This window comes from Leguminivora glycinivorella, chromosome Z, assembly GCF_023078275.1.
Source record: "Leguminivora glycinivorella isolate SPB_JAAS2020 chromosome Z, LegGlyc_1.1, whole genome shotgun sequence".
NCBI lineage: Eukaryota > Metazoa > Arthropoda > Insecta > Lepidoptera > Tortricidae > Leguminivora > Leguminivora glycinivorella.
The window spans coordinates 29,517,367-29,661,545 of NC_062998.1; the positions used below are offsets into that span (position 1 = coordinate 29,517,367).

The 144,179-nt window shown below is 37.2% G+C and overlaps 4 protein-coding genes across 5 annotated transcripts; 2 read left to right on the forward strand and 2 right to left on the reverse strand.

The window, feature by feature from the left end:
• Nucleotides 1–42,473: 42,473 nt before the first annotated feature.
• Nucleotides 42,474–104,712, forward strand: LOC125240607 (LIM/homeobox protein Awh). Its single transcript, XM_048148567.1, has 6 exons — nucleotides 42,474–42,677; nucleotides 75,362–75,543; nucleotides 100,515–100,732; nucleotides 101,498–101,740; nucleotides 101,963–102,058; nucleotides 103,505–104,712. The coding sequence occupies exons 1-6, from the start codon at nucleotides 42,621–42,623 to the stop codon at nucleotides 103,582–103,584; spliced, it is 876 nt and encodes a 291-aa protein (XP_048004524.1). The 5' UTR covers nucleotides 42,474–42,620; the 3' UTR covers nucleotides 103,585–104,712.
• Nucleotides 104,713–107,961: 3,249 nt separating this feature from the next.
• On the reverse strand, nucleotides 107,962–114,280 carry LOC125240606 (protein henna). The gene is made up of 6 exons (XM_048148566.1): nucleotides 114,131–114,280; nucleotides 110,343–110,646; nucleotides 109,618–109,977; nucleotides 109,267–109,529; nucleotides 108,706–108,935; nucleotides 107,962–108,189 (listed from the first exon to the last, which is right to left on the reverse strand). Exons 1-6 carry the CDS (start codon nucleotides 114,188–114,190, stop codon nucleotides 108,033–108,035), a joined length of 1,374 nt encoding a protein of 457 aa, XP_048004523.1. The 5' UTR covers nucleotides 114,191–114,280; the 3' UTR covers nucleotides 107,962–108,032.
• A 4,269-nt stretch (nucleotides 114,281–118,549) lies between these two features.
• On the forward strand, nucleotides 118,550–124,734 carry LOC125241589 (ATP synthase subunit gamma, mitochondrial-like). The gene is made up of 5 exons (XM_048150139.1): nucleotides 118,550–118,691; nucleotides 118,769–118,992; nucleotides 121,389–121,552; nucleotides 123,667–123,831; nucleotides 124,269–124,734. Exons 1-5 carry the CDS (start codon nucleotides 118,600–118,602, stop codon nucleotides 124,533–124,535), a joined length of 912 nt encoding a protein of 303 aa, XP_048006096.1. The 5' UTR covers nucleotides 118,550–118,599; the 3' UTR covers nucleotides 124,536–124,734.
• Nucleotides 124,735–129,598: 4,864 nt separating this feature from the next.
• Nucleotides 129,599–143,683, reverse strand: LOC125240900 (amino acid transporter AVT1D-like). 2 transcript variants are annotated; one of them, XM_048149066.1, is made up of 9 exons: nucleotides 143,594–143,683; nucleotides 140,003–140,103; nucleotides 137,729–137,855; nucleotides 136,909–137,077; nucleotides 135,102–135,290; nucleotides 133,080–133,318; nucleotides 131,904–132,110; nucleotides 131,080–131,269; nucleotides 129,599–130,519 (listed from the first exon to the last, which is right to left on the reverse strand). In XM_048149066.1, exons 2-9 carry the CDS (start codon nucleotides 140,084–140,086, stop codon nucleotides 130,384–130,386), a joined length of 1,341 nt encoding a protein of 446 aa, XP_048005023.1. In that variant the 5' UTR covers nucleotides 140,087–140,103; nucleotides 143,594–143,683; the 3' UTR covers nucleotides 129,599–130,383. The 2 variants fall into 2 exon arrangements, with proteins under 2 accessions (XP_048005023.1, XP_048005022.1); XM_048149065.1 differs by having other exon boundaries at nucleotides 143,523–143,674.
• Between the last annotated feature and the right edge of the window lie 496 nt (nucleotides 143,684–144,179).

Sequence of the window (144,179 nt, forward strand, 5' to 3'; positions counted from 1 at the left end):
ACGATGAAATAATATTATTTAAATACTATCCATTTTCAATTTCTTTAGTAAGGTACAGCGGGGCAAATCTAGACTAAAAGGCAATTGTAATTTGTAACTAATCCATTTTTTCCATTATTACACTATTTCCATTATTACATGTACCCACTGAACACGCTTACTACATAACTGGTAGACACTCTATTTTCTGAAAAACACTTATGAAAAACGAAAAAACTTAATAAGTAATGTATAAATAAAATAAAGACTCCTTAATAACTCAAATAATCTTTTTAATTTAAGATTAGCAGATAAGTTCATAAATGCATGTATGTTTCTTAAAAATAAACAGTTTTTGACGTGATAACGTCTAATAACTCGTTACTACGGGCTGCATGCACGAAAAAGATGACGTCATTGTCCCGTTCCTCAAGGCCACCAAGCAAGAGCAAGTTTAGTGGTTTGTGTATGGACCATTTTAGGACTTAGAAAATTTTTGTTAAAAATTTTCATTTATCATTTTTGAGTGTTTGTAATTTAAAAACATGAAAGATTGCATTAAATAAGCATCTTTTATAGAATGAAGTTGCTTTAAAAACCTACTTATTTAGGAGTTAGAGCAATACGAAGTTGCGAATTTTCCCATAGTATTTACTAAGGCGCCAGAGACAGAAAATTTACGATGATTTTTTTTACCAATATAACCCATGTTAATAGTGATAAATCATAAATAAAGGATGTTTTGTTATATAAACTTTTTCTTTTCCATTAATATTTACTGAGAAATTAGGGTTCTAAGATTAGTAAATGGCACTAGCACTTTAATAAAATTAACGCGTGTCTCGCAAACGGTCTAGGATAGAAAATGACGACTTTTATATAGGTATAGGTTAGGTTCGTTAGGTATCTTCAAACGGCCGAAGGCCAAACTACTACACAGAATAAGAGCCCCGCATAAGAGGGGCTCCGTCGATATCGCTTTCTGTCTCTGGCGCCTTAGTAATGCTACGGGAAAATTTTGCAACTTTGCACCACTCTAACTCCTACATTAGTAGATTTAAAAAAAAAACTTTAATTTATAAAAGATGCTTATTTTAATGCATTCTTTCAAATAAGAACAAAACAACGTGAAAAAAGTCCCAGAATCGGGCCCCTTTTGCTATACTCTGACCGCCCCTGTCTATACTACTGTAATGTTTGACGTTATCACGTTAACTACCGTTCGTAAACCGACTTTACAGACAACCAATTTTTTAATAATGCAAACATTGTAAAACATGGAAGAAATTGACCTGTTACATTTGCCCCCACTCGAGATTTGCCCCGCTGTACATTACTTATCCCTATTTTTTTCATGCTTAATAAGTGAGACAGTAAAACACTCAAAATCGGGCGCTCGAAATTGGAAAATCAGCTCCTGATTGATCCAATCGCTTGCTCCATACAGTTAGTAAGTATGGCAATTCATTTTAGGATAATTAAAGTTATACGAAATAATAGTATGCAAATTTCAATTATGCAGATTCATTGTTATGCGAAATAATAATTATGCATTTTTAATATTATGCTTATTCAATGTTATGTTACAAGCCTTCAACAATAAGAAACACATTTTCAAATCGAAAATGTGTACTACCACAAAAAAAACTTTTTATTAAATCCTATATCTGGAGCATCGCCTTATACGCCTGTGAAACGTGGACAATGACGAAAAGAGATAGAGAGAGATTGGAAAGCTTCGAGATGTGGTGCTGGCGGAGAATGGAAGGGATTAGTTGGACAGAAAAAATATCAAACGTTAGAGTTCTAGATAGGATTAAAGAAAAAAGAAATATATTACTTAAAGACAATAGAAAACAGAAGAGGCGTACTGGTTGGACATCTGCTACGACACGACCTGTTTCTCAAAAACATCGTAGAAGGAAAAGTAGAAGGAAAGAGGGGAAGAGGAAGACCTAGGAGAAACTATTTCACCCAAATTAAAGAAAAGGTTCAGGTCATGTCGTATCAGAAGGTGAAGGAGTTGGCAGAAGACCGCACGAGTTGGAGATTGCTCCACCGACAAGAGCACAGCTCTTAAGTTAGAAGAAGAATGTTATGAACAATTATGTTATGCCAAATCTGTTATGCGAATTCAAATTATGCGAATTAATGATAGGCGAAATATAGCGCGTTATCGACCAATCAGAGATGGTTATTATCTTCTTAGTAGTTTGTGGTTATAGGTAATTCGATGTTGATACAACGGTGAACGACGCTATTAACATTAATTTTAACTTGAATGATGATATTTTTCGTCCATTGATGATGAAGACGATGACTCATAGAAAAAGTATTGTATGCAATAGTGATATAATTAAGCTTTTCACTCTCATACCGTACTAGTACGTAGGTAGTATAAGATAGTATAATATTATATAACAACATGGAATTACCTAGCAGCCAATTGTTTGTAATAACGTGGTAATAACCGTCTCTGATTGGCCGATAACGCGACAGATAAAAAAAAATGTGTTTCAGATGCAGGAAAATTTGCCAGGTATCGCAAATTAGTATAGAAATTGTATGAAGTTCTATTTTTGAAATTATTACAGTTAACTAAAGTCAACTATAATTAGCTTATTATAATTGAGTCGGAACTGCCATAGAGTATCCAACACTGAAAAGTTAGCATTTAGTTAGTTTAGTCTGTGGTGCCCTAATTGACAGATTTCAGTCGACAAGTAGAAAAAAGCGTTTTTTGCGTTGTAATCTTTAACGCGATGTAGGAAATGAGCGTTGTAAATAAACTAACTAGTTTTTTTAAGGTGTCTTTGTTTTTTTCTTTTGTTTTTTATCTATTGTTTTTTGTCTTTTTGTTTTGTCTTTGTCTTTTTCTTTAGTTTTTTTTTGTATTTAATTGTTGTATTGCCTTTTAGTTGCCGTGGTTCGTGGTTAGAGCGGGCATTAAGTTTTGACTGGTCGTTTACAAAAGTGTTCCACGTGGGAGCACTGTCTTAAGTAAAGTATGGAAGATGATTTTTATGGCATAATTATTTTTTTTTACATTTTCCTTCAAAAAACATTTTTTTCCACAACAAAAAATATTGATTTGATATGTACAGGTTGAGCTCTTTCTAACGATACCCCACTTGACTTAGTCACTTGACATTTATAGTTTGCCCCCCTTTCATTTTGGCCATTTTCTATAATTAATAATAATAAATAAAATAAAAAATACTTTATTAGCGATAGCATAATAGTCTAGTTCCAAAATGTATAAAATCGCTCTCCTTCTTGATGCGACTGGCAAATCATATTACTTGTTAGCAACCGGGTTTATTAACCTAATTTTGGGGTCGCTGAATTCGAATTTGCCGGTTGCCCTCGCGAAATCTTGACCGGAAGTGAGATATCCAAGATGGCGGCCAATATGACCCTATAATATAGCGACCTTAGTGAGTTCCTTATATGAAGACCCATACTTTTTTTTAAATATTTTTTAGAAATGTTAATGGCATAAAGTAACATAATAAATAATACGTATTTTAGGAAAGTTTTTAGTTTCTATCTATCATGGTTTAAAAATCTACAGTTCCTTTAATATGGGAAAAATTGTCGTCGATTTAGCATAGGATTTTGGTCAAATTTTTTAACTGATACTAGTAGTCTAAAAAACCGTATATTGTATCAAATTTTGCTGTAAAAATGTCAAATACATCATTTAAGCCTAGTATCGCTCGATTTATTTACGACGCTATAATAGTCTATAAAACCGGCCAAGAGCGTGTCGGGCCACGCTCAGTGTAGGGTTCCGTAGTTTTCCGTATTTTTCTCAAAAACTACTAAACCTATCAAGTTCAAAACAATTTTCCTAGAAAGTCTTTATAAAGTTCTACTTTTGTGATTTTTTTCATATTTTTTAAACATATGGTTCAAAAGTTAGAGGGGGGACGCACTTTTTTTCCTTTAGGAGCGATTATTTCCGAAAATATTATTATTATCAAAAAACGATTTTAGTAAACCCTTTTTCATTTTTAAATACCTATCCAACAATATATCACACGTTGGGGTTGAAATGAAAAAAAAATATCAGTCCCCACTTTACATGTAGGGGGGGTACCCTAATAAAACATTTTTTCCATTTTTTATTTTTGCACTTTGTTGGCGTGATTGATATACATATTGGTATCAAATTTCAGCTTTCTAGTGCTAACGGTTACTGAGATTATCCGCGGACGGACGGACGGACGGACGGACGGACGGACAGACGGACAGACAGACATGGCGAAACTATAAGGGTTCCTAGTTGACTACGGAACCCTAAAAACGAGTAAGTGTTATACGTTGTTTTTATTTTGTATGGGCGTCATATTAAACGAAAAAAAAAACTTTTTCCCCTCACTAGCTCGGAAACACGTGTTTTGTCCTTTAATACCAGCGGGTAAAAACGCATTTTATCCACTAGTGGGTAAAGTAATTTGACCTTGAATAAAGTCAAATTAACAGCTTTAAAATTGATAAAAGTGGGTGAATCTAGTAATTAAGACGATTTACCACCTGTGGAACTACTGAAAGCAGTGATAAACGCATTTTTTGCGTTGTAGTTTCCTCGCTATAGTGAGGGGAAAAGTTTTGTGTTACACTCGGGTGCAAATGTATTTTACTTCTCGTGTGTTAAAAAACTCGCAAGTTCAGGATTCTATTCTCGAACCACTCGCTTCGCTCGTGGTTCAACTATAGAATCCTTTCACTTGCTCGTTTTTCAATTCCACACTCGGCGTTAAAATACAACTTTGCCCCCTTGTATAACAAATCTTATACTTTTAAACGAGCAATTCTTGTATATTTATTTATTTATTTATTTATTTATTTATATATATATTTATTTACACTGACGATCTCGGAAACCGCTCTAACGATTTCGCAGAAATTTGTTATGTGGGGGTTTTTGGGGGTGAAAAATCGGTCTAACTTATCCTTAGGTCCCGGAAAACGCGAATTTTCGAGTTTTCATGAGTTTTTCTTCGCGCGCCATCTCGTGTGCAGTAGTTGTACTGTTAAGACATAATTCTTTCGGTTGATGTAAGTACTATTTATTGCAAACACTAGATGGCGACACAGGTCAAGGCTAAAACGAATAGAAAAATACACTATTTAAATTTTTGTGGCGAAATGCGCGCCATCTCGTGTGGAGTAGTTGTGTTGTTAAGGCTGAGAATTCTTTCGCTCGATGTAGGTACTATTCATTTTTGAACTAGATGGCGACACATGTCAAGGATACGAAACAGAACCGAGCGAAGCTCGGTTGCCCAGATATTAACTATTAAAATGGGTAAAAGTGCTACAAGCTAACCTATAAAACAGTATATATGTTCCAACCGTTGTCAATCCCGCCAGCCGAAAGACACTTTACGCTAAGGAAAAGCCATCAGTGACAAGCTGCGAGCACCGGCTCCAGTACGAGAGCGCAGCCGTAACTTAGGAAAACGAAGTTAGGAAAAATACTGAATTATTGCATTTTTGAAACGTTTTAACAATAATAAGTATTGTTTACATTTCCTACATCATTTCTATTGTAATTTTTATTCGAGATCCAAACATTTAACTCGATTTTCAGACATTATAGCTCGAAAGCAAATACGTCTTTTTAGCGTAGTTTGCGGTGGCAAAGTTGTTCGTATGTAATAAGAGTTTTGAATGATTCACGGTTATTTTCATTAGACTTATATTGACCGGGATATAGACCGTGATTACCTTTTTGATTTTTCTTATTCGTTTCCTTGTTCGTATGTACTTTTTTTACAGCAAACACTATATGAGGTTTATTAATATTCCATGGTTTTAGTACGTATGTATCTAATAAAAGGTATCAGTATTAGAATTTTATCCTTTTTGGTTTAATTTACAGTAAAACAAGTAAATAATTTGCAATGAATGAATGAGAACGTTAGAGATGAATGTTGATATAGAGGGAGGGGTAAATCCAAACAACGATGAATGGATTATGTGAAATAGGATATTAGAAAGAAAGTTGTGAGTTGAGATGATGAAAGATCTATCTCCTCTAGGAGAATGGAAGAGGAAGACCTGTTGTACCTACCCCACATAACATGGGATAAGGGTATGAGGAATAAGGAGGAGAAGTAGGTTATTTGCAGTATGGTAAGCCTACATTTTCATATATTATGTTTTATTTTACCAACATGGAATATTAATATGAATATAATAGGAAATTGGTACAATGCCTCAAGGGCCTATTTTAGACATTAGCTAGCTTTTAAGTTTAGTCATAGGAAATTGAATATGAAAAATTACATTTTGCGCCTCAGCATGTTGATAACCAGTATCAAAAAGCATAGGCATTTTCGTGTGGAAGTTAGGCCTATATAATAAACTTACGAGGTCACTGCCACTGTTTCCAACCAAATCTATTAAATGACTATTTTGTTGTAGTCGAATTCAATTTAAAACTAATTATTTGCTTGTGGTAGCTCAGTATGCATATTCACGCGTTCTAACTCGGGGAGCGAATACTAAAATCCTAAAGAGATATATAAGGACCGTATCGTTTATTATGACAACAAAATAAAATGGTACATTTTTTGTCAATAAATTATTATATTCATTTTGATATTCTTCATAAACCTTTGGATAGCAATTGTTGTATTACATATATAATTGTTGTATTGTATTACGTATACATTTTTTGTCAATAAATTATTATATTCATTTTGATATTCTTATAAACCTTTGGATAGCAATTGTTGTATTGTAACATTGTTTTTTAAGTATACGTATAATTCATGCGAAACCGTTTGGTATAGTAAGTAGTGTAAACTGCTTTCTGACTCACATCTTGTGCGGCCATTTTCATAGTCATCCAAATCCTTTGCAGATAGTTTGGTCACTATTAAAAACCGTTGTTGTTCTACCTCTCATCTTGGCATTTGAATTACTATTATATAATTTATTTTGCCTCCAATTCTTAGAAGTGACTATGTATCTACCTGACAGATTGACATATGACATACGATATAAAAAACTTACCTTTTTTTAAAGCAAAATAACAAATTGACCTTTTTTTTCATAACTTGTACATAAGGACTGTATCGTTAATTATAGGGACAAAACAAACCTCGTCTAAATGTTGACATGTGCATAATTTTGTATTATTATGGTCTGAAGGTATTGGTAAGTACTATTTGATATAAGAAGGTTTGATATTTTTTTTATTTTAGGGACTTTATGGTACTTTCATTAAGGTCTAGCAAATAAATTTCGGACAACCCCTAATCTGGCTTAATTTGAGAATATCTCAAAGACTCTTTGTACGATTTCGACAAACAAAGGTTAATATGCTGCCAAAATATATTTTTTAAGAGTCCTCTTCATGGTTGTTCAATTGGGTACTTGCAGAATAAATGCGGTGAATTTATATAATTAAAAAAAAACGCATTTTTGAGTAACGTTCCGGATTGCCGTAAATTTTTGATACAAGCAGGATGAGAGAAATAGATAAAAAAAATTAGGCATAGGCCAATGTCTAATAGACATTCATGGTGTTTGAACAGTGCCTAAACCAGATCGATATAAACAGTGTATGATAGTTAAATTCGACATCAAAGTCGGAGTTAGCGTAAGCGCCATGCCACATTCTCTAAATGGCCGCCATACACAGGTCATGAACTTTATTTTTTTTAAATAACAGTGGCTAGACTATGTCTAGATATTCTGCTTTGTGGATCATGTGTCGTTGAGGTTCGCACTGTACAATTTTTTTTCGCAATTGTGTCGTCTTGTACGCACTTTGTGAATTTTCTAGTAGCATTTGTCCGAAACCGTAATTGGTACTCGGGAGGATTAAGTCAATGCTGTCTAAACCACATGCTTTACGTCGAGTTTCTAGGACAAAATGCGTACCTTATTATGTGCCTGTTATAAGAAAAAAATATAATAGCAAATAAATACGGCTACTCAAAGTTGTCTCCATATTTAACGATACAGTCTTTATATAATATCAGTAACGAATATTGAAACTATTTTGCTGAAATTGGTACAGTGGACACATAGTTTTAATGAACATGCTAGAAAATGGTCTTTCGACATTGTATGTCTATGTCCAAGTTGGGCCTTGATGTCGCGCCTTCCAAATTAAAACATATCCTGTTTCGATTAAGCTCAACAATCACATGATTATAATCTATTCTATACTAACACTTAAAAGTTTCATGATTTAAAAAATGATGAACGTGGGCTAAGAGTGAGACATCCATGACTCAGGAACAAATATCTGTGCTCATCAGCATCACACAAATAAATGCCCTTACCGGGATTTGAACCCAGGACCGCGGCTCAGCAGGCAGGGTCACTACCGACTGAGCCAGACCGGTCGGTCGAAAGAATGAGTAGAAGAAAGCTGACAAAAAGAAAACATGTAGGGAGAGGTAGAAGCGAGGGTTGGAAAGGTTGAACCTCTGCAGACTTTGTCTTGGAGATTTATAACAACATGTAAGGCTTTGGAGCTGAATTTATATCTTACGTTCCCAATTACTTGGATACCTACTGAAACATTTAATTACCTATTCCAATATTCTTATTTAGGCACTGAAGTATATTTTCTAAAAGTAAGCCCATTCCGAGTCTTATAGGTAGGTACTTAATAAATATGCCCGTAAAGGGGAAATATACGATTTCAATGTATAATTAGTAATTAAAAATAAATAAATTTTGAAAACCAAATGCTTATTAAAACCTGTCGATAGTATTTAATGATATTTTCCCCTCACTAGCTCGGAAACACGTGTTTTGTCCTTTAATACCAGCAGGTAAAAACGCATTTTATCCACTAGTGGGTAAAGTAATTTGACCTTGAATAAAGTCAAATTAACTGCTTTAAAATTGATAAAAGTAGGTGAATCTAGTAATAAAGATGATTTACCACCCGTGGAACTACTGGAAGCAGTGATAATCGCATTTTTTGCGTTGTAGTTTCCTCGCTATAGTGAGGGGAAAAGCTTTGTGTTACACTCGGGTGCAAATGTATTTTACTTCTCGTGTGTTAAAAAACTCGCAAGTTCAGGATTCTATTCTCAAATATAGAATCCTTTCACTTGCTCGTTTTTAAATTCCACACTCGGCGTTAAAATACAACTTTGCCCCCTTGTATAACAAATAACTATTTCTGCCTTACAATATCGCGTTCCAGTGTGTGTTTGGGCTTTATATTTTGAACTATAGCAGATAGAAGCTACAATTTTTTATAAAATGTGTAATATTGTTACTATTATTTTATGCAATTAACACACAGGATAACTGTCAGGACAATGTATGAGGTTACGATCTACTAACCAGTCCCAACGTGGACGCTGATTTGTGTACTGTCTGTCACGCATCAAAGTTACGTGTTTCGAGCCGATCCATCGAAAGTCGGTTTTTATCAAAGGATGTTCGCTGTTGTTCGCGTGACCAGGGGGTTACCATGAAGTGCTAAAGCTCGGTTTAGGTTGAGAGAAAGGGACGAAGCTATAGCAGTTCCATAGCTCCGTCCCTCCCTCTCAACCTAAACTGAACGGCTTTAGCACTTCATGGTAACCCCCCAGGACACGTCCACACTTGCATTTTTGACACGTGTCGAAGTACGCCAAGTAAAAAAATAATATGAATACGGTTGCTAAAAAGTAATATGATTTGCCAGTCGCATCGATTTTTTTGAGATATGGAACCAGTCTATAAGTAGTTCTCGAGATATTTAGTAATGCGAAACCTCAAAATTAAACACTACACATATCATTCAGATTTTTAAGTTCGGAACACTGATCGCAACTTGACGTCTGACAAGCTTGGCTCGTGTACAGCAAATATAACACGAAAATCTAGCCTGTGAATGTAGGTAAGTACCTACCTCTTGCTTGCTATATATCTAATGACAAAGAGAATCCAGCGAAATTCCGATGGCCAGAGGAGGGCAGGTTGTAGGGGGCGGGTGAAGGGAGCCTCGTTAGCTATGCAAATACCCGTGCAGGAGCCGTCAATCCGATCACCACGCCCCCGCTACCGCTTGGTAACGGTAACTAGCTTTATGCGGGACTACCGTAGTCTACATAGGTAGAGTGAAGCTGAAGCCGCTGAATGTACACTATCTATTTGTTGGTACACTTAGTAGGTGTTAGTACAGAGTAATCCAGGTAACTGGGAAATAGTGTTTTTCGCTAACTCGAGAAAACTACAGAATTTTAGTCTGTTTCTAACAGAGAAATAGCTGTGACGCTGCCGTGGAGAATGTAGGATCGACGATGAGCATAATTTTAAACAAAATTAAGTAGATATTTTGAGATAATTTTATTTCATGTCTTGGATAGCCAAATATATTTTTCACCAGCACCACACCAACTGATAAAGGCTTTCTTTGCTATTCGATAACTGATAGCAAAATTGCATTTTATTATCCACAAGAGTGCAAAGTAATTTCATACAATAGTTATTTGTTATACAAGGGGGCAAAGTTGTATTTTAACGCCGAGTGTGGAATTGAAAAACGAGCAAGTGAAAGGATTCTATAGTTGAACCACGAGCGAAGCGAGTGGTTCGAGAATAGAATCCTGAACTTGCGAGTTTTTTAACACACGAGAAGTAAAATACATTTGCACCCGAGTGTAACACAAAACTTTTCCCCTCACTGTAGTGAGGAAAGTACAACACAAAAAAATGCATTTTTCACTGCTTCCAGTAGTTCCGCGGGTGGTAAACCATCTTTATTACTAGATTCACCTACTTTTATCAATTTTAAAGCAGTTAATTTGACTTTATTCAAGGTCAAATTACTCTACCCACTATTGGATAAAATGCATTTTTACCCGCTGGTATTAAAGGACAAAACACGTGTTTCCGAGCTAGTGAGGGGAAAAAATTTTAACTTGATGTCTTAAGCTGGCTGGTAGATTTTACATATTAATGACGATTTTGAATCATAAATATCGAATAAATTGATGGATTTGATTTAATTTGATGTTTTATAGTCAGTATTTCGTTCGTGTTGGTGTGGTGAAAAGTTTTGTGTTTCACTCGGTGGCAAATTTTGTTCAACCTTCGTGCCTTGACACCCTCGCAGCGCTCAAGATTCCACTTTTTAAACCACTCGCTACGGTCACGATTCAATATTGGAATCTTTCGCCTGCTCGGGTATCAATATTGGCACGTGCGGTTAAACAACAACTTTCCCCCCTTGTAAAACAAATAACTATAGTCGCAATCTTGCGCGGTGCACCACATTTTTTATTAAGATACAAAAATCATTAATTCCCCATGCAATGAGTTTCATAAGTTATTATGTATGTTAAAATGTTTTAACCGAAGAAACTTATTAACCTTTAGTTTTTAGGTACTCTCTTAAAATTAAATTAATTACATAACACCCAGGAGGTATTCTTACTTATTTCTCTTTGATATTACTGACATGAGTTACAACCACAACCAGAACCACCAGACCAGAAGTCACCAACACATGCAACTAAAACAAGAAAGTAGTGTAACAAGTAGGTAAAATTAGCGTTTATTCACTAATATTTTATGGAACCTTTTATACTGTCAGTCATAGTTTGTGTGAGGAGAGGCGGAGTGACTTGCGCGCCGTGGTGGTCCTGGCAACAATATTAAATGCCTGCGATTTAGAAGACAGTGTATGGTGACTATTAGACTTTTTCGTGAATACAATTTTATTAATGATATAAATAAGTTGATCTAGACATGTTAGACGTATAATAATAATAATTGATTGATTGATTGATAACCTATGGACGCCTGTAACTCGAGTGTCACATACGCGTTGCCAACCCATTAGAAAATTCTGGTTCCGACGACTCAAAGGACAATAGATGGAACAAATTAGTTTCGTTGATCCTTCCGTTCTCAGCACACCGCACCCTCGTTGAAGTACTTACTTAAAAAAATGATTTTTATCGTGAAAGCTCAGTCTAAGCAAATCTCGTTGTCTCAGTTGAATTAGTGTTCTGCACGGGTAGCATGGTCGCGCGATAGACGATAAAATATCAGGCCGTCCCTATCGCACTATTAGTAAGTGCGATAGGGACGGCCAGATGTTTTATCATTTATCGCGCGACCATAATTGCCTGCCTGGAATGCCTTTATTACCTTAGGCTAGCGTTCACTACACTTGCAGTGGGGTCACTTAGTAGTTATTTTTTCTTCAATCCTGGAATAAATGCAAATATAGTACAGTATGGTTTGGTCTCTAGGCTTTGAGTACCCTAGGGCGATGGCCAACGCTAGCGACATGAAAGGCTCGGTGTCACTGGCCACTCAGAATGATATATGGAGAGTCTATGACGGGCTCTTTCATGCCATGTCAATATTAGTTAGGCCCATCATGGACCAGATAGCTGATACAGATAACCCTGTTTAACTATTAATATTTCTTATAAGCATAACGTATACAATAATTTAATATTGCTGTCAAAGTATCGAATAACGCATGTACCAATAATTATTGTAAGTATTGTATTGTTTTTATTATGACGTGTAAAATTATGGTTTTATCAATCAATAATTGAATTGAATTAAATAACTATTTCCCGTTTTGGTTTGACGTAAATATATTTTTTGAAAATCCGTACCTACTAATCATTAAACTTGAGAATCCAAATTAGAAATTTAATAACTTGAGTTGGTCGAATACATTTAGGACTCTACTTTTTTCTTTCACCAATATGTTATTTTTATCAAACCATGAGGCGTACTTAACTCAAAATAATACAGATGTCTTTGTGCGATAAAATAGCATGCGTAACCTAAGCTGATTATGCGTACCTACTTAACAATTAGGTGGGCTGTAATTTAGCTCGACACGCGTCGAGCGCTCGCCGCGCGGCGTAGAGAATAGTCGCACGTGTCGGCAATCATTCGATAGGTCACAACATTGGGAGCTTCCTTCACGAGTTAGCTTTAGCGCCTATGTTTTTAAATAGATTAGACACGCCTAGTTGGATATAGGAGTGAGCATGTAAAGAATCATTGAATGCATTGTAAATTTCTGAATAGGGAAAATGTGTAGGTTTACATAGCAAAAAGTTTTAGTAGGTACGAGTATATTTCCGAAAATAGTAACCGGAGGCTGATTCTGCTTTAACAATTTGACGCGGTTTTATCCTCGTGCCTACACCTGTACTGCCCACATGATTTCAAGACCGCCGTTAGGCATTGTGTACATAGTTCAAACTAAAAATACGCGTAGAAGGTTAACATTTAGATACCCGATTCAATCATATGTGATTCAGGGTCGCACGGCCACGGTGCCTATCTGTCCCATCTAAGTCGAGTAAACCTAGTAACTAATATAATAAGTTTATTAATCTATATTAATTAGAAAACAGAGTTTAGGCGTGGAAAGGCAAATGTACGGCAGGCGGAGAAGTGCGATCGCGGCGGGAGATCATTACTGGCCGCAGCCGCTGATTCCCGCCCGTGAGCCACCCGCCACTGTCCTCCACTTGTTATTATGGATAATAATTTGTGCACGCGTCACTTGCTGTCTACCCCTCGGTCACGTCGAAGTCAACAGACTCCGGCCATTGGGATTTTATCCCACTTTTTTGGCATAGAAAAATGGGTATACTCTTGGGTCGACACGATCGTTTTCCGTCACGTTCCTAAATTTGTCAAATTCTGCTTTCGTCAGCCATTCTTTATTCGTCACGGTCGTCGATGGTCTTTCTCAACTACGGTCAATTTCGTTGTTCATCTCTATCTTAATCCATCTCGTTTTTTACTCGTCATAACCTTCTTTCGTCATGTTCGCTGTTAAATCTAGGTTTTTCGTGTTTTTTCGTAGTTTTAGGTCGGTACAAACTTAGAATATGACCAAATACGAAATAAGAAAAAGGTCAACAACTCATTATGGTCAAAGACGATAATGACTGCAGTCTAAGTTGACGAATGAAGAATGGCTGACGAAAGCAGAATCGGACAAATTTGGGATCGTGACGAAAAACGAACGTGTGTCAACACGCCAAGAGTATACTTACAGCCAAGACATACATTTAGGTATTGAAAAAAATATAAGTACTTATTAATCATAAGAGTAAAAATAAAGTACCTTTGTGTGAGATTGTGTCTTACTTATCAAAAAGTGTCCTAAAAATTGTTTACCATATTCTACTGTCAAAAAACATCCACAAGTAGGTACCTACCTACCGAATACCTGATACATACATAATCCGTTTAGAAATTAAGCCAGATGTGGCTAAAGTAAAAAGATACAACTATGTGTCGTATGTATACCATATATACGATATTTTGTTTTCTTTTTAAACCTTCCGCATAGCTTAGCTGTAAAGGGAGCGTTGCAGAGAGCACCGTGAGTTCGGGTCGCATCCGTGCCTAGATGATTACACAGTCTTAATTTAATAATGGGGCTGTTCAACCCCTCCCCCGGCTTGCAGGGCAACGACTAACAAAATTTATCCCCTGATTGCGCCGTTTGTGTGATAGCTGTGTTGTACGGACCACTGTTTCCTCTGTAGTTTCTATACGCCTGTCTATTTATAAGTACACATATGCTCTTATCCTAGTCTCCTATTTCACAGACAGCAAGTAAAAAAAAAATTAAACATGTTATATGTATAAAATATAAATAATGTAGCAAATTCACATTTACCGGTCTTAAATAAATGTTATTGCCGTTTACCGTATAGTATATAGGTACCGTGGCCGTATCAATGGAATTTTTAATTAAGGACCGGTTTTTCAGTCGCCAGATAAATATATCTACCAGATAAAGTTATCACTATCCTTTTCATCACACGTATAAATGACAATGACAGCTAACATTTATCTGATAGATATTATTTATCTGGCGATTGAAAAACCAGCCCTAAATATATTAATTACCTATACTCAAGAATAAACTTTAAGGCTCCCATGAGCCGTGGCAAAGATGGCAAAATGCCGGGATAACGCAAGGAGGATGATGATGACTCAAGAATAAACTTTATAGGGCAACGGTCTAAAAAACATTTTGAAACATCATAAATATTAAGCACATTCTTACACAGATTGACTGAGCTCCACAGTAAGCTCAAGACGGCTTGTGTTGTGGGCACTCAACTACTTATTCGGACTACGAAGTATTTAAAGACTTATACAGAGAAAACATTCATGACTTTGGAACAAATACCTGTGCATGTGCTCATCATCAGACAAATAAATTCCCTTACCGGAATTCGATAGGCACGGTTGCTAAACGCTAGGCCAGACCTCTATGGATATACGCGAATACCAGAATCTGCCCCGTCTGTCCTAATTTGACCAAAAGTGCAGTTCATAGAGTTCGTTGGTGCTTGGTAACATACAACCAGGATACTAGCCAATGTCACAATCGCTTACTCTTCGTAAGCGTATCGTAGCTAGCTCTCCCGGTCGCACTTCGGTAGTGGTGCGACAGAGTCAGGTTGCGTTTCGATCGCCACGTACCGTCAACGATTACTTCGGCGAGTCCGGCTGCGAAGCCTGCCTGCGCGGGCGCAGGACAGCGCACGCGCCGCCACGCTTCGTTACCAATAAGCATGATTTAGCTCGATCGCGATCTGACACGCCGGTAAGCGCGATTTATCCGCGGGACGCGACAAGCCTCTTCACGAAAACCCGTGTAAAGATTTACAATGGCATTTCCATTTAAAGAGCGCAAGTTTTAGTTTCTTACGAAGTAGGTAGATGATACCGTATGGTGTAGATATCGGTGGTGCCTTGATGGTTATATTTACGTGGGTCATCTTTGTCAAGTTTGAGTAATATCACATAATAGTAAGAAATAAGTATGTAAGTAATGTTAGTATACACCCTGTTTTTATTGAATTCCGTTAACTTCAAGGGAAGATTCTTTAGTTCAAATACAATCAATTTCTCTAAGAAACTAACCTCTTAACTCTTACGGTTATTGAATTATTAAAAAAAAATACTGAACACGTATGTGGCATATATCCCTTACCACTTCCTAATGTTATTTGTTTTGACATGTGCCGTCGTCAAACACTTGACAATGACTTTATTGTTATGATTTAGATCCTCTCACACTAATTAATCCATTTATTATGTACGTAAACAAAAAAAACGAATTTAACAAAAAGCGATATACAGGGTGGTTCCTGATGATAAACCTAGCTGCGTGTCGAATTTAATGGAAAACAAGAAAACACGGTGTATACAATTAAGGTTCCGTGGGCGCAGGTGTTAAAAATTCTCGTCGAAAATTCTTTGGTGTATGTTCTCTCTTAAAGGCTTAGGCGCCTGTCGCGGTTTTTAACTGTTTTACTTACTAGGGTATTATTATGAAAAAAATATATCGATGGTATATAAAAGGCTGTTCAGTTTTCCAGAAAGTTTTAATCTATTTTCTACAGCTAAAGTATTAGGTACATACAGTACATGAGTACACACTAGCTAATTACTGTGTTATTATGGCAGTATCTAACGTGTAATTTTTTCAAAGAAACACATGAATTATACACTGACATATCGGTATCGTGTCTTTGTGAAATTTTATTATCATTGTTTGAATACGACCGCTAATTTATCTGTTAATTTAGTTAGATAGACTCAAAAAGTTAATTCTGTAATCCTAAAAATAAGTAATCCACTCAAACATATAGACTCAAGTATATTTTAGGCTTTTATTCAATTTCATTTAACATTGTGACAATAGTATTTAACTCCAAAAATAGCCTTCGTATGTCCGAAGTCCGAACGGAGCACAAGTTAAAGGATTTTAATAACTGGCTCGGTAGTAAATCAAAATTTGATTATGAGAATATGGCAAAAACTGGGCTCGTCTCGGCCGTGGCCGGCCGGTCGTAACTCAGCCCGCCGGGCGTTGATAACAGCTTAAAATGTTGTCGAATGTGGAGAAAAAAACCTGCTTTCATTATAAAATCGCAATTTATTTGTGTACAACTACTAAATATCTAAGTAATACAATGAAGTGGTTTAATGCGCTCTGACGCTGCTGCCGCGCGGAAAAAACACGCTCATTCAGAAACGATGTGTGTAGGCTCGCCTGGCGCGGGTACCGACACCAACCAAACTGTTCCAGAAGCTAAATAACACTGACGTGTCTGTACAAATAGAATTGTAAATAATATAATTTAAATAGACAGATCGTCGAGGCCTCAAAACTATTAGAGATCACGTGACAACGAGGACACAAGCTACATTTTTATCAAAAGAAAATGATTTTTAAATTTACAATTCCTGAGTAAAAAACATGTATGTATACTCACTAAAACCCCTTGTGTGTATGTGAAGCTTCTTGTATATTTCATTCTCTGATTTTATTTTTTCTGTGTAGATTTTTAATTTAACAATAGTTTGGAATTTAAAAAAGTTAAGTACCCAATTGGCCTGTGCAGTGTGTAAGTTTGTTTCAATAGTTGTTAGTATATTCAATAATTTCATTATAATGCACAGTCAGAAAATATAACGAAAATATTTTCTGACAAACCAACAACAAACTATTATACGGTGCTACGTCGTAGCTCGTAGCATATCAAGTCCTATGTAGCTATAGGGTCATTTTGCTAGGCACCTAATCTTCAACTAACAACTTTTGGCTGTTAAAATAGAACACGTAAAATGATTAGATTTTATTAATTTTGTGTCGAATCTCGTTCTAATTACTACACTCATCCAATTAAAACTGCAGTGAGGCCATGCGCTTGGCGAGGAACAGATGCCTAGGGAGTGACCTAGACTTCAACAGAATGACATGCTGTCACGATCCTCAGCATTGAGGGAATGACTGAAGAAAAAGAAGACTTAAAAACTCCATGATATTTTAAATAAAAAATACTTTATTCAAAAAAAGGTCGTCAAATGTAGACCATAATTTGATATGCTGCTGTCGGTACCGCTGGAGCAGATAGTAATAAATATGAGGCTCCATATATCTGTCGGCGCTGGCGAGCGACGTTATTTACGACGCCGAGCATATAAATCGAGCCGTGTGTAAACACGCTTTGGGCTAACACTGACAAGCCTGCAAATTATTTCGGAGATTGCAGACAGCTTCCTGACCACCTTCCCCAAGAAAGCGTTCCAGTAATGTTCTGTAACTAAATAATACGTAACCACCGCTATGTACGAAATAAATTACATTTAAGTACATCAAATTCCTCGTTTTCTAATGTTTTACTCACAGTATATATTTACTTCAAATCGCTAACGAAGGCAACCAAAAATTTACACTACAAAGAATATGTCAAAGGATTAAAGAAATACATTTACAGTTGAATGAATGACAATTGTTCGTCTGGTCGGGGTTCGATTCCCGCTCATCAGCCGCCGGGGCCGGTGGCGCCTCATTACGCTCCGCGTTATTCAAATTTATTCAGTTTAGCCGTACCAAGGGGCCGCCGTTATGTTTCAAATGTATTTATTGAATTTTCGCCCACACATATATTATCTTCTTTTATTCAAACATTCGCTTTTGCAATTATACTTAATTAAAATTTTATAAGCAACCTTTGTTCGTGATCAATAAGATCAATTACACGAAGCGGAACAACGGAAATATCGATGTGCCCTCAGTTCCTCTTCGTTACCGCATTATCATTTCTAATTCTTCTGAAATTCGAATAGAAATTCTGATCGAAATGTACTTATTGTATTTACACGAAGAAAGGAAAAAATGGAAACTGTGGAACTATAGGTGAGTGTAAACGTGATATCCGACCCCGACATGCATACAAGAATGCATACTGATTATTAGTCCGTTTTCCGATCCGTTATCGGATGTCGGAAGGGTTTCAATGGAAAAAATCCAAGATGGCGCTTGTAATGTATGGGATATCGGTCTAGACATCCGATATTGGATCGGATAATGTGAAAACGCACTTAATGGTAGGCACGGGCAGGTGACGGTCATAAATTAAGATACTTAGGTAATAAATTAATAAATATATTTAACTTATCTCATTAATAAGAAGTATTTATTTTGCTTATTACAAATAACAATGGCACTAAAAGATACTTACTTTATAAAAGCTTGCTTAAATTGATGTTTGTTTAGGCAACTGGGATTACTAGCAGGTAAGTCTGTTATGAAGCAGACGAGTGTGTCGACCTCTTTACAGCGCGAGTTCGTTACGCGTCTTGTTCTGGTAACGAAGTGTTTGCAGCCCACGGGGCCAGGTAATCTAATCTCGCCCCTCGGCCGTCCCGCTTCGCCCCTGTCTCTTCGGGATTTTACGATACTGGAACATTTTTCCCGCTATTTATTCCAGTATCAGAAGAGACTTTGTGGACGTGATGGGCATAATACCTACAGTGGAACCTCGTAAACACGAATCTATTGAGGTTCGAGTACACGGAGTTCTACTGTATAATCAAAACGTAGTTTATTTGCTTTCTAAATAAAACCGAAAAAAATCCGCCTGAAACCGTCCTGAAATACCGCCTCTTAGTAAGTACCTATTTAGCCAAGTTTGCCAGTCTCGCCAACATGCAAGTCTTTGTAGAACCATTCAACCATTCTGTATGCTAGAACACCATGACCCATGACCTATGCTATGCCATACCACGCCTAGATCAAGCAAGTCCGCTCTATTTGTATGGTAAGTTTCACTACTTTATTAAATAATTTATTATTAGTCTTATTAGATTGGCAACACTTGAAGACGTGTAAACTGTTGGAAAAATCAGCATGCTTTGTAAACCAAAGAAAATGTTAGGTAGCCACATAAACGCACTAATTTATGTTTGAATAAAAAGTCAGATGAATGTTCTGGTGCGTTGGGATGTCATAACCAAGTCATCGTTTCCTTCTATCAGGTTATGGGTCCAGCACTGTTCCACGAAGAATCATAAAAGTACTGTATTTTTTGTAAAGAGTTGTCCTATTTTGAGGGGTCGCAGAGGTAAATCCGTGTTGGTAAATATGGGCATTGGGAAGCAGCGAGGCGGCACCGCGCATGTCGTCCGCCGCCGCCGCATCGCTCTCACGAAAACCATTCGCACGCGAGCCACTGATTTTGGACGCAATGATTTTTGTGATTTCCTACAATGTGCTTATATAAAGTGACTAATTGGAAAATCGCATACACGTGCCCTTATATTAATGCGTGCCTTTATTTAATATGCGTTTCATGTGCTTAAATCGGGGTTACTTAGTCATATTTTTATTTATTTTATTTATTTATTTTATATGCCGTAAATCGAGGTTAAGTAATCATTATAATCGAATAAAATATTTGACACTACTTTTGAACAATCCATAATACTTGTCATCATCATCCTCCTTGCGTTATCCCGGCATTTGCCATGCCACTCATGAGAGCCTGGGGTCCGCTTTGACCTCGTTCGTAATTAAAAAAAATGTTCGATTGACTTTTGACTTCTTTTTAAGACTTACATACATTGTTGCTTACCCGAACTTATCACTTTATCGGTCAGGGATACGTACCTATGGGAGCATTTGTTTTGTAACTCACTAAGTATTTCACACCCCCGTCTCGAGCCGCAGGGCTGTGTGCAGTCCCTCGGGACGCTGTATCAGAGACAATAAACACGACAATTGGTGTAAACTGTTCTATACACTAACAAGTCTCCTGGGAATGAGCATGAGGCATCGATCGGTTATACGTATTTGTGTAATGTAGTAACCAACAAGTTTCACATTCCTGTATTTCTAAAGATTCTAATACATACACAAACTGACCTTTTTGCACCTTGTGCCTATAAAGGGCGATAGATCGATCAGACCCTTCAAATTACAGAATATTATCTACCTAGAAGAACACGATCTGATCGGCTTTCAATAGTCCATACTATCTGAAGCCCAATGCTTTTGCTACATTCGCTCGTCCGGAGTCCTTATACTTACATTATGTTTAAGGTGACTAAGAAAGTAAGTATTTTATTGTTTTGATTTTCTTCTCTCTAAGAGCTAATAAGACCATAACATTTGTTGATGATTATAATAAGTACTCAAAATGCTTATCATGCGCCCATGCGTAGCATTAACATAAATATGTAAATAGGTATTAAACGATGTTAAATCAGCAAAGTAATTTCCACATTTGAGTAGACTACTTAATTTTCGGGCGTGACTAATCTATTTTTAGACATCCCACGATAAAATGTTTTAGCCGCGAACAATATAAAAAAAATAGTTGAGTGAGAGAAAAATAAGGGTGTAAGAGGAAAGGGCGCGATTGGGGCGAGCGCGGGCGCGGTAATCGCATTGTTCGGTCGGCTGCGCGAGCGCTGCCCGCGTAATCTCGTTGTCCTAATAGTCTTAAGACGCACAAAGGGCTGATCAAACGCTGTAATTTGACGCACCAAATGTCGACGCCGTACTTTTTAACTAATCAGTTTTTATTGCTGCGCTTTAAACGATAACTAAAAAACCGGCCAAGTGCGAGTTGTACTAGCGTTGCAAGGGTTCCGTAAACCACAAGAAGGGCTTAAGCTCCTTTTTTTTTTTAAGGCACTTAAGTCATAATCGATATTTTGATCGCTAATCGATATTTTGATCAATTTCTAAAAAAAACAAAACTGAAATGAATTTATACCTAATATAATATTCAAACGCGCTCACAAAATTTCAAGAGATTTGCTAACTCCTTGCAGCGGCAGTGAGTGAAACTCGTAATTTGAGTTTTTTCTTTTAAGTTCGACTTACGCTTGACTGTAGATTTCTAGTAGGTTTTCCTGTAATATATAAATAGAAGACTATCTCGTGTATTTTAAGCTTAGTAGTTTCGGCGATAAGGGGGGAATGGACATTTCTAGACTATTGTCTTAAATTACTTGACTAAAAATATAATTTTTTTTTTAAATACTTATAAAAAGTTCTTTCATTTGATTTTTAATTTTCACTTTTTCCCCCCAAAAGTGGCCCCTATAATAAAATTTTCTTAATTTAAATTACATATCCGTCCTTAGATCACAATGCAGGTTAACATATGTGTGTCAAATTTCAAATTAATCGGTTCAGTAGATTTGGAGAAAATTGGCTGTAACAGACGGACAGACGCACGAGTGATCCTGTAAGGATTCCGTTTTTCCTTTTTGAGGTACGGAACCCTAAAAATAAATAAAGAGCAAATATACTTACTAGGTATAAGAATAGTGACGAAAAAACAGTCCTCCGCAAATATAAATACAGATAAATTTCTCTTGGGTCGTTTGTTGTCAAATTATGGAGGAATAAATGCTGAAAACTTGTAAACTAGAGAGATTCGTCAATTCTGTTTCAATATACTCGTACATAAATAGATACCTGTGTGTCCAAAGTCCAAAGTTTATTTACACGAAATGAAATACAAGAAAAATGATAAAACATTATTAACACATTCAAACTTAAATTTCATCATTCATGTTGGAGAAACTTTGATATTTTCTGCGTTAGTCGATAATCTGTCTCTTCTATCTCCTACTATATCTTCTTCTTTATATCTTCTACTATAACATACATATAATTTCATTTAAGATTAGCAGTAAAGTCATAAATGCATATATGTTTCTTAGAAATAAACAGATTAAATTAAAAAAAATTTTTCTTCCATCTTTTTATGCCATTTCAGTTAGTCTTAATTCTCAGTATACAAAGGTTGACTATAGTAGCATAACATAGATGCTATGTTATGCTACTATGTCATAGAAGGTATACCGTTTCCGAGAAAATACGAAGGGTAATGCTAATGAATAATGATTATGCACTACATTTGTAGCTATGTATGTAGGTACATAGATTTTTCCAGTATCAGAGTAAACGAAAATATTCTTCCACGGCTACTTCATTCGACGTTACGGTCTGAGTCAATAATCAGGATTCACGCTGCGTGTCTCAAATCAACGGACGCGGACAAACCCCGCGCTGATTGTTAATTCTCTCCCCCGGCGATACACCCCTTCTTGATACTGCGACACGGGCAGACTGTAGATACAGACAAATATCGACAACGCGGCAAAACAGTAGTAATTGTTAAATGAATTGATTTCGGATGATTTTGTCGGAGTGTTTTTGGATTCTTAAGTTGGGTAACTTATTACTTGCACAAGCAAAGCATACACTATAATGGACGGTGATGCCATTATGGACAAAAAAAAACACAAATTCTTAAAAATAAGTATCTAAAATTAGTTTTGAAATACTGACGGGATTGTACCATAAACAAAAGTCATAGAGCTGCTTAATTTTGAAGTTTCATTTAATTCGGTTATTTTATTTCTGAAGGATTTGGCGGCAAGGTAAAAGTCATCATTTTACTGAAAAAAATATCAGGACGAATTCTTAGGCCTATTTGCACCAACCACTTGACTCAGGGTTAGTGGGCTCATGGGCTGTCATATGTCAAATTCCATATGAAATGGTGGGTTAACCCTCCATTTTCGTTGGTGTAGGTAGCCCTTAGTAACGTTGCTAAGATAATTTTTAAGAAAAAAAAACCGTCGCCTTTCGGGTTCTGGTGAAAGTTACTTGCGAATGTTGGATTATGTAGAAATGTGTAGGTATTTTTTAAAACTGCTTTTAATGCTTTAATTATTAGATGGCAACACAAATGAATATACGTATAACGTTAAGGTTTGAGGAGTTTCCTCAATTCCTCATGAATCCGATATATTATATTATAAGAAATCGAAGCTTGACAAACTTTGACTTGAAAACTCAATATGCTTAACAAACATAACTAAATAAATAAATGTCACTGTTCTGAACTTAAATGCATGCTTTTCTTACAAAAATACCAAAGTCACTTATGAGTGTGCCGTTCAGATTTGAGGAGTACGGTTCTGACTATCATCAGCAGTTCCACTGCACCAAATGTCACCGTTCTGGACGTAAGTGCATGCTGTTCTTATAAAAATACCAAAGTCACTATAAGCGTGCCGTTCAGATTTGAGGACTTCGGTTCTGACCATCATCAGCAGTTCCACTGTACCAAATGTCACTGTTCTAGACGTAAGCGCATGCTGTTCTTATAAAAATGGCAGTCACTATAAGCGTGCCGTTCAGATTTGAGGAGTTTGGTTCTGGCCATCATCAGCAGTTCCACTGCACTAAATGTCACTGTTCTGGACGAAAGTGCATGCTGTTCTTATAAAAATACCAAAGTCACTATAAGCGTGCCGTTCAGATTTGAGGAGTTCGGTTCTGACCATCATCAGCAATTCCACTGCACCAAATGTCACTGTTCTGGACGAAAGTGCATGCTGTTCTTATAAAAATACCAAAGTCACTATAAGCGTGCCGTTCAGATTTGAAGAGTTCCGTTCTGGCCATCATCAGCAGTTTCACTGTACCAAATGTCACTGTTCTAGACGTAGGCGCATGCTGTTCTTATAAAAATGGAAAAGTCACTATAAGCGTGCCGTTCAGATTTGAGGAGTTTGGTTCTGGCCATCATCAGCAGTTCCACTGCACCAAATGTCACTGTTCTGGACGAAAGTGCATGCTGTTCTTATAAAAATACCAAAGTCACTATAAGCGTGCCGTTCAGATTTGAGGAGTTCGGTTCTGACCATCATCAGCAATTCCACTGCACCAAATGTCACTGTTCTGGACGAAAGTGCATGCTGTTCTTATAATAATTTTTAAGAAAAAAAAAACCGCCTTCCTTTGGGATTCTGGTGATAAATACTTTCAAATGTTGGATTATGTTATCAATTCGTCTGTATATTTTTTAATGTTTGTTATTCGATATCTCCGTCATTTCTGAACCAATTTTGAAATCTGGATGATTCTGAAGTACTTACAGATGAGAATGATTATCAGAACGGAACTCTAACCAGGGGCGGCTCACTCTTCATCAGCAGTTCCACTGCACCAAATGTCACTGTTCTGGACGTAAGTGCATGCTGTTCTTATAAAAATACCAAAGTCACTATAAGTGTGCCGTTCAGATTTGAGGACTTCGGTTCTGACCATCATCAGCAGTTCCACTGTACCAAATGTCACTGTTCTAGACGTAAGCGCATGCTGTTCTTATAAAAATGGCAGTCACTATAAGCGTGCCGTTCAGATTTGAGGAGTTTGGTTCTGGCCATCATCAGCAGTTCCACTGCACTAAATGTCACTGTTCTGGACGAAAGTGCATGCTGTTCTTATAAAAATACCAAAGTCACTATAAGCGTGCCGTTCAGATTTGAGGAGTTCGGTTCTGACCATCATCAGCAATTCCACTGCACCAAATGTCACTGTTCTGGACGAAAGTGCATGCTGTTCTTATAAAAATACCAAAGTCACTATAAGCGTGCCGTTCAGATTTGAAGAGTTCCGTTCTGGCCATCATCAGCAGTTTCACTGTACCAAATGTCACTGTTCTAGACGTAGGCGCATGCTGTTCTTATAAAAATGGAAAAGTCACTATAAGCGTGCCGTTCAGATTTGAGGAGTTTGGTTCTGGCCATCATCAGCAGTTCCACTGCACCAAATGTCACTGTTCTGGACGAAAGTGCATGCTGTTCTTATAAAAATACCAAAGTCACTATAAGCGTGCCGTTCAGATTTGAGGAGTTCGGTTCTGACCATCATCAGCAATTCCACTGCACCAAATGTCACTGTTCTGGACGAAAGTGCATGCTGTTCTTATAATAATTTTTAAGAAAAAAAAACCGCCTTCCTTTGGGATTCTGGTGATAAATACTTTCAAATGTTGGATTATGTTATCAATTCGTCTGTATATTTTTTAATGTTTGTTATTCGATATCTCCGTCATTTCTGAACCAATTTTGAAATCTGGATGATTCTGAAGTACTTACAGATGAGAATGATTATCAGAACGGAACTCTAACCAGGGGCGGCTCACTCTTCATCAGCAGTTCCACTGCACCAAATGTCACTGTTCTGGACGTAAGTGCATGCTGTTCTTATAAAAATACCAAAGTCACTATAAGTGTGCCGTTCAGATTTGAGGAGTTCCATTCTGACCATCATCAGGAGTTCCACTGCACCAAATGTCATTGTTCCGTACGTAAATGCATGCTGTTCCTTTAAAAACACAAAAATCACCATATGTATGCCTTTCAGATTCGAGGAGTTCCCTCGATTTCTCCAGGATCCCATCATCAGAACTGGGTTCTGAGAAAAATGGGACCAATCTGTATGCATATGCATATGAATGTATATACATTCAATCAAAAAAAAAAAATTTCAAAATCGGTCCAGTAACGACGGAGATATCGAGGAACAAACATTAAAAAAAAAAACATACAGACGACTTGATAACCGTCCTTCTTGAGATATGAGGCGACGGTTAAAAATTGAGTTCATGCATAAACTAATAAATAAATAATACTTACTCGGTGTAAACTTGAATGTTTTTTACTTAGGGCCACTTGGACCAACGAAAATGGAGGGTTAACCCACCATTTTATATGGAATTTGACAGATGACAGCCCACTAACCCTAAATGGTTGGTGCAAGTGGGCCTTACTACATTACCCATGAGATAAGGTATAACACATACTAGTTTGTTACTCCAAAGATATAAAGAAACAGTGTTATTTTGCGAATGTCCATAACTGGACCCGGAAAACTGCGTACCTTCTATGATGGACAAGGAACAATTTACGAAACCAAAATTTACAAGAAACAATCCTGTGTTAAAATAACGCAAACTAATTTTATTTGGGGTTTATAAAATTGACTCATTGAGTAGCAGTTGGCTTTAAAGTTAAATTTTAAACTTATCTTACTGTTCATAATGGGGGATCTATTACTGGAGAACTGCCGTCCATGACTGGAGAAAAAACACCTCGTTTTAATTTGTTAACTATGAGGAAACCAATAGCAATGCATATCTATTCTGCATTACGCTTGAAATGTAAAAGAAGGATAAAAATTCAAGATTTAACAAGTATAGCAGTAGAATTTTTACATATATCAGTTAAATATCAAAAATAGGCAAAATTTGCTCTTAAACTGTCCATGATTGGGTCCGTCACCTTAGTGTAAAATTGTACATTACGATACAAGTGTGTAAAAAAAGGAAGTTCAATAATTTCCTTTTCGCACGTATATCGTACGACGTTTTTCAGTACATCATCTGAAGTGTCGACCTGAAATATAATGAAACCTCGCACTAGTGCGTAAAAAACACCACCTGTACTTACTGAAATAGTACCTTACGACACAAGGAAGTTCGAAACGAGTGGCGATAAATTAAAACACTACCGAACGGAGTCCTTTTTTTCGCATTTGTATCGTAATGTACTATGCAGCATGAACAAGGCATGATGTGCATTTAAAATCCACGGTTTTATTATTTAGGTACTCTCCTCACAACACAACTATACCATAACCACACCTCGGACAGTGACAATAAAATATATGGAACAAACGTATTGCTAGCAATACGTTTGTTCCATACATGTATGCACACAGTCTAAGCTTGTGTAGGTGAACGCGTACCATGCTTGTGTGAGTGAGATTTTTTTTTTGGAATTCTATGGCCTGGGTGTGGTTGAGATAAGACATGCTAGGGTTGCGGTCACTTCAAGACGATTCGTTCGTTTTCCCGTTGACAAAAAAAAAATGAAAGACTAATAAAGTAATATTTTCTTCGGTTACCGCGATAGTTACTCATGAAATAAAACAACAAGCCTCTGGTTCTTGCTAAGGAGAAGCGATATATACCCAGAATGTTGCGAGAGGCCATTGAGATGAAGAAATATCCAAACTTTAATAGAGAAGATGGCTTTACTTTACCACCGGCTTGGGATCCAGTAGTACATCTGATAATGGAACAAGCACGACGAAGGCTGTGAGGCATTTGTGTTGTATGGTGTTGGACATTTGCAGTTTGTTCTTTGTCAATTTTGTGTAGATTAATTGGTTAATTTTTTTTTTTAACATAGTAATGGTAATTTTTTTGAATATTGTATAACTAGCTTTATTAATAGTGTGTGAACCTGCCTTAGAAATCTATATTATTTGTGGTCATGGTTCGTTAATATTTCTTGTATGTGGGTAGCTTTTGCACATTGTAATTTTTCCTCAGTCACCCGTTGACCACGCACGCTGTAAAGAGTACGAAACGTCGGGATGTATTTTAAATTCATTATACGCGATTTAATGTGTGTGTGTGGATTGAGTGAGCACCTTCCGAAAATAAAAAAAAATATGCTGATCATTTAGTAAAAGTTCTAAAACAATTGTAAAACGAATCTCTGAATTTGTAAAAAGATAAATCAAAAGATACAGCCATTAACATGTGCTCACTCAGTTCTCACAAACTACCAACGAAAACAGTGAATATATTCATTTAACATATAATATTTATATACTAACATTTAGTAAAAAATAGGCCAACCTACCTCTATAAATATTAGATCACCTAGTGACGTATTTAATTTTTTACAAATAGTTTCTTATGCTCACTCAATCCACACACTTTTGAAAAGCCGAATTTTGATGAAAAACATAAGATTTAGACCGCTATTATATGTGTATAGTTTAGTAAAAGTGAAATGGGAATTTGTAAAATACAAAACGAACCACTAACGTGTCAGGTTTTTTTATAATAAATTTTTGTAAGTGCTCACTCAGTCCACACGTTTTGAGAAAGTTAAAAATGTAAATATCTTACGATTTGTAGCACCTAAGACACTCGAAAGTACTTCAACATTTAGTAAAAATTTTTACTAAATATCCACCATCTAATATTTTATATTCGTTGTCTGGTTTTAAAGATATTCAGACATAACTTTTCTCATACAAATGTATCAAGTAGGGTGACTACACTATGTCGGCTCCTGATTTTCCCCACCTTCCCATTGTCATATTGAGATTGGGGAGTTTCGTTCGTTCAATTTTGATAATATTAAACTAATACCATATTAATTATCCATCTGCAAACTGTTTTAGGTTATGTTCTTGGCCTAGTGATGATGTGTATTGTGTAATTTTTATCGACGTCAGGATAATAACCATATCGACATGCATGCATTAAAAAGGATATGAATGATAATTGATAAGAAACAAAGAATATAATACTTCACTAGTAAGAAACCAGAACCTGGTAATCTAATCGCGCTAACAGATGAGCGTACCGGATTTGTAAGTGGGAGCGAGAAATAGTTATTCTTTTCTCGCTCCCACTTACAAATCCGGTGAACTATTATCAAAATTGAACGAAACTCCCCAATCTCAATATGACAATGGGAAGGTGGGGAAAATCAGGAGCCGACATAGTGTGGTCACCCTACTTGATACATTTGTATGAGAAAAGTTATGTCTGAATATCTTTAAAACCAGACAACGAATATAAAATATTAGATGGTGGATATTTAGTAAAAATTTTTACTAAATGTTGAAGTACTTTCGAGTGTCTTAGGTGCTACAAATCGTAAGATATTTACATTTTTAACTTTCTCAAAACGTGTGGACTGAGTGAGCACTTACAAAAATTTATTATAAAAAAACCTGACACGTTAGTGGTTTGTTTTGTATTTTACAAATTCCCATTTCACTTTTACTAAACTATACACATATAATAGCGGTCTAAATCTTATGTTTTTCATCAAAATTCGGCTTTTCAAAAGTGTGTGGATTGAGTGAGCATAAGAAACTATTTGTAAAAAATTTAATACGTCACTAGGTGATCTAATATTTATAGAGGTAGGTTGGCCTATTTTTTACTAAATGTTAGTATATAAATATTATATGTTAAATGAATATATTCACTGTTTTCGTTGGTAGTTTGTGAGAACTGAGTGAGCACATGTTAATGGCTGTATCTTTTGATTTATCTTTTTACAAATTCAGAGATTCGTTTTACAATTGTTTTAGAACTTTTACTAAATGATCAGCATATTTTTTTTTATTTTCGGAAGGTGCTCACTCAATCCACACACACACGATTTAATCCGTTTCCATAGTTTTATTTCATGACTAATTAAGTGTAAAAAAAAAACTGTTGTTTGATTTTAACCGTCTTTTATTATAATAATATTTAGCAAGAAAGAAAGAAATATTAATCAGTTGGAATAACAATACCTAGTACATTACAAGAGTTACGAATGTCCTCTTCACACGTGTATTGCACGATGTTTTTAAGGACGTATGGAATATGGGAAGTTTTGACCTGATACGAAATGTGAAAAAAAAACCCCACCATATGCACTAAGAAGGATTATGAGTTGAGTACCCAACAGAAAGCTGAATCTTTGCCTATAACCTCTTATACATACTAAATAAAGGGATAGTCGAAGGAAAATAAAATTTCATGCTTATAATTTTTTTTGTTTTAATTCACGATAGCAAAATTATGAAAATTTGTAATAAAAAACTAACAAAATTACAGACAGACAAACAGACACGTCAAACTTATAACATCCCGTCGTTTTTGCGTCGGGTGTTAAAAAAAGGATAATTTTGAAATGATATTTGAGACACTAATAAACTTTTCGCGAAATGACTTGTCTCTAAAATGTCGAATGTTGTGTTTCAGTATATTAAATATACGAAAACGAATAAATAGAATAGAATAGAATAGAATATAATTTATTTGCTTAAATATGGTACATTAAGTTGGACAAAAATATAAATCAGCAGTCGGTATCACATATTTAGCCAAGGGCGGCATGCAAATATTAATCTTAAATCTATTTCCATTACAAATTAATATACATTTATAAATTCATTTTAATATTTCCAAATTCAATAATCAATTAACAATTGCAAATTATATTATTCATATCAATCTATTTATTTAATTTAATTTAATACATTATTCCTCCAAAAGTTCTTTGATATTGTAGTATTGTTTATTAATTAGCCATTTTTTTAACTTATTCATAAATAGTGTGCCTTGTAGCTTACGCAGTTCTTCTGGTAATTTATTATATACAATGATGCTCATGCCGTAACAGTTGTTTTTAAATAGAGCAGAAGAACATGATGGTATTAGCAATTTACTCTCGTCTATTTGCCTTAGACGTGGATTGCGATTGACTGTTGTATATGAGGAGAGTTCTTTCCGTACATAACACGCTAATTCCAAAATATATATTCCAGTTAATATAAGCAGTCCTAGTTTTTGGAACAAGGGTTTACAAGAGGCCCCGTCCGTAACCACATACTGCTCTTACACGTTTTTTTTTGTATAAGAAAAGCTTTAATGAAATCTGGTGAATTTCCCCATATAAGAATACCATATTTTAAGACTGACGTTACGTAGCCATGATATGCGAGCAATGCTGTACTTTCCCCGGCAACCGATCGCAATTGTTTGAGGGCAAATACAAATTTCCCTAGTTTATCACATACAACTTTTATGTGCGCCTTCCAAGAACAATGTTCGTCCAATATGATGCCTAGAAATTTTGTTTCATTTACACGTTCCATTTCTTCAAATAGCTTTTTTTTAAATATTCAATCGGAAACCGGAAAGCATTCGCAAGGTAGGTCGAATAATGTAAATTGCTCAATATTTTTCAAAATCTCATTGCCCACATAAATAAGTAATTTATCAGTTTCTTTAAATATTATCGTGTCAATTTCGTCCATTTGCTTTACATAATCTTTAAAGTCAGTTTGGGCATTAAATAGTGAGCCAAACGGTTTGGCAGTATTAAATGCTCTCATACTTATCAAAGTATTCGTAATATTTACTTTGCCTTTGTAGTTTACGTACTCATCCATAAGTTTGCAATTCTGGTGAACATCTTTGCATTTTCTGAGCAAATATCCACAGACATAGTTAAATGCATTTTCTTCGGGTAGGTCGAAACGGTAATCGTCGGTTCCCACGGTTAAAACGTACAGATCCTCAGTTTCGTTTTGTGGTAACTGGAGCATTTTGTTGCTATTATCTTCGGCAGTGACTAACAGTTGGTCAAGATCTTCAACACAATTTGGAAAATATTTTTATAATAATACCATAGTACGTAGGTTGCCCTGAAAGTTTCGGGAATTGGAAAAAATACGCATTTAAATGAAATAATAGTACTTTTATTGCTTTTCAAAGTATTCGCTTTTGTCTTTAATGCACTTTTTCATTCTCTGAAACCAGTTTTTAAAACAGTTATTGAACTCTGAAGTGGGGGTTGGAAAAATGGCCATTTTATAAGCGTCGACTGCTTCTTCCGCGGTTTGAAAACGCTGACCGCGCAACCGATTCTTTATTTTCGGGAAAGTAAAAAAAATCTTTGGGACTTAGGTCGGGGCTGTACGGAGGATGGTCCAGTAATTCGACGTCGCCCTCCAGATAGTCGTTTGTTTTCTGAGCAGTGTGAGGGCTGGCATTATCATGGTGTAGTATAATACGGCGTTTAGGGTTATTTTTTCGCAGTTCAGCAAAAACAATCGGCAAACAAACGCCTATATACCAATCGGCATTGACAGTTCTTCGATCTTCAAGTGCAATAGTTGCCACGTGACCCGATTTGGAGACAAACGTAGCTACCAGTTTTTTGATCGTGCTGCGAGAACGAACAACTTTTGTCGGCTTCGGCTCGTCTTCATAAACCCATACTCGAGATTGGTTTTTGGATTCAGGCTCATATGCGTAAATCCATGACTCGTCACCTGACACAATACTAAAAACGGCATTTGAGCTTCCTCCATTAAATCTTTTTAAGGTTTTGTGGCACCAATTGACACGGACCGTTTTCTGGTCGTCAGATAACAAGTGAGGAATTCACCGGGAAAATAACTTCCTCACGCCCAACTCTTGCTGTAAAATAACTTGTACCTGACTCATTCCAATGCCTAAAGCCTCCTGAATTTCCCGATATGTAACATGCCTATCTTCCTTTATCAGTTGGCGAACAACATCGATGTTTTGATCGGTAACGGCAGTTTTCGGTCGACCCTCGCGTACGTCGTCCGCAAGAGAAACACGGCCACGTTGAAATTCCGAATACCACCTGTATATTGTCGTCTTCGAAGGTGCTTTACTATTAAAAGCAGTAGTCAATCGGACTCCACATTGTTGTTGTGTTAATCCACTTTTAAAGTCATAATAAATCATTGCTCTAAAACTTTCGCGGGACAGCTCCATTTTCACCAGCGACTCAACGACAAAACAATTGAAAATCGAACATTGTTTTTTTTTTCTAAGTTTTTATACTACGTCGGTGGCAAACAAGTATACGGTCCGCCTGATGTAAAGCGGTCACCGTAACCTATGGACGCCTGCAACTCAAACAGTGTCACATGCGCGTTGCCACCCCATTAGAAACTTGTACACTCCCTTTTGCTGTGTTAAGTACACAGCAAAAAGGAGTGTACAAGTTCCAAGGAGGGTTCGGGTTGCCGACGACTCAAAGGACAATAGACGGAACAAGTTAGTTCCGTAAGTCCTCCCGTCATCAGCACACCGCACCCTCGTTGAGCTCTGGCAGCCTTACTCACCGGCAGGAACACAACACTATGAGTAGGGTCTAGTGCTATTTGGCTGCGGTCTTCTGTAAGGCGGAGGTACTTCCCCAGTTGGGCTCTGCGAGACGATATCGGCTGTGCTGTGCCCTACCACACAAAGCGGAATATCATTCGCTATGCCCTACCTCCTACGACAGTGTTTTCGGACAATGAGACTATGCTTGTAACAAAGAGGTATAACACATGTCAAATATACGTTCCTAAGTATTCAATTCCCGAAATTTTCAGGGCATCCTATGTATAAAAATAGTACTATCGATAATACGGAGCACAATTAGTTTTAAATATGCAGAAAGTTGCTAATTTGACAATTCCCCGTTTGAGTTGACATTGCATAATTTATTTTGTTAGGTTGTCTATGTGACTAGATTTCCATACCCAATTTTTTTTTTATAGGAGTTTCCTAAGACTGGTTTGTCGCGGCCCTTGACATCCGGTAACTGTAAGGTAACCGAGAGAGGAGGGCGGCACTTTCAGCGGGGGGCGGAAGTGGCCATACTGTGCCATAAGTAGGCGTTTGTGTCACAAGCGAGCAAAATTACATATACTTCGGTAAGTATATATAGGATTTTAAAACAGAATCCTGCAAGGTATTTAACTGTCAAGGTTCAGTCAAAATTCAAGTTTTTCCGAATGGTGGAAATGGAATGCATTGTGTTATCATGTGACATGCTGCCTCCACAGTCTCCACACCACCTGTGAAGAAATGTTAGGGTCAATATACTTATGCTATTTAGGGGAAAATAATAAATAATAATAGGATACACATAATCGACATATGTTTTTGTAAGTACTTAATATATAAAGAAATTAAATAAATAAATAATAAATAAATATTATAGGACATTCTTACATAGATTGACTGAGGTCCACGGTAAGCTCAAGAAGGCTTGTGTTGTGGGCACTCAGACAACGATATATATAATATATAAATACTTATATACATAGAAAACATCCATGACTCGGGAACAAATGTCTGTGCTCATTACACAAATAAATGCCCTTACCGGGATGCGAACCCGGGACTGCGGCTTAGCAGGCAGGGTCACTACCGACTGCGTCAGACCGGTCGTCAATTGTAATCATTAATCAATTACTTGCATAGGTAGGTCCTAACGTACCATTTTGATAAATCATTGATAAAATTGTGTTAATATTTTACTGGGCAAAATGCCCTGGAACAGAAAAGTGCCCCCTAACAGAGTCCCTTTAAACAACTTTTCCAATTAGGAGAAGTGAAATTCTGTCATTCTGTAATTGGTAATTGCACACAAAATCAACTTTATCTGCATATTGTTACAATATTTGTGTTCATCTTTATCGCGATTTTATTCACGGTTTTGTGGCTCTATTCAAATAACCCGCTGTCACTAAACTATTCATATTCATTCAGTTCTCAGTTTTATATCATAGGTCGATGGTAGCTATCGATGTTACTGATTAACCATTTCTAGTTGCGTTGTGGGGTAGATATTGATCAAGGGTTGTACGGACGGCGCGACAGGTGACTCTCATTATCATTACAACAATTGTAATATTTGTTAATAATTTGTAGTCATTGTAATCCATTGAAACATCATGACCAGGGAGCGTACTTTTCATGCCGATGATATGAATCTGACGTCACACTCCATATAGGGTGATCCCAAATAGTTTTATTGTAAATTATTAATCATTAGTCGTCAATCATTTTAATCGTGTACAAAAAACTTTAAATACAGTCCATTTACATGTGGCATAAGTAATACCTACTTGAAATGTGAAACGTGAATAAAATTATTTGATTTGTTTTTATACATAAATTTAATTAAATAGTATTGTTAACAACACATTACAGTAAATACGTAGAAAAGAGAATTCCTCTCTAACGTAAAGCACAGCATCCTTCTTGCATTCATTACCATGCAAAGAAATTTACTTAAAATGATTAATGACTAATGATTAATAATTTACAATAAAACAATTTGTGATCACCCTATATGGAGCGTGACGTCAAATTGATGTCATCGGCACGAAAAGTACGCTCCCTGATCATGACTTATATTTGACCAGGATATAAACCGTGATGACCTTTTTGATTTTTATTGAGGACCCGATATTTTGACGCAGTTGCATGCATCATCACACCACCTCAACACCTCAATAAAAATCAAAAAGGTAATCACGGTTTATATCCCGGTCAATATAAGTCTTATGAATGAAACTAAACGTGAATCATTTAAAACTCTCATTGGATTGTATGTTCGTCCGTATTTCTGACCTTATAGTCATTTCGGACTTAATTTCCAAGTTCTTTTTAAATAACGATTTATTATGCTAGCATTACTTTTTCTTCAATCGAGTAATGGGCCAAGTAATTAGGATTTTTATGATTATAAACCATAATGCAGGTATAGACAGGGAAATGTAAACAACAAATCCAGTAATTAAATGAAGAATTCACTTCATCTCTTCTCTTTCCGAAAATACTCTAAATACTATTTAGTTTAGAGTAACTTCGGAAAGTATCATAACCATAAGAAATGCTAGCGAATGCAAGGAAAATCCACCGCCTCGTTTTTTGAAGTTAGAATTTCAAATGAATATAGGTTACAATTTAATAGAATGATTCGATCCTTCCGGCCAATTGGAGTTCATTTCCGCTTACATCAGATATTCCGAGTGACAGTGGAGGCTTTTGGAATGAATTTAAAAAGTGTGTTCGAGTCCCGGAAGCGGCTCTCGGATATCTCGCGCAAAAAGCTGCAAACGCTGAAAGGCGAGTAATTGCGCGCCCCCCGCGCCCGCACTGCAGGGCCGGGCGCTTCCGGCTTCCTGAAATAAAGGGAATATTCTACCTGATGGGAAATAATAATTATACGTACACTTTTAACGACTGTTTGGAAGGCGCTTTTGACAACTAAAATAAGATAAACGTTATTATTAACAGGTTTATTAAAAACAATTGTGTCGCTTAACTTCAAACCTGGGTAAATCCATTCTGCTTTAAGGTTGAATATATAAAAAATATAATATGATCTGAAAGATAATCAAACTTATAGCAGAATGGATTCACCCAGTTTTTAAGTTAAGTGAAACAATTTATTTTTATAATTTCTCTTACAAAGAATTTGCCTACAAAACTTCTTTGCTCTATTGCCTTTTGGAGTAGTATGGTAGAGAAAAATACAAAATAATTTCCGCCTTACATACATCACACTTGTTAAACACGTACCTATAGTTACAATGAGAACGAAAAGATAAAATTCGGCCGGGTTTGCTGCGGATTCTTAAATATGTTCTAGCTTGATGATTAAAGACAAAGACCAGTAAAATCAAGGGTTTAAAATATTGAAAAAAAAAAGTTAGACACGGAGACTTTCAATTACATTAAACGGATTTAGGAGTCCTCGATCGACGAGCGTACGGTGCAGGGAGAGCTCCGTGATACGTAAGCGAAATTATTCCTCCCTGCCGATGCCGGCCTGGCAGACGTAACGTAACCAAATGCACAAACGTTTACGATAATATCATTTTCCCCTCACTAGCTCGGAAACACGTGTTTTGTCCTTTAATACCAGCGGGTAAAAACGCATTTTATCCACTAGTGGGTAAAGTAATTTGACCTTGAATAAAGTCAAATTAACTGTTTTAAAATTGATAAAAGTAGGTGAATCTAGTAATAAAGATGATTTACCACCTGTGGAACTACTGGAAGCAGTGATAAACGCATTTTTTGCGTTGTAGTTTCCTCGCTATAGTGAGGGAAAAAGTTCTGTGTTACACTCGGGTGCAAATGTATATTACTTCTCGTGTGTTAAAAAACTCGCAAGTTCAGGATTCTATTCTCAAATACTCGCTTCGCTCGTGGTTCAACTATAGAATCCTTTCACTTGCTCGTTTTTCAATTCCACACTCGGCGTTAAAATACAACTTTGCCCCCTTGTATAACAAATAACTATTTCGTAGTCATCTGTCTCTATTGCTGTTCCGTATTGGTGCGAGCCAGACTGCGTTTCTATCGGCGTCTTGCGTCAACGATTGCCATTACAGAGTACGTAGCCGAATGGCACAAACGCTCACGAAACGAAACGCTCGTAGACATCTATCTCTATCGCTCTTGCGTATTGGCGTGACAGAGCTAGACTACCTTTCGCGGCGTTTCGTTTTCGTTTCGCGTCGCAGAAATGCCATTCGGCTGCGCACCCAGCGAGGCCGGCTGAACCACCGCGTGTCGGTCGAAACGCAGTCTGACTCCGTCGCGCCACTAGCGAAGAGTATAGGAGAGCTAGCTACGATAAGCTTAGCTTACCTACGTACACGAAGCGTAAGCGATTGGGACGTTGGCTAGGTACCCTGAGGACGGTCGGTGGGCAGAGGGCGCGGGATGCGGGGTGCCTGCCACTGCAACTGAATTTAAATTTAAAGGATTCTGCGTGCAAATATTTGTTACAAATTTCATAGTCTGCTTCTATTTTTTAATATTTCGAACTCTTTTTTGCCATCAAGTAGAACGAAGTTTAAGAAAGGATTTTACAAAACTAATCTGGTAACGGTTACACTAGTACATTACGATACAAGTGCGGAAAAGAGGAATTAAAAAGAAAGTGTTATAAATCGGCACGAGTTACGAACTCCCTCTTTGCACGTGTATCGTACGACCGGTACAATGTTTTTCAGTAAGTACATAAAAATATGACCCTTAGAAGTTCCGGTCTGACAAGATTACCTATGCATACTTTGCAAAGTAGTGAGAAAAAAAACTGAAATAGATATTATTAATAGTTATGTTTTGGTGGTTTTGTTTATTAGTTTTTCTAATATCAATTGATGCCATAATATTATATGTTATGGTTAATAGTAGAATACTAGAAGAGAAATGTACCTGAACTGGAGTGACTGGATTATTTTCGAAATGTCATAAAAAAGCGGCGTCTTTGATCGACCAGCTCTTGATTAAGTATTATAAGTTTTATGAGATACTTATACATTTATAATATTGTGTTTATAACCAGCAAATTCTCTGACCTAAAAAATTGTTGATTAATTAATAAAAAATGCATTCATTTCTTACTCCCTCTCATATTTCTACTTCTTTATTAGACTTCAAGTTACGATTCCGAGCGTAGAGTACCCAGTATGTAGGTACAAATTATGTCATTAGCTTCTATCTTTTGAGCCGCAAATCACGAGTCACCCAAATGACAGTCGCAAAACCGTTGGAGTGTCATTGAGCCCGCAACAAGGGCGCTGATTGCGCGCTCCCGACTAATCCCACTCATTATCTACTCGCGACACGCGGCGCGGGACTTCAACCGTTACTTTTGTGACTTGTGCCCTATCAATTAAGTAGGTACTGACATACGAATTCGAATTAAAAACTTGTACGTACATGTATTCTCTCAGCGACATTACTTTGAAAAAGAATCAGAATTAGATATCCATCGAAATTTGTTTTACTAATACGTACCTATTGGATATAAACAACTGCAATGTTAGTGCGTTTTCACATTATCCGATCCGATATCGGATGTCGGCCCAATATCCCATACATTACAGGCGCCATCTTGAATTGAAATCCTTCCGACATCCGATATCGGATCGGATAATGTGAAAACGGACTTAGGGTCTCTCCAAACCAAAACCATCGACGCGGAATCGGCTCTAGTCGACCAAAATCGTTCGTTAGTATGAAGACGCTCACGCGTCGTGTTTGCTGAATGCATCCGTAGGTACAGCGGTTTTTGGTCGGCGAATCAAGCTCTAAACGCGTCGATGCGTTAGGGGAGATAGTCAGCTTGATTCACATTATCCGATCCGATATCGGATGTCAGAAGGATTTCAATAGAAAAAATCCAAGATGGCACCTGTAATGTATGGGATATCGGTGCGATATCCGATTCCGATATCGGATCGGATAATGTGAAAACGCACTTACCCGTAGATGAAAATTTATGATGTAGATTCATGGATTTTTCTAAGATAGAGGCAACCTGCTTAGGACAGATCCTAAGCAGGTCATCAGAGGGATCGTTCAGCTTTAGAATTATCAAGACTTATGACAATACTCCAAAGTTCCTAAAAATGAAGGTGTGTAAGTTTTAGTTTCCACTACGTCACGCGCATACTGGAAATCTTACGGCTATTTTTTTCGGCCACAACGGGTTGAAAAGTGCTGTTGATTCTGAGTACAGTAAGCCAATTTTTTCTGAAAACTCTAATCAGATAACATAGCAAGTAAATTTACCTTACTACTGTGCTCTGGGTACCTATCGTAAGTACTAGCCAACTCTGAGATTTGGGTTCAATTGTGATGTGGCGAAAAGCCAGCAGCAACCTTTCATTGCTGTATTACAATTTTGTTTTCTTGCAACCCGCATTGCTGAGAGTGTTACTGAAACTTCAGCAGTTTCATGTGAATGAATGAATGAATGAATGAATGAATGAATGAATGAATGAATGAATGAAAGTTTATTCACAAGAACATATGGTGCGTTACAGTAGATGTTATAAAGTGTTTACATTGGAGATCCTTAATATGCTCTGCCACAGGGCATGTGAAAATTTCCATGTTCACTACATGTCAAAGCTATGTATGTGAATATGAATTGCGTACATGCAATGTCTTCCTTACAAACTAAGAATATTAGACTAAAAACACCGAATGCTTAGTGCTATATAATAAATGTTGAAAGGCATGCATGTTATCGTTACAATTATATTTAAATCATAAATTTATACTTAGTATTGAATGTCAAAGGATGTAAATTTCAAATGTTATCAACTAAAACTTATAATTAAAATATTCGTCAATCGTGTAGAAGCATGCATTACATAATATGTTTTTAAACTTGTTCTTAAACTCGGCATCGGAAAGTGTCTTAATAGCGGCGGGAATGTGATTGAAAATTCTTATACACATATAGTATGCACTTTTTCTTCTTATTTTTAGCTTACATGGTGGTACTGCCATTTGGTATTGTCTGAGTGCTCTATTCATCAAGTTATTAAATGGCGGAAAGAGTTCTAAATTTTGTTTTACAAATACAGCTGCCTCATATATGTACAGACTTGGAAGGGTAAGGAGTTTCGATTCAGCAAATACAGATCGACATGGCTCTCTTCGATTTTTGCCGTAAATCGTTCGTACGCAATTTTTTTGAGCTATAAATGCTCGATCCACTTCCACCGAGTTTCCCCACAGGATGATTCCGTATCTTAATACAGATTCTATATAGGCATGGTAAGTTACGAGGGCCGTTTCTTGTGAAACGGTCTCTTTAAGTCGCCATAGTACAAACTTAAACTTATTAATTTTTTTGCATACATTGTCGAGGTGCTTTTTCCAATTACAGTGAGTATCTAGTGTCATACCTAAGAAGACAGAGTCCTCAACTTCTTCTATTTCAATATTGTCGTGTAGTATTGTGACCTGCTGTTTTGGTGCTTTGTATGACCTGAACTGTAAAAATTTGGTTTTTTTAAGATTAATTGATAGGTTGTTTTTTGTTAGCCAAGTTATTACACCATTTAACGCCATGTTTACATCCTGTTCGTATGTATTTATATCAGTGCCTTTGATGAGTATTGTGGTATCATCGGCGAATAGAATAGAGGTATGTTGTGTTGATTGTGCTCTGCTTACACCTTTTGGGGATACATGCGTGAATTGATGTACTGTACGTATGTATGTAATAGTTTTATTGCTGATGCTGGAAATCTTCTAATTGGAGAATCAAGTTGGAATCCCCCATAAGATCCTAATTTGAATGAAAACGTACATTACAAAAAAAACTACCAAAACCAATATTCCAACTCGGCTTTTTTTTATCGAATTCATTCGACTTAGTTTTTTTTGTGAGGTCTATCGGTCCCATTATTAAATATTAATGTCAAAAGTTACGATGCTCCTATTCATGAAAGATGAAGTAAACAATATTTTGTAGTTAGGATCCCTAAACCAAGATTTCGTTAGATTTGATAGGTACTCGTAGAGTTCCTTGACAGCTTGATAACTACTAAGTATATGTACTATTAAAAATAGAAATGAGGCGAAAAATCTCATTTACCCCATCACTTATACCTAGAATCAGTTTTATATATTTTGTTAGCTGTATTAAAGGTGGAATATTTGTGAGTGTGCTTAGTAAAACGTCCCACTTTGCCGGTTACCATTAAGGCGAGATTTACTTGTATATGAATAAACTGACAAATCGGTTTTAAAGCAATCGACAAAGTGGGACGTTTTCCCGTGCACACTCATATTTATTCTATTTTCTAGTAAGTAAAGTACGTTATAAAAAGGTCCTCGTATATGTGAGATGGCTAGAGGTTAGAAAATATACTTAGGTACGTAACTAGGTTTATATCAGCATCTAGAGCGGCATAGATTTGATTAATGTAAACGCAAGTTATAGAAAATTTACTTATTACTCTCATAATTATAACTATTTATAAGCAATTTCGAAGGCAAACAATATTGATAGAGGTTATTTTTCACCTTAACGGCGGTGTCAAGTCCCTGCCTTGGGCCAGCTTTATTACTAGTCCTATCTGCAATAAACGGTTAACGTGGAATTAAGAACCTGTGTCTATAAGTACCTTAGTTACCTTTTAATCACAATTTGAATAGGGCACTAGGTACACATTTTTTAGTTGGTGCCTAAAACACGAGAGTGCATTTGTGTGAGTCCATCAGACGTCGCGTCGACTTGGGCAAAACAAACTTTGCTCAGGTAGATTATTTAAACGTATTTTCCTAGGACTTTGACATTGCCCTTTGTCATTGGTATCATTTCAAATATATAAATAAAAATATTTAGAATTATTGTTTATGCGTTATCTTGATGTTCGACTCTGTAAGTACTTAAGTGACGCAAAAAACCGTTTTAAAAGAGCTTTTAAGCGTACACGTAGCCGCGTAGCAATAATTCAGCTTAAGCTTTACTTTTTGTCTGTAATCGAACACGTTTACATAGAAGAGGCGAAGACTACCGTGTCTAGTGAATAAAATGTGTTGAAACCACGCCCGGCGCGGTTCACGAGCCAATGGGGCTGGCGGCCGGCGAGGGAGTCTCCGGCGGGCCCGCCTCGCCGCCGCGGCCGGCTAGTTGACATGAAACAAGCGCGAGGCGCGGTCGCGTCCCCGACCCACCACGCACCGACTCTGCCCCAGGAACCTCTGCCATACATCCGACAGTGCTCGCGATACCCCTGTGCTTATGAAATGACTTAAAACACGAATGAAGACGCCCAATTTCACTGTTAATGTCTGTTTTGTTTTTTATTTATGAGTGAACATTTGAAGAAAATCAACAAAGTGTTGGGTGTAAAGGTGGAAATGAAGGTAAGTAGGTCTCTATTTACTACTTATCATATTTTAGACCATTGCAATATTAAGTAGTATCAATATACATATCTTACAACATGTACCTATTTAATTAATTAGGTAACCCTATACTTATAAGCTCAGGTGATAACCACTAACCACCCCATAACCTGGAATTGAGGGTTCAGGACCGCTCCACGCAAATTCCTATTTCGTCACCTTTTAGTGGCATACTTATCTCCATCATACAAGTCTTAAATACTTACCTTCTTAACTCGTCTACATTAACATTTTGACTCCAGTCCTACATCGTCTACATTCCTATTTTGACCATAGTATGGCTCCTGCATTCTGAAAATCTGTCTCAGGTTGCATTTAATTGCCACCGCTGTTTTAGTACATTTGGTATGAATCGCGGTACTTGACTGAAGCGATAATTTTTGAGGACCGTGCGTCAGCCCATGAAACATTCTGGTATCATCCACCATAATGTATAGGTATACTAAAAGCTGCTTACCTAGTAGACCAGGTACTCACAAATAAAACACCATTGCACTGCTTTATTTCCTCCTGATATTTTTTTCTTTGGCAATGCTATTTCTGTAGACCATTTGGAAATGTTAACAATGTAACGTATGTCCCATGTGTAATGTAAATGTATCCTATCTGCTTCACCTGTTTGCTCATTTCTATAAGTATGTATCCAACACTTTCCTATACATTATAACAGTACTACCTACTTTGGGCTGGCTCGAATAAGACCGTTGCCCTATGGCACGATCAAGATGATGATTTTCACCTAGAAAATAACTAGAGTTTATAGTAGGTACGTTAGAGGAATTTCTACATCTCCATGTGATGGTAGTGAGTCGATGGATATCGGAAAATTCAACTTAGGCATCAGTAATTTTCAAAGGTCTGCCTATAAATATGTTTAACTAAACGTTGTTGTCAGTTTATAAGATAAGAGATAATACTGTGCGTTGAGAAAGAAATAAAATCAAATCTCATTCTCACAGATCCTGATTTTAGCATAATCAATCACATGCTAAACTTATGGTCATAAATTTAATTTACACTGTTTATAAAAAATACAACTACAACCGACGACGTAATGGACATTTTGGGATTTATATTTTTATGACAGCGGGATTTTTATGTTGCTGATTTTGAAAAAGAGTAAGGGCCAAGAAAGTTAATAAAGTAATTATTTATTTAATATGTACTAGCTTTAGCCTATGTCACTCTCCATCCCTTCAACTATCTCCACCTAAAAAATCACGTCGATTCGTCGCTCCGTTTTGCCGTGAAAGACGGACAAACAAACAGACACACACACTTTCCCATTTATAATATTAGAGGTAGTGTAGATAATCGTCACCTGGCAGGCAATTATGGTCGCGCGATAAATGATAAAACATCTGGCCGTCCCTATCGCACTTACTAATAGTGCGATAGGGACGGCCTGATATTTTATCGTCTATCGCGCGACCATGCTACCCGTGCTGGTAGGAAATTGTTTCACTTCAGTATCAATATTGATACATACTTCAGTTTATTTTAAACTTACTGCGGATCCTATCTACTTATATCTTTATCTTTTTCAATTACGGTTATATTAGGTACAGACATAATATACAAATTCAATTCAATTCAATCATTTATTTATAAATAATAATTTACACAAACACATGGATAACAAGAATGGAGAAAAAGAACCAATAACTGCACATAAATTATTTGCGCACTGTAGATAGTGGATTGTTTAGGTATTTTGAAAAAATGCGTATTCTGTACGTACGTACGTACGTGGAAAAAAGGTGAAGTGTACTGTAGGCCTATTCCAGCAATCGCGCGCGCCGCGCCGTATCCAGGGTTCAATATCAGATCCCGTTGAAGACGAATTAACACCATCGAACATATATATAATTATTAATTACCCTTAAGAAGGGCACGAGTACAATTTAAAGTAAAATTATCAATACCTAATTAAAGTAAAAGTTTCAATACCTCTGACCTAACTAATTATTAGAAAATGTTCAAGAAAAAAAATTTTGACGTCACATTGATTAAGTATTATTAGGTACCCCTATAATTTTCGCGCTTGTTCTCATATTGTTTTCAGGGTGTCCAGCAGAATGCACTAAAACGAAATATAGGTACTACTCTTCTCAGAGATGACTTGTTAGAAGTTCTTGTTCTTTCAGATTTTGAACAAAATGCCAACCTGCTTCTCTAATAAACACTGGACGTTAACGATTCATTGAAAGGTTTAAGGCCGGTTTTTCAATACGCCCTTTAATTTCACTAAATAGCTTAGCGTCTTGATACACTTAATTATAGAAATAGATATATATATATCAACGCTGGAAATACAAGTCCAAATAAATAATATATATATAGTTCAGCCGGCCTACGCTGGATAAGACATCACTCTCACACTGACATACTTGCTAAAGCGTGACAGACGTCTTATCCACGTGGATAAGTGATAAAATTAGAAGCATGATACGCCGGAGGAATTGTTTAATTGAAATAGAATTATAACGCTAAGAGATTCCTTCGTATTAGCTTTAGACACTACTTATAAGTAAAATTAGTATTATATTTGGTTTATTTATCACATATGTAGAGATGACTCTACCATCAAAACTCTGGTTTACCCTTTCACGATTTTTACACATTATATTTTGTGACACGGGATTAATCGTGTGTTACAAGTCATCTTAGAATTACATATTAAAGCAGAATGGGACGAATTTAAGAATTTTACTAGAACCGTACGGGACGATAAGTACAATTTTTCTTATATTAATAGTACATTACTACAGAGGTCGGGACAAAGGGGGTTGCCGGCCGAAGACATATAGACGGCCGAGCGAAGCGAGGCCGGATAGGTCTGAGGCGGGCAACCCCATTTCCCGCCGAGGTATGTATAGTGCTTTTCTCAAACATGGTATGAAATAAATAAAGTCTACTGAAAATAGTAACTTTGGATGGCTGTATCTCCTAAACGGTGCGTCGTAGCGCAAAAATAATCGAATTTTCGTTCCCCTTTGATTCCCTGTATACGCTTATAAAAAAACAAAAAGTTAAAAAAAAAATTAAAAAAAAAACGAAAAATTTTTTTTTGTATGAAAACGCACCCAAAATCAAATATTGTCTAGGGCCCGTACCAGTTGCAGTCGGCACGTCTATAAAGCCCCTTATAGTTTTTTTTTAATTGGCTAAATACTGGCTGGATGTTATGTCACAATTATCTGTGTTTGGAAATTAAAAAAGAAGACTTTGCTGGCCTTGGCCTGCAAGGTTTGTATGAAATTCCATTATCTATCAATTGTCCTAGCCGCACCTGCAACGTCATACTTCGCTGCCAATTATAAGGCACATAACATCAATATTTCATACCATGTTTGAGAAAAAGTCTATTATATAAGGTCCTAATTTATTAGTTGCAGATATTTTAACACATGATACTTTACATTAAAATAATTAACTTTAAATATAAATTAAGAAATCTTTTCATGTAACTTTTTTGATTTCATTTTCCTAACAAAAAAATTAATTATAATTTCGTCTAAAAAAAATCATCATGTGCATTATCACATGTCACAATAACACTGTCTGTCATGTCAACAATTGTTTGTTGTAAATGTCGTAAAGGTTCGGCGGGAAAACTGCACATGTCATTGAAGTGGCCAGTTACAGTTAAGTGGTACGTAAAAGAGGTACTAGAATCTGTTCAATGAGTTTTCATTTAATAATCACATAAACAGGGTGTTTTTACGTAGCAAATTTGTTTTTCCGTTTTCTCCAAAAAAACATCGTAAAAACTATAATGTTTCACGGTTTAATATACTCCAGAGACCGAGTACTATCAGCTGTAAAAATATCTGCATCTAATAAATTAGGACCTTATATAAGATTTAATAATCCAATATCCACCATTAGTTATTTATAAAGTTATAACTCACAAAGGGATACAACATAAGTTTCAAGATTAAACTATGTTGGTGTTTTAAGAAGGTTTATTATCAACTACGAGTATGTTCAACAAAGTACTGTGCAATGCTTTTACATAGGCACATATGTAACGTGTGATCCAGAATTAGACGAAAACTAAAATTTGGTTTAAACTTTCCTGATTATTACAAATAATTACTTTAAAACGAGACCTAATCGTGTATGACTACATATTAAACTGACCTCCAACGATTCAGGGATGGCGTTGTCCCCGTGGTCTCGGAGAGACGATGGAGTTTAATATGCAGTCAGACGCGATTCACGCTATTAAGTCCAGATTTAAAAATAAATATTGGTTACGTAATAACTAAATGTGGAGAAAAGGGAGGAAAATCCATCGATGTCAATGAATAATAGATAAATACCTAATATGACAAATGGTGTGCATGAAAGTATCTTGTACTATCATTATAAAATAAATTATAATTACAAATCAAAAACTGTTATTATTATTAAATACTGTTGTAAATAGTACAACTTAAATGAGGTTAAAATAAATAACAGTTTTATTATGTTTGATTTTTTTTTAATTGGAACATCAGGGATCTGCTTTCCCTCGGTACAAGATTATTTTCCTGATTCAGGCGCATGTAATAATAATTATAGGCCAGACGCAGTAGATAAAAAAACCGTTTCAAGAAATGAATTCCCCACCGAGCTGGATGCCATCATTTGGTTGCTCCATAATTACCTGGTTGTGGAAATTTACTGGGAGACGAATAAAACTAGTTTTCCCTTAAATTGCCAAACTGTAAAAGGAACAAATACTCTGACTCATACCGATGTCTAAGATTGTCGGTATATGCTGGTAAGTCACTCTTTTGCCAGTCTCTATTATTCGCCGCACAACGCACAACACTGATGTTATGTTCAGTCATTGCCGTAAAAGGCCGTCATCATCGGTGAAATTACTGCGACCACATTTAATTTTATTAAACAGTGCCACGATATGGGGCTTCATTGTGAAAGGCCAAAGGAAGTCTTATTAACTCTTTTGTTGACTTAAATGACTGCGAAAGTCATAATAAAACAAGTTGCAAGCAACTTTTTTTGAGTACTTTGTTGAAACTTTTTACAAAAAAATACAATTGACTTCAAAAAGGAAGAAATAAAATATTATCAGTATATGCGTTACCGACGGATATGTTATATAAGTCGGTGCCAAGTCAAATTATGAAGAATACCATGAATTTGGTCTAACTCTATAAGGATGCGTTTGCTGTCTAAGTATTACCGAACCTCGATTGGTTTGAGATTGAGATAGCTGTCACTTCATACAAACTTTGACTTTATGTATTTGGCATAACTGTCATCGTTAATCTCATTCTTATCACGATAGAGTAATATGTAAATTCGGCAACAGAGAACAGTACAGTCGATCGCCCCGAACGAATAGTATCGCTGATTGTACGTTGGATTGGATTGTACGATAGTTATGAATATACTTATTGGCGCCGCCGTACCATGTTTTTCAGTAAGTGCAATAGTATCCAATGCATTTTTGTCCTTCTAATATACTATACTCAACAGTTTATACTACTTTAGGTACTTTAACTAATTTTCTAAGCATCCAATATCCATATCATACAAATATGCTATGGAAACTGACTTTTTCTCCTTGCCTTGTTTAGGAGGGCTACATTGGGGGCGTCCATTAATCGCGTCATACTACATAGGGGGGGGAGGGGGTCATGAAAAAATCACCAAATATCACCATGGGGGGTGGGGGGGTTAGGAACATATCACGTGTATTTTTTTTGTTACACTAACGTAAAGAAAAAAACATTTCTGAGCTATTTTTATATCAACTTTTACAGTCAGAACTTGCGTTGTGCAGTGCAAAGAGAACAGAATAGAATAGAATATAATTTATTGGTGAACACAGTCAAGATTAATTACACATTTTACAATACAAACAGAAAGGAATGAAGTGCCACGAAATGGCCTCATCTCAGCGTGTTGCTGGTGACTTCCAGCACTGATCTTCCGATCAGACCATCAAGTGAGAAAAAAAGAGCTGTGTGCAGTCGGTTATTTTTAATTCTCAAAGATTTTTTAGTTTGCCCTCATCACGTGTATACGGACAGTCGGTTATAGACGGTCAAAAAATCAGTCCCCACTTTACATGTAGGGGGGGGGTACCCTAACAAAACATTTTTTTCCACTTTTTATTTTACCAAGAGTGTTTTATTTTTGCTTATTTGCCAAGAGTGGCCCTGAAGCTTTAGTAGTTTCATGTGCTCTGCCTACCCCTTTATGGGATACAGGCGTGATTGTATGTATGTATAAGGGCCATTTTCTTCAATGTTGTCCACCCCACTTTTTTTGTAACATGGGTATTTTTTACGCGATTCATATTCAGAATCGCGAGGTCTTTTGATGTGTAGGGTTCCGTAGTTTTACGTATTTTTCTCAAAAACTACTGAACCTATTAAGTTCAAAATATTTTCCTAGAAAGTCTTTATAAAGTTCTACTTTTGTGATTTTTTTCATATTTTTTAAACATATGGTTCAAAAGTTAGAGGGGGTTGTGTCCCCCACATTTTTTTCCTTTAGGAGCGATTATTTCCGAAAATATTAATATTATCAGAAAACAATTTTAATAAACCCTTATTCATTTTTAAATACCTATCCAACAATATATCACACGTTGGGGTTGGAATGAAAAAAAAATCAGTCCCCACTTTACATGTAGGGGGGGGGGGGGGGGTACCCTAACAAAACATTATTTTCAACTTTTTATTTTACCACTGTCGGCGTGATTGACATACATATTGGTATCAAATTTCAGCTTTCTAGTGCTAACGGTCACTGAGATTATCCGCGGACGGACGGACGGACGGACAGACAGACATGGCGAAACTATAAGGGTTCCTAGTTGACTACGGAACCCTAAAAATGTCCCGAGATTTCCATATTTTTTAGACCTTACATTCCGTTACCACCATACAAAATGTATGAAATAATTTTTAAGAAAAAAAAACCGCCTTCCTTTGGGGTTCTGGTGATAAATACTTTCAAATGTTGGATTATGTTATCAATTCGTCTGTATATTTTTTAATGTTTGTTATTCGATATCTCCGTCATTTCTGAACCAATTTTGAAATCTGGATGATTCTGAAGTACTTACAGATGAGAATGATTATCAGAACGGAACTCTAACCAGGGGCGGCTCACTCTTCATCAGCAGTTCCACTGCACCAAATGTCACTGTTCTGGACGTAAGTGCATGCTGTTCTTATAAAAATACCAAAGTCACTATAAGTGTGCCGTTCAGATTTGAGGAGTTCCGTTCTGACCATCATCAGCAATTCCACTGCACCAAATATTACTGTTCTAGATGTAAGTGCATGCTGTTCTTATAAAAATACCAAAGTCACTATAAGACACTATAAGTGTGCTGTTCAGATTTGAGGAGTTCCATTCTGACCATCATCAGGAGTTCCACTGCACCAAATGTCACTGTTCCGTACGTAAATGCATGCTGTTCCTTTAAAAACACAAAAATCACCATATGTATGCCTTTCAGATTTGAGGAGTTCCCTCGATTTCTCCAGGATCCCATCATCAGAACTCGGTTCTGAGAAAAATGGGACCAATCTGTATGCATATACATTCAATCAAAAAAAAATTTCAAAATCGGTCTAGTAACGACGGAGATATCGAGGAACAAACATTAAAAAAAACAAAAAAAAAAACATACAGACGACTTGATAACCCCTTCCTTTGAGATTTGGAAGGCGGTTAAAAATGGTAACGGAATAGAGAAAAACCTTGGGACACTTTTATACTCCTGTTAGGATTGAAAGAGCTCGCGATTCTGAGTGGAAAGCACATAAAAAATTCCAAATAAAAAAAAGTGGGGCCCAATTAACGCTCTTTCATTTGATATGTAACACGCTCAAAAACTATTTCAAAAAACTTTGATTTCTAGTTTTTACTTTTATCCCCCAAAAGTGGACCCTATAGTTGTTTTTTATTTTATTTAAATTATATGCCCGTCTTTGGGTCACAAGTTTACATATGTGTGCCAAACAAGTTAATCGGTTCAGTGGTTTCCTTTTTGAGGTACGGAACCTTAAAAATGAGGGGGCAAAGGTTTAATTCTCATAGAAAATTTGAATTTCGCGCCAAGATTTGGTTGATTCGTGGGTTGGAAAAAAGTCTACTTAAGTTGCCAAAAAATTACACGTCATATTGGCCAGGGGGGGAGGGGGTCCTGAAAATATCACCAAAGATCACCATGGGGGAGGGGGGGGTCTAAAATAAGCCAAAAACGTATGACGCGATTAATGGACGCCCCCATTTAAATATGAAACAATTCAAAGAACATCTAATACAGGGCCAAAACGTTAGTCGTAAAACAACGTAAGGTGACAAAGAAATATACATAATCACTTTCCCTTTTATGATATAACAAAGTACAGATGTTATAATAATTCATAATTTTTATAGAAAAAAACTAATACAACCTATTACTATTTGGCTTGGCACCGACTTCAAACATATCCGTCGGTAATGCATGTAGGTACTTAAAATACTGATAATATTTTATTTCTTCCTTTTTGAAGTCGGTTGTATTAATTGTAAAAAGTTTTTATTTTACACATTTTACTTTAAAACATTGTTGTATGTCTACTGACAGCACACTTACTCTTGATCACTACGTCTCTCTCTATGCCATTCAGATACCATTAGCAAGGCAGAACCATACAAATTAAAAGAACACTTTAAACTCTTTAAAGTTATCCCATTTCATATAAAAAAGGAATTACTCAAATCGGATCACGGGTGCCTTAGTAAGTAGGTACTCACTGATCACATTTTTGACTGACTGATTTTATTTTTTATTAAAAAATCGTCATATCATGAAAACATCGTCATCATCGGGTTAATTTCATAAATTGTAGATTTACGAGAGAAAATGCTCGAGTTGCTTAAGATAAGACTGAAATCACCATACATGTGCCTTTAAAATTTGAGGACTCTTCATGGATCCCATCACCAGAACAGCACCAGATTAATATGGGACATCATCGTAGATGGTAGTTTTTATCTAACAAAAAATAACCATACAAATCGGATCACGGGTCTTGGAGTAATCGGTCAAATTATATTGTTTAAAAGGTCATTATCTTGAAAACAATCATCATCATCAGGTCCACTTTATGAAAGTGCTAGTTTTTGAGAGAAACTACTCGAGTTACTTTTAAGAAAACACCATACATGTACCTTTAAAAATTGAAGAGTTCCCTCAACTCTTCATGGATCCCATCATCATTAACAGCTCCAGATTAATATGAGACCACCTTGGAGGTAGCTCCTTTAAAACAAAAGAAGAATGATTGAAATTGGACTACGGGTCTCGAAGTAATCGGTCAACATGTATTGTTTAAGACATCATCATCATCATTATCACCAAAATAATCATCATCATCAGGTCCACTTTATAAAAGTGCTCGTTTTCGAGAGAAACTGCTCAAGTTAGTCAAGGAAACACCGAAATCACCATAACTACATGTATGTGCCTTTAAAATTTGAGGAGTTCCCTCAACTCTTCATGGATCCATCATCAGAACAGCTACAGATTAATATGGGACCTCCTTGGAGGTAGCTCCTTTCAAACAAAAAAAGAATTATTGAAATCGGACCACGGGTCTCGGAGAAATCAGGTAATAATATATATAAAATTAACCCGAATATTTTACCTCCTCCTTCTTTCAGTAAAGAAGTCGGTTAAAAATGGGAAGAGGCCTCGCAAGAGTTTTGAGGTTTCAGAGCTTTGCATTTTTTAAATAGCGATGTTTAAAGTAAGACGCGAAAAAATGAATCGTGCTTTAACGAGAATTAGTGTGAACAGAAAAATTTAGTTTGAAGAGTAATAGTTTAACATACACCTTAGAATAGGAGATTTGAATTTGTAATCAAACATCCTTTTTTTGTTTTCTGCTTCTGGTAAGTAGTTTAAATAGTATTAGGCTTTTAACCTTTTCAATGCTGTATGAAATTCAAACGCTGTCAGTCGGGCGCCACGTCACCAAAGTGCCGAAACTGAACTGTTGAAACTGAGTGTATTGCTCTATAATATGTGACCGATTATTGGCATTGAATTTTTGGTATTGGTACCCAATATAACTCATACCTATACGTCGTTGGCTTGGAAAAGGGTAAAAATCGATACATTTACTAACAATTTGTTCTTAGCGATACAAGATCTTGGTGGATAGGTATGTGGGTAATCCGGAGTGGGCCTGGCTGGTCGTTCCATCAAATCCGATTACTGTAGAATCGGGTGCACGCGATAAATCGTCGCCGCCGTCGGCTGTCGTCGGCGGCAATTCGTTACGTTCCGATTTACCGAAAAACTTATTCGATATATGAGAAATATGGCGGCGGTCGCTTTGGGGACTAATATGTTATTTAAAGCGAGGCTCGAAGCCCCGCAGCGCTGCCACCAGCTCAATACCGATATTAATGATCGGAATGTATCACCGGTCGTCAAGAGCCGACTGGCGAATGTCTTCTTCCTGCGGAATCGAATATTTGAAGTGTTAACAGCCAAAACACCTTTAATACTTAGTGTTTTAAATCTTCTAAACACATAATCATATGTTCCCGACTTAACAGTGGACTAAGATAAAATTCTGAGCGATGTCTAAGACACGCTACCGAAAGTCGTCAATGTAAAAGATTTTCAAAGATAAAAATGTTAAAAGGCTTCAAAGTGACAGGGGAGTTGAAGTATAGAGGAGGATTGGGCTGTTTATAGAATAAACAAGGGCAAGATGCAGGTATTGAGCGCACGTCAGGGCGCGGCGGCGGGCGGGAGGCTTTGTGCGCGATGACAAGCTGTTCTCGGCGCTGGGTTCCGCGCTCACGCAACACCGCACGGGCTAAGGACCGTATCGAAAAGAAAGTAGACAACGACTAAGTCAAAAAACTATTTAATTAAATCGTGTTTTTGAAAAATAACAAAAGTAAATAGAAATATATAACATAAAAACTATCGCTTTTGAGATAAACAATTTTTAACAACCCTACTTTGCTTGCAATCTGACTTTTCTTTTAATGTTCTGCATCAGGTTTTGGACGACTTTCTTGGTCACGTTTTCAGAAGCCTTATTCCACTTTTTTTTAAAGTCAGCAAGGGAAGTTGCAGCCTTGGCATTTTTTTGAAGATGCCTTTTCATAAGGGCCCAATACCTCTCGATAGGGCGGACTTCTGGACAATTAGGCGGGTTCATGTCTTTCTCTACAATATCTACCTTATTGGCCTTATACCACTCTCTGGTCACTTTCGAGTAATGACAGGCGGCCAAGTCTGGCCAAAATAATGTAGGCATTCGATGCTTCTTGATAAAAGGCAATAACCTTTTTTGTAGGCATTCCTCACGGTAAACTTGGGTATTTATAGTTCCCGTCGCGAAATAAGCTTTAGATTTCAGCCCGCACTGACAAATCGCCTGCCAAATTAATATTTTCTTTCCAAATTTTTCCACACTGATCGACTTATCTTTTTGAGAAACCTTTTTATTTGCCGAGACTGTTAAAAATTGTGGGCCAGGTAGAGTTTTGTAATCAAATTTACAATAGGTTTCGTCGTCCATTACGATACACTGCACTTTTTTAGTCAGAACTTGGTCATATAGTTTTCTGGTGCGTTTTCGAACGGCAACTGTCTGTTTTTCGTCACGTTTGGGCTGTTTTTGTTTTTTGTAAGTTTTCAGGTTGCACCTTTTTTTAATTCTCTGGATCATTCCTATGGATGTTTTTGCCTTACGAGCAGCATCCCGAACAGACATAGTTGGTTTTCTATTGAACATTTGAACCACTTTTCTCTGTAACTCCGGGTCTGAAGGGCCTCGTTTTCGACCAGACTTTGGCAGATCTTCTAAAGTTACTGTAGTGCCAAACTTATTTATTAACTTATGTACACCTGCAGGGCTCACATTGTACTTTTTAGCAAGCTTTCTTATAGTTAACCCTTTATTTTTGCACCAATCGTCCAATATATTTTTTCTCACTTCTAACTTAATCCTCCCCATTTTGACAGACATGATAGAATGTCCAATTTATTTTTAATTTTAGAATAGTCAAAAAAGAGGTTTATAATTTAGTAAAACCTATTTTTGTCTACGACGTCCGTGGGAAAAAATATGCACTCGTAAAGTTGTCTACTTTCTTTTCGATACGGTCCTTATACGATACGACCATATAAAAAAACCGCACACTAGCCTCGCTGATCTAATTCGATTGTTTTCCAAACAGTCAAGAAAAATAGTGTACGTCTGTGAGCGAGTTTGACTAATAGACACCATCTGTGTTACATGTCATTTACTGATGACTTTTTATAAACCTTGCCAGTTACCATGAAAAATTGTACTACTAGTAATATGTATATGTATTTCTGAAATAATGCCCAGTTTGCGTTTAGTTCTCATATATCACTAGATCAGAGAGACAATAAAAATAAATGTACGGAACTCGACCAATGTTTTGTGTTCCATTTTCAAGTTTCATTTTTTAATAAGCCCATCTTTTCCTGACGTGTTGATACGAGGACGAGCATCTCACTAATCAATTGTCCTCTTGAAGGTCATTGTTACAGGGCCGGTTAAGAAATAAAACCTCAGCCGGACTTTGATACGCAGGGCTATGTATAAAATAAATGAGTGGCAGTTTGTGATAATCGTTATTGGTAAGTATCTTAAATTTAAAATTTAAGTGACATTAAATAATTAATGTTCACTTGATTAAGTTTTACGCTATGTGTTCATGCAGTCGCCATCAAGGCGATCACAAATATCTGAAAAACAAGCCTCTATTGTCACGGCGTTAAATGTGTGTTCAGATATTTTGGATGACCTCGGTTGGTCTGATATATCCGATGCCGACTGTACATGAAGATGAGATGACGTAATATTTCAGCTCCATGATATGTTAATATTACTTACTAAATTAATAATCTTTTGAAAGCTTAATCGTTTTACTAATAGCCAGCAAAGCGAAGATTAACCCGTTACGAGCGCGAAGTAGCCGCTGTGAGATTGATCCTCGGCAAGCACAAAAACGTTGCGTTTCTGTTGTTCTCGCTGTGAGCGATGTTTGGACAGTGACAGATGGCCGGCACCTCTAGCCTGGTAAACATTTTACACCTCTGTTTATAATCGGGCTCGAGAACAGAGCTGCGCCGACGCATTAGTCACTGTGCGCGCATACGTGTGTTCGTCCGAGACGACTCCACTTACGACTCGTGGTTACCTTGTAGGCTTACTTACATTAACAGTAACATAGGAATCAAATCAATGGTACATTGTTTTTTCGTTTATATCTAAATACCTACTCGGTACATGTTGCAAAAATTAATTCCTGAAACTTATCGCTCTACCTTAATTGCTAACCTTAGCTTTAAATAAATTGGGTTTTCTATTTTAGAATAGCAAAGACAGTCTTTACCAGTTGGTGTGGTGAAAAGGTAATTAATTAACTTTGTGATCATAGCATCCAGTAATATCAATAGCATTGCATCATATTCAAATCCCAACCAGGCATGCAATTACGGTCGCGCGATAAATGATAAAACATGGTAGAGACGGCCAGATGTTTTATCATTTATCGCGCGACCATACTCGTACTTGCCTGCCTGGAGCATGAAAATAAATAAAGAGAATGTATTAATATCAGAAGAAGACTTAGTGGCTCTATTTAGTACTACAAAATTACTACATATGACCGAAACCATAACCGAATAAAGCGTGCCCTGTATTACTTTACTTATATGACCTCCGTTTACAAATCTAGCTTAAACGTTAACAAAGTACCTATCTACAAAGAAGAGTTCGAGTTAGTTTTTGAAGGCTATTGGAAGTATTGAGAGGTTGTAAAAGGAGCGAATCCTGATCGATCAGTATACAATGCAACAATATGGGCTGCGATGATTAATATAGCCGCGGTCACTATGTGCTCTATGCTCTATGGCTCGCGTATGGACTCCAGGAATCCAACCCTATTAATATTTCATCAAACAGATGCGGTTTGACGGCAGAGTTTCGAGCCGCGTAATATTAATCGAGCCCTCGATTTGTGAAGATCAATGCTTTATTCGGAGCTTGTGATCTTGAAATTTGTTTTTAAAAAACGTTTTGTTTTCATTGGTGATGGTCTGATGGTACACCATCTGCTTGTCGGATCAAAAATAATAAAAATAAGATAAAATCAGCGACATATTCATTCCGCCTACTTAATTTGATAAAAATGTTCGATTAGCCACCTACATCTGTAGGTATTGTACATTAGGTTAGGCATCTGCTATAAAAAGCTACCGAAAGTACGTCGATATAATTAAATTTACTTCAATTATTTGACAATACATAATTCATGTTTATTAGGAGATTATATTCAGAAATAATATATACCTACTCATAGGACCAGGCGTAAGGATTAACCCGATTTACAGCGGTCAGTTGAATTATGAACAGATTCGGATTATGATTAATAAGGTGTGGTGGAGAGGTTCTCGGTATTTAAGCAACAATAATGCGAAGACGCTTTGTGGTGATGATTTAGGGACCGCGCGCCCTCGCGTCGCGCCTCCGCGCTTGGTAGGTATTTACATGGTACCCGTCGACGATCAAAAAGCAAAATCATCTATAAATATTTATAGCAATTGTACAAATACTATAAAAACTCTCAATAAACATTTCAATTTAAGATATTCTAAGGTCTTGATGCCATATTGGTGACTGGGACAGTTTTCAGAAAGTTAGTTCCGAGGACGTTACTCGTTTGTTTCATGAATGTGTGTTCAGTTCACTTGATAGTTTTACTACTTAAATCCTTTACCTTCTTAATGTTGTCTTCTTTACTTTATTTATATATACTTAAATAAATGAAAAAACACTCGCCGACAGTGATAAATGTATAAACTTTCTTAACAGGTGAATTTTTGTCAAAAAGAAAATGGAACAGACTTGAATAAATTTCTTATTAACGTTCCTATATAAAACATTTTTCATTATAAATGAATAAGAAAACGTTGTGTACATTCTATATTAAGCGCGTGCTTACAAATGCCTTCGGCTATCGAGCACAATAGACCAGCAATACATCAAGTCCCGCGCAACATATTAAACGTGTTGGAACCTCTTTGGCCGCGGCAAAGAAGTTAATGTTATTGGTCAGGGTGCTTCGCCTTGTAATCCCTTTAAGTGTTCATTTCGTTAGGATTATACATGTTCTGCAGGTTATAATTTATCAATTGGTCGCTTTGAGTGCCTTGAGCTTTCTATACTGGAATATTGCATATTTATTTTGAGGCACCGCCGGTGACGATCGTCGTATCGAGTGTTTTATATTGTTGTATTAATCGGCCAACTTTACAATTATTAAAACTATCATGAAAACTGATTTCTACTTAGAAGACTGCATAAAACAGGAACTATGGTGTACCTACCTATACCTACTGGATGGTCAATGTAAGACGACAAAAATTAAGCAGTATGTTGCTTAAAATTTATATGAAGTCCGTTTTCCTAATTTTTATGGTAATTAAATATTAACTTAAAAGTACGAAATATTTTACATTGCTTATCGCGTTTTTAATTTATCTTTATAAATAGTGTGTTTATTTTTAATTTTAGTCAGTTTGAGAAGAACAGCCTACTTGAAGTTTTTTGGTAAGCTTTACCCAGTACTAAGACCTACCTACTTAAGTAATAGAGACCTTTTAACAATGATTAAATGGTAAATATTTTACCACATTTATTTGGATTGCTTTTGTTATATCTTATGGCTAAAGTTTTCTCCGGGTTTTTAATTGGAATATATAGTATTTTGCTAGTTTCATAGTTTGTCAATCCCTCGTCTCTAAAACTCTGAAAATGCTTTTGGTAGCTCTAGTTACCAGCTGTCACCTTTATTTTACTTGACAATAGAGGCCAAGGCCATTGAAAATTTTAGAGCAATTGAGTGGTCTACTTTGTGAAACACTTTCTATGCTTGCACTTAGAATTTCTCTGGCTGCAGTCTGATTCAATGTGCGCACAGGAGCTTTAACACTTTCACTCCTTTCGTAAAAAAATAATGTATTATATGTACTTACTTTTTTAATTTGAGCATTTATTTATACCTTAAAGATGGCAGGGAAAACATAAAAATTACAGACAACAGAAAATACAAAAAAGTTTTGCTCTGTTACATTATTTTTCAGTACAAATGGTGTTTTTTTTACGCACTGGTGCGAGAAGTGGTTCATTGTATGTCAGGTCGAAACTTCGGATGGCCATTTGTATATATATACACGTGCGAAAAGGAAATACGTAACTAGTGTCGATTTAAAACACTCCCTTCGGTCGTGTTTTAATTTATCGCCACTCGTTTCGAACTATGTACGTTTTTTTCGCACTTGTATCGTAATGTATTATTTCAGTACAGATGGTGTTTTTTTACGCACTTCTGCGAGAAGTTGTTCATTTGTCAGGGCGAAAAGCACTAGCGAACTGCGAGAAGTGGTTAATTATTATCTTAGGATGGCCCTCGGTACTGAAAAACGTCGTACGATACACGTGCGAAAGGGAATTCGTAACTCGTGTCGATTTAAAATACTGCAATCTCTTCTGGTTCAATTTTCTTTTTTCCGCACCTGTATCGTAATTTACAGTGACTAGAGTAGCACAGCGTTTAGCACTCGCCTCGCAATGTTAACCGACTTATCCTAAAACTAAGAATGTAGGTTATGTAGATCGGTGACACAGAAGCAGGAGACAGCTCGTGTGAAACACAAACTGAAGTCTTTATATCCATATAACCACAGTCTGACGTCTTAATACTAAGCCTGTCGTAAAATTTTACATTTAACGTCTTATATCCGAGCCTTCGTCAATCAATTAACAACCGTAAAATTCAGATTATAGGTTACAAATTACTACAATGAGAATCTCTGTATGAACAGACGCGTTTGTTTGCTGTGCGCAGGATTCACTTGTGTCAATTTCTTTCAGTTCGTTTGGTAAAGGCCGCCGCCGCGCTTACGATGTCTTTCTTTAGTCGGTGTTATTTCATAAGCAAATATTTCAGTAGGTAATACACCCGTATACTTCATCAAAAAATAAATTTTCGTTTGAATTTTACAAAAAAAGCGTCTGCTTTTCGTAATCGTAACGTAGGGGTATATTTATAATAGGTACTTACACTAGGAGGTGGACTTACCTGATAGGTTGTACATATGAATCTAGTTAAGTAATTATTAACTTTATTTAATACTAGCTTTTGCCCGCGGCTTCGCTCGCTTTAGAAAGAGACAAAAAGTAGCCTATGTCACTCTCCATCCCTTCAACTATCTCCACCTAAAAAATCACGTCAATTTGTCCCTCCCTTTTGCCGTGAAAGACGGACAAGCAAACAGACACACACACTTTCCCATTTATAATATTAGTATGGATAATAGACGTTTTATCTATATTTAGTTGATTATGCAAGCAGCACCTACCTATCCAGTTCTTAACTCCATAATACGGCATATTTTATTAATAAGTAATTAAAACTTGGCATGCAATCCGTACGCCACCAAGCACATGCCCTTATTATATGTATGGAAATAAAATGTACTTATATAATTTTTATGATTTTGGCTTTGTTGGCAATTAACTTTTAGCTTGTCTTGAACCTACATAATATAATTATTATTTAAAGAACACTGTGAAGAGAATAAATGTATGTGAGAGGAAGTTTGGCGTGTTTTCGTAGACAAAAGGCAGTATGAATGGGCGTGCAGCAGGTGCGTGGGCGCGCGGCACGAGCGGCGCGGCGCGGCGCAGCGGCCGGCGGCCGAGCGGCTCCCCGCGGCGCGCTTCGCCAGCCGCGCCAAGCCTTCACACATCGATATTCACAAGCGCAAATACCTTCAATTGACCCATTCATATTAATTACTTACGTTATCTATTACACCGACAATGGATCTTGGTAAAATAACAGCAACAGTTTAAGGTACCTCTGAAGACTGGTCAACAAGTTCAACAACGCTTGAAAATTGGTATTTAAGCCGAACGTAAGTCGTAAACTTAGAAGGGAAGAAGAATATACTTGTACTTAGTAGGTACGTAGAATTATCTCATTGCCTTCAAGATATTATAGAACGTCTTACACAGATTGACTGAATCCCATCATGGTACTTAGATATCTGTGTTCATCACACTAAATAAATGCCCTTACCGTGATTCGAAACCAGGACCGCGGCTTAGCAGGCAGGGTCACTAGGCCAGACCGGTCGTCGAAGAGTCATACTTACAATTGCAGCTTCTATGAAATTATAACGGGAGTCCGTAGTAACAAAATTTTGGTTTGACATTGACTGAGTTGTATTTTAGAGAATAATGATAACAGTTTTACTTTTATCGTCTATATTGTAATTGTCTGTTTAATAATTTATAACCAAGTATAAAGTTTAACCGCGTTGATAATAAACAAAACATTTTGAAACTCTTTCGGCGGGTATCCGCATTTGTATCCTTCTACCTTCGGCACGGTTATGAACAAAACTTTTAATTAGTTTATAAATGTTCCCTGGACCCTATGAATATTAAAGCGGCTCGCCGGCGAACTAATTTACTACTTTGAAGCGCTTATTTGGAATCGAAACTCTGACGATCACCGACTGGACGCAATTAAAGCCGAAAAACAGAACGAGCAACGCTTATTAATAATATTTCTATTGAGAAACAACTGGCGCCTGCGGCTATTTTTATAAGATAAAACTCAAAATTTATTCGTCAATATGAGTTTGTCGGGCATTATCGTAAAACGTGAATAGTATTTAATAGTTGATGCAAGAGGGCCGCCCCTATTAATATTTGAGTTATTTGACAGTTGTGTTGTGCCGGCCCGCCGAAGCCGGTCCGGTCCACTCGGTCCTGATGCGGCTGCTAAAGGAAACACACTCTAGTCCTGAATGTCCTGATTCAAATGACTAGGTTTTCGATTTATCTAAAAAAATAAAACATTTGTCACGTACTTTACAAACTCTTGAGTGCTAATGACGGTACTGTAAATCTAAAATTTGGTTTAGGCAGGATAGGAAAGATGAAAACTAAACATAGTAACGCCGGAAATAGCATAAATTTATAGTAAACACCTTTATCGTTAGACAAATTTCCGTTTACCTAGTTGCATTATCGATTTAGATCCCTTTCACGGACAAATTTGAAGATGAAGTCAGTCATCCCGAACCCGTAATGGACTATTAAAAAGATCAGTTTTTTTTCTATATGCAATAAATAGAATGATAACCGCGACGGGGGGCGGCACCGGGCCGCCTAATTGTTTGTAATTAGCGCTCCACGCTCGCGCTGCGCCTGCGCCGCCGCGCCGCTCTCGTGTTTATGGACTGTTTATTGCTTAATATGTCATGATAGGCTGGAATCGATTATGGGATCGAACCTAGTTGCTGATGAAACATGACAAGAGCCGATCCAACAGGCGATGATAGACAATTCCTCTTTCCCATGAAATCATTGGTAGAAAGTAAATTGAGACCACTTTTTGTATGTGAAGTCATTTTTTTCTTATATCTATTGGTTGTGAATAAATAGCGTGCGATGAGAGAAGGTATTTTAAACAAGTGTTGCTGCTATTTGAGGTGAAGTGTCCGCGTTCATCCTTATTTTATAAATTTAGATTACGAGGTATTTGGTAATAAAATGCCTCTACTTACATATTTTTAGATCAACAGGGTAGGCTAACTGTCAGTGATCCCAAACACGTCTTGATTTGTACCATGCACCAAAGACTTGTAATTCGGATATTTGTATTAATTCTACACAAAAAAGTTTTGGACATTTCTGTTTACTGTTTATATGGCCTGAAATTTATCGTTATTTTTACGGTCCGAAGGTAATAAAGGGGAAATTACATTGCATTTTGCATTGGCAAATTGCATTTTTCCAAAAATATATAGGGAGTTAATTGTAGGTAACTGCAGTCGTGATAGTCGTCAAGGGGGTAGGGAATAGTTAATTACTATTCAGCAATATCATACTAGTATAGGTGGTAATGTTGTAAGAGTTCTTGCACCTAAGGCCTATAGTCTACTATCATATGTTTATCATAGAAATATAATCATAGGTCTGAATGCCTCCCTTTTTCTCCAACGTGAAGAAGAAGGACGGCATGTTGTCTATGATCATATTTCGATGATAAACATATGATAGTGGATTAATGGCCTCTGAACCTTTTAGGTACAACACGAAATGTAGTACCAACTTCCATTGAAAGAAAAAGTGAAAGTTTTTCTTTTCACATACTGATCTGTTGTGAAAAATAATAGTTAAAAATCATACCTGTAAATTTGATAGACAAGTAATGTGCTCGTACTGTTCATAGACGTATAGGCATAGTTAGCATGACGTCAAGCGTGAGAGCAAACAGGCACGAAGCGGTGACGTCACCGTGGGTCGGAAGGTAACGGGGCGCCACGCCCAGCCCCGCCCCGCAGTCGGCCGGATGAACCCTCCTGTTGGCACAACTACCGTCGACGCACTGCAATGAAACTCGTACAGAACATCATTGTTTGTGATTTAAGCTGCAACCTACAGCCTGACCAAAAAGAGAAAATATAGGGGCGCCACCGTCTATCTTATCCGCTTTGCATATGGCAACACTATTTTGACACTTCTCTATTGGAAAAGAAAGTGTTCCTATGATAGAAAATAAACAGTTCCATTTCTTTTTGCCTACTCTTTTTTGCCAAGCTGTACAATCGGTCATTTATATGTACTTCCAGAGCCTAAACTCAGGTTGTGATGAAAATAAAATTGCCAGGATCTCAGCAATATAGTAGATATTTATATAACGAACAGGTCCAGCCCATGAACCTACAATTCTATGGACGGATAACTCCGAAGAAAAACCTGTGATTCCATCATCCACATTGATAGCTTTGTCTATGACCTCATCCACTAATCTCCCGTCAGTCAGATCGAGGCGCCCGTGGCGAAAACATCTCCAGAAAAATAAGAAAATATGCCTACATGCGTTGTCAAATTGTATAAAAATGACAACAATCGAAAGAAAAAAAATACGGAGCATCTTTTCATGCGTAAATTAATACTTTATCACGTTATTATGCGTAAAATCACAATATTAATTAATGTTCATAATCGTAAACCAACAAACTGCAAAACAAGAGTGTGACCAGTATTTTTTTTAAATAGTGTTTGCACATGGCGCACTGAGTCATTATTATTATTTCTAAGTTTCAAGTAAAATAATTAATTTTTGATAAATTAATTGAAGAATTGATTTACTTTTGTTCGAATTATATTTATTTTGATTTTAAATCTGCCATTGCTGGCTTGAAAGGTCGCCACCAAGCCATAAAATAAAATTTAAAAAAAACGTCCGCTATTGTTGGGTCATAGCCGGTCTTCAGTGAGACTCACTCTGTTCTATTACTACTCTGTGGTCCAGCCAGAGGTTTTAGAAAATTTGTGACGCTTTTCGCTTAATAGACACTCGCGGCATCGCGATACGCGCGCGAGTGTGGAGGGCGCTATAAAGGGAAAAACTAAATACAAATTAAAACAATAATATCCACGATCCCGAGCAGGATAACTGGATTTTTTTTAAATGTCTAAAACATTCCTGAAATGTGGTATGTTATGTAGTGCCTGTGTTAACAAAAGAAAATTTTATTTTAATATCCATCTACTTACACATTTGCTATTTAGCAACCTTGTAGAACCGTGGAATTGTACACCTATGTAGCCTGAAAAAAATCCTGTTTTAGACTGAATCCACAGACCACAGCGTATAAATAAAACTTGCTGAAATCGGGCGGTTTAGCACAACTAGCTCTCTTGCAACCTGCCAATTCTCCATACAAACGCTCTCGACTATTTCCTCCCTGGTTTTTGAAGATGATTTTTTCAACACAGATTATTATTATTTTTATCTGTGTCGGACCGTTCTGATTTTTTTGATATTTTTATTTTAAAAGACACTAGAGCCAATTAAAAATGTCTAAAAACGGCCTTTTTCAATATGGCTCAAAAAAAGGTGTGATACTAAAGATCGGTAACAATTAGCCAGAAAATCTAAACGGTCTGACACAAATTATTTCATTGTTATTAAGATTCTCAAATTTCGTTCCGTTTGAATACGTTTTGAAGGAGGAAACAGTTGAGAGCGGAACCTCGATTTTAAAGATTTTTTCGCAATATCTTTTAACTGAGTTGTTCTTATTGGACATTTTTTTTCGATAAATCTAGTTAATAACACTAGTATATTTAACTGAAATTCCCAAATTGAAAGGGGGACTCCTTTCCATTTTAGCATTTCGCTCCCGTAGCGTCTTAAACCACGGGCGACCAAAAAGTCGGCTATCTCTAGAGTAGGTATAATATATTTCTTTTCCCCACACTAGCTCGGAAACACGTGTTTTGTCCTTTAATACCAGCGGGTAAAAACGCATTTTATCCACTAGTGGGTAAAGTAATTTGACCTTGAATAAACTCAAATTAACTGCTTTAAAATTGATAAAAGTAGGTGAATCTAGTAATAAAGATGATTTACCACCTGTGGAGGTACTGGAAGCAGTATAAACGCATTTTTTTGCGTTGTAGTTTCCTCGCTATGTGAGGGGAAAAGTTTTGTGTTACACTCGGGTGCAAATTTTTACTTCTCGTGTGTTAAAAAACTCGCAAGCTCAGTATTCTATTCTCGAACCACTCGCTTCGCTCGTGGTTCAACTATAGAATCCTTTCACTTGCTCGTTTTTCAATTCCACACTCGGCGTTAAAATACAACTTTGCCCCCTTGTATAACAAATAACTATTATGTAAGTTAGGGTTTCATGCACTCTGCCAAATGGGATATTGGTAGATAATCCATTGAATCCAAATGTGTTACTTAGTTCTAAGTTGTGTTACATATTATTTAAAAATATTTTAAGCGCGTTACTCACGTGTTAAGTCGATATAGCGTTCGACATGTTCCGATCCATTTTCGAGGATCATTCTCAAGAGTAGCGACCCCGCCTGAACACGTGACACGTGACACGTGAACACGTTTTTAAATATGTTTGAGTCTCACGGGAGTTTTATGGTTAAAATTGTATTACATATTGTTTTTGGTTATTAAATAGCAACTTAGATGTGGCATACATACTCGTACATCTGTAAGCTAGTCTGTTTTGCAGAGCCCAGATTTTTTTTAAATCTTTTGCCGCAATACAGCCTGTATTATGTAAGTATTTTACCACCTAACACCTAAGCTAAATCGTCTAATGTTTAGGCGCGTTTCTACCGCTCGTGTTTTACGTTTTCGTAGGCAATAATGTGTCAACATTTACAAAATAAATTTTATACCTGCATATTCTAACACGTAAGTGTCACATTAAGGACAGTGGGATGTTTTTCATTTTAAGAATGCTACCACAATTTAATATAAAAGAAGCTACTATTCGATAGCGCAACATTTGCATATATTTGAATGAGGTTGCTGTCTTATCGTATGACGGATGTTCCTTGTGACCCGCGTCACCATAAAAACTGTGGACTGTAGAGTGGTGCGAATGGTGTGAAGCGGGCATTATTCTGCCGGAGCCTGCTGCGCTATTCTCCGCTTTGTATGCGCGGCCTGCCCGCAGCGCGCAGCGCTTGGCACGTCAACGACGTAAGTACATGTATTAATTTCATAAATAAATATCATCACTGAAAAGAGATAAAAACAATGATTTTAGGTTTAAGGCATACTATTTTAGCAAATGAGAAGGTCAGACTTTTGGACACGAAGTTAATTGTTTGATGAATCATGTGGTAATAAAATAAATTTCAGAGCAAAATAATGAGACATTTGTGTACTTATTAACAAGTGTCTCTTAAAAATTAATATACTTAAGTACATTTCTTCAGAAAGTCTTGATGCCAGAAAATGTATCGATGATAGAATAGCTTTTAACTTTGTTTTGACTCAGTGCAAGTTGAATTGAACAATAGGCTTATCATAGGCTTTAAAGTAATGACAATGCATAATAAATACTGATCGGCCATATTTATTTTTGTTCCGATTCGATGCAAGTTGGACAATCTAGTCTTTGATTAAAAACTAAAGTAGTGCGATAACCCAAGGTTCTTTACGATAATTTTCAAGGTAAGGGTCAAGATTCTTTTTGGAAATACAGGGAGTATTTTCAGCACCTAGATATGGTGGTACTTTATTGCACTAGTGCGAGAAGTGGTGCTTTATGTGCATATGTCGAAACTAGGGCCAAAAACTGAAAATCGTAGAACCACAGAGTAGTAATAGAACAGAGTGAGTCTCACTGAAGACCGGCTGTGACCCAACAATAGCGGACGTTTTTTTTTTAAATTTTATTTTATGGCTTGGTGGCGACCTTTCAAGCCAGCAATGGCAGACGGTTTGCGATGTGCAAACACGATTTAAAATCAAAATAATTATAATTCAGGTCAAAAGTAAATCAATTCTTCAATTAATTTATCAAAAATTAATTATTTTACTTGAAACTTAGAAATAATAATAATGACTCAGTGCGCCATGTGCAAACACTATTTAAAAAAAATACTGGTCACACTCTTGTTTTGCAGTTTGTTGGTTTACGATTATGAACATTAATTAATATTGTGATTTTACGCATAATAACGTGATAAAGTATTAATTTACGCATGAAAAGATGCTCCGTATTTTTTTTCTTTCGATTGTTGTCATTTTTATACAATTTGACAACGCATGTAGGCATATTTTCTTATTTTTCTGGAGATGTTTTCGCCACGGGCGCCTCGATCTGACTGACGGGAGATTAGTGGATGAGGTCATATGGCCGCTGTACACATATGGCCAACGGTTCCACCAACCCCCTTGGCCAAGTGTGTAGAGGGCTACTTGGCCGTAAGTTGGCAGTTGGCGCTTGCGCTTGCCGGCCAACCGATTGGTGTCGGTTTTTTGTCCACACATCAAAGGATCTTGGCGCCAATGGCCAACTGCGTTTACACGTTGGCGCTTCATTCAGTTGGTCATCAGCCGTCAGAGAGGACAGTAGTGAAATATTTACGAAAATAATAAGTTTATCTATGCCAATAATAGTGTAGATTTTAGGAAATAAAATAACCTTGCAAATGTTTAATGTATTTCCTAAAAAAGATAAACGTTCTTATCAGAATATTCAAAAGATTGTTAATATATCAAATAATTTAATTTTACTACGGGGTTATTATTTTTTAATCAAATTTTGCTGACAACGTAAAAGACCTAGAATTTCCTAGCCTTTTCCATTCCACGTCCATCTTTCATGAAGAGCCAATGCCAAGTGATTGGTTCGCCAATGTGTAAACAGCGGCTCTTATCTTGGCCAAGGGGTTTCACAAAGGGTTGGTGGAACCGTTGGCCATATGTGTACAGCGGCCAATAGACAAAGCTATCAATGTGGATGATGAAATCACAGGTTTTTCTTCGGAGTTATCCGTCCATAGAATTGTAGGTTCATGCGTAGAACAAATCACGTGCCTAGGGTAGGGGATATACGTAACTCGTGTTGATTTTTAACACTCCCTTCGGTCGTGTTTTCATTTATCGTCTCGTGTGTCGTTACACGTCTCGAATTTATTTCCCGCACTTGTATCGTAATGTACTAATTATGTGTGACCTAATTTCATTCATGGTGTGTTTACAGTCAAATATATAAATTGATACCTTACCTAACTTATTCAATAAAAATGTTACGGTATGTAGTCTACAAGAAATCGCAAGATGCATTCGGCTAAAAAGCGAATAAGTACACTACATCTGTTTCTAAAGTTACTGAAAACATTCCTTTTCTTCCAAACAAACGTCTACTGAAGGCAATTTAACGATACAGATTTGTTGAGACAAATATTTTGAATAAATTTCGTGAGTTTTCCGGCTGACTGCTTGCTCACGTCTCAGAAATCGTTTTCTCCCTCAATGCAAAACGGCGCCCGAAAAAATCTTTACAAACCGTCGAATATACAGCAATGTTATGGTAATGTACACGAAAACTGGATCTCATTTGCGTCCTATTGTGCAAACAAGAATGATTCCACGTCAAAAACTCTTCTTTGAATCAAGTTCGACTACTACGCCAGTAAATCTATATACTGGGCTGATACCTTTAATCAACAGCAAAAATGTGTCAATGTGCGCTTACTTATTGTAGGTACTTACTCGTATATGATAATTTAAGTACCTACAGATGGAAATCTTGGTCGCCGCAACTGCATTCCAAAAAATCTTTGAATAGCTCTCGCGTCCATTTAGCTCCAAAAGTAAAGCGCACCCACTACTAAACTTAATCTTTTCAATACATTTATCATGTTCAGCCGATAAAAACGCCATAGAGATCAGCCGTACACAATGAGATACAAGCTCTCGGTACCTGATGCGGCCGAAAGTCAATTATATTCAAATATAAATCGGATTTGCAAAGGTAAGCCCATGACAATAGAGGAGGCAGGCGCCGTGCGATGATGCCAGCTTTGAGCCGCTGTGGGCTAATGGTCGGGCGCGACAGTTTGCGACACAATGCCGCGGAGCGGGCGCTCCCGGTCCCGCCCGCGGCCGCCGGCACCCGGCGTCCGCGCCCGACCCGTATCCGATCTGCCATTATACTTCAAACACTGCCTTATGAACTCTCTTTCGTCACGCTAACATCATTTGTAGGCGTCGTTCCAAACGATTACTGCGCATATTAGTAGGTTTATAGAAAACCTATTAAGGGGTTTAATACGATCCTAATCAGAATATAATCAGGGATCAATATCACTAACGCAGTTCTAACTTTATGGTACGCATTTAGTGCTATGAAAACACCAAGTACTGCTTATCGTACTTGAATCAAATTCTTAGCCTTAAGCTAAGTCCAAGACCTCGTTGAAGTCTTTCTAACGGCTAAACAAATACGTTGTCTTTTAGAATTTAAACACGAAAATAAATAAGTATTGTTTATATGTTCCATATTTAAAAATTATAAATAGATCCGTATCAATATTTGAATATTGTGTGAGTTATCCGGTTACAGATTAATTTAGTAGACTCGTCACGCCCGGCAAAATGATCGCACAATGCGTTGGTAACGGCGCTTACACCACACGAGTGTTCGCTCGCCTATTGAGTGGAGTCGTTGTTGACTCTTTTGTTAACCTTTATTAGATATCTGTGTCTGCTGCGAAAAAAATGCCTCGAAACGATGTATCATTTCACTCTCACTACAAAAAATCTCTTTCATATCCTTTATTTGATTTTATAAGTCACGAAGGGAAGAATGTGGTAAGGAACGAAAACTTCCACGAAAGGAGCCGAATTATTGTTGAGAACATAAAACAGAGGAAATGCAAAATGATTACGGACAAGTCGGCCACTCATCTGAATATGCTTATGTGAATCATGTTCACAGTATCAAGTAATTAATGTTTAGACCAGTTAATGTATTTAATTAGGCGTCATGGAGCCCGGTACGCACGGTACGAAAGTCATAAACTTAGCAGAAAAACAAAAAGGAACGAACTCATTTGCATAATTTTAACTGAAATATAAAGTAAGCAAACCCTTTTAAATGGTGCGTTAAATATACTCAAACAACGTTATTATAAACGAGTAGCTGCTCACTCGGGTCCGACAGAGTGTCAAATGGCGGGCATCAAGCTGGAGAGGTCCTCACAATGCGACCACACCGGGTATCTATTATGCGCCGTTATCAATAGAACCCTTAAGAAATTTGTTACTAAGATTTTGATAGGTGGCAACTGGTTTTTGTTCGTGCAGGAACGGCACCGGGGGAGCCTCTACATAATGTTCGGGGCGACTACCAGCGAGGCTGGGCCGTCGGCCGGTGGGGCTGCGCGACCGCAGCCGCAACATATTTATTGCTTACAAAATGCTGTGAATTTGTTTTGGGGTGTCGGAGCGTCGCTAAACGTTAATGTTGTTCGTGTATTGTTTGTTATTATTTGATCGGTGGCCGGGTGCGCTTTTCGAGGAGTCAATAACTGCGGCACTTTAGGGTTTGTTGTAACGATGGGGCAAAAAATATGACACTGTTCAGCGTAGTTTATTGCTGAATTTGAAGTGGATGCATTAACATATGTCTAGCGCGTACTGGTATGAGCCGTTAGTTTCTCATAAAGATAAATAAATTAGGTAGACTCCATGGGCGTACTTATAACATTCTTGCATTGCGGATTTTTTTGTACTGTAATTTTGTAAAGATTCCACATTCTGAAGTTCTGAACCTAAATATTGGAAACTTTCGCTTGCTCGGGTATCAATGTTGGCACGTGCAGTTAAACTACAACTTTGCCCCCTTGTAAAACAAATAACTATTATTCGTCAAATAAGTAACACTGCATTACAGTAAATCAAGGCACCGTGAAACTTAAAAATAGAATAAAATGACCTACAGTATACACAAAACAATACACAGAGGAAAATCACCGAGTTCCTATCCCTCCCTCATTTTTTTTAGCATTAGAGAGAACGTAAAATCACGAAGCACAAGGTCTTTTATATGAAACATTTTTGCCACAACTGTCAGAATCATAAACAGACATTAAAAAAAATACTTTATTGTTTTCTACATTAAAATTATAAAAGTGCGCTTGTTATTTATATATAAATAATACTTACAATTACATAGTTAATTTGAAACATTTGTATTAAGTAATCTGTATTATTTAAAATTTCCTAATTTAGTTCTGGAAAGAAATATTAAAAAACCTGAAGAAGCAAACATTTGTAACTATCGGTTCATTTTATGAGCTGTCAAGTTTGTCAATGGTATTTATTTCTTTTTACTAGCTTTTGCCCGCGGCTTAACACCTTAGAAAGAGACAAAAAGTAGCCTATGTCACTCTCCATCCCTTCAACTCATCATCATCCTCCTTGCGTTATCCTGGCATTTGCCACGGCTCATGGGAACCTGGGGTCCGCTTTGACAACTAATCCCAAGATTTGGCGTAGGCACTAGTTTTACGAAAGCGACACCATCCCTTCAACTATCTCCACTTAAAAAATCACGTTTAGCCGTGAAAGACGGACAAACAAACAGACATTTATTATTAGTATGGATTAGGTATTTTTAGGGTTCCGTACCAAAAAGGTACAAACAGGAACATTTATGGTGCGACTCTGTCCGTCTGTCTGTCCGTCTGTCACATTCCTAAATATCTCGAGAACTACTAATGCTATCAACTTGAAATTTGGAATAGTTATGAACATTGTAAACCTCTACAAATAGAAAGTATATTTTTTTTAAATTTATGAATTTTGATTGTAGAAAATGGCCAAAATGAATGGGGGGCAAACTGTAAATTTCAAGTTACTAGGCCAAGTGGGATATCGTTAGAAAGAGCGCAAATTAAACGTAAATAAACTATTTTTTATATTTTTTTTGTTGTGGAAAAAAAAAGAATTTTGAAGGAAAATGTAAAAAAAAATACCGTTCCCCCCCCCCCCCCTTATCTCCGAAGTTTACCAACTAAAAATTATGAAAATTTTAGGAAACATTGGTTTTATGCTAAATATTACAGGAAAAATATAATCGTGTTTGTATCTTGGAAACTTATTTTTTAATTCACAAAAAACTTTTCATATTTTTATTTTCAAGTTACCCACCCTTGCGAATGTATATCGTCCTTCAAATTAATACGAGATGTTACGTAAACCGTCTTCTTTCTAATAAAGTAAAAACTGTTTAAATCGGTTAACATTATAAAGAATTATCCCTGAAAAACCAACATAGTATACAGGTCGCGCAAATTAGTTAGCGAATTCACCAAGAGATGGCGCTATACACAATAATGCTCATTAGTACCTATACTTTTGTCTTCTAGTCAAGTCATTAGAGTTATTGGCTACGTGCACGACAATTACGCCCACTACCATGTGAACCTGAAGTGGAAAATGTCAAAAAATTACATGTAAACAAACATTATATCTTAACGATTTTTTGTTAATTTTAAATAAATCGAATAACAAGAGCTACTATTTCAAGTGTAATTTAGGTAGATAGATTATAAAGACATGGATATAATACCAAAAATCAGTTTCCAAAGCATTACTCAAGGTATAAACTTCCAACCCCAGACTACAGAAAGAGTCAATAAATTGGTGCATATAAGGAATCTTGAAGAACATAGGAGTAATGGTACAAGTTCTTTGAGCTAGTGATATGGTATTCGCTAAACCTCCGTCCCGTTAATGCCATATAAAACAAATCTAAATGTAAGTACCTAGTCATGTCCGCGGCCGCAGAAATATCCAACACGGGGCTATTCCCAGGCTAGGCCTGAATCTTTAAGCATAATCTTTTACGGTAGGACAAATACTAACAGACTATTGAACAATATTAGGTAAACAAAGCTTAAATATAATTTATTATAATGTTTTGTTTTGACATGTAACTTACGTTTTCTCTTCACCGTAGCTATCCATTTAGTTCTTGGATCCTATTTCCAGTGTGCTCTAAGAAACGCATAGAACGTGCCACGACTATTTATGCCATTATTTGTACAATTAACAACAAAACAACATTGATGCCCCATATCAAACATTACACATTGTATTATATTGTATGAGTTTTGATAGATGACAACCACAATCAGTGTCGATTTTGACCACCGCAAGCACTGCGATCGCTTTGCTTACCCCCTCCATGCACTTCGCACGAAGCCAATATGAAAACATGAGATTATTTTAACTAGGTAGTTTGAAAGAAAGTTTGTACGGGACCCTCGGTGGGCGAGTTCGACTCGCACTTGGCCGGTTTTTTTTGTATTAACGTAGGTATAGAATTTTATGATACGAGCCCTTTTTTTGTTACTTTAATGTGCTTCATACAAACATAATATTTCATTATCATCCAATTTTTATATTATTATGCGATTTTTGTTAAAAAAAAATAATTATGTACAAATATTATTTAAGTTTAAGTTCTAGGTCAAGTCAAATTATATGTCGATGTAGTTTTCACTTTAAAGGAAAACTTTTTGGGAAAAGCATACATCCTCATCTGTCTCCTTACGAGTTTTAAATTCAGTTCAAAATATGACAATGGTTAATTTGTTTTACAAGGGGGCAAAGTTGTTTAACCGCACGTGTCAATATTGCTACCTCAGCAAGCGAAAGATAAGAAAGATTCCAATATCGAAATTAAAAAAGTGGAATCTTCAGCGCTGCGAGGGTTTCAAGGCACGAAGGTTAAACAAACTGTGCCTCAGACTGAAACAATTTTTTACTATGTTAAAAACAATTAATTAATTAATGTACACAAATATTGACAAGACCAAAACTGCGAATGTCCAACACCATACACCAGAAACGGGATGAATAAAATTGTAAATTCATTAATTATACCCTATATAATCCGTTTCCATAGTTTTATTTCAATATTTATGATTCAAAATCATAATTTATAGGTAAAATCTACCAGCCATCAATCTAACATCAAGTTAGAAATTGTATGAAATTACTTTGCACTCTTGTGGATAAAATGCAATTTTGCTATCTTAAAGCAATGCCCATTTTTTTTTTCAGAAAAATAATTATGTTAATCCCAAGTGTATATTTTACTTGCACAGTTTCCCGTTTGATTACAATGCAACTACATCAAAAGGGTGTAATATTTATACAACAGTTTTATTGGATTACACCCCCGCTCCGCGCGGGACAATCAAATACGAGTAAATACTGTTTGCGCCGCGGCTTTGTCTGCGGGCGCACATGTCGCCGGCGTCGAGATAATTATTGTGTCGCTAAACTAATTTCTTCTGCCCTTAGTGCGTTATCATGTGTAATTGTTGCAATTTGTTTTAATAGTTACCTACGACTCTCTTGGTAATTACTGCATTTTATTCAATCAAGATATGTAAGGTAAACTATTAGACTGGAGACTCCATACTAAAAACTAGAAGTTCACACCGAACTGAGAGCTTGAATTTGTTGCACTTTCTTGCAAATCATCATCATCCTCCTTGCGTTTCCCGGCATTTGCCACGGCTCATGGGAGCCTGGGGTCCGCTTTGATAACTAATCCCAAGATTTGGCGTAGGCACTAGTTTTTACGAAAGCGACTGCCATCTGACCTTCCAACCCGAAGGGTAACTAGGCCTTATTGGAATTAGTCCGGTTTCCTCACGATGTTTTCCTTCACCGAAAAGCGACTGGCAAATATCAAATGACATTTCGCACATAGGTTCAGAAAAACTCATTGGTACGAGCCGGGTTCGAACCCGCGACTTCCGGATCGAAAGAATTTGCGCACTTTCTTGCAAATAGATACATAAAATATCATCAAGTTCAGGGAGTGTTGCGGACGACAACATCAACTTCATATAAATTAGTCGCCCGGTCGGTCCGCGCCGCGTCACCACATCTCGGACACTGGCGATCAAAATATATGAAAGAGGCGCATTCCTAGCACACATTCTAAGTTCGTGTAGGTGAAGCGTACCATGCTTGTATGAGTGAGATATGACAGGTCGACTGTTCGCGTTTTTGACAGGCGGTAACTGTGAGGTAACCGAAAGGGGGTGGGCGGCACTTTCAGCGGGGAGCCGGAGTGGCCATACTGTACGATAGTACTGTTTATTATACTGTGGCGTGACATTAAAACGAGCCTTACAGATACAGATATAATCAGGTAACCGTATTGTTTGCAGACAGAGCACCGCACGTGCTGCGCGTGCGGGGAGCCGATCGCGGACCGCTTCCTGCTGGAGGTGGGCGGCGGCGCGTGGCACACGGCCTGCCTGCGCTGCTGCGTGTGCGCCGTGCAGCTCGACCGCCACCCCTCCTGCTTTCTGCGCGACCGCCAGGTCTACTGCAAGCAGGACTACGCCAAGTGAGTACTGTCTGCACACGAAGCAGGTGGCGGCGCGAGGCGGGACCGTCGCGGACCGCTTCCTGCTTGGAGGTCGCAAATCTCGAATATTTTCTTCTTATAGGTCAGCAACCTTGGCTCTTAGACGTAACAAATGTTATAACTGTTATAAACCAGCATGTGAAGAAGGAGAGTTGTTTGTTTTGACTTTTGATCAATATTTTCAAAAATGTGTGTAAGACCAAAAATGTGCATCACCTTCCTATGCCAATTAGAAAGCTTTTTTCTAGTATTTCTTACTTTGATTATTTTATGGATTTGTAAAATAATAGTCTTTTATATATTTATTTTACAATCAAATTAAACAATACTTATAAATATACACAACAAAAAAAAATTGACACTAAAACTAAATATAAAGTAATAGTAGAATTAGATTTATAATCAAGGGATGAAACTGAAAGGCGCCCATTTTTGTGAGGAGGTGTGGCCCTCAAAAGTAGTGAAAAGGTAAATAAAGTAATGCCTACCCCATGACTGAAATGGTATTTAGGTACCTTTCACCCGAGTTGAACACTAGTTTTGATCTCACAACAATTTAGGGTAAGGAAAGTATCGAATGAGAAGTAAATCATGGAATGGAAATTAATGTTTTATAAATAAAAACCTCTAAAAGCAATTGAAAATAAAATTGAAGAGTTCTGTCGATTCTGTATACAAAGAGCCAAAAACACCAGGATTTGTGAGAGTCAGGTAATCAGGTTATTTTAACACTTTATGCGTAATCGCCCAAATTAGATATACTCGTAATATAAAGTATCTAGGTCATACTACAATATTATTTTCCCCTCACTAGCTCGGAAACACGTGTTTTGTCCTTTAATACCAGCGGGTAAAAACGCATTTTATCCACTAGTGGGTAAAGTAATTTGACCTTGAATAAAATCAAATTAACTGCTTTAAAATTGATACAAGTAGGTGAATCTAGTAATAAAGATGATTTACCACCTGTGGAATTCCTGGAAGCAGCGATAAACGCATTTTTTGCGTTGTAGTTTCCTCGCTGTAGTGAGGGGAAAAGTTTTGTGTTACACTCGGGTGCAAATGTATTTTACTTCTCGTGTGTTAAAAAACTCGCAAGTTCAGGATTCTATTCTCGAACCACTCGCTTTGCTCGTGGTTCAACTATAGAATCCTTTCACTTGCTCGTTTTTCAATTCCACACTCGGCGTTAAAATACAACTTTGCCCCCTTGTATAACAAATAACTATTATCTATTTTCATTTGTCCCATTGTATGTCTGTGTTATGTCCGTAATCACATCTTGCAAGTAAAATTTGATCCAATGGCAATGCCAATTTTCCATGACTAGACTAGACCCGGCACCCGTTTGCTTCAAGTCGGCAGCTTGGGACATCACAAGGCATTATTTGCATGGTAATGTCATAGGTACAAAATATTACTACCTATTAATGTCGAGAAATAATAATTAAGTAATTAGTTTTAATTTTTATGTTTACTGCATATAATAATTAGTAGGTATATTAAATGTACATAAGTATGTAATAAAAGTAGTTGTATTAATGTTGTGGTTTCCAAGTTACTCTGTTCAGCGGCACTCTTTGTAAAGAATAGGTACGGTGTTTTTTTATACATGACTTTTGTTGCTTTCGAGCACAAAATCACGGTAGAACTATTGATATTTTATCGTCTGTCGTACTGATGTAGATAAGTAAGCACTCTCATGAATTTGAATTTGATATCAAATACCTGACCAACAGTTCCGTAAAACACAAATCAACGTTACAATCGTTTAGACGGTCAAACGTTAATCCTTTACAATACGCTGCCTACGTCCAATTAACCTTCGACGTATTAGAAATAACCGAAGTCATCATTTTCCAAGTCATCCGTGATGCCGAAATATCCGACCAGAATCGAAATCACTGCGGTATGCTAGGTATGGCATCGGCGAGATGGTTATTGTGAGAGTGGTTGGGTTGCACGAGGTATGTGCGGAGGTATGCTCTCAGGGTAGGCGGTCCGGTGTGTAGCCGACCTCTGACCTGCTTGCGCGCTGTGTGGCGAGCGTGATGATGCACTATTGACAGGCTCTAGGCACACGTCGCTCTTTTTGTGATATTATAGCGGAAAGTTCTGAATCGATACCCACTAGCATTATTGACGTCTGACCGATGCTCGCTGCAGCAATACTGGCCTATTTATCATTTAAGGTTTGCCTTATAAGGATGGAGGGACCAAATATAGAATGGTCGCTTGTTTTCTTGTTGAGTATTGAAGTATATCCTTTAGCTATTTCAGATACGTAAAACATATATGCGGTAATGAATAATGATAGGTACCTACCATGGAAGTTTAAAAATAAAACTAATAAGGAGCTAGAACTAAAAGGAAGTTTAGTTTTCTAAAACAGCTCTGCATCCGATCCGATTTACATAAACATCACTTTAAATGGGAAATAAAGCGTCCTCTCGCAACAGGTGCGTGAGAACATATCGACTAAATAAAAAAAACAGGCCAACGTACCGAAGAGTGGTTTTATTGAAAATCCGTCGGACGAGTGTAGCACAACAAAGCGGTGACGGGGAACGTTGCCAGCGTAAAAAATACACCGGCGAGTCTGCTCCATGACTTGCAACACTGGCGTTTTCATTTGTCATTTATTATGATTGTGATAACTGGATGCGACGTGGAACCATATATTTTAATCGAGACAGCTAGCGGCCAACTCAATGGTCCTCGGAACGAAAACGCTCCTTCGCGGTGGTATCCGAAATGAAAGTAGATCTATCATAAATGATATGATAGGTCATGATGTTTTACTAGAATACCTGATATTAAGTAATTAATTAGTAACTAAATCATTCACATGCACATGTACCTATAAGCAATGTATAGATTTATAGATATAGTCAGCGCAACATAATACATGTGTATTTACTTAAAATGACGAAGTACTTCAACCTTACCTCAAGCTAAGGCTATCAGTTAATCCATAGATCTTACCTTCAGAAATGCAAAGGCAACCCGCCATTTTCATTAGAAGTAAGTATTAATTAGTAGTAGTAACACAAAATCTTTTCAAATTATGAATCTAAACCTCCTTCCTCAGAAAGCAATCAAATATTGATTTGTGAAATTCGCAAGGAAATCAGTAGCTTTACTTAATCGCGAACGCACAGACAGACAGGCCCCGCGGGGGGCTTGGTTTTATAAGTTGTAGTGATACTGATAAGGGTCATTCATAAGTTCATAAACTGTCAAATATTGATTCTTAGGCTTATTATAAATACATTATTTTTAGCAACGATATATATACCGGGACTAACAAAGTCCATACCTACATAAATTGTGTAACCCTGAAATGTATGGGTCTGTCAGGGATAAAACTAGATGGCGCTGTTTCGCAGCCTGGAAGTGGCAAAAAACATATTTTCACCACACCAACTGGTAACGGCTTACTTTGCTATTCGAAAACAGATAGCAAAATTGCAATTTATCCACAAGAGTGCAAAGTAGTTTCATACAAATTTTAACTTGATGTCTTAAGCTGGCTGGTAGAATTTACCTATAAATGATGATTAAGAATCATAAATATTGAATAAATTGATGGATTTGATTTAGTTTAATGTTTTATAGTCAATATTGGAATCTTTCGCTTGCTCAGGTATCAATATTGGCACGTGCGGTTAAACAACTACTTTGCCCCCTTGTAAAACAAATAACTATTTTTCCTAATATTTTTGCGTATTTTTATTTTTTATAAGAACAAATGACATATTTTTTTATTTTAATACATGAAATCACGTCAATACACATTGTGAAAAAAAAATTGTATTTAATAGGTAGCGCTAAAAATTGAGGTACGATTCTTAGTACTAAAGATTGTCATTATTGTCAATCCTATAAATATAAATCATCCTTGTTTATAGCATGTACTTAGAACCAAGTCAGTGATCGTGAATCTCAAAATAGTAAATACGTATAATATATATGTGAATTACGTATTGTAAACCAGCAATAACATGTTGCACTTCGAATACAACAAAAAATAGTGACATGTCGCTGTGACCGGACTAAATCTCAATATAGTCCTGCGGCGCTGGCTATATTTTGAGCCCTAAGTTAAAATAATATTAAAGTCGATTCTGTTTTCGTTAATAGATACATTGTTAATTTATACATTTTACATTTCGTTTTGTGCAAAGTACGTAAGTTGCTTTTTCAGTAATTTGGTAAATTGTCGTTATAATTTTTGTTTTGACCTAATTTGCTCAAAAAAATATTCGAGATAAAACATGTAACTGTGTTGGATTTAGAATGATATTTTTAACATGTATAAGTAGTTTGTGCAAATTTTGTCAATTGCGATATGGTATTATGTCATACCTAGCGAAACAGATACAAAAAAATATTCATGTTAAAAAAAATAAGAAACGTCGCTTTGACTCCTTAAAATATGCCAATGAACTGATATTGTGCTGTCTTAAACAATTGCTTTATTAAAATTGCAATAATTTAGCCAAAATGTAATCTTAACATTACAAAAAAATATTAGAGTTACTAGAGTTTACATCTCATCAACTTAAAAGACATGATAAATAAGATACATGAATTTGTGCAAGTTTAAGCAATTGCTCCTTAAATAATACGATATTAATATTAATTTTATTTGCGTACGATCGAGTCAAGCGGGCGCAATCCACGCGGCGCGGGTAGTGTAGGTATCAGCGCGGCAGCGGGGAAGGGCAATGACCTCTCTCGGCAATCGACAAAGACGCGTTGCGTATAAAACGCGTTTATTTAAACTGTGCGCCCAAATGAAGCTATTTAATTCAAAGCCTGTTGTGTTCGGTATTAGAGTAGCATTTTAACTAAATAATATTTATGTTTCCCAGATATAAATTATTTCAGGCATAAAATAATTCCATTAAAAATTAGCGTGCCTTGTTACTTGTAACACGAATTAGTATGAATATTATGGTCCCGGCCGGCAAAAAGCATTTATCGAAATCTGTATAATTTATTTTGACAATTGTCAAAATATATCAAAATGACATTTTTCATATCCACCCGCTATATCGCTTTTTGTTGTACATTATTTTATTTTTATAATAGACATTACGATTTACGATACAAGTGCGGAGAAAAGGAAGTTCGAAACGAGGGGCGATAAATTAAAACAGGACTGGAGGGAGTATTTTAAGTTGACATGAGTTATGAATTTCCTTTTTCGCACGTGTATCATACAACGTCTTGCAGTACAGATGGCCCTTCGAAGTCTTCCTCTACTTATACTTCTCGCGCTAGCGCGTAAAAAAAACACCATCTGTACTGAAAAGTAACTTTATTATACAATTATTACAAACAAATTGTCAAAAGTCATTTTGATCATATAATCTGTCAAAATGTGATTTTGGGTAAAAAATGTCAAACTGGAATTACGAGTCTAAAATGTCAAAAAAGCATGTTGAGTCAAGACAAGACTGTCAAAATGTAATTTTGAGTCAGAACACTCAGAACTATCAAACTGACATTTTGGCTCGAATCTTATTGACATTTGCTGTCATAACTGTCAGAATGAAATTTTGGGACCAAACTGTCAAAATATATTTGGATCAAAACTGTCAAACGTCTGAGATCAAACCTGTCAAAATGACATTTTGAATCAAAACTGTCAAAATCTATCATTTGCCATTAAGGTACTATATCTTATACAACGGAATGACTTCAATTTACATTTTGGGTTAAAACGATCATATTGACATTTGCTGTCAAAAGTGTCAAATTGACATTTTGGTCAAAACCGTCAAATTTAAATTTTGCTCTAAACTTTCAAATTGACATTTTGGTCTAAACTGTTAAATTGACATTTTGGTCAAAACTGTCAAATTGACATTTCGCTCAAAAGTTCAAAACTGTCAAATTGACATTTTGGTCCAAAAAGTAAAATTGTCATTTTGGTCAAAACTGTCAAATTGACATTTTAAGTCAAAACTGTCAAATTGACATTGTGTTAATTCTGTTATATTGAAATTTTGGCTCAACAGAGTCAAAATGTCACTTTGGGTCAAAAATTAAATGTAGGGGCAAAACTGTCAAATTAACATTTGCTTTAAAACGATCAAATTGGCGATTATCTATTGAACTGTCAAAATATATTTTCGATCAAAACTTCCGAATTGACGTCTAATTTCAAACCTGTCAAAATAATATTTTGAATCAAAACTGTCAAAAATTGTCAATTGCCTTTATGGTATGTGTAATCTGTCGTGTTGACAACGGAATGACTTCTCTTTACACTTTGGGAATTTATGGGTTAAAACGATGATATTGTCATTTGCTGCCAAAACTGTCAAATTGATATTTTGGTCAAAACTGTCAAAATTGCATTGTGTCAATTCGGTCATATTGCCCTTTGGGTTAACAATGTCAAAATGTCACTTTTCTCCAAAAATGTAAAAATGAAATTTTGGGTCAAAAATGTCAAATTTTCATTTTGGGTTAAAACGATCAACTTGGCATTGGTGCTCAAAATTGTCAAATTGACATTTTGGGTCAAAACTGTCAAAACGATATTTTGGGCCAAAACTGTCAAAATGACATTTTGAACTAAAACTGTCAAAATCTGTCAATTGTCTTTAAGGTACCTACGTAAGTAGTTTATACAACGGTATGACTTTATTTCTAAGCAAGAACCCAAGTTAGTCTAATTTGACTGTATGACTCATACACCGTGTTTTTTTTTCGTTTTCCATGAAATTCGACATGCAGTTAGGTTCATTATCGGGAACCACCTGGTATACAACGTGTATTTATTGATATCCGTTAACTTTAAGGGAAGTTTGCTTAGGTGAATTACAATTAATTTCTCTAAGAAAAAGAAAGTAATTTAAAAATAAATTTAATGAATCAATTAGTGTAGTAAAAAAAAGTGTAGTACGGCCTTTATACTTTCAGAATACTATTTATTATGACATGTGACGTCAATTACTAGACACTGGTTGAATGTTATTTTATTCTTGTTTCTCACACGGATTTAACTTTAGGAAATTTTATAGGATGTCACACACGTGTCCAGTAATTAAATTTATTTTTTTAAATAGATCGATAACCGTACAACTTAAGACGCTGGTTTCATAGATAACATACATACATACATGCATACAATCACGCCTGTTTCCCAGAGGGGTAGGCAGAGATCACGGATTTCCATTTACTACGATCCTGACAAACCACTTTCGCTTCACACACTTTCATAACGTTTCTTATACACGCCACGCACGTCGGTTTCGAGTACTTCTGACCTGGCCTTTTTGCAATATTTCTCCGATTTGATCAAGAAACGATAGATAATTCATATGTAAATATATAGATTCATAGATAAATAATTGTTTTTGACCTAAAGAACCTTTCCTTAAAGTTAACGGAATTCAATAAAAACACAGTGTATAAAATCTAGGAAAATATAGAAAAAAAAACGTTACTCTTTTTTGGGTTTTGCATCAGCTCTATGGTCAGTTAATCACTTCCTTAAATACTTCCCGTTATAAAAATTACACCCTGTATTGTGTAACGAAAAACTGAAATTAATAGTTACAATAATAAATATAATCACGGTGTAGGAATAGGATACTATACTGGATCAAATTACCCCCATATTGGGAGAAAGGCGAATTTACCGCAATTACGAGGATTTCGTAGGGAAATGTAAAATGAAATCATATTTTCGATGCGATACCTTCACGTGTTTTCGAAATATACAGATTGGTATTTTCGTTAATAATGTAATAAAATAAAGTTCAGTAATATATGTGTAAGTTTTAATTGGGAAGACATGCAAAAAATTGGGAGAATCCCGTCAAATCCCGACCATCTGGCAACCCTAAATTATGCATGACTGCGCACGAGACGTATGTACTTACGCCGCGAGGCAGCGCGGCGTCGTGCCAGTGGCACGCCCCAACCTGATTGGTTATCGGTTGCGCGCCACACTGCGCGAAAATTTAAAATACTTTGCTATTGAAATATCGTCAAATATTGAAAACCCATTGATCAAAACCGCACAAATTAAATTTGATGACTCGATATTATATTATAATAATATAGACGTCAACTTATGAACATGAAATTTTTTTTTGAGGATTTGAACGGGTTTTTATTACAAAATATTTTTTTTAAATATAAGCAATCTATGAATGTCGCACACTTTTAAAAATATAAGATATTTTAATGCCCTGAATCGTACAAGACTTCACTTACTGACTCTAATATTTTTTAAGGGTTTTAGGATCAATATTAAAAAAATTTTAAATATCATTAAACCCATGGATGAAAATTGCACAAAATGCATATATACATCGGCAACCACTTTGTTTTTAGACAAATACAAATAATTTCTTCTCGAATATTTTTTTGACTGAACACTGCTTAAAAAGAGAAATACCTAAAGTTCGTGCTAAGCAAGTACCTAGGAACGCACAAAACATTATTTTTATATTTGATCAATAGTCTAAAAACTATATGCAAAAAATAAGCAACATGAATATTATCGAAACCTCAAAAGTTATCGCTACCCGACTAATAAGGGTTAGGTCAGATGGCAGTCGCTTTCGTAAAACTGGTGCCTACGCCAAATCTGGGGATTAGTTGTCAAAGCGGACCCCATCAGGCTCCCATGAGCCGTGGCGAAGCAACGCAAGGATGATGATGATAATGATGACTGCTGCTATGCTATGGCTCTACAAATAAGATTGTGTCAGATTTATTTTGCGTCCTTCGTTGCGTAGTATATTATGCTCACTGTACTTGCTTTTACATACTTAAAATATTCAAACAGTTCGTGATCATAGGGTAGATACATATTATACTCAAAGATTATAGGTAGATGTAAGAATCCAAGTTTGATTACAAGGTCACGGCATGTCGAACGTCACGAACGAACAAAAAGTGTCCGTTTCACAAAGCAGGAGAACATTCGCGTATCAACTATCAATTCACATCCTTGACATTAAAAGTATTGATCGATGATGCCACCAGAATTTGACGGGCGGCATATAGTTATCATAACATTTTTTAAACTCTTCACGTATAACATCAGTCTGTTTCAACCAGGTCCCAATTAAAGATCGTAACAGCAATTACTAATTACCACGCCCTTTTATCTGCTTAAAAGACCTTAATTCACAACGGGTAAGTACTTACTTTTTAACGGCTATTTTAGCTGTTAGGGTCCGTGCACACTGAGAGCGGTCTGAAGTTCTGTGTTCGCATTGTTTGGCCAAAGCGTTTTTTGTGTTCCATTTTTATTTGTGTTGTCGTACATATACTTATATAATTGGGAACCTCCTTTCTTTTGTAAGTCGATCAATAAGTATTTTTAGTATATGTATTCTACTAGTCAGAGCTAAAATAGTTAATTATATTTCAGTAGGTACGCTTAAACTTTCATAATCCATGTTATTTTGGTGGCACGATTATGGTAGTTACGTTGTTATTAGGTACACTACTACGCATATATCTGTCTACTTTAGTATATTGTTATATCTAAAGAGGTTTACTGCTCGACGTTCGTGTATTATGTTTCGGCCTGAGTAGATCTAAGACTATCGCGCGGCGTTCTCTTAGACCGCGTTCAGAATACAGTTATTAGCTAAATCAAGATCGTACAAATCTGAACGCGGAACGCAGAGCTCTAGACCGAGTGCTCTCTGTGTGCGCGGACCCTTAGGCATATGATGAAAAAGGGCTTCTAAATAAAACGTTATTCCTGGTTAAATATGTCTATAAATGATGACATTGATGACTGTTTCGAATACGTAAATTAAATTGAAAAAAAAATACCGTCCCATAGTCTTAAAAAGTATTGGTACTTGCATATATTATATCTTGTTTATCAGAGAAATGCTGATATAATAGTATTTTATGCAACTGGTCAAAAAAGGTGAGTGGCGTGGGTAACAATTTGAGGCGAAGCCGAAAATTGTTAATAAAGACGCCACGAGCATTTTTTGACTCAGTTAAACACCGTTGCATACAATACTTTTTCTACGACCAAGCACTTATTTTGAAAGAAAATTATAAATCAACAAATACCTACTTTCAGTCATCTTAGTTATCTAGTGGACCGCCTACCATTTTGAATATGCAGTTTGAGTGCAAACATAAAAATAAAACTGTCTATGGTATGGTTCTTTGAAGCATGGCCACTAAGACGAATCGAGTTTTTTTTTTTTTTTTTTTTTTTTTTTTGAGGAACAGGTAAACCATTTGACCGCAATCTCACCTGATGGAAAGTGCCGATGCAGTCTAGGATGAAGCACGTTTACCCAAAAAATGTCTATTCACTCTTGAGTCGAGTTGAGTCGAGTTCTCATACATTTGAATGCGATTCGACGCGTCGCCAATGAACGCAGTAGAAAACGAAGGAGTCTCGACTCTGCGAATTGGTTTGTTAAGTTGGTAGCAATGTATTTACTGAACTGTAACAGCTATATCGTGCTACTGCTACTAAATGTTTTCAGGGTATAGACTAGATAGACTTGTCCTGACATCTTTTATGTAGGGTTTTAAAGTTCTATGCACGACCTTGTAACTCACGAATAACAGTACGGGAGTAGAAAAAAAGTATAATATGTACCTTTAATGGCTGTACCCACATGTTCATTCGAAATTACCCTAATGCACCTTACTAAAATTAAAATTTTGAAAAAACCCCCGACCGCGACATAGTAGACCGATTTTCATGAAACATGGCTAAGAACACTCCCGACTAACTCAGTTTTCAAACAAAAAAAACTAAATCTAAATCGGTTAATCCGTTCAGGAGCTACGATGCCACAGGCAGACACACACACAGACAGACAAACAGACAGACAGACAGACACGTCAAACTTATAACTACCCGTCATTTTTGCGTCGGGAGTTAAAAATAAGTCATCGAGGCTACGCAAGTTCGTAAGACAAAATAAATAATTGGTTAAATTAGCGATTTAAACTGTATTCAAGGCGTGTGATGCTGGTTTAGGTTGGTACGATAATGATAGATCAAGAGCCCAGGCCCGCCAGACCTTCCTCAAATTCTCAAGGATGAAACTTTGGGACAATGTAGAGTTCACATCGGCGTTTAATGTGTGCATATTTTCTAGTTCGGCCCATCGGCCAATTTTTTGCTATCAAGTGATGAAGGTGAAAAAAAAAAGTGCTTTACTTTCCTTAAATTCTCAAGGCTGATTTTTATATATGTGTTAGAGCACGTTGTTAGAAATTGGTTATCATCAATGCCAGACCGTTTCCGCCGGCCATAACTTTTACCAGACGCGACAAAGTTGGCAAAAAACGACTCTAACTTACCTCATTTTCTCAAGCCTGATTTTGATATATGATACGCAGGGACCTATAACTAGACCGTTTGTAAGCAGCCAGACCAATCGGATGGACCCAACCATCCGCCAGACCGACTTAAAGTTTCGATATGAGCATTAGTAGAATTGAAATATTCCGGGTCTATAAAAGCTAAAAACTTGAATTTTTTACATTAAGCTACGTGTACATATATTGTATACTTGACGTAATTAGCGACTTTCAAAAATTTTACTTCTAAGGAAATAAAAAAATGAAAGTTTATATATATGTGGTGCAAGATTAATTTTAAGCTATGAATTTTATTTACACTGCGTAAGTACATGTGTATTTTATTATAAATATAACTTTTACCAGACGCGACAAAGTTGGCAAGAAACGACTCTAACTTACCTCATTTTCTCAAGCCTGATTTTGATATATGATACGCAGGGACCTGTAACTAGACCGTTTGTAAGCAGCCAGACCAATCGGATGGACCCAACCATCCGCCAGACCGACTTAAAGTTTCGATATGAGCATTAGTAGAATTGAAATATTCCGGATCTATAAAAGCTAAAAACTTGAATTTTCTACATTAAGCTACGTGTATATTGTATACTTGACGTAATAAGCGACTTTCAAAAATTTTACTTCTAAGGAAATAAAAAAATTAAAGTTTATATGTGGTGCAAGATTAATTTTAAGCTATGAATTTTATTTACACTGCGTAAGTACATGTGTATCAAATCTGCATATCAAATACACATGTACTTACGCAGTGTAAATAAAATTCATAGCTTAAAATTAATCTTGCACCACATATAAACTTTAATTTTTTTATTTCCTTAGAAGTAAAATTTTTGAAAGTCGCTTATTACGTCAAGTATACAATATACGCGTAGCTTAATGTAGAAAATTCAAGTTTTTAGCTTTTATAGACCCGGAATATTTCAATTCTACTAATGCTCATATCGAAACTTTAAGTCGGTCTGGCGGATGGTTGGGTCCATCCGATTGGTCTGGCTGCTTACAAACGGTCTAGTTACAGGTCCCTGCGTATCATATATCAAAATCAGGCTTGAGAAAATGAGGTAAGTTAGAGTCGTTTTTTGCCAACTTTGTCGCGTCTGGTAAAAGTTATGGCCGGCGGAAACGGTCTGGCATTGATGATAACCAATTTCTAACAACGTGCTCTAACACATATATAAAAATCAGCCTTGAGAATTTAAGGAAAGTAAGCACTTTTTTTTTTCACCTTCATCATTTGATAGCAAAAAATTGGCCGATGGGCCGAACTAGAAAATATGCACACATTAACCGCCGATATGAACTCTACATTGTCCCAAAGTTTCATCCTTGAGAATTTGAGGAAGGTCTGGCGGGCCTGGGCTCTGGGTCTATGAGTATTAAAACATAAGAATGTAAGTATCCTTATATTTTTATAATTAAAAGTAACTCTTTTGTGATTTATTTACATATTTAATTTTTTCAATTTTTTTTTTGCCCCCTTTAAAAATTAAAATCTTAACGATAGCCTAAATACCTACCACATGTCAGTAAGCACTTCACTTCATTATACTTCAGAGTAGCGATTATTTTACAATTTTATTTAAAGGTTGGGTATAAAATATTAATGATCCTTATATTACCTTCAATATTAGGTATGTCACTTGTAGCTTTAAATACACTAACTTGAGCAGCACCCTCGGCAATTTGAGGATTCGGCCCTGTCGACTGTCATTTTGAAGGCCAAAAACATTATTATTTGTTTGTTTAAAATGTTCTTATTGTAACTAATCATTTTTTTAATATTAAAATAATTGTATGTTCTTCTTTAATACTAATGTAATTTTGTTTCCAATCTATATTCTCAATTTTCGTGATAATCTGTAAAAATCGTGAACATGACCCAAAACAGCACCTAGAGTTTTTTTGGATACCATACCGTTTGAAATGTATCTATACGAACTTTTTTTATTGATGTTACTAATAAAGGATAAACCCAGCTTTAATTTAAAGTATGATTATTTTTGATATTCATGTCAGAAATGAACTCACGACTTGTCAAATATTCATGTAAACATGCTCTTATTTTACTGAAAATTTTCATCCCCCACCTTGTGTCAATTATTTACATATCAAAGAAAAACAAATGAAAGTAGTAAAAATTTGAATTATGCAATTTCACTTTAATGAGTACTGCTACATGGACAAGTTAAGAAAAATTAAATCAAGATACAGGAACATATCCATTCTCATTACTTTTTGAACGTCCCTCGTATACAAATCTGTAGCTATTAAATGAAATTAAGGAACTGTAAATGGCAACCGGTTAAGGGTTCGTTAAACGTGAGCCATGTCACAATAACGATATTTGTATATTATGGAACGCGCATAACGAGTGGTGTTGCCAGAACGTAAATCGACAGTCGCCGGCGGCAACGCGCGTAATTGCTTTTGTTGATATATTATCTGTTCATTGTTTATTTAGCGCACCTTTTTGTCTGGTAGCCGCTACCACGCGTCAGTGGTCCGCCTACGACACCCTTTTGTTTTAAACAGGATGTTTGATTGTCGCTAGTTGAAGAAACACTCGGGGCGGCGGCGGCGGCGCGAAAGCATCTGTTCACTCTTCAGTTGTTAACTTTCTTTAATTGCACTACTTTGTCCGCTTGTGTATGTAGCGCCGGCGTGGATCGTATCTCGTTTAATAATGATTTCAACGCATTATCCGAAAGTCCGATATCAGTTTTCGCAGGCAATGGATTTCGCTCTCACGCGATGTCCCTCGCCCACACCGCAGTAGTTGCAAATGCGCGCGCCATGTCGTATGTAAATGCACCATGTCTTCAGCGGGTTTAATTAATCTCTAGACGCATAAATAAACACAAGCCTTAGATCGATTCACAGAATATTAAACAATGGGACTTAAAATCATGACCCCTAGCTTGCTAGTACGTATAGCTACTAATCTGTGCCATTAAATAGTTTGAAAAGTACAACTCGCAAGGCTTTCTTTGTGTTATGATACTCATGGTCTGGTACCCAAAACGTCCGTTTTTTTTTTTTAAATATAACTCAGTTTCATATACTTACTTACTTCTTCCATATACAAATATTAACAATGCTACAATGACGTCCCCACGTCCCCACTTTAGTCCGTGAAAGAACATTGTCCTTAAGGGTCCTAAACCAGGCAGGCAAGCATGCTCATGGTCGCGCGATTAATGATAAAACATCAGGCTGTCCCTATCACACTATTTGTAAGTACGATTGGGACGGCCAATGTTTTATCATTTATCGCGCGACCATGCTTGCCTTGCAAACTTATTATTAATTTTTGCCTAAACTATGGTTATCTTATAGAATGAAATAGATACCATACACTAAAGAAAAACCGATCAAGCCCACTGGTGGCGAAGCCGGGAATCAAAACCGGGTCTCCAGCTATCGCGGCTGACGTGCTTAAATCACTACACCACCCCGATCGCCGTTTATATACATAATATAGTATTACTACTAAAAAAACAATTCCTACTTGTAAACAACAAGTCATAGAATACATTTCAAGACAAGCAGTACCTACTTATGTGTGACATGCTCAGTAGGGTGTTTCATATTTGTATGGAAAAAATAAAATTGTGATATTTTTTCTGACTTCGCTCGGCTTTCGGTTTTAGCTTATCTTAAACGCATATATATCAAATTTCAAGTGACTTGGACGTTGTTTAGAGGTCGCGCTTGATGAACAGTTTGAAAGAAAGTCACTAAAAAGTAATGTTATTCAATTTTATTACCAAATAAAACAATAGAGTAGTTGTAAATTATTTTAAAGTAAAAGTAAACTTATTAAACTTAAAATGCAACAATTCTACCATCCATTCTTGATAAAAGAATGTCATCATCATCATAATTAACTTACAAATGTAAGCCGCAACCTTATCTTCTGTTCGCTTAAGTAGTAGGTAAGTAGTAACGCATTTTATGTGATGTTCGACGCCTTTCGGCAAGAACTGTTTTGCTCTTGATCTTTGACTGGAGCGTTAATTTTTATTATTAAATATATTCTCCTCTTTGCGGCATCATAGACTATTGTCAGACTATCGACCAAGTCTCTGGTGTTAGGGCTACAATAATCGCTAACATCCTGGACATTAAATAGTTCTAAAACAAAAATTAAAAAGGTAAGTATGGTCTATATCCCGGTAAATATACTTAAGTCAAAGAACGATCTTGTTTTCTTCTTTGTCGTTACACTCTTGGCAGAGTGGTAGTCGTCACATCAGGGGTGGTAGCAAGCTTAACAATGCATGGCCACTCCTTACGCATTCGTAGTGGGCCACTGAATGCAGCCTTGACTTGGCCGGTCCATCGCATCTGAATCTTGTCCAGGATACTCTTAGCTTTCTTCTGCAGCACCACATTTCTAGGACATCTATCTTATTTTCCCTTGAAGTCCATGTCTCAGCACCGTAAAGAAGTATGGGAAAATTGGGAGATACTAATGCCCTGACAAGTCGCATTTTAGTGGCATTTGTGATGTTTCTTTTTCTCCATATTTTCCTGAGCCGGTCCATGGCGGACCTGTAGGGAATGCAAACCGGTAAACCGGTTTACCGGTTTCCCGGTAATTTTGCCAAATTTGGCTTCGGTAAATTACCGGTAAATATATTCAAAAACCGGTTTTTTACCGAAATTTAAATTTACTTAAAAATTACTACAAAAAGCACTTCTGTCGCAATTTCTTCGTAAATAAACACTTGTAGATACTTCTGGTAAACACTTTATTTAGCAAGAATTCGTTTTCTCCACGAAAACGTTTATTTTTTGTGTAATTGCTATGCTATATTGTGGTATTGAAAACATGTCTGTTATAGCTTACTCACTGTAATACGTCGACATCAATACGCGCGAGAGAGATGAAGGGTTAATTGTCGTCATAAACGTACCTAAGCATGTCTGCCGACATGTTTCGTGTCATATGGAGACCCATCATCAGGCATGAGTTCTTGCAGCGGCTAGAGTCCGTGCATTGTTGCCTGCATTGTCGATTCCAAGATAAAAAAAAACTGATTTCTATAAAACCAACAAGTGTGGACTGTGGACAATCACTATCCACAGTGGGTTTTATAAACTCCAAATTTACACCATTAATTCACTCATTGTTATATAAATATTTGATTAGCTTTTAAGATAAGACCCCCTCCTCCTCGCATTGGTATCTTCATTGCTGAGGGTCGTGAAGTCCCAATAGAATCAGTTTTATTCTGAATTTCTGTTCCGGTTCTGAAGTTGGGTGTAGAGGGTGAAAGGGATCTCATCTGTCCATCTTGCGACCTCTGGATCGTTAGCCATCAACCTTGCCAGTAATGATTAGTTTCTCAAGGTTGTGACCTTTTGCCCTCCAAAAACTCTAAAATTCTACGTAAACAGATGGTTGATAGCCTGGTGTTGATTTTCAATTCGCGTAAGATAGACACATTTGTACGGAAGGCAATTCAGGGTATTTGCAAAATCTTCATCTGGCACCACATCTCGGAAGCGTCAATGCGGTTGCAGCCTTTTTCAGACTCCAAGTCTCAGCTCCGTAGATGAAAATGGAGAAGTCTAGAGCGTAAACCAATCCGGTTTTGGTTTTTATAGAGACATGCGGTTCTCAGGAACCAAGAATTATGGAGATAATCCTTGTAGCTGTGACTCTTTTGGCCATTCCTATGCGTATTCTGATTTTTTTTCAGAAGAACCGGTATTGTCGATGTTTACGCCGAAGTATATGAAGTCATCTACTGTTACTGGCCTAAGTGCATCTGTGTGTTGTATCTACCTACCACAATCCACCACCATGAGCTTGGTTTTTACTATGGTTAATCTTGAGATGCGTTTCCAGACTGATGCGTTCCATTTTACCAGTGCTGTCAACTATTTCCGCTTCATTGGCGGCCAGAAAATTGGTGTTATCTGCCTATCGAAGATTCGTTATTTTGGTGCGCACCAATGATTCTTCCCTCCCAGCTTCCGCAGGCTCTTCTGATGACATATTCACCGTAGGCAGGTGACGGGTAATTTTATCAACACATTTTACAAAAGTAAAATGGCTCGAAGTTTCTCTGCCAATCCAGTTTCCTTTTTCAACGGAGTTTCAAATGAATGAAAGCTACCAAATGCTTGATGACAAAATGATGCAGTCAAAGGCTTTGCTATAGTCGATGAAGCAGAGGATCATCGAAGTACTGAATTCATAAGCCATCTCTATCAATGGACGTATATTTAGGATCTGTTTGCACCTTTGCCCTTGACGAAACTTGCTTGTTTTTGCGGGATCTGCCAATCCAGGATGTGACATAACCTGCTGTGTAACACAGCACTTTTCTGGTGGGATATAAGAACCAGGGTCCTGTAGTTGTCCTTTACGCAATTACAAATACGTGATACTTATATGAATGATATGTGATGATTTCTAGTGTCTTAGTTGATTTTATCGAAGATGAGTGCTAATTGTAAGATTTAGCATCTAAAATGTATTTATTTTTTGTACCTAAGTACTAAAACTTGCTTTTTTCAAGATTTCATTAATCATATTTGTCTTGTGAAAGTGGTAGTTTAATGAACACTACTAAAAAAACTACTTAATTATCGATTTTGACGGAAAATATTGACTTTTCATGAAATAAAATGAAAACCGGGAAATTACCGGTTTACCGGTTTTGGCGACGCTATGTCGGTAAATTACCGGTTTTGAAAAACGACCGGTAATTGCATTCCCTAAATCACAAAAGTAGAACTTTATAAGGACTTTCTAGGAAAATTGTTTCGAACTTGATAGGTTCAGTAGTTTTTGAGAAAAATACGGAAAACTACGGAACCCTACACTGAGCGTGGCCCGACACGCTCTTGGCCGGTTTTTTAAAAAGAACTTGCTTCAATATAAAAACTACTCATTAAAATCACTTTTAAACCACCTCCTACAAAAAGTTACATAAGTTTTGTTTCTAGCCTCTACTGCGCCCATACTAACTTCTTCAGACAAAAGTTGCCACAGAGCGCGACCTCTAAATATTGTCCGATTTCCCTGATTTTTGGTATATGGGCTCTATATAGGTGTAGAACCAAGAAGAAAAGCGAAGTCAAAGATAAATCAAAATTTTGGAAAAATGAAACACCCTAACATGCTGGCAGCTGGGCAGCACCCTCACCCTCCCTCTAGATAGGTATGATATCCTTCTCCAGATCTTCCAATAATTCTAAACTCAATTTTTTGTTCACGATTTTCCATCGAAGAGTATAAACTATCTTGCGTCAGAATCAGAATCGACAGATGGGCTTCATATTAGAATACCTTAAATACCTATTACTGTGTTGTCATAGGATAAGTTATATAGATACGAGAGTAATTTTAATTTAATTTACAGGATTTGAAACACATACCTTACTTAGGCTGGTCCAGGAAATGCATTACCTAAATGCACTGATAATCTTCGTTTTAAATTTACTATTAGAAGACCTTATTTAAGTCTATCTCCCAGGCAAGTATGGTCGCGCGATAAATCATAAAACATCTGGCCGTTCCTATCGCACTATTTGTAAGTGCGATAGGGACCCCCAGATGTTTTATCATTTATCGCGCGACCATGATTGCATGCCTGGATCCTGGATCTGCTTAAGATGCCCAATATAAGTTTTTCTATCCATTAATTACCGGCCACCCGGTGTAAACTGTTACTCGCAATCCATTACATTCGAGAGTAATGATTAATTTTATATGAAAACGTCTAACCCCATCACTCTAAACATAAACATGTTAATAATTTAACTTTACGATGGCCAGTCCAGGCAGTCGATTAGAAAATGTTATGTAGAATTGCAACCATATCTATTGACATTTATTTACTTATAGGATTTCCTGCTTGATTATTAAAAGTAACTCGTTTATGCCTGAGTGCATTAATTGCACCGGTCATCACCAGAGTGTTGCCTAGAGCAAGAGCCTGAGTGCCTCGAAATTGTTAAAACAAACGCTCGTATAATATGCCAATGAATCTCCGATTGAGGTTGTATCTAAAACAAATAATTTAAATCATGTCGTCGAGTGAATGGTCGGTGTGAATGGATATTAAAATGTGAGGCAGGCGCGGGGAAGACGAGCGCACGCCACGGAAAGCAATCAACGAGTGAGGATTTATGGCGTCGGCGCCCGCGGCGGCCGAGCCCGGCGCGCAGCGCGGGCGCAACGCGGCCTGCGCGGCCCGGTGCGTCCGCGGCTCACGCCCCGCCACGACGAAAGACCGACCCCGAACCTTAAATATTGCAAACTGGAGAAATATGTACATATCTACCTATTCTACTTCAGATAATCAATCTGGATAAGAGGTGAATAACTAACGGAAATTACACAGACCTCCTTCATGAATCATGAATAGTCAACACCTCGAGTATTTATCGGTCATTGCGGTGGTACGCAACATCTTCATTACGGCAGAGTGTTAAAACTTGTTAATCTGTCACTTGGTTAATTATTATGCGAGGGCCACTGTTAATTGAATCAGACGGCGACAAAATGTTAATAAGCAGTGATAGCGGCGCGCTGCGGGCACAGACCCGTGATGCTCTTTCTAAACATATTTTGCATTTCCTAATGCAAAAGTGGCTTTAAGCCTCCGACTCTGATAAGAAACCGATAATAAGAGCTGGCAACCTAATAAATATTCGTAAAACACGCGACTTTGCACTTCATCTAAATATAGTTCAACATAGAGAAAAAACAATTATAGGTAGAATATAAATTGTATTGGTAACATGTAGGTACGTAAATAACTATTATATATCAGTGGTACATAATTCGTGTTTGAAAATGACTTGCAATTTTTAAATGTGAAATTTATACATTTGTAATATTTACCTGACTCTCGTACATATCCACAGCCACTACTGTTCGTATTATCCAATACATTATTATTATACTTATTGAAAGTCAACTCAGTGATATCATGCATATAACTTTCTGTGACCGTACCTCGTAGAATGATTACATCCCTGTTTAACTAGCCCGGTTTATCTCACAGCAGCGTACTTATCAACAGTACTATCAATACCGGTACTCAAAGACCATCAACGCAGTCAAGTACCATTGCGTCAAATTTTAAAACACACCTTCCAAGCATGGCATATAGGAACTGAAATAAACATAAATAAAAGCTCTCCTTCGGTGAAATTTAGTAGGTAGTCGGTAAAACTCGGCAGGGAATGTGATAAGTTAAGTTGATAACAGTTTTTAATATTAATTAAAATTTAAACACCTATCCTTAATTAAATACAAAGGTCTCGGAAATGGAAATCAGGTGAGTTGAGCAGCCAGCAAATGATAAACTCGTTTTATTATGCCAAACATATTTGTTTATTTTATTTTTTGGTACTTGGTATTAGTAGGTTGCGCACCTTCTTCTACATATAGGGGAATAAATAGAGTAGGTAAAAGTAGGGTTGTAAATAGAAAAAAAACCAAATGTTTTTTTTTTCAGAATTATGAAAAAAAACATGAAAAAAAACCGAGCACCTTGGTTTTTTTTCTAAATATGTTTTTTTTTCAGATGAACAAATAATACGACAATAACGGTTTTTCGTGAGTTGTAACGTGTTTCAATAACAATAACGTACATTTTAATTCAGTATACAAACGTTTATTGGGGAATCCCCGATGCGGCGTGTAGCGTGGAGAGGCGGTGGTGTTGACAACAGTAAATAGTGATAACTACAAACTACAGATTTCGTAAATGTTACTTTTATAAGACCAGAAATTAAAGTTATTTGATTAAATTCGTTTAATAGTTAACATTAAGTCTAAAAAACCGTATAAAAGTTTTAACTACTTGCAAATTTTGAGATTTCGTACTTTAGAAAAAAAACATACTCCAGAAAAAAAACTGTTTTTTTTCACGGTTTTTTTTCATGTTTTTTTTCAAGCCAGAAAAAAAACCGTTTTTTTACAACCCTAGGTAAAAGATATATTTTATTTTGCATTTATTGCAGATATTTTATGACAAGGTGAAATTACGACATGTTTTAACTTTTGTTGCAGGATTATTCAAATTTAAATTTAAATTTATGTGTATGATACCTATGCTCATATCAATTGACTTCTATTTGTAATCATCAAATCATACATTTGTAAGTAATTGAAATTTTGAAAAATACGGAAATAGCTCAGGGCCTGCAATTAGTCTAATTATGAAAACATTTTTTTAAAGATAGCTAACACTTAACAATATTTGCAAGACACAAGGTGTTAAATTCAGACTTTACCGTGAACGCACGGCGAGAGGAATCAAACAATTAAATCTCTAATATGGACAGTACAACCTCTAAGATAATAATAACAACTTTTAATTGTAAGAATATTAAAACATCTCACAAGACCGTATTAGACCTGACTGACAGTTCGCATTTGATCCTACTGCAAGAGACCTGGCTTCTGGAGCACGACCTGAACTTTGTACATACAATCAATGCGTCGTTCGGCTGCGTGGCAAAGTCCTCGGTGGACTCATCCGAAGGTATACTACATGGAAGACCACATGGTGGGCTCGCCATCATGTGGAATAAGAAACTGTTTCCGAATGTTGTTCCAATTACGTGTGAGAATAAACGAATACAGGCGGTTTGTGTTTATCTCGAGTCGAGCTCATTTTTGGTGGTTAATGTCTACATGCCCGTTGATAATAGTAAGAATGTAGAAGAATTTACGCAATGCTTAGCTGAGATTAGCGCTATTATCGACGAATCGGATGTTCAAATTGCCTACGTTTTAGGCGATCTGAACGCGCACCCAGGCGCGAGGTTTGGTAAGCAACTGGCCGAATTCTGTAATGACATGCTGTGGGAATGGGCAGATTATAATAAATTAAGTAGCGACTGTGATATGTTTACATTCCAATGTGCGGCTTCCGGCAGCAGGAGATGGTTAGACCACTGCGTGACGACCAGAGCTGCCTGGGACTCAATTGTCGACGCATACGTCACTCATGACGTCACCACGTCTGACCACTACCCGCTTAGTATTGTATGTAATATGTCTGGCGTTACTAGGGGAATGACCACCTCTTGTAGGGCTGATTTATTAAAATATGTAAAATGGGGCGAGAGGACAACTAGTCAAATAAATACTTATGGTGGATTTTGTTACACTAATTTAGACTTATTTTCGAATTTTTTTACATGTCACTGTTTTAATGTTTTAGACTGTGTGCATTTACAAATTCACTATGATTCTATCGATAATTACTACAGGCATATTATTGATGTACTCCAAAATGCTGCTATTGTAAGTTCTGGTACATGTGAACGAAAGCGACATAAGAACGTTCCCGGTTGGAACTATCACGTCAGAGACAGCCACGAGAGTGCTAGGATGTACTTCCGGTGCTGGACGGTTGCTGGAAGGCCCTCTAGCGGCATTGAATTTAATAATATGAAAGAAAGTCGTAACATATTTAAAAACAAACTAAAATGGTGTCAGCGAAATGAAGAGAGTATTAAATTGAATATTTTAGCCATACATAGAAAGAATAAAAACTTTATCAAGTTTTGGAATGCAACCAAGAAACTAAATTACAAACATAGTTTACCTGTATCGGTTGAGGGCTGCCAGGAACCGTCCGGTATCGCCCAGCTGTTCGCGCGGAGATTCCAGGTGAGTCCCCTGGCCGCTGAGAGTGTGCTCGATACTGAAACTAGTCACGACGCTGAGATCATTGAATTTACACGTGAGGACGTCTCAAAAGTCATACTGAGTATGAAACGTGGTAAATCACCGGGACACGATGGGCTCAGTATCGAGCACATACTCTGGGCCAGCGACAAGATCTTTGTACATTTATGCCGATTATTTAATCTATGTATTAAATATTGTTACTTACCAAAGGCTTTGATGCGCACTACTGTTGTACCAATTGTAAAGAACAAAACGGGTGACCTGAGTTCTGCGTCGAATTATCGGCCTATCTCGTTAGGTACTATCCTAGGTAAAATATTAGAGCGCCTCCTTCATCCTGAACTGCTCAAGAACATTGATATTGATGACGCGCAATTTGGTTTCCGGACCGGTCTTTCGACGGATGACGCTATATTTAGCCTCAAAAACACAATCAGCCACTACACGTCTCGCAAAACAACGATCTATGCATGTTTTTTAGACCTCAGCCGCGCATTTGATCTTGTCAATTACGACATCTTGTGGGCGAAGTTACGTGCTTCTCGAGTGCCTAATAGAGTGATTAATTTGCTGAGGTACTGGTACGGAAACCAAATAAACGTTGTGAAATGGGGCGACGCAACCTCTAGCGAATTTAGGCTAGAATGTGGAGTTCGTCAAGGCGGGGTTACGTCTCCGGACCTGTTTAACCTGTATGTGAATGGCCTCATTGAGGAGCTGAGAAGCACCAAGATCGGCTGTCATGTGGGAAATGTTTGCGTGAATAACCTGAGTTATGCGGACGATATGATGCTGCTCAGCCCCTCAATCAAGGGTATGAGGAGGCTTCTTTCGGTCTGTGAGCATTATGCTAATGCACACGGCCTGAAATATAATGTTTCCAAGACCGAGATGATGGTATTCGCGTCGGGTTCTGGACCGGACAACGTACCTCCGGTGTATCTGAACGGAGTGAAGATCAATGTTGTTGAGCGGTTCAAGTATTTAGGACATTTGTTGACGGAACGGCTGCATGACGACGAAGATATCGAACGCGAGCGGAGGGCTCTTGCTGTCAGAGGTAACATGCTCGCTAGACGCTTTTCTAAGTGTAGCAAAGATGTAAAGACCACACTCTTTAAGGCGTACTGCTTAGGTATGTACACCTCCCAGCTGTGGGTAACGTTTACAAAAAAGGCAATGAGCCGAATAAGAGTTCAGTATAATGACGCATTCCGAGCTCTTATGCGGCTGCCCAGATGCTGCAGTGCGTCGAGCATGTTCGCAGACGCGGGAGTTCCCGACTTTTTCGCGATAATTAGAACCCGCGTTGCCTCCTTCTGGAGAAGACTGCGCCACTCTAGCAACAAAATACTTGTGGTTGTCTCTGACGATATAAGAAGTCCGGTGTTTAAACACTGGAATTCCATTCACATGGACCAGAACAAAAAATGACACAGCACTGATCTAGTGCTATATTATTATTAATTTTATTTTTTAAATGAGTGGCACCCCTTTACAGTGTCAAGACACTTAATTTGATTCTTCTATTATATTTAGTTTTAAGCTAGTTGTAACCTATGGGATCATTATGCCTGAAATAAAAGCTTTTTATTTATTTTTTTTTTATTTATAAAACTACATACTTAAATATTTACCTTGAGCGAAATTATATAAACCAAAAAATCAAGCAAATGTAAATGTAAGCCTGTGAAAAAGTATCTATCCTAAAATAAAAGGCTCATTTAGACGGTGCGAGAACTCGTAGGTATACAATACGATTTTAGTTATGTACTCTGATGACTGTTGAGATTACATACAATTTAGCACACCAATCAAATACCAAAATATCCTCGCGCCGTGTAAATGAATCATTCTGCTTGTCTAATGAATTAATAGTTGTACTTGTAGCATGTTTTGAAGTAGCCATGGTCTGTCTGCGTAGGAGCTTCGGCGCGAAGTGCTCCAAATGCTGCCGGGGCATCTCGTCGTCGGACTGGGTGCGCAAGGCGCGCGAGCAGGTGTACCACCTGGCGTGCTTCGCGTGCGACGCGTGCGGCCGCCAGCTCTCCACCGGCGAGCAGTTCGCGCTGCACGAGGACCGCGTGCTCTGCAAGCCGCACTACCTCGAGACGCTCGATGGAGGATCCATCTCCTCGGACGGTGAATACGTGTTACATTTTAATTATATGGCTAGAAGAATTTGCTTAGGTGACCGACCTGTACCCCCAGCCATCACGATATAAAATTATATGAATAATCAATAGGCATATGTAGACTAACATAACCTACAGCGAATACTACTATGTAGCTACATCGTAAAAATAAATATAGGCACAACATTCAAAACTCTGTAAGTAGATAACTACTTAAATGTCCCTTCATAATTGGATTATGCTTTCGTGAAAATTACCAAGAAGGGATGTAGGTATGTTTATTGCAAGGATAACTTATATAGGATTTATAATCTTCATACTAACAATCGTACCTCCATTTTTAGCGCCACCTATTAAATACTATCATAACTACATTGATGATGCCTACAAATTTAAATTATTTATTTTTCAATATGTTTATTGACATAATATCATGATATTAAAATAAAGAAATAAGTATGTCATTTGTTATTATAAAAATAAAAACAAGCAATAATATTTGGGGAAAATATGATTTTGGCTATTTCCAGGCTGCGAAACAGCGCCATTCTAGTTTTAAGCCTAAAATGTCCATACAATTCAATTCAATTCAATTCAAAATATCTTTATTCATGTAGGCCTTATGATCTTAATCTAACCTAATTATCGTCAGATATACATTTCAGGGGTACGCTTTTTTGTATAGGCTTTAAATTGTCAGTCCCGTATTTATATCGTTCTTGGTTTATAGTGTTTTAAGGTTCTAAACATAATCTTATACTTTCCTCTTTAGATGGTTGCGACTCTGAAGGTTATCACAAAAGCAAAGCAAAGCGGGTACGAACAACGTTCACCGAGGAGCAACTGCAGGTTCTCCAGGCGAACTTCCAGCTGGACTCGAACCCCGACGGGCAGGACCTGGAGCGCATCGCGCAGGTGACGGGGCTGAGCAAGCGCGTCACACAAGTCTGGTTCCAGAACAGTCGCGCGCGCCAAAAGAAGCATCAGCACACTGGGAAAGGAAAACAAAACCAGCGTTAGTATCGTATCTCGCCTGACAGTTTAGCGTAGGCAAACTTGTAGCTCGGCGAACTCTCTCGGTTTGTACCGCTTATGAGGCTTAAGCACGTCTTGCGAATTTTATTTGCTGAGCGAAACATTGGCACTGCGACTGGCATACTTTATATATCATGTATAATTTAAAGTGTAATAAAAAGTGTGTGAGTATCGTTCTCAGGTTGGTGTATTTTGTCCGCAGTGATGTCGCGGGACACGGACCCGGTGGGGTTTGGGCGGCCGATCAACCTGCACCTCACCTACTCCTTCCAGAACAAGCCCCCTTTTGTCCCGATAGGTAAAATGTTTAGTGTATTTTATTTAGTGTTAGTTATGTGAGGGGAAAAGTATATTAAATAAGTACCTACTCATTTCGAGAGGATAAAGGCCCATCGATTCTCGATACAGACATATTCTTTTCCCCTCACTAGCTCGGAAACACGTGTTTTGTCCTTCAATACCAGCGGGGAAAAACGCATTTTATCCACTAGTGGGTAAAGTAATTTGACCTTGAATAAAGTCAAATTAACTGCTTTAAAATTGATAAATGTAGGTAAATCTAGTAATAAAGATGATTTACCACCTGTGGAACTACTGGAAGCAGTGATTAACGCATTTTTTGCGTTGTAGTTTCCTCGCTATAGTGAGGGGAAAAGTTTTGTGTTATACTCGGGTGCAAATGTATTTTACTTCTCGTGTGTTAAAAAACTCGCAAGTTTAGGATTCTATTCTCGAACCACTCGCTTCGCTCGTGGTTCAACTATAGAATCTTTTCACTTGCTCGTTTTTCAATTCCACACTCGGCGTTAAAATACAACTTTGCCCCCTTGTATAACAAATAACTATTTCTTTTTTAATTACGTATTTTGAAAGTTAGCAGCATTTCAAATTTTGTATTTTATTAGATTTTCGCTCCTATTTTACAATAACTAAAAATAAAAAAAAATCAAACGTAAGAATTTCAAATACAAATTGTGTATAATAAATCAATATCCAGAGAGAAAATTAGAATAAAGTTTGTATGGAAAGTTTCGGACCCTTTGACATCCATTCTCTTCTTTTGCTAGGATTATTTTCCTTGGATGTAATTAATAGTTCAATATGGGTATATTTTAATTGTGTTGTCGATTTTACTTTTTTTAAATTTTTTGAAATTTTCACACTTTTACTACTCAGAATGACGAGCTCTTTCGATTCTAATAGGAGACAAAAAATGTCCCAATATTTTTTTTTGCTTTCCTCTGATTTACGATCAAACAAGTTCTATGAGAAATTGTAACTCAGTGGAAATAAAAATGTAAGGTACAGCGGGGTAAATCCCGACTGGACAATTGTAACTGTTCCATTTTTTCCATTATTACACTATTAAGTTGAGTTCCACATGTATCCACTGAACACGCGTGCCATATAGAACCAGTGGACATTCTGATTAATAATGCAAAAAGTGTAAAATGTGGAAAAAAATAGATCAGTTGCGTTTGTCCCCCATTCAAAATTGCCTCGCTGTACCTTAGGACATTTTTTCTCATGCGGAATCGAAAGAGCTCATGTTTTCTGAGCAGAAAAAAAAAAATTCCCACATTTGAAAAAAAAAATAACCGACAACAAAATAAAAATCCGCCCATATAAAAAAAACTTAAGTATTCGTTAATAAAGTTTAGTTTTCAAAACCCACATTTTTGGAGTAGCTTCCTTAGCTTGCTGTTATTTAGTGTACTTTCTTACGCTGTTTTTGCAATTTCAGACGGAACTTCTTTTACGGATTCCTCGATGGATGAGCTCTCTGAAGATTCGTCGATCCATTGCATGCAGAGCGAAGTTTAATAAAAGAAATCAAAATGGTCAATAAGGTGAGGTGTGTCATACGGAGAAGTGTGTGGCTTTCATTTTAGGTACCACAAAATGCAATCAGCAAGTAACAAATATGTACATAATTTTTGCAAAACAGCTGAGAAAATGAGGAATAAGGCCAAGCACACATCTCCACATGGCACATTTATAGGTAACAACGAGTTATTTGTTAGGAGTCCGAATTTACAGGTGGTTTCAATGTTGGCTACTTTCGTGGAGGCAGAAAATAGCAACCAATACTAGTTACTTAGAGAATTAATGTACATTAATAGTATTTAAGTGAATGTATAAATATAAGGCCTAATCAAAGTAACTATTTCTAAATTATTGTAAAAAGTTATACTTATTTATTTATTTATTTTTAGTAACTGTGATACTTATGTTTGCTGTCAAAACCTCTATTGTTTGCCTTTGAAATAAATAGCTCCTAGAATAGGACTTATTTTTAAAGTTTAAGTAAATGTAACCTTCAAATAGTTAACATACTATAAATAGTAGTACCTTTTCAATTCTTCAAACTTATGTAAAACATCCAATATTTGTGCCAAACCTATATACCTTCCTAAAGAAATGAAATATTTAATACCTACCTTTCACATTTTATGAAGGGTGTAAGTATGTAGGTACCTACATGCTCATAGACATTTTTATTTCAATTTAATATTTATGATAAGACATAAATCTCAGACCAGGTCGTGATTACAATTAAATGTCTTAAAAAATACATTAAAATGGTTTATAAACATTAAATATTTGTTCAAATTGCATGGACACTGTGACAAGTGTCATCTCAATACAATTTTGCGGCATTTTATGCTTAAGTCTTCTAAATTATATGGAGATATTATCACTTGTCACCGTAGGTACACATGCTAATTGAATAATACTATGAGTTCACTATTTTACACGAAATTAGTACCTAAATGAAACATGACTATCAAATAAACAATATTTTATTTATTACTCATGGGTACAACAACAAGTAATCGTTAATTAAGTCATTACGACATATCACATAAATTCTTATAAAAGTTATAAACTGCATTAAGGCTCAGTAGGTTCATGTCATTATTTAACTCTCACTCAGCGTAGGCGTTATTCCTTCAAACATCAATTTATCCCTCAAAAAAGGTTTCAAGATTTCTAATCTTTGGCAGACGAATTGTGATTTAAAAGATCTAATTAATACGAATTAAAAAAAAACTCAGCGTTATGAACCTACTGCACCTTAAGTAACTGTTTTATAAAACTGGTCTGTAGGTTCTTAGATAAATATACCCTACATATCCTTCAATAGACTTATTTTGCTCAATAACAACCGAGTGCCAATACCTTAGTTCTGGTTTCTTAATTATACACGTTCCTTAATTAGACTTACAAGTAAATCCACTAACTGATTAGTCTGCAATTCTAGTTCTAGTTGTCAATTATATCTATTAAAGTAAGTTGTACGTGTCCATCGAATAACATAGAACATTACTTCCTTATTACAGTTATTACCTATAAAGTTTAAATACCTATGTGAATAGCTTTATACTAAAGGTTCCTTCACATTGACTCGGTTGCGCGACGAGAAGCGGACCGTTTTATGCCCCCGTGTTCGAGAAGTCAGTGTGACGGAGCCTTTAGTTATTTATCAAAACACATGTCAATGTATAACGTCGTATATAGTTTGTTATGTGAACGCGACTCAACATCTCGCCATTGTAAGATTACATGCTTGATGAGTACTAGGTACTTTAAGTTAATCTTGTACAAATTTATTGAATATAATTATGTTGATAAAAAATACTTTTTTAAATACCAAGTTTCCTAACGTATATACCTGCATAAAGTGTTGAGCACTACTATACATATTTGGTACTCGCACATATTTACAACTGAAGTTGGCGCATTTTTAGGGTTCCGTACCTCAAAGAGGAAAAACGGAACCCTTATAGGATCACTCGCGTGTCTGTCTGTCCCTCTGTCACAGCCGATTTCTCCGAAACTACTAGACCGATTTACTTGAAATTTGGCACACGTATGTAAACAAGTGGCCCAAAGACGTACATGTAATATAATTAAATGAAATTAAACGAAATTTAATCATAGGGGCCACTTTTGGGGGTAAAATTGAAAATTAAAAATCAAAGTTATTAGAACTATATTGTGCTACATATCAAATGAAAGAGTATTTTATAAGCATCTCAAATATATTTTTTTTATAGTTTTTATTTTGGTAATTTAGAAGTAATTTAAGAAAATAAGCAAAAAATTACCATTCCCCCCCCCCTTATCTCCGAAACTACTTAGCGTAAAATTTTCAAAAAAATACACGAGATAGCCCTCTACCTGTAGATTACAGGAAAACCTATTAGAAATCTACAGTCAAGCGTAAGTCGGACTTAAGAGGAAAAAACTCAAATTGAGATTTTTCACTCACTGCCGCTGCAAGTACTTACTAAATGTTTTGAAATTTTGTGAGCGCCATGGACAGGTAGAAAGAAATTCATTTCTGTTTAGAAATTGTTAAAAATTTTAAGCATTTGCCAAAATGACTTAAGTTCCTACTAAAAAAGAGGCGCTTACGACTGTTTAGAACTGCACTGACCATAATATTGCCCTAATAGGTCCAAAAAATGGTGTATATATACGAAAACAAAAAAATTGTGCCACCGACAACCAAAATCTGAAGTCTATTTGCTCTATCTCTTATAGTTTCCAAAATATACGCAAAATCTTTAAAGTACAAATCTAGTGTACGTTGCCATCACATGTCGTCAGGCGCTCATGACCTTTTTGTATGGAAATGTCGAAATCCGACTCGCACTTTACCGATTTTCATAGAAAGTTGTGTTTTATTATAGTTGTGAAGGAGGTTTCTTATTTTTAACCACCAACGCAAAAATATTATAATAATAATAGGTTTGACGCTTGACATGTCTGTCTGGCATCATAGCTCCCGAACGAATCAATCGATTTTGATTTAGTTTTTAATGTTTAAGGTGAATTCGTCGAGAGTTTTTTTTTGTACCACGTAGGTGGCAAACATGCATACGGTCCGCCTGATGGAAAGCGGTGACTGTTACATATGGACGCCTGCCACTCAAGGAGTGGCACATGTGCGTTGCCGACTCGACTCATTAGAAACTTGTACAAACCTGTACTTAGAAGGGACCTGGGTGCCAACGACTCAAAGGACCGAAGGAAGGAGGGGGATGGAAGGAAGGAGTACCGCACCCTCGTTGAGCTCTGGCTGCCTTACTCACCGGCAGGAACACAACAATGAGTAAAGTCTAGTGCTACTTGATTGCGGTCTTTTTTAAAGCGGAGGTATTAGACTCTGCTCTACCTTAGAGTATATTCAATTTAGTATTAGAGTTATCAGTCAAGAAATTTAAATGCAGCGCCATCTATTATTAGTTTCGACAACTTTTCATGTGACTTTCCATGCCTAAAGGTTTGCACAAGTCTCAAGTCGCGTAAATTACTTAGTAAATTTTGCCGAGAGACGGCGCTAAATACAATAATACTCATTAGAGTACCTATACTTCTAGTCAAAGATATATATAACTCCGTATAGACAGATAAAGTCTAAGAATAAAACGTACTTACCTCAGTACCACACAGAAGAAGGGCTCAGCTAGATGGCGCTAATATTAATATTAACACGCTTTTATTAGGTCGTCGTGTATGTAACTAACTATGTAATGGAATCTACGCCTCTACGGAGGCTAATTTAACCATCTTCCAAGGATCGTAGCGTAATGATAATTGGCAGCTGTATGTAGTTCTGATGACAGTACAATAATATGGTACAATAATAGTGTGTCGAACTTTAAGTACCTATCGCTTAAAAAATTGGCTGGTCGAGCACCCGTTCTACACTTATGACAATTTTTTTTATTACCTAATTAGAAAAATATTTTTGTGCATTTTTTATGTGAATATTGCCTAACTTTTTGTAATTTCAATCTTCTGTCTATTTATTCTCTAAGTATTATTGTTGTATGAATATTATTTTTTAAATCAAATCTTGACGTGTAAAATGGCGTTACAAATATGAATAAATGAATATGAGTATGAGTAGTATGATTATTTTAACCATTGAAAGTTTGTACGGAACCCTCGGTGGGCGAGTCCGACTCGCACTTGCCGGTTTTTTTCTAAATTCACTATATAGGAGTGACTTGGTTGTGACTTGTGACGCGCATTATAAATACTTACATAGACAATTATAAATATGTTATGAAAAGATGTTATGGTTTCTTACATGAACGTAGTCAAGTGTATGTTATAAACTTTATAGGTACAGTCTCATACGTCCTAACCATTTTCATTTTCAAATAGGAAATTATCATAAAGAACTTTACATAAAAAAATTACTTTATTTTTTATTAATTAAATATACTTAACGCTAATCTTAAGATATAGGGCACTTATAATTTCTCCATAGTATTGAGCAACATCTCCATGTCCTGGTGGATGCCTCGCAGCAGGTCCTTCATCTGCCGCACGGAGTCCAGGATGTCGATGCTCTGCGTGTAGGGGTTGTACCGGACGCCGAAGTCACGAGGGATCGTCGACGCGTATTTACTATAAACAAGAACATCATATTTCAAAACATAACAGTGTGGAACGGACATTTTGGGACATATTTTTAAAGACATATTTTTATTTTTTAAAGTTTGATGGAGAGTGCTGTGAATTCTCAGCAGAATGAGCCCAAAAACAACAGGGTTTATGGAGATTAACCCCTGGAACGCCGATGTAAAAAAATTGCTACTGAATTAGGTAAACCTTTGATTTGTTAATTCAAGTTCAAAATGTTCAAATGGTCTGTGACGGATACGGGACAAGGCATTCGAGGGGTTAAGTTTTCAATCAATGTTTTGTCTGTAAATGCCGATTTACCAGGCCCCGTAGCCGAATGGCATTTCTACGACGCGAAACGCCACCGAAACGCCGCTGAAATGTAGTCTGGCTCTGACGCGCCAATAGAGATAGATAGCTTCGAAAGAGATATTATCGTGAGATTTTCGTGAGCGTTTGTCGCAACTGTTAAGTTAGTAAAAAGGTATGATAGTTACATTTTAGCTGTAGCTGACTTACATCATTTTTTCCTTGGCATCTTCAAAGCTGTTAGCTACAAAGTAGACGGGCTGGTACTCCGTGATGGGGTACTTCTGCTCGCCGGTGAGCTCGGGCTCGAAGTCCCGCAGCTCCGGCTTGCCCGACAGGCAGTACTGCAGCTCGCCAAAAGACGACAACAGCCCCGCCCCAAACGCCTTCAGCTTGCCTTCTTGTCGGCACAGACCGAACTCCACGGTGAACCAGAAACACTGAAAATAGATTTAAAAAATCCCATTAAATTAAATTTCTACCGTAGACGTCGAATAAAAATATTAGGACAAATAGTACTGGTCCACACAGGATGAGCAGCGGCGCGAGGTAGTTTCCACGCACGGCAAATGGCCGATGTAGACGTACCTCGGCCGAGCCAATGCGCGCGTTTCGCGTTTTTTCAGCCGAGCAAGTCGCCTTTGATCGAGGCACATGTAAATTTTCCATTTGACGCGCGAAGAGAATGCCTCGCGACGCTGGTTCTAGGAAGTCTTTAAACTCTTTAATATAATCTTGTCTTTTAGGAAGTAGAGAAAGAGTTTAACTAACGGTGGCTAATCTTTCGATGTAGTCATCAGGAGCTCCAAGAGACGCTAATCCGATTTCCTGTGAGAACTGAGCGAAGGCAGGATCAGCAAAGAGCGGGGCGTGGCCGAGCAGCTCGTGGCAGACGTCGGGCTCGGGCGTGTACAGCGGCCGCGAGTGGTGGCGGATGTACTGCGTGCTGTGGAACACGCGGAACGCCAGGCCCGCGAGGAAGTCGCGCGATGACAGCAGCCCCGCCACTGGGCGGAGGGTGAAGCCGGTGCAGTCTGCAAGTAACAGTGTTACGTGTGAACTACCGCGCATTACTAAAACTGGGCATACAAGACACACACGAGACAAATGTAACTAACTAACCTTTAAGGAAATTAGACACATCTTCCAACTGTGGAATATTATCTTCTCTATATCCGCAGTTTTCCATCAGCAAAGGAAACACGTGGTTGTGTTCCTTGCAGGCATGCGTCGGGTAGAGCTCAGTGAGCTTCCTGAACACCATGCCCCACGTGGCGGTCTCCTGCGGACTGTAGTTGACGTGCGGCAGCGGCTGGCCGTGCCTGTAGTTGTATGCGATGTCAGCGAAGTATTTGCGCCGTGCGCGGTACTCCGGGTCCGTGAAGCCTGGGTGATCTGAGTCCAACTCTGACCCGTATGAAAGAATTTGGTTTGCAAATCTGTCTAAGTCACGAATACGTCTGGGGAACCATGGCACGGCAGCTGTAATAAATACAAATCATTAGTTAAAAATAGGTACCCTACATCCATCATATTCAATTCAACATACATCCATACTAATATGGAAAAGGGATATAATGGGAAAGTGTGTGTCTCAGTTTGTTTTTCCGTCTTTCACGGCAAAACGGAGCGACGACTTGACTTGATTTTTTAAGTGGAGATAGTTGTAAGGATGGACTTTTTGTCTCTTTCCAACCCCCCACTTCCCTAAAATGGGGGTGGAAATTTGTGTGGAGCATTCCGCAATTTTCGAATTTAACGCGAGCGAAGCCGCGGGCAAAAGCTAGTATGTATATACATATATTTTTTTAGTTTAAGTTGTATGTATTGTTTGTATTGTAACTTACATCGGTTGTCCTTATAATTTCTGGAAATGATGTTCAGGTAGCCCACGTTCTTTTTAAGGTCTTCTAAGGCAGCTCCAAAATCACCGGTGCCATGCTCACACTCGACCATGAACTCGTACCCCGGGCGCCTGGCCGAAGACCGGGACTCGATGTGGCTGAGATTGACTCCATGTGAAGAAAATATGCTCAAGAACTTGGCCAAGCAACCAGCTTGGTCGGGTGATTCAGCAGAAAATAATAACCACGTCGATTTGGCGGAGTCGCGACCCTCTTTGATGTAGTTTCCACCGTGCATCAATTTTGGCTAAAAAAAAAGCAATTTATAATTATGATAAACGTCAGCCTATCATTCGTAGGTACGTGACGAACTTATTGATAACGTATAACGTATCACCCTACAAACTAATGAATTCAGGTTACATCAAGAATTAGTAACCAGATAACCTCCAACCCCGATCACTCTCGATGTTTAATTCAGAGAGCATTGCTCATATTACTTAAACTGTATCATATAAATGTACTAGTACATTATATAATTATGTTCCTAGAAGTATACACTCACGGTTACTCTATCTCGCGACCAAAGTCGTGACAGATAAAAAGGCGTTTAAATTTAAGCAAACACCCTTAAATTTGACCTCTAAATCTCATTTCTTAAACGTCCTATAATATTTATTTATAGGTATTTTTATGCGTTTACTGATTTGATCCTTGAAGACGTAATTATTAAATAGGTATGTTTAATCCTTACAGTTGAGCAGTAAATAGTGTACCTATATACACACCTACTTATGTTGTAAGTCACACACGTCAAAAGGAAAAGTTATTGTTTAACTTAACTACCCATATCGATAATTATACTAAAATAAGCAAGCAATAACATAATGTTTTGCATCAATTTGTTATGTTTATAACAAGACATTACGTGATAAACTGTAAAAAGAACATGTACATCGCACTAAGGTCAAAGGTAGTATAAATATTTCTAGCACGAGTGCTGATTAGATAGGACTCTTAACCTTTTGGAGCTACATACTTAGAGAACATATCAAATGGTTTTTTCAAATTTTGCTTGTGTTGGAGATATCTAGTTGTGAGCGACTACCTCTAGATAGGAAATTAAATTGATATTGACACAAAATATACGTTAAGGACCTACTGAAAAGGGTTAAGAACCCTAATGAGTAATAAGACTAATAAGTTACAATATCATAGGTACTACAAGCATGGTTTTAAGTAGATAATAGGTATCTTTAATATTTTTTACGACATGAATATTGTAAATACTCGTATCTATTAAGTGAGCCCAATGTTAACGCAATTTTATTAAGGCTGCTTTCAAAAAAAACTTCAAAATAATGTAAAATTGATAGTTTTAGTCGGTGAAATACTACACTTTCCGTTATCCAATAGATTTATTTAATTCAAGTTACAGTTAGAGCATCTTATTATCTTGATTTTTATAAGACTGGATTTTTGAAAACTAACTCATTAAATTAATTATGAATTTTTCTCTAATGCACGTTTAGAAAAACGCACCTATAGAGCTGAATCAGTCGATCTTATTTGTAAAATTTGGACAATTTTGAATATTAAAACGGGTAAATTTATAATTCGTATATCCTGTACCACAATCATTTCAGACTAGATTTTTATTTTAAGTTTTTGAAAAAGAGTAAACCAGCCTAAGGCGAATTCAATTTTTTTCAGAAATTACCTAAAATTAAGTGACAATTTCTTTGAAAATCTACATCACATCGAAGTAAGTTTTGTACTAAATTAATCTGCAACGTTTACTTAAATTGCTGTTATGCCTTAGTGATTATAAATTGCTATTATTGATTTTTGCCAATTTTTTGAAAACGAGCCTTCACCGGTACAATTATTACCACTTTTGGACATTTTCTCATATTTTGTTAGACCAAGTAGAAAAAGTCCTATAATGTGATATATATTTATAAACTACTCGCAAAGCCCTTTAATTTGATACCACACACGGTATGATCGAGCGCTCGGTTGCGATTTCACTATTTTTAACACGAAAGCCCTCTTAAGAGAATATCTCCGAAATCATATTGCTTTAACCTTGACGTTAGGTATAAAGTGCGTATTTATTATTAGGACGAAAAAAAAACACAAATTAATATTTGTGGAATTATGAAATACCATTATGAAATAAATAAACTAAACTAAACTAATTGGTGCGATAGGTACCTACTGTCGTTTCTTTTTCATTTATGGGTTTATATCGCTTATAGTAGCGGCTTTATACAGAAGAACAAACATTGGGTTATTATTGTGCTACGTCTCACGATTTAGGAAATAAATATCATAACTACATGCCTGTAAATAAAAAAATCTTTAGGACTAAATATCTCTGTTTAGTCAAAAAAGTCTAAGTGAATCGTAGCGAAAAAATTCGTACCCCTTTAGGCCGTTTTCACATTATCCGATCCGATATCGGATGTCGGAAGGATTTCAATAGAAAAAATCCAAGATGGCGCCTGTAATGTATGGGATATCGGTCCGACATCCGATATCGGATCGGATAATGTGAAAACGCACTTAGAACAAAATGCACTGAAAAACCCATCCAAAGGCATACTTAATCAAAATCATCATTATTGTTTTTCACATTTCAATTTAAGTTTGAGAAATTTCCCATTTACATGCCTCGCCGCGAAAACTACTTGCCGGCTTCGTATACCTCGCTACCCTCGGCTAACTACTTATCCAGCAAGCCTCTTACTTGTCGGCCTCTGCAGTAATAAGGTACTAGCTAAACTTAACTGATGAGATTTAGGGAATAGTGAACAGTTGAATTATTACATATCTGCATCTTATAGATTTATTATAATGGTTCGTCGATGCCTGAACATGAACAATTTACCTATCATTTTTCCAGTCTTATGATATGACACATAAATATATCTACGAGTATTCAAATTAATGACTTATCGAATTTTAGTGCACAGGGGTGAATGCTGGATAATTTAATAGTATATTATTAAGGTCCGCTTTGACAACTAATCCCAAATCTTGGGATAAGTTGTCAAAGCGGACCCCAGGCTCCCATGAGGGCAAAATATTCTGCCGTCAGATTGCAGCATTATCCTGAGCCCTGAAAGCATTGTTTTGAATTTATTTTGGAACAACTATATTGGCAAAGTGATTGAGAGATGTTGATTCTCTAAACACTTGTGATTCTTATAACGAATTTTTTTACACATCGAAAAAATCTATTGGGCAATTGTGGTTATACATTTATGAATGCAAGTAGATGAGACTAGCTCAGGACCGGGACAAGTGGCGTACTAGAAGAAAGGCCTATGCTCAGCAGTGGGCGATAAAGGGCTGATATGATGATGATGATGAAGATGAGTGCAACATTTAGCAATGCTGTCGGTGCAGATATTATAAAATTTTAGGTACTTGGGTACTTGTATGGACGGTTTGACATTTTTTACTTTCGTTTTATTATTTTTTCCTTTTTCCTGACCTTAAAGATTGTTTGTAGGTACATTTGTCGCCTGGCTGACGAAAAATAAACATCACAGAGTATTTGATAGAATTGTGACAAGCTATTTTGAATTACTATAAAAGTGAGACGATAATAAATAAGTAACATATAAGTGAATCTAAGTAAATAATTAACAGACGGAATCTAAGTCTCGTTGAGCCACCGAAATCGTAAAACGTTCGCTGCTAAAATGATCCTTATTGTCCTGATTTTTTATTGTACACAACTAATTAATATCTCATATAAAATATTCTAATTACCGACTTACCTTGTCAGGCGGTGAAGATGACAGATTGTCTTGATTTTGGGGAGCTTTGGATACCTCCATTTTGAAAGTATAGGAGCGAGCGCAAGTGTTCCCTCGCGAGCTGCTAAGTAAACAACCGGCCAGCACTCGCGCGTAGCTTTTATGTCGCCTATATCATGACGTCATCGCGATAAAGCCGCTTAATAAACATACACCACCCTGGTGCATAACTGATTAAGGGTCGGTTGCATCAACCCGTCTGTCTTCATTAAAGCGTTCGCAAAATTTCACTGCAGTATTTTTTTCTTTTTACGTTAACTAAGTATCTAGTTCTAGCAAAAAGTGACGTTGATCGTTCCGCTAATTGTGGTTGTTACAACCGGTATTCATATTGTAATTCATGCATTGAAAACATTAACTGCATAATACATAGGACTTCAATGTATTAACTGGTCATGGAAGAATTTGATACATTGGATGTAGAGAACATGTTCAAATATCATAGTCATTATATCCAGTCGTTACAGTACATGTCGGTAAAGGTTATCTAAAATATAAAAAGGTACCGCGTCCAAACATATACAGTGCGAGCTCGTTGGCCTCGAAATATCTACGCCTCAGATTATGGAGCGAACTCATTGGACGATGCAACAAGCGTTTACAGTTGCGTTACTTACTAGATATCTTATATATCTTCAAAAACACATGTAGGGTTAATCAGTTAAATAGTAATTATGGCTATTTACACTACCTACTGATAGATATGAATGACTTTACACGTATGCACATAATCTCACAAGGCATATTTAATCTTATCAAATCCAAAAAGGAAAGAGTACACGTTCAAGAAGCTTTATTGGGGGTATAATAATATTCATCGGTGTTAATGAGACTATCATCAGATCCTAGTATCTTATTAAATCATCAATTCATCATTAAGACTTTGACACTCCACATCTAATAGAACCAACCGTGTGTTTTCGCTAAGCTGGTACCTGTTTGGTACTACCTAGTTCAGAAAGAGCTTTTTTGTTGTTGACTGAGCTATTAAGTTTTATGCTTAATTTTAGTAATAGGTACCCCGAGAGCTATTCGGTTTCGCTACTCCTCGAAAATAACTGAAATCTATGACAGTAGGTACAGTCAACAACACAGCTGTGTATACAGACAAAGTGCCAAAAATATGTATACACACCTTTATGTACAGGTAATAAAGTTCTGTATACATATTTTTGGCACTTTGTCTGTATACACAGCTGTGTTGTTGACTGTAATTATATTTCACCAAAAAAAAATAAGTACGAGTATTTACATGTAAATGTGTTCATGTAACGAATGTTATACCCATATTTAGTCCAATCTTTTTACCTGCTTAATATTGTCTTGTATCTACCTATTTACCAAATTCATGTTTTTTCACTCAGTAAATAATACCTAAACTTTTAATTCTACTACTAAGAATCCAATTAGCTAATTTTTTATAAGGAAATTCTGTGTATATGTGTACATCGTCACAAAGTACCTAAGTAATAGCGTCATCGAGTAATGAATTAATTACAATCCATACTAATACTAAGTATACTAAGTACTAAGTAATATTATAAATGGGAAAGTTTGAGTGTCTGTTTGTTTGTCCGCCTTTCACGGCAAAACGGAGAGTAGAATTGACGTGATTTTTTAAATGGAGATAGTTGAAGGGATGGAGAGTGACATAGGCTACTTTTTGTCTCTTTCTAACGCGAGCGAAGCCGCGGGCAAAAGCTGGTAATTAATAATTACTGAACTAAATACTACATTTAAATCCAGGCGCCACGGTTCTACTTTTTTTTTAATACTAATAAATATTTTAATACTAATACCTAAATACGACGACGTCTAGTCAGTTACTATATAGTAACGGAAAACAAATATGCATGTATGTCGATAAGCGTACCTACATACAAAATTGAGGTTTGTTACGATGTTTTTCGCTAATTTGATATCAGTAATCACTGTCTACTTATAACGTAAACTACCTACTTAACTACTGTTGTAAACATCATCATTAATTATTTCATTAAGTAAGCAAAAAAATAACTCGTCTCTACTACGTCCTATTTACTTACGTAAATTACGTAGAAACGAATTGTTTCATTATGCAATAACATATATATATAGTAGATTGTAAACAATCACCACCACGCAAAAAAAAACATATCTATCTAATACCTTGAGGCTAATGATCTGTATTATTTATTACGTTTTTCCTTGTACCATATTACGAATCGACAACAATTAAATAAGTTGAGGGAAGATGTTCAGGATTTGTGCTACTTGAAGCTTTGTACGGTGATAATATTTTACCCTCCAAAAACGATATCGTGGAATAAAAAAATACTTGCGTGTAACAAAGCTGTCGTCCTTTATAAATTTTAGGTACACCTACCTAATACCTACCTACAGCTAGGTATACTTAATATTTATTTTCTTTCTTAGGCTAGGCTGTTTATAATATGAATATAAAAGTAAAATACAAAAACACATACAAAACAATATAAAAAACATATAAACACATAAAAAAACCTAACCTAGGGTGCCGCCAGCAGCGGGGCAGGGCCCAAGCTGCCGGTGGTTAGGGCTACAGAGAGAGGAACCGTCGGACTATCCGCGCCGTGTCCAAGATCACCGCCTTCTGCATCTGGCCCTTGATCCAGCCACCTAGCGAGAGTCTCTTAAGATGTTGGTCGAGACTCTTCGCTATGAGACCGTTCGCTGAAACGACTATCGAAACAATGATCGTTGAATCAACATCCCACATGGCGGTTATCTAGTGAGCCAAGTCTAGGTACTTACTGGACTTGTCCTTCTCGGCGTTCACGAGATTCTCATCATTGGGGATGGTGATGTCAACGAGCACGACCCGGCGTTGCGGTCGATCTATTATCACAATGTCAGGCTTATTGGCTACAATAGTCCTGTCAGTGATAATAGCAGGGGCGGCTCACTCCGCGATTGAATCGCCACGCTACAAGTACATGCTGGCGGCCGCGAGTTCGCGGCCTAATCAGGGGTGTCGCGCGTTCTCACGGAACGCACGTTCGCACTTTCTATTGTTACTTTACGTTGCGAGTTTTTTTTTAAGGTTCATATGCGATTTCCACATGTGGAATGGCTAATAATGCATAGTTAAGTAGACATAATGAATAAAATAGGACCATCTTACACAGATCTTATTGATTAAGTCCCACGGAAAAGTTCAATAAGGCTTGTGATGCTGAAGGCTTAAACAAAAATATATAAATACTGAAAGTACCCAAGACGAAAATATATTATAACATTTATTTTTATCTGAGAATTAATTCGTTTTAAACCATAGGCAACCCTATCATCCGACGCTGCGCACGTGCGGCTCGTTTCTTTGTTAGAATTTTGTAGGCATTTAAAAAGGCGGCATTTCGTGAACATCAAAGCAGTGGGCCTTCTGTACTTGTACTATTATATATTCTGTGATAATAGATCGATCCCAATAGAGCGTGGCACGACCATTTTCAAGAACTGGCGCAGGCAAGTACTTGTAGTACGGTACTTCGCGGTCCACAAGGCCGTATTGAAGAGCAAGTTGCTGGTGAATAATCCTGGCTACGAGATTATGTCTGTGCAGGTACTCGCCGTTAGCAAGATGAGAACAACCGGAAATGATATGCCTGAGTGACTCTCCGGGACGGCAGCATGCCCGACAAATGTCGACCGTACCGTCCTTCAGGATTATGAGTATTTTCCTATTATACGTTTTTATAATAATGTAGAGACAGATAAGCGAACGACGACATTGATTTGATTTTTATTTTTAACCCCCGTCGCAAAAACGACGGTGTGTTATAAGTTTGACGTGTCTGTCTGTCTGTCTGTCTGTGGCATCGTAGCTCCCGAACGGACGAACCGATTTAGATTTAGTTTTGTTTGAAAGCTGAGTATAGTCGGGAGTGTTCTTAGCCTTGTTTTATGAAAATCGGTCTACTATGTCGGTTTTTTTTTTAATTTAAAGTTTGTGGTTACGTTAGGTTATTACATTGCTGTATGATTTATTTTACTAGATTGATAGGTAACTAAAAGAGTATTTTAGCTACCCACCCTCCCCTATTATCTACAAATTAATAAAGCAAGCAATGTTGAATCAAATGGTTATACTACCTAACGGTATAGCCATAAATCAGTCCCGATCAGGCGATAAGATACTGATTAATTATTTTCCAACCTTATTAAACTGGGGTAATTATATGTTAGCCCCTTGCATTGACTTCTTTGACGGTAACTAACATTTTGATGAGGACAAATTATTAAAAAGGCGTTCATAAAGGTTTGATACGAGTAGGTATAGGTAGTGTCTATATTTGGTTGTAAACTGTTAATAACTGTCAAATTGGTAATGTCATAAAACTGACATTCCCACGCCGTGGTATTTTATCACCTAAATTAATTATTTATTTGTAATTGAACACTAAAGTAACAAAATGGTACAATTGAAGCAAGTATCATTACGATTAAAGTCTATAAAAAATATTCAAAAAATTACAAAGACAATGAAGATGGTCTCTGCTAGCAAGTAAAGTGAAATCAGGATTTTTGTTGAACTTATCCATTGGCTTTAAACCTTATTTTACTAGTAAGCGGTTGTTTTAGGTTTACTAGAGCAGAAAGGGAGTTACGAGCTGCCAGGCCATTTGGCTACGCCCCGAGAAAGTTCTACGAGTCTAGTAAGCTGGTTGAGGGGCCGGTGGATGCCAAGGGTGGCGACGCTAAGAAGGCTGCAGCTGACCCCGCCGTGGCACCGGCCGCGCCGCCTGCTGAGACGGAAGATGAGAAGAAACTCAAGAGAGTGTACATCGCTGTAACTTCTGATCGAGGTAGGATACCAAACCGATAGGTACGGTCAGCCAAGAAAGTGATTTACCACTTTTCGACTCTATTTTTAAGACGGGAGCGAAAATGCTAAAATGGAAAGGACTCCCTCTTTCATTTGGGAATTTCAGTTAAATATACTAGTGTTATTAACTAGATTTATCGAAAAAAAATGTCCATTAAGAACAACTCAGTTAAAAGATATTCTGAAAAAATCTTTAAAATCGAGCTTCCGCTCTCGATTGTTTCCTCCTTCAAAACTTATTTAGACGGAACGAAATTTGAGAATCTGAATAACAATTAAATAATCTGTGTCGGACCGTTTAGATTTTTTGGCTAATTGTTACCGATTTGATTGAGTATCACGTATATGATATGAGTATTTTTGAGCCATATTGTAAAATGCCGTTTTTAGAAATTTTTAATTCATTCTAGCGTCTTTTAAATTAAAAAAAGCAAAAAAATCAAAACGGTCCGACACAGCTAAAAATAATAATAATCTGTGTTGAAAAAATCAATGCTCTATCTTCAAAAACTAGGGAGGAAATAGTCGAGAGCGTTTGTATGGAGAATTGACCTGTATCGTATCGTCTTAACACATACGGTCGAAAAGTGGTTACCATTTTTTTGGCTGACTGTACTACACAGAAATATAGAGAGGCTGAAAACAAATTCTATCACTATGTATTAAGAAAGAGAAAGGAATAGTTATTTTCCCCTCACCAGCTCGGAAACACGTGTTTTGTCCTTTAATACCAGCGGGTAAAAACGCATTTTATCCACTAGTGGGTAAAGTAATTTGACCTTGAATAAATTCAAATTAACTGCTTTAAAATTGATAAAAGTAGGTGAATCTAGTAATAAAGATGATTTACCACCTGTGGAACTACCTGGAAGCAGTGATAAAGGCATCTTTGCGTTGTAGTTTCCTCGCTATAGTGAGGGGAAAAGTTTTGTGTTACACTCGGGTGCAAATGTATTTTACTTCTCGTGTGTTAAAAAACTCGCAAGTTCAGGATTCTATTCTCGCACCATTCGCTTCGCTCGTGGTTCAACTATAGAATCCTTTCACTTGCTCGTTTTTCAATTCCACACTCGGCGTTAAAATACAACTTTGCCCCCTTGTATAACAAATAACTATTGTTATACAAGAGTGCAAAGTTGTTTTTCAATACACGAGAAGTAAAATACATTTGCACTCGTGTGTAACACAAAACTTTTCCCCTCATTATAGCGAGGAAAGTACAACGCAAAAAACGCGTTTAATCACTGCTTCCAGTAGTTCCACTGGTGATAAAACATCTTCATCACTAGATTAACCCTCTTTTATCAAAAAATTTGCCTCTATTCAAGGTCAAATAACTTTATCCACTAGTGGATAAAATGTGTTTTTACCCGCTGGTATTAAAAGACAAAACACATGTTTCCGAGCTAGTGTATTATTTTTATTAGTAATCGTTTGTTATTGACCTCTTTTTATTTGCATTGCATATTATATATGTATGTCAATGCCACATTGATAGCTTGAGACAATAATAAACTGCTTTACAACGTTATCCCTTATTATTTATTTCTGTCTGTCAACACAGAAAACATTTTTACAGTATATAATTGTGCTAGGAGGGATTTTCTTGCCCTAGTGTGCAAAGTAGTACGTAGACGTACATTATGATATTTATGATGTGCCTATGTTCAAACTTCAAAGGGAAAATGACTGTAAAACGTTGTACGATACACGTGCAAAAAGTTAATTCGCAACTATTAAGTCGATTTTGAACACTCGTTTCGAATTTTGCTGTTTTCCGAATTTGTATCGTAATGTACTTTTAATTACCTACGTTCTACCTATCAGATACCATGACACTGTCAATAAATATGAGAGCTGAACCTAACTTACTAATAGTTAGGTTCAGCCTAAATTGGCTGAAGTAAATTGTAAACTTACTAATAGTTTACAATTTACTTCAGCCAATTTAGGCAATAGGTACATTTCAGGTGCATTAGGGTAATTCCGAAAGCCATCTTATTTCGAAAGTCGCATAAACTCACCATTATTTCCATCATATCAAGATTACCCTTTCGAAATTACCCTAGCATTTCTGTCATTCGGATTACCCTAATGCACCTTACCTATTTTTACACGTATTCAATTTAGGAAATTCGGTGATAATCGAATATTTTGCATCATTGTTATAGTTACACCACAGAATAGTGTTAAACTTGAGAAAAAATGATCCATTAAAAACATATTACGAGTAGGTATACAAACCCGTTTTAGTCTCTCCCGGGTTAGAGTGTAATACATAAATATGTTTGCAGGAATAGTCATTCATCTGTATGAAAATAAATGCATAGTGCTGCCATCTTTGCTCGACTCACGGCATAAGTTGTTATTTCACAGGACTATGCGGTGGGGTCCACAGCGGCGTAGCTCGTCGCATCCGCCGTGATTTGGCAGCCAGGAGCGCAGATGGCGCTAACCACAAAATATTCTGCATAGGGGACAAGTCACGCGGCATGCTTCGACGCCAGTTTGCTCCTAACATGATAGTTTCCATTAAAGACGTATGCATCTTAAAATGTTTTAAAAGTACACCGTGTAATATAAGGAACCCGAAAGATTTCTGGGGACACGCATTACCGAAATGAATTCTAGAAAAGTCTATTTGACATTTTAGTCTGATGAAATGGTGTTAAAATTATTCGGCCTCCTCATAGTCCTCATCACAGAACTTTATTTATATAGAAGAAACAAGTTCATCTATTTGTATAGGGGCCGAGCGTGTCAAATTTTGTACTGAAGTTGTTTCTTGCCTGTAATTTTAAATATGTCTCAGGCTCTTGATTGTTCATAATTTTTGTGTTGTTGCAATTGAATATCACGTAACGAGGCATTTTTTATGTTTTGATTGACTTCAACTTACAAAAATTGACGTCCGAAAGCTGCAAGCTGCGATTAAAGACGGACAACTCAGTGGATTTCACAGAGTTCATTTGACACGCTAAGTAGATACGTTTGCTTGATCTATGGTATATATGACATCTGTGGTCCTCATGTTACACCATGTACATGTAGATACTTGCAATTAGTAGGTATATACAATTTATATTGCAATCTTCGTAGGTGTAAAAATGTGTTAATTTTACAACTGAAAACAATAAATTCAGTCTGAAAGGTCTGAGACGTATACGGGACATGGACATGGCAAACAAAAGGTTAATCTTTAAGGCTGATGCAATCAAGAGCTCAATAATAATCACCATAGGTAATTAAGTTAAGGTGTAGTAGGACCAGAAAGGAGTAGTAGAGCTTTTTTTTATCAAAAAAAATGGTGGCATTTTAATTAAAAGCTTAAAGCTGTAAGCCTGTCTCGAGGGCTTGATTTGAATTATTTTTGACTTTGACTCAAGCTAAATGATAGATATGTAACGCAATTAAATACATGTATCAAGTATTATACAAATGAAATTATTCACAAATACTAAAAAATGTACATGTTTTAGGAAACGTGTCCATACATAACTTTTTCATTTATTCAAAAGTACGATGTAAAATATATGAAATAAGTGCATCGCGAACCAAAATATGAGAAGAGCAAAAACTCACTGTATATTGATTTAAACTAACACGATTTCACTCATATCAATTATTAAATTAAAACAGGGCTAATACAACGACGGGACGTGTTTAATAATAAAAACTCACTGAACCTTAAGTAAGCTGGGATAACTGCAATAACTAACACATGTTACACTATGCAGTTTCTGGCCTCGTGATACTCAACGTTGCTTTGGATTGATACACATCATGTACAGTCAACCAATTGGAACCCTAGGCCACTCTACAACCATGTCAAAATTACAAGCAGTAAGAGATTTCTTACAATCTGATTTACAACGTCACTATGACATAGTTCTACAGTGGAACCCTAGTCCAATTGGTTGACTGTACTTAATCTAAATCTAGTCGAACTAAAACATTGTTTAGAATATGCGAAGACCATTTGTCGCCATCCACAATTGTATTTTGTCACCTTCTCAGATTAGTGCTATGTTGAAGCATAGAATAGCATATAATTGAATGTTGAAATAGGCGACTGTAGAACTATGTCATAGTAACGCTGTAAATGATTGTAATAAATCTCTTACTGGTTGCCATTTTGACATGGTTGGAGAGAGGGCTAGGGTTCCAATTGGTTGACTGTACAGCAGTGGCGGCTGGTGAAAATTTCTGCTAGGCAACACTGAGCAAAAAGAAACCTACCTCATCATTAGGTACCTACTCTACTGGTAATCAACTTTAGGCAAACCGGTGGGAATCGGCTTGTATGGACCAGCCGCTGCTGCGTGTACAGTAGAGTTAACAAACACCTTTACAAACCAATATTATGTGTACACGACCTTATTGTCATCTGCCATAGAGACGTGTAAATATATTTTTGGCATGTTGGCTTGTGAAGATGTTTGTGAACTCGACCATACATACATATAGGAATGTGGATCAAAATATAGCACTGGACCATAATTATAGAGATAGGAAAGTGGCTATGTAAGATTTGTTGATCAATAATAACTCTAAGAACGATTAACGTAATGAAAATGAATACTTAAGTACCTACTCGTATGCCGAAAGTTCACACCAAAATGAAAAATATAGAAAAAATGTTCTGTCATTTTAGATTGGACGCCAAACTCCTGTATTTGCCGATGCTTCGCGGATGGCCGCTGCTTTATCCGATTCTGGATACGTATATGACATCGGAAATATTTATTACAATAAGTTCTTCAGCGCTGTCAAATATGAATTAAATACCATACCATTTTTCAACAAAGATAAAGTTGAGGTGAGTTGTTGGTGCTTATTTTATTTTTCATGCGATATTCCAGTTCCAACTGTTATATTTTCAAAATGATAGTGTGAGAAAAGCAATAATTTTCCTGTCAGTGTTGGTAATGTAGTAAACTAACCAACTAATTCTATTTTGACTTAGTGATCCAAAGTGAACCTCCGACGCAGATTGGTAATACTTAAAAGTTAATTCGCATCGGGGCGTACCTTTTCGCACTTAACCTCTCGTATGCTTAGGAGCAGATCTGCTCCATATTGTTTCAACTTTAACATGTAGTTATTATGACTAATATATTAATGACAATTTTTTGACAGACGCATACGAAAGGTTAAGTATAAATTTAAAAATTATCAAGTACCAGGTACCTATAGAGGGATAAGTGACACACAGGTTACCGTATTAAGACCGCTGTAGTCTTTTATTTTGTTCAGGCTGCGCCCAACATGAACTCGTTCGACGACGTCGACGCCGACCAGCTGGAGTGCTACACGGAGTTCACACTGGCCGCGCTGCTGTATTACGCTCTGAAGGAGAGTGCCGCCTCCGAGCAGTCGGCGCGCATGTCGGCCATGGACAATGCCACCAAGAACGCTAGCGAGATGATCAGGAAACTCACGCTGCTGTTCAACCGCACGCGCCAGTCGGTCATCACCAGGGAGCTCATCGAGATCATTTCTGGTGCGGCCGCCTTGCAGTAAGAAGGTTGCGCTGCTCTACAACACGCGTCTACCGTCATCACCAGAAAGATTACATCTTCCGGTGCGTTACGTGAAACATAACTCTGTTTTTAACCCCCGACGCAAAAACGACGGGGTGTTATAAGTTTGACGTGTCTGTCTGTCTGTATGTGTGTCTGTCTGTGGCATCGTAGTTCCCGAACGGATGAACCGATTTAGATTTAGTTTTTTTTTTGTTTGAAATCTGTGTTATTCGAGAGCGTTCTTAGCCATGTTTCATGAAAATCGGTCCACTATGTCGGGGGTTTTTACAAAATTTTAATTTTGTGGTTAGGTTATTTCTCTACAAGTCAGCTAATTTCACATTTTGAGTTAAAGTGGTCCAGATTTTTACCTGAATACTAAAAAGAAGCAGGTATTTAGGGTTCTTAAAGGTCGGCAACGCATAGGTGACTCCCCTGATGTTGCTTATGTCCATGGGCGGCGATGACTGCTTTCCATCAGGCGGCTCGTCTGCTCGTTTGCTGCCTATTTCATAAAAAAAAAAAAAAAAAATATATAAATACGAAGGAAAATCGTGAAAATTGATAATTGTGAAAGTGATGAACTTATTAATTTCATTTCTTCATGTTTACATATGTACCTAGCAGTGGCGTAGCGTCGATACAACTCGATTCCCAGCGGGTTCCCTAAAATTCTGCATTGCCTGTAGAAGTCCATACAAAACAGATCCCAAAAACCCCTCCGGCTTTACCAACAAAAATATTCACGCGTCGCCGCTGGTACCTAGATAGTTAACTTTCTAAAACATAATTCCTGCGTATCCAATTGTAGCGTTTCAGTTTAATTAGAAGTACTATATAATTATCTAAATACCTAATAGCATGCTATATACTTGCACGCCTACGTTGGGGTGCATCTAGCACTGCGGCCACTATTATTGTAGGGAGGAAACGTTATTTATTTATCAATAGAAAACAAATAAAAATATAAAACCCAATTATGACATTTATTTCAGTATGATCTGACCACGAAAATAAATAAGGGCATTAGGGTAATTCCAAAATTCATCTAATTAGGTACGAAAGTCGCATAAAAATCACCATTATTTCCATCATATCAAGATGACCCTTTCGGAATTACCAGAGCATTTCTGTCATTTCGGAATTACCCTAATGCACCTTACAGATGTAATTATAGTGCGAAAAGCTTCTCCTTCGTATTCTTACGGAAACGTACGAACGTGTCATGCTATTTCAGTCAGTCTCAGTAGAAGACGCACGGACAATATCTGAACTAGCATGACAAATACGACAAATACGAATGTTTCCGGAAAAATACGAAGAAAAATTTTTTCCCCTCACTAGCTCGGAAACACGTGTTTTGTCCTTTAATACCAGCGGGTAAAAACTCATTTTATCCACTAGTGGGTAAAGTAATTTGACCTTGAATAAAGTCAAATTAACTGATTTAAAATTAATAAAAGTAGGTGAATCTAGTAATAAAGATGATTTACCACCTGTGGAACTACTGGAAGCAGTCGGGTGCAAATGTATTTTACTTCTTGTGTGTTAAAAAACTCGCAAGTTCAGGATTCTATTCTCGAACCACTCGCTTCGCTCGTGGTTCAACTATAGAGTCCTTTCACTTGCTCGTTTTTCAATTCCACACTCGGCGTTAAAATACAACTTTGCCCCCTTGTATAATAAATAACTATTACTGTGCTCAAGGATTAATAGTTATTTGTTATACAAGGGGGCAAAGTTGTATTTTAACGCCGAGTGTGGAATTGAAAAACGAGCAAGTGAAAGGATTCTATAGTTGAACCACGAGCAAAGCGAGTGGTTCGAGAATAGAATCCTGAACTTGCGAGTTTTTTAACACACGAGAAGTAAAATACATTTGCACCCGAGTGTAACACAAAACTTTTCCCCTCACTACAGCGAGGAAACTACAACGCAAAAAATGCGTTTATCGCTGCTTCCAGGAGTTCCACAGGTGGTAAATCATCTTTATTACTAGATTCACCTACTTGTATCAATTTTAAAGCAGTTAATTTGATTTTATTCAAGGTCAAATTACTTTACCCACTAGTGGATAAAATGCGTTTTTACCCGCTGGTATTAAAGGACAAAACACGTGTTTCCGAGCTAGTGAGGGGAAAAATACAATATTGTGCTATTTATGAATATTCCATATTCATATTTATCTTATTTCTTATGTTTTTAGCGTAGTTTAATTATTATGTAGTTTTCTAATGGTCTAGTAAAGGGACCATTTTACCCCGATGTACGTTTATTTATTTATTTAATCTTTATTGAACAAAAGGCGGACTTAATGTTTTAAAGCATTCTCTACCAGTCAACCTCGAGGCTAAGCAGAGAGACTGTGAGCGGTGCTACAATTACAACAGTCAAATCAAAACCAATGAAATAAAAGAACATACTAAATAAACTAAACATAAGTACACATACATACAATCACGCCTGTATCCCATAAAGGGGTAGGCAGAACACATGAAACTACTAAAGCTTCAGTGTCATAAGTACATATATAATTTACAATTACATATACATACATATTACATACATATAATCATATATACCAAATATATATAGACGGAACATGTGAAACTAAGAGTTTTTCATTCTGCTAGCAAAGAGAGCTCGTAAGGATTTTTTGAAAGCGAACTTAGTTGGGGCGCTTTTAATTTTAAAAGGAAGTACGTTCCAGAGACGAGCCACTTGCACGGTGAACGAATGTGACATGAACGCAGTACGGTGAGGAGGAATGGACAGAGACATGTTGCCAGTAGAGCGAAGTTGACGGTCGCGAGAAACTCCACAATATTGAAAAAAGGATTTGAGGTAGACCGGAGAATGTGGGTCGTTGAGCACAACATAAAGAGTGGAAAGCAAGCGACTATTGCGTCGTTGGCGAATGGGAAGCCAGCCAAGCTGAGAACCAAAAGAGGAAACGTGATCACATTTGCGGAGGCAAAATATGATGCGGATGCAGTTGTTAAGCAGGCGAGCCAACTTATCGAGAAGTTCCTCATTTAAATCCGGATAACACACATCACCATAATCAATAATGGGCAGTATGAGAGAATTAATTAATGCAATTTTCGTTTTAATTGATAGGAAGTGCTTCAGTTTATTAAGAGAATGGAGTGATCTAGGGTTGTAAAAAAACGGTTTTTTTTCTGGCTTGAAAAAAAACATGAAAAAAAACCGTGAAAAAAAACAGTTTTTTTTCTGGAGTATGTTTTTTTTCTAAAGTACGAAATCTCAAAATTTGCAAGTAGTTAATACTTTTATACGGTTTTTTAGACTTAATGTTAACTATTAAACGAATTTAATCAAATAACTTTAATTTCTGGTCTTATAAAAGTAACATTTACGAAATCTGTAGTTTGTAGTTATCACTATTTACTGTTGTCAACACCACCGCCTCTCCACGCTACACGCCGCATCGGGGATTCCCCAATAAACGTTTGTATACTGAATTAAAATGTACGTTATTGTTATTGAAACACGTTACAACTCACGAAAAACCGTTATTGTCGTATTATTTGTTCATCTGAAAAAAAACCATATTTAGAAAAAAAACCAAGGTGCTCGGTTTTTTTTCATGTTTTTTTTCATAATTCTAAAAAAAAACATTTGGTTTTTTTTTCTATTTACAACCCTAGAGTGATCCCATGACCTTACGGCTGATTTCAGTAACCTGTGCCCACCAACTCAAGGTATTATCTAGAAGAACACCCAGGTCTTTTGGGTAAAATTAACGTTTGGGTCAATAACGAATCGTCCTAGGTTTGGGTAATATTATCACTAGGGTGCATGGGTTTATATGATCAGTTGATCACGAGTAGGAGGCGGATATCATCTCGCTCGAATCTAGAGCAGAGCCCAAAAATTATGTATTTATTATTTATTAAATAGCACTAGACCCTACTCATAGTGTTGTGTTCCTGCCGGTGAGTAAGGCTACCAGAGCTCAACGAGGGTACGGTGTGCTGATGACGGAAGGACCTACGGAACTAATTTGTTCCGTCTATTGTCCTTTTGGTAGTCGGCAACCCGAACCCTCCTTGGAACTTGTACTCTCCTTTTTGCTGTGTACAGCAAAAGGGAGTGTACAAGTTTCTAATGGGTTGGCAACGCGCATGTGGCACTTTTTTTGAGCTGCAGGCGTCCATAGGTTTCGGTGACCGCTTTCCATCAGGCGGACCGTGTGCTTGTTTGCCACCGACGTAGTATTAAAAAAGATAATAATAATAATTTATTTGTGATACGTGATACTTACGGTAGTTTTAAATAGAATACAATTGCTTTTGAAACTGTTATACACTTTACAAACTGAGGTTTTTTTGTCTTAAACTGTAAGGCGTGTACTGCGTCTTACGGGCGAGGACCCGTGGACGTCATCCCCGCATCACGCAACTATTAGTTATGGTGATAACCTGTGATAAGAGTAATAAACATCATATTACGTAATAAGGGAGATAACGGTGAAACTAGTTTACAAGTTTAAACAAAACCCCATTTTAAATATTGAAATTGTTCTAGAAACAATAGTTATCTAATAACTTTTTTCACTAATGGGCTTAGTCATGGCCACAGACTAGTCGAGGTGCAAATCGTCACTATTTTTAAAAAAACTTGTATCTTCGTCTGTCAATGAAAAGAAAATTGTAGTAAGTATGTATGGAATGCATATAGACTTACTGCGTTTTAACTTTGAGGAACAGCGTGAGATACGAGATTTTTTAAAAGTAGTGACGAAATGTGGCTTACGATGGAACGAGGGATGGACGTCCGCCCGGTGTATTAACAAGAGGATTTTGCAAATTTTGGTGTTGAGTCTCTATTTTTGTGCATTTGTTGCACTTTTGTAACGGTTCAACAACAAACCTCAAACTATAAATAATAAAAATACCTCTTTGTTAATGTGACTTAGTTCTAAGTAAACGCTCTACATGCCACTTTTTATCTTACCTTAACCTGAATAAGTACATAAGTAGAAGGTACTGGCCTGGTAGGTCGTTTAGAGGTATAAGATATAAAGAAACAGACCGCTGGAGGAAACGTATTTAATATTATTGATTAATAAAATATGACTAATATAACAAAGTATGTATACACTTAATATATCTATGTTAGCTATGTTAACTTAAGTAGAAATTCAGCCTAATGGCGGGTGCAAACACATGACGCAACCTTAGTATCTACGTTCTTAAAAACATAATAATTATTAAAAAGCTACCACAATGAGGAGGTACACTCAAAGGTTATGACAGATGGCGCCACCCTATTAGTTCATTGCACTTGCATTGCTCAGATAAAGAATTTCATACATGAGAGCGAGAAGATATGTTTTTTCTCTCTCTCACATATGAATGACAGTGACATGCTTAGACACTTGCCTGCTCCTCCCCGCTGTGCCTCTTCATTGCCTACAGCTGTCAAAAGTTTCTGATTTTATATTCTTAGTCTTATCATAATTTTCTGCAATTCATAGTTTTATTAGTAAACGAGCATTAAATCACAATTAATGTAAGTAATATAACATCGCAACGATTTATAGACGAAAGCGAACGACTGCCCCGAAAAACCTTTCCAATATAACAGTTATCTCACATTTTCCTGTCTCACTCTAGTTTGACATTTATATTTACGAGAATGAAGCAAACAAATGCGTTCTAAATAACGGTATAAGAAAATGATAGCACGTAATTAATATTATGCGATTTTTGTTACATTGTTTCATTGAGGTACGACCAATCGGTTGGTAAAATGCCGTAAGAGCTCGATTGCGAAATGCCGTTCCGTCTAGACTTCGCTCGGTTTAACATCAAAGGTGATTATCGTAGATAGCACGGGGTTGCTTGCGCCGTGCTGAAGATGGCGCTGACGGCGCTGTAGGTGGCGATGATGCCGCCCACCACGCCCACGCCGATCACCTGCCAGCAAGCCATTTTCATCCAGCCCGGCTGGCTCCTGTAATTAGAAATACTATTATAACACACAAAATATACCTGGCTGACTTTTGAAAATAAAATATACGATAAAATGACATAGTAAAACGCGGACAGGATGAACGTAAGCAGCACCTGGATCGTGTAGAACCGCGTCACGCTCTCGCCGATAAACACCGGCGTAGAATGGCAATCGTCGACGCCAGACGCCGACAGAAATGCAGTCTGGCTCTGCCGCGCTAATACGCAACAGCGATAGAGATAGATAGCTACGAAACAGATATATATCTATTATCGTGAGTGCTTGTGCATTTGGGTACGTACCCAGCTCCAGGTAGCAGTAGGTGGGCGGAATGAACGTAAGAAGCGCCGTGTTGGTACCTCACACTAGCCCCAGGGTGTCTATGAATAGGATCGTCACACCGCCTCATCCGCGGGCATCTGATCCACCAACATGAGGTAGCAGTAGGCGGGCAAGATGAGCAGCGTTACGCTGGTGTCGCTGGTGCCTCCCACCAACGTCAGGGTCGTGTAGAACTACGGCGCACTCTCGTGGATAAACACAAGCGACTAAACACTTACACTGCTTGGTCCGCCGGCGCCTGCTCCACTAGCTTCAGGTAGCAGTAGGCAGGCAGGATGAACGTGAGCAGCGCGACGCTGGTGCCGCCCACCAGCGCCAGGATCGTGTAGAACCGCGGCACGCTCTCACCGATGAACAGAATCGCGGCCATAATCGACAGCCGTACTATCAGGCGCCAGCCGGCAGAATCTGAACAAGTAATTTAAAATTAAATAAACTTGTAAGTTTCCTGTAATTTAATTATGTTACAAAAAATGTATGTGCCTATTTTCATCTTTTAGTTGCCCACTAAGGCATGTTCCGCTAGAATACGAAGAATAGAATACAAAGTGCCTCAGTTAAATATAATACCCTTGTTTTAAGTATTTATATCACTTTGCAGTACCTCAAATCTCAATACATTATAAAACTGTTTCACAGTTAAACACTTATTCCAATCATTAAATGTTAAATTCAATTCATAATTTTGTAGTAGCAAGCGCCTAATTTTAATCATCGGCAATAAATCTAATCGACGAAAGTGCTATAGAAATCTACTGACGATAACCGAGGAAATATTTTGATTAACAGCATCAGTCGAGTTACTTCTAGACACTTCATACAGCTCCTCGACCTCCTGGCAGACGGGGTTGATGATGATGATGAATGCGAACACGAGGTGCACGGCCATGAGCACGTTGGCCACGAGGGTGAGGGGGTGGGGAGAGTGACGTCACGATGTTGGGCGACACCGCCTCACCGTAGGTACACCGCTTGAGGACCCATACATCTCACGACTCTTGTCTTTCAGACTCTTAACAGCTATTAAAAATAGTTGAGTTACCTCTAGGCACTTCATACAACTCCTCGACCTCCTGGCAGACGGGGTTGATGATGATGATGAACGCGAACACAAGGTGGACCGCCATGAGCACGTTGGCCACGAGGGTGAGCGGGGTGGAGGAGAGTGACGTCACGATGTTGGGCGACACCGCCTCACCGTACACGGCGTAACCGGCAATGGCGATGGGCAGGTACAGGAGCAAGATAGCTGGACAAGAGGACATAATTTCAGTAATTGTAAGCGATTTAATATGTGACATTATATGCCTAAAGGGTCTCATGCTTCTAAAATAGCATAAGGAATTAAAAGCACAGATAACGACAAATATTGACGCTGTGACGTGACGCTAAATCATAGCAAAGAGGATCGAGTATTATAGAGAATTACTGTCAAAGTAAAATGTGTAATCACAGTGCATATACTGCCATCACTCGACACCGGCTTAAAACTTTTGAACCTCAGGGGGGTTACCATGACGTGCTAAAGCCGTTCAGTTTAGGTTGAGAGAGAGGGACGGAGCTATGTAACTGATATAGCTGTGTCCCTTTCTCTCAACCTAAACTGAACGTCTTTAGTACGTCATGGTAACCCCCCAGTTTTGACAATTTGGCCCATATTCTTAGCTTGATATGTTTTAAAATGTCAAGTATTAATATTAGCGCCATCTAGCCGAGCGTACCCCAAAGGTGTATCGCCATCTAGCTCACCGTAACTTTTTCTGTATGGTTTTGAGGTACGTTTTTTTCTTAGACTTTATCGGTCTTTACGAAGTTATATAGGTCTTTGATCATAGTAAAATGTATAAAATGGCGAGATATACAAATGTATTGTAAATAATTTGGGTTCTCGAAGAGATCAGTGGTGCGTACTCGCATGATAATATATTTTATTTGCATAAATTAACTATAAAAAAAAACAACAAATTTATCATTGGTATATTTTCGGCGTGAGTTTGTTCCTACCCAAATCTGATTTAGATTTTATAAAAAAAATACCGGCAAAATCGGTCAAAAGGTTCTATTAAACCTAATCTGTAAAGTAAACAAATTAATTATGCATACTACATACCTACATTTTTTGTGTTTGGACGGAGTGGGAATGCAGGTATAAGATTACCTGAATTACGTTAAGAGGATTACTAGTAGGTACTTAACTTTTGTAATACTATTAACTCACCTCCGAAACTGTACTGGATAGTTTTACTGAACTTCGATCTATCAGCCATGTCGTTTTGTATAGTGGGGAACGTAGAGGCTCCTCCGAAGGCGAACATGATAGTTCCGAGAGCCAGAAAGAACTCTTGGAACCCGTGGAGGCCGTAGCGGAAAACGAATGGCCTCACGTCGTTCATCATCTGGATGAAGTACAGCACGCACGCAACAACGGTAGAGCCGAAGGCAATCACACCCGTGAAACTGAAAATACAAACATAAATAATGATAAGACGTTAAAAGTTTGTAATAAAGCCTGATCAGAAATATATATATGACTACGCACCATGTTGCGGAGTTTCATTAGAAATATTTTCTTCATACTACACTGAACTGTCACCTCACCTCATACATCAGAACAGAGTAGTCATGCTTTAAATAAATACCTACCACAATCATTTTAGCAATACCGTAAAACTCCGTCTCTTCGCTTAGGATGAGGCTTTGAGGTGATGAGTCACTGATATCTGAGTAATTTGCCTCATGCAGTAGTAGCTACCGTGGTAAGAGAAGATTATTAGTCCTAGTAGTTTCTAGTTTTGACTTGAGTTTACAAATTACGCGTAGGAGCACTGTCTATCCGCAACTCGGCCTGCGGCCTCGCGTGCTTAGGAGCCTCTCAGACATCTCTTAGTTACTGTGGTGGTTGTAGGGAAGTTGGAGCTTAAACACGACCCAATAGTAAAAGTGGCTTAGAGAAGCGAAACGACGGGCCGGAGGCCGCAGGCCGCAGTCGTGTTTAAGCTCAAACTTCCCGGTCCTCCGGCGAGGCTATCAGGTACGCTCCGGGCCTTCGGCCCTACGCGGAGCTCGGCCTTCGGCCTGCGCGTGCTAGGGAGCACTCTCTGTCCGCAGCTCGACCTGCGGCCTTCGCGTGCTTGGGAGCCTCTCAGACACGCTCCGGGCCTTCGGCCCTCCGCGTAGTTACTGTGGGGGTTGTAGGGAAGTTGGAGCTTAAACACGACCCAATAGTAAAAGTGTCTATAAGCCACTTTTACTATTGGGTCGTGTTTAAGCTCCAACTTCCAAGACCGCCGGCGCACCTCTCAGGGACGCTCCGGGCCTTCGGCCCTACGTGGAGCTCGGCCTTCGGCCTTCGCTGGGTTTCGAATCGCCGCGTCGGGCCTTCGGCCTACCGCTTCGCTTATTATGACACTTGGGGTGAGCAATTTGACCGCGTGGGCCATACAAAAAAAAGTAGCCAGTTTTCTGACATTTGTAGCATTTTTCAATTTTTTTTATTTTGTTCGAATCTAGAGTGTTGGGAGATTTTATGACCAAAGTTTGAGCACTTTAGGATAAACTTGAAAATTCGTCAAAAAAAAGTAGGCCATTTTGAAAAAAAATAATAGCGGCCTCAGAAACTGCCCAAGGTCCTCTATGACATTTGGTCGAGCACCCCCCGCTAAGTGTTACGGTTTGGCCAGGCCGTCCAACATCTTTGTCGTCTTCTACTCCTCAGGAATACCCATATTTTTCCGGACCACGCATCGACCATCTCTATACAACCATACATCAACTACCCACCCACCCCCCACCGTTTCCAAATAAAACATCTATATATGAAATCAGTGGGGTTGTAGCTAGGCTTGTAGCTATCCTGTTCTCATCGGGCTTTATAAAAGAGGAATTTATCACTTAGTTTCTAGTGCAGGTTCTGCAAAATTTACTAAATTAAACTAAATGTAATTAGTAGTTCTTTGTGGAAACTGAACTTAAAATTAGGGGGTAATATCTGCTTTTACAAACCCTGGCAATTAAAAGTGGCAAAGTAAGTATGCCTATTAGACGAAGACGGAGTTTTAAAATAAGCCTTTCACTAAAATACTACTGAGCGCTAATGCGCTTATAGGCAGTTCAAGTTGGAATTTGGGATAGTATCAAAATGCACATGAACGCTATTTAGTGCGCCGTCAGCAGCAGGTACACGCATCAAATTAGGACTGATTGCTTGGAATCCTCATTACTAATGACGTGGTACACTTACTAAAAGTCTTTGGGCGTGGCAAAGAGTAGGAGCGGCGTCATGGCGCCGGCCACGATGAGGTACCACACGCAGATGGTGATGGTGGGCAGCAGCGCCAGGAACACGTGCTCGATGATCTGCGCCGCCAGCAGCAGGTACACCACCGACGCGCCGAACAGAGTCACCATCATAGCGCATGACACCACCACACTGCACGAAAAGGAGCATAAGAAATATTAAAAGGAATTAATGTAAGTCACGTAACCCTAGGAAATTAGAAAGGACAAAGCGTGAAAGTTGTGACGAAAGATTCGATGATGAAGCTATATCAGTTTTTTTTGCTGGCGGCGTGCACAGGTCTCGTGAGCAACGACCCCGCGAAGGATACAGGCGAGCCTTACTCATGTACATAACTGCCACCAACACCATCAGTTTACCTTAGTCGCCCACTCACGGGGCGATATGGGGTGGTGCTACTGGTGCTATTATTTTTCTGATGCCGGTACCACACAGCACTGCTATACCAATTTGTACAACGTCTTATTCTTTACTAAGATAACTTGCTTTAGTTTTACAAGGCGTGAGATCTCGCATGCGATTTAATTACATTAGGTACGGACTATTGAGGTTACATAATACAATTCAGGACACTATCAAAGTTCTCGTACGGTGTAAAATAGGCCATGAAACAAAATTCGCTTCTAGAGGTATTAAACTGCTAAAATGGACGTAGTTACTCGTACAAATACTTTTCAGTAACCTGGATGTTTAATGCCACTTTCCTTCCATTGTCACTTGATTCAATGGAAGATAGTTAAAAGTTGCGTTTTCGTTTAAGATTGGCTACTTAAATAAATCTTTATACACGTAGGTAGGGTATAAAAACTAAATATTTACAGAAACCTATTAGTTATTCTATATTCTAGAAATACATGATTTTAATTTAAATGCTTATTTTATTTCAAGACATAGTCTACTAAAAATAACCCCATGTTTATTATTGTAACCGAATCTGTTCTGTCTGAGTTTTAAACCGGTTACACCGGCCACGCTCGATGACCCTATACTTATCTAGTTTATAGTATGGTCAAAATTACATGATGTGAAGCGAAGTGTGACAGTGACAGCAGAATGAGACATTTTTTTAAAGAAAGTTACTTAAGTATATTGTGCGTGCTCTCTTGCAGTGTCACTATGGTAGCAGATACCCTTTTTTGGCCACTTTTGGTTCCAGTGTCCATAATAAATTTATCAAGCCCGCCCGCCTCGCAATTAACTGCAGACTATACTAGGACGTTTCCCTTAAATCCAAACCTAAATTATCTTTGTATGGATTTTCAATATCTCTTAGCTATTGTCGGTTATATTCCATGTGGGTTCATCGGCATGACCCAATTCGCCTATAATGGCTTAACGAACAATGTTCATAGAATACGTCGGTCGTCGGTATTCACAAAACGATATCCCTCATCAGCATATCGCGGACCCTTATTGTATCAAGTGTTGTAGAATTGGAGGTCAGCGCTAGATTGGCCAGCTAACGGCGCAGTGCTGCAGCGTCATAGAATTACCTAACCGGGCCGATCGTGTAGTGGTACATGTGACAACTGCATTACTGCACACTACTCCTACTGCAACTCTACACACGACGGAAACTATTGTTAAGCGGGCTGTCATTGAAGATAATAGGATCATTAGACAACGGACATAATTGTTAATGAGAAATCGATTTCTGTAAACGATAATAAAATGACAGGTAATAAATAAACAATCAAAGAAGTAAATTAAGTAATTAGCATTAATTTTGTTGAATTTTTAATTAATTTACCTCCAAGTTTTTCCTAATGACTGTTCGGCTATGATGGCATAAGGGTTGCGCTGCCTGCTCCTCATCTTGGGGTCGCGAGCCTCGATCATGGTCCAGCAGTCGCCCAGCCTCTTGCCGCTGAACGCCGCGATCACGCACATCAGGATGATCACAGGAACACCGAACCATCCTGAGAAGTGAATGATGTTTGCACCGTTTAATACTAATGCATCACGTACCTGCCTAATCTGTTTAAATGTTAGCTGACTTGAGAGTGTTTTCAATTGGTTTCTATCTGGGAACCTGCGTTCAAAACAATTCATGTTATGTTACGTTCTAAAAAAATATATAGATTGTAGGAATGGTTGGTAATTTTGGTTAATCTTTGGGAAAACGTAAGTTCAATCATTTTCTGTAAGTTATAAAACAAAATGTATTGTAGGTGCAAAGAGTTAGTATAATGAATTCGCTTTAGCTGCAACCGATTTTGTTTTAAATCGCCATTACAAATAATTACGGCCGGCTCTGCTTGACAACATACAAATGAATTTACTCATCTCATCTATGTCAAGTACACATAGATACGTATAATTTCTACAACAAGTACCAAAAGAACGTACGATTGTAAACATTGCATATCATGCGGTCCTGAAAAACAGAGATAACATACATCTCCCAAAGTTAAATAGAATCGTTGTTCGCGATGCGAGATATGGCATCTAAGAATGGAACCTATATGTTATCCAGTTACACGTATGTCGCTTGCGGAAAGGAGTTTATTGGTTAAACAAAACTAATCATTAAAAAAATATCAAAAAAATATAATAATAAATAATGTTACCAGTTCTAGCGAGCGCTCTTGGTAGAGCCAGGACTCCGCTGCCAGCCATTTCTCCAGCTATAAGCAGGACAGTCTGCTTCATGGACAGACCGCCGCCATCCTCGCGCCCTGTTGGGTCTTCTGGTCCCTGCAAAATTTTACTTTTAGTTGTATTAGTAATATTTGAGCCCTAAAGCCTGCAGAGACGTGTTCCCTTCCGCGGACGGACGCCTGCGCCCCGACTGCGGAATGAGCTCCCTGCCGAAATTTTCCTGAGGATCTACACTTGCATGCGTGCACTTCTTCAAATAAGGAGTGCACAAGGTTTTATTTAAAGGGTAACACGGAGTTGCGGGTGTCTATAGGCTACCGTCACTGCTTACCATTAGATTGGTAGGCGGTATGTTGAGTGATACAAAGAAGATTATTGAATAAATTGAATTCAGTTAAGTAATTTTATAAAATATTTATTATTGGGCTCTTTTTATTCATAATATTATTTTGTTGAAAGCTTGTTCTAATTAATACGATATTTAAAATAGACAAGTTAACAGTTTTAATGCCACATATCAGGTAAAATAAGAATGTCGTCCAGTCTGCAGGTCACGGCCACATTTCCGCGGTCAGATGGACGCATTAGAGCGACTTGAAACTGATCGCATCTACCTACCTATTTATTTCGTAATGTAAATGTATCAGATTCATAGCCACAGGCAGTTTAAAACAAAATCCATATAAATAACATCATCGCTTATTTGTTTAGAATAAAATATAAGGTCACAATTTAAGTGACATGAGGTATGTTATGTCTTCAAGGAGTCTATACGATGCATGTCGTGGCGTGCAAGAGGGTCCTCTTACATTGCACGACGCATATTTTTTCGGACTCCACCTCTTAGACCAAAGCTTGACTTTTGCGTTATTTTATTAAGCATATCTATATCCATTAACTTCTCTTAAAGCTGTCATCACATCCATAAAACAAACACAAGTTTCAGAAGTCCATTTATATTAAATCTTATCTTTTATTTATAATTTATATCTGTAAACGAGCAATTCTTGTATACTTATTGATTGTATGCAGGCGATCTCGGCAACTGCTCTAACGATTTCGCTGAAATTTGTTATGTGGGTGTTTTCGGAGATGAAAAATCGATCTAGCTGAGGTCCCGGGAAACGCGAATTTCCGAGTTCTAGAACTCTGAGCGAAGCTCGGTTGCCCAGGTACTATATACTCGTATATGCGTAACCTCAACCCTGGTACCGATACTAGGTACTCGTATAAAGTCTATACCTAACATACTGTGGGATTTACGAGCTCTTGTGGTTAGCGTGTAAGGGCACACCTGAAAACTCTATCCACCACTATAATGTACTATGTACCGTATAAGCTATAGCCGTATAGTATAGTTGTAGCCATAAAACGAAACCTGATACAATAGACTAGTTTGGGACAGGTTTTTCAATGCAAATCACATTGTTTCTGATTCTGATCTCATCATGCATATTGAAGCAAAACTTAAAAGAGAGGCATATTTATTTTACATTATAAGTTTATTAAGTATTTTGTACACCTTAGATATTTCGCATGTGATTTTGGTTTCAGATTTTTCAGACCGAGCGAGCTCGAAGTGCCATGGCAGCGTCTCTACAATTTAGCTGTGATAAAAATCAAATGCTTTCCTTGCGGCTGGCTGCCTGACCGGCTGATCTCCGCAAATGGCAACTCTCAAGTCTCAACCAATTATTGTGAAATTTTGTTAAGTAGAAGGTTCAATAATTACAATACCTTATTAGGTAGTATTTTATTAGTAGATTAAGTTTTTGAAAAGTAGACCTCGCGGAAAGATAATTTACATGAAGCATAGGGCTGTTTTATATTATTTAACTATAGATATGTACAATACATTGATACTTAGGGCGTTTTCACACTATCCCATCCGATATCGGATGTAGGAAGGATTAATTTTAAAAGCAAAAATCAAAGATGGCGGCTTAAATCTATGGGATATCGGTCCTACATCCGATATCGGATCAGATAATGTGAAAACGCACTTCGGCTAGTAATTTGGTGCTAATTACAAGGTAGATATGTGAGTCACATAGGTAGTGTAATAAAAGAAAATATCAGGGTACGTAGCCGAATGGCTCAAACGCTCACGAAACGAAACGCTCGGAGATATCTATCTCTATCTCTCTTGCGTATTGGCGCGACAGAGCCAGACTACCTTTCGCGGAGTTTCGTTTTCGTTTCGTGTTGCAGAAATGCCATTCGGCTACGGCACCGGTACTTACATTTTTGGCGACCAGAGGCGTCGACTCAGTAGCGTCGGCTGTGCTCGTCGAAGATTTCGGTTCTGGAGCTTTCTTTGTCGCCATCTTACCCGTTCCTGAAACTAAATTGAGTGGTTATTTATAGCCCGTCCAAGGTAACTCTGCAGAATGTTTGATGGCAGTGTGAGAGTGTTATTGTAATATTAATGGAAATATGTATGCACCTATGACGTTTATAGACTCCAAGTGTATGCTGTCAAACCCGTTGCAAGCTACGGAGTTTAGAGGAAAGGGAACAACCGCTTCTAAATACAATCATAGTCTCCATTTAACTGCGATCGATTGTGAAAAATAACAACTTTTTTTATGCGATAGGAGGCAAAGGAGCAGAGATCGCCTGATGGCCAAGCGCTCTGCCGCCCATGGACACCTGAAACACCAGTAGGGTTGGAGGTGCATTGCCATCAGCCTTTAAGATGGGTGTACGCTCTTTTCATAAGGTTTGATGGAAGGTCGTTTCCGTTCGGAATTTCTTATTATTGTGTAAATAAGAGTTGAGAGTATTTAACAGAATTTACAGAGCAGAGGTCTGTAGGTTTTAAAAAACGATTTCGGGCGGGGGTACTTTCATCTTAGGCCTTATCTATATCCGTCTACCTAAGTACTTGTAATACTACTGTGGGATACTTTCATTATAAATATGTAATACCTAACTTATAGGCTTCTAAATCTTACTAACAATTTACAAATCTATCATAGCATAAATGCAAGTAAGTTTATTAGTGTTACTTTTTAGGTAAATTTTGTTTACACTTATTAATATAAATAAGTAGTTAAGTAACTAAAATATTACTTCGCTAAATAGGTAGTATGTTAATTGTAAAGGTGCAGATGAGCTTTAAATAAGTAACTTTTAATCTTGGCTCTCACTTAAAAAAAAATGCCTTAGCTTTTGATTTGTTATTTATTATTGATTATTTCAGATTTCAGTAAGGTCAGTTGGGGTAAGAGAAACATACTTTATTTAAAATATAAAATCATGTAATTCGCTTCTAAGACGTTCATTCATTTTGATGATAATTGGATAATATTGCTGTAATACTCAGCTTATCTGTACATTTTTTTTAATAAACTGCATGCACTGCATAAGGCTCAAATCATCAACTAAGTACCACTGCGCAGAATAGTTTCTCTTTCCCGGTTTTTGGGGTAAGTGAAACTGGTTCCATTTTACGTGTTAATTTGACGTATTAAGAAATAGTTCACGCCTAAATATCTTAAGTATAGTTAAGTTAATCCAAAATAATATTTAACATATTGGTATAAGGTTTAATTTTGGAACTAGAGTGACATTACCGAAAACGGGGCAAGAGAAACATATGGGATGTAGTCAGATGTGTAAAACAGTTGGTTCGAAATAGTTCAATAGTTTTTTTTTTAATTATAGATACAAGTGTGGTACTGTTTGGTGGTACTGTTTAACATGTGCATGGACTACATCACCAGAGACATACAAAAGCCAACACCAGGATGTATGCTTTACGCGGATGATATCGTCTTACTATCGAAAAATGCAGCAGACCTTCAGGAAATATTCTGTCAGTGGACAACACGCATAGAAAGTCACGGGCTACGTATAAGTCGGAGTAAAACCGAATACTTAGAATGTAACTTTGGAGGTACAGAAGAAACTGGATGCAATATTTATATAGACAATCAAGCACTACCCAAAGTAAACAGTTTCAAATATCTAGGCTCGGTGCTTACTTCTGACGCAAAAGTCGATAAAGACGTAGATCACCATGGCTTAAATGGAGATCACTATCTAGTGTCCTCTGCGATCACAAAATGCCTGTTAAAGTAAAAGGAAAAGTTTACAAAACGGTGGTTCGACCAGCCATGACATATGGTGCAGAGTGCTGGACGTTTAAGAAAGTACACCAACAAAAGCTCCACACCAGCGAAATGAAAATGCTGAGATGGGCGGGAGGAGTTACCAGACTGGATAAGGTCCGAAACGAACATATCCGAGGATCGTTTAAGGTAGCACCGATAGTTGAAAAGGTGAAGGAAAGCCGGCTGCGCTGGTACGGCCATATCCTCAGACGGGATGAGGACCATTCTGTTAAGAAAGCCCTAAAGATACCCAACCAGTCCCGAGGAAGGGGAAGACGACCCGATACCTGGTGGTCAGACATGCAAAAAGAGATTCTGAGTGAGAACCTGAGTACGCAGACAAGCCAGAACAGAGCACTTTGGCGCAGAAATACAAGGAGACCCGACCCCAGGTGAACTGGGAAGAGGGACAGGCAAAGAAGAAAGATAGATACAAGTGTGGGAAAGAGGATGTACGAAACGAATGGAGCTAAAAAGTAGTAGGTAGTTTCAAGTTCATTAATTGCAACACAACCGGAGGGGATGTTTTAAATTGACACAGGTTACGAATTTCCACTACGCACGTGTATTGTACGACGTTTTCAGTAGGTACAGAATACACATAGACCTTTATTAATGTTTCGACAAACATAAAGTACAATTTCTCGCACTAGTGTGATAAATTACGCACTAATGTGCACTGAAAGATTATTCTGGAAAATCAGAAATCAATATATAATTTTTTGGACAACAACATATAAAACAAAAAGAAATATTTTAACCACACCAACTGGTAAAGGCTTACTAGTGAAAAATAAAATAAATAAATAAATTACTATTCTTCAACTTCTTATTAAGAACGAGACTATAAATGTTTGTAACTCCTGATACCGGGAAAGAGAGACATATGATTCACTTTCCCGATGTTACCAGTTTCTCTTTCCCCACTCGGTATCTTACAGGTGACGTTTTTTTAAGCCAACAGTAACAAATTGACGAAAATTTTAAGAAATGTGGTTATGCAGATAAAGTAAAAACTGTTATATTTATTGCACTACCTTGAAAATCAGCCTCTGAGCACTTATATTTATTATTTTATCGCCGCACGCAAAACCTCCTGACAGCTCGAGTTCAAACAAGAAGCCAACTATTTTTTTTGTTGCACCCTCAACTGTCACATATGTGATCTACCCTCATCTGTGTTAGATAATTGGAATTAGTCTATGTATACTGCTTTACTGACACAGTAACCACTTGACTGCATCGCATAGTTTTTATTTTATAGCATATAGATTCTCTTTCCCCATAGATTCACTTACCCCAACTGACCTTATCAGTTTTTACTTGTTTGGCGGATTTCAATGTAAGGTCCGTATTACAATAATTATTAATTAAGTACCTACAATTTATTACTAAAAAAATACTGCTATATTTAGGTACGCTGAAGTTTAAGGAGTTTAAAGAAACACTGTCTAAAACTTAGCCGTCATTAGAAATCAACCGAGATTCCGCTAAGAAAAGCCAGTTTCCAAAAATTCTCAACCAAAACAAGTTACTCTAATGATAAAATAACTATCTAATTTAAATAACTTTGTTAGTATTGCTCAACGCTAGTGTAAGAAAGCCCTAGTAAAGCTGATGTCGTAATAATAAAAGGACGAATTACCCAATTTCCTGTCCATCAATAAACGGTATAGATACGTGAGCCCCTTAGATTATACGGCTTCCGTAATGTACCTCTGTTACACGCACTGGTCGACGACGGTCCGCACACTTCCACTCCGAGCGAGGCTTAATTCCAAACTGGCGCTAACGTTTCGTTATTTCGGCTTCTCGGTTACACCAAGTCGTTCTATTAAGCCTGTGTCATCAAGATCTTATTAATTACACGTAATAGGTAGCCATTCTTAATGTATCCGTAATTACAAGAATTAAGTTACCAAGTTTTTTGGCCGGTATGCTTTTAAATTGGTACCTACGTAAGAACACTAATAAGAAATAGTTGTAGTCTAATTTGTATTTACAAACCTGTCTTTGCTTAATTAGTTCATACAGTGATGTTTCATAAATTTAGTTTTGGCACAGCACACACAGAGCACAGTTGGATGCGACAAAAAAGAGATTTTAGCGATTACGGCAAATGATGATGATGATGATACCTCATGTATGATGACAATCTTGTTTTTTTGAATCACAGATTGATTTATGACCTGAATTCACACTGACTCAACGTCACATTTATTGTGACATCACACATTCCGAAAGGGAACTCTTCTTCACTGTTAAGAGGGAACAAAGTGGCACTTTTCTGTTCAAGAATTTT

What these genes read in the sequence shown, in the direction of transcription:
- LOC125240607 (XM_048148567.1), top strand. Translation starts at nt 42,621, where the DNA reads ATGAGTGAACATTTGAAGAAAATCAACAAAGTGTTGGGTGTAAAGGTG. An exon ending in GAAAGGAAAACAAAACCAGC is followed by an intron (nt 101,741 to 101,962) that starts GTTAGTATCGTA and finishes TTTTGTCCGCAG; the next exon opens with TGATGTCGCGGGACACGGAC. An exon ending in GCCCCCTTTTGTCCCGATAG is followed by an intron (nt 102,059 to 103,504) that starts GTAAAATGTTTA and finishes TTGCAATTTCAG; the next exon opens with ACGGAACTTCTTTTACGGAT.
- LOC125241589 (XM_048150139.1), top strand. Translation starts at nt 118,600, where the DNA reads ATGGTACAATTGAAGCAAGTATCATTACGATTAAAGTCTATAAAAAAT. An exon ending in AAGATGGTCTCTGCTAGCAA is followed by an intron (nt 118,692 to 118,768) that starts GTAAAGTGAAAT and finishes CGGTTGTTTTAG; the next exon opens with GTTTACTAGAGCAGAAAGGG. An exon ending in TGATAGTTTCCATTAAAGAC is followed by an intron (nt 121,553 to 123,666) that starts GTATGCATCTTA and finishes CTGTCATTTTAG; the next exon opens with ATTGGACGCCAAACTCCTGT.
- LOC125240606 (XM_048148566.1), bottom strand. Translation starts at nt 114,190, where the DNA reads ATGGAGGTATCCAAAGCTCCCCAAAATCAAGACAATCTGTCATCTTCA. An exon ending in AAATTATAAGGACAACCGAT is followed by an intron (nt 109,978 to 110,342) that starts GTAAGTTACAAT and finishes TATTTATTACAG; the next exon opens with CTGCCGTGCCATGGTTCCCC. An exon ending in GATGCCAAGGAAAAAATGAT is followed by an intron (nt 108,190 to 108,705) that starts GTAAGTCAGCTA and finishes TCTTGTTTATAG; the next exon opens with TAAATACGCGTCGACGATCC.
- LOC125240900 (XM_048149065.1), bottom strand. An exon ending in TCATTAGGAAAAACTTGGAG is followed by an intron (nt 135,291 to 136,908) that starts GTAAATTAATTA and finishes CTTTTCGTGCAG; the next exon opens with TGTGGTGGTGTCATGCGCTA. An exon ending in GCGCCGGCGGACCAAGCAGT is followed by an intron (nt 130,520 to 131,079) that starts GTAAGTGTTTAG and finishes TTCTAATTACAG; the next exon opens with GAGCCAGCCGGGCTGGATGA.